General features: G+C 39.2%; 1 protein-coding gene, 2 long non-coding RNA genes and 1 pseudogene across 9 annotated transcripts; 2 read left to right on the top strand and 2 right to left on the bottom strand.

The window, feature by feature from the left end:
- Positions 1-9,138: 9,138 nt before the first annotated feature.
- LOC112865778 (SOSS complex subunit C pseudogene) lies at positions 9,139-10,061 on the bottom strand (annotated as a pseudogene).
- A 15,273-nt stretch (positions 10,062-25,334) lies between these two features.
- Positions 25,335-108,343, bottom strand: DEUP1 (deuterosome assembly protein 1). Of its 6 annotated transcripts, none has more exons than XM_086678560.1 (15): positions 108,222-108,343; positions 106,245-106,317; positions 89,236-89,407; positions 87,499-87,594; positions 80,350-80,484; positions 77,002-77,115; positions 74,533-74,775; positions 68,331-68,476; positions 64,969-65,074; positions 60,135-60,389; positions 56,985-57,071; positions 46,333-46,356; positions 42,684-42,880; positions 36,729-36,843; positions 25,335-26,327 (listed from the first exon to the last, which is right to left on the bottom strand). In XM_086678560.1, the coding sequence occupies exons 2-15, from the start codon at positions 106,271-106,273 to the stop codon at positions 26,151-26,153; spliced, it is 1,896 nt and encodes a 631-aa protein (XP_086534686.1). In that variant the 5' UTR covers positions 106,274-106,317; positions 108,222-108,343; the 3' UTR covers positions 25,335-26,150. The 6 variants fall into 6 exon arrangements, with proteins under 6 accessions (XP_086534686.1, XP_086534685.1, XP_086534687.1 ...); XM_086678559.1 differs by lacking the exon at positions 108,222-108,343 and adding an exon at positions 107,459-107,562; XM_086678561.1 differs by lacking the exon at positions 108,222-108,343 and adding an exon at positions 107,459-107,562 and having other exon boundaries at positions 60,192-60,389.
- On the top strand, positions 41,351-43,577 carry LOC147576819 (uncharacterized). The gene is made up of 2 exons (XR_015241160.1): positions 41,351-42,072; positions 42,723-43,577. It is a non-coding gene; the product is annotated as an uncharacterized LOC147576819 (long non-coding RNA).
- LOC147576818 (uncharacterized) lies at positions 107,614-125,140 on the top strand. Of its 2 annotated transcripts, XR_015241159.1 has the most exons (4): positions 107,614-107,729; positions 109,787-109,937; positions 118,059-118,152; positions 124,826-125,140. It is a non-coding gene; the product is annotated as an uncharacterized LOC147576818 (long non-coding RNA). The 2 variants fall into 2 exon arrangements; XR_015241158.1 differs by lacking the exon at positions 124,826-125,140 and having other exon boundaries at positions 118,059-118,466.
- Positions 125,141-129,267: the final 4,127 nt, after the last annotated feature.

The following is a 129,267-nucleotide window of genomic DNA, read 5'->3' as shown; positions in this document are numbered from 1 at the left end:
GACCCCATACCATACACTGTGTAACAGATCCTTTAGGTGCTCTGGCTCTTACGGTCACTCACTGTTTTTCTCTTTGTTGTCTGCCAGGAGGCCCGGTGGATTGGATCTGGATTTTCAAGAGAAGGCAATTACCAGACAGGCTTGGTGAAAGCAAGACTTTTAAAACGTAACCAACTTTGAAGTGAACCACCTCATGGCAGGGAGGAGATGCCAATTTACCACAGGTGGAATTTAACAGTTCCCTGGGTAAATAGGACTCCCGTGTGGGTGTCCTGGTAACGATTTGAGGCACCAGCTTTCACATTATTCAAAGTTATTCAGTGGCTTCAAGGCAAAACTGAATGATTTATTAGGAGTTTTCACAGGAAGTCATGCTGGGGTTCTGCAACAAGATCTGGGCTCTGGCCTTTCAGAGTCCTCATTACCCAGCCTCATGTTTCTTGAAGAGCAAATTCCAAAAGAGGAATCGGGTTAGAAACAGAAATAGAAGCCATTGTCATTGCTTTAAAAGGTGCCACTTGATGTGTTTTAAAAAACCATGATCCCAAGATGTATTTGTGTTTCCGCCGGTTCTGAAGCTACCAGCTTTAATTCTTTGCCTTGTCAGTTCAGAACAGAGCAGTCCATGCCCATCTTTCCCCCATGCATCCTTCATGAGGACACAGGGAGGAGCTGTGCAGTTGGACTCATCTGTAAATTGGAGATGGGAGCACCTGCCTCAGGGTGGTTAGGAAGATTGAAGGGATGATTGTCCTTCCCTTTCCCCCAAAGGGTCTCACATCATTATTTACCTGTTAGAGGGAGAAAAAGAAGGAAATCTCTTGAAACTGTGGCTCTTAGCTTTCTTTTTGGAAGTCTGCCATCGTGTGTGTGTGTGTGTGTGTGTCTGTATATATTTGTGTGTGTGTGTGTGTGTGTGTGTGTGTGTGTGCCTTTACAGCTCTGTACTGAAAATGTCCCAAATGGTCTGTCTGCTTGAAGATGACTGCCTTACTTTGAATGCAATTTTTTCCCCAGGCGCCATCTCTAATTCTGTGTTCTCTACACTATTTGCCACAGACTTGCTTCAGCATTAGAAATGAGGTATAGAACCTTCAGATCAAGGAAGTCTATGAGTAGTTTCCTCTTGACCCAGCCAGGCAGGATATCTATGCTAGGATTGGGTGAGAGCTTGCACTCCCTTCGGGTCCCGGTGCCGCTTTCCCCCAGGCTTCACAGATTAAGGAAGAGCACCTATGCACGTAGGTTTTGCTTCACCCTCTCCATCAGGCCTCATTTTTCTAATGGGGCTTTGTACAGTTCACTAGCCAGTCTGTCGTCTGTGCTGTGTATTTTCTAATTACTCTGCAAGGAAAATGTCTCTGACTTCAGAGTATTTCTGTTGGGTCATCTGTATTTTTTCCCTGCCTGCCAGTTCTGTGGAAAGGAGCCGTCTTTTTATTTATTTATTTATTTATTTAATTAATTTATTTAATTTATGTTTATTTATTTTTGAGACAGAGAGAGACAGAACATGAATGGGGGAGGGTCAGAGATAGAAGGAGACACAGAATCTGAAACAGGCTCCAGGGTTTGAGCTGTCAGCACAGAGCCCGACACGGGGCTCAAACTCATGGACCGCGAGATCATGACCTGAGTCGAAGTCAGACACTTAACCGACTGAGCCACCCAGGTGCCCCGGAGCCCGTCTTTTTTAAAAAGGGTTTAATCCTTTAAGCTGTTGAGTAATAACTTAAGGAAAGTAGACCGGAGCGAGCATTGGGATGCTCAGTAATGCCATGGGTGAGGGTCTCTCCCTTTCCCCATTGTTATATGAAGGCTGTCTCTCTCTGAGCTCTCCTAGGTAGGAAGGAAACTTTTCTCCACCCTGTGACTATTCCTTTTCCAACTGGAACAAAGCACAGCTGCCCACACGCTGACCACCTCGGTTCTTTCAGAAAGCGTATTAAGCCTTTTGGGATTAGGCCTAACTCACAAGACCTAACTCATTTGGACTAGAATAAATGCATAAGGCCCCTTGTGGACTCCTTTTTGCAAGTCCTTCCACCTTGAACTACCTTTACCGCTAACTGCGTTACTGGCTCAGTTGAAGGGCCACCCATCTATTCGTCCTCTCAGATTCTCCAGAAACCTTGAGGTTCCCTGCCTCACATAGTCCTCCCAGACTGGCCATGGCAGCAATTTTAACATTAGCAAAACAAAGATAAGATGAACATGCCTTCAAGGGCAAAGGATGACGTTTACTAGTAAGATAATAACAAATGATATGATCATGGATATGTATGTTGCTAACAATATAGCTTCAAAATATATAAAGCAAGTGACTGGACACACTAGAAATTAGATCACCAGTGTTAGTTGGAGGTTTTGAGATCTACCTTTCAGAAGTGGATAAATTAGCTGAAAAGAGCAAAGATACAGAAGGTTTGAATGATAAAATCAATCACCTTGATCTAGTAGATAAATAATGACCTTTTCACTCAACAGAGCATGAATATTTTTTAAGAGCACGCATGGAACATTAATAAAAATTGGCTTAAAAATTTTCAAATTTGATGAAAAATTTAAAGCCACAGGTTCAAGACGTTCAATAACTCCAAGAAAGATAAACACACACACACACACACACACACACACACACACAGTCACACAGACACACACACCACACGTAGGCACGTCAAGGTCAGATTGCTGAGAACTAAAAATAAATTGTAGCAGAGGCAGAAACCAGCCTCAAACTCCTCATCTTTAGCATTTAGCACTCGAAGATTGATGCTGACAAAATTCTCAGGAGGAAGAAGCCCTACCCAAGACCTATTTTGTGGTTTTCCTTTCTATCTCCATTTAACGAATATTTATCTGGGCTTTGAAATACACCAATGAACAAAACAGGCATCTATTCCTGACGTGTCCATTCTAGTAAGAGAAAGTATCAATCAAACTACCACTTCCGTATGAACGTAATACACATAAACATGGAGAAATGAAGGAATATATCATCAGCATTTTGTAAAGAAGCCACAAGAGGATAAAGTGCAAGCAATCGAGATAAATGGAGAAACTACCGCAGAAGAATTTGCCGTAAGACAAAGACAGGGTCACGTGTGCAAGTTACGGTCACAGAAATGCTGTAACAGAACTTGGAGGTTGGAGGAGAAGGCGAGAAGTGGCATGGGATTCTGATTTCTTACTCTCATTATTAGGAGTAAAAAGTATTTGAGGTTTATAATACACTTTATAAGGGTGAAGGCTGAAAAAATAAGTAGAAATCATATCAGCTAATTTAGTGGAAGGGGGGTTAAAGCATATTATTATTTCGTAGTAGTTTGTATACTGTGTCATTAGAAGCTCAAAGGAGATCAATAAATACAGTAAAACGTTGGATTGTGAGTGACCTGTTCTGTGAGTGTTCTGCAAGAGGAGAGAACGTTTCTTAAATTTCACTTGATCAAGGAGCGATGTCTTGCGATACAAGTAGTGCCTGACGCTGAATGTCATATGATCACAACTGAGCCAGTGGTTCTTGAGATTCGCTTTGATATATGAGTGTTGGATTACAAGCATGTTTCCGGAACGAATGATGCTCGCAAACCAAGGTTTTACCGAGAAGGTAACCATTTAAAGGTAAGACAAAATAAAAACCTTTAAAATGATCCAAGAGGCACCTGGGTGGCTCCAAGTGTCCCACTTCGGCTTAGGTCATGATGTCATGGCTCGTGAGGTGGAGCCCACGTCATGGTCTGTGCTGACAGCTCAGAGCCTGGAACCTGCTTTGAATTCTGTGTGTCCCTCTCTCTCTGCCCCCCACTCACACTCTGCCTCTCTCTCTCAAAAATAAATAAAAAAATAAAATGATCCAAACATATACATGAGCCAAGGAAGTAAGCCATATGTTGGAAATTATCTTAAAGCATTGATGGAAATAAAAAGTGTAAAATACAATGACAGAAACAAAACCAAAAAGCTGTCTTCTCTGTAAACGTAAGTGGCCTGGATGTACTTATTATTTTTTAAATGTCTCAAATGGGATTATCAAAGAAGACCCAAGTATACATCATATAAAAAGGATGCATCTGAAAGTGATTCAAAACCAAAGTAAAAGGATGGGCAAAAAAAAAATAGATCATGATACATACAGAAAGGCTAACAGAGTGCTGGGAGGAGAATTCACATTATGAAATATTTGTATCTGTAAACGTAAGAACATGAAATTGTTGGGGAAACCAGAAGGAAGTGATGTTCACAACCTCACTTAAAACTGAATGGGAGCAAAAAGCACAAAAGAGATAAAGGATGAATGAGTGTATATTTCATGATGGAGATCTAAAAATTATGCATATGTACAAAATGATCAAGGTTTTCTTTTTATAAACAATTTTAAATATATATATTTAAGTTTTTATTTTGATTCCAGTTAACGTATAGTGTAATAGTAGTTTCAGGCGTACAATTTAGTGATTCAACACTTATATACAATACCCGGTGCTCATCACAACTGCCCGCCTTAATAACCATCATTTATTTCACCCATCACCCCTTCCTCTTTGGTAACTGTGAGTTTGTTCTCTATAGTGAAGAGTCTGTTTCTTGGTTTGCTTCTCTCTTTCCCCCGCTATGATTGTATGTATGTATGTACTCAATTACTATTTTTTTTTTCCTCCAAGCTTTTATTTAAATTCCAGTTAACATAGTGTATTTTTGGCTTCAGGTGTAGAATTCAGTGATTCATCACTTACATACAACACCCAGTGCTCATCACAAGTGCCCTCCTTAATAGTCATCACCCATTTAACCCACCCCCTTCCCACCTCCCCTCCAGCAACCCTCAGTTTGTTCTCTATACTTAAGAGTCTGTTTCCGCATTTGCTTCTCTTTTTCCCCCCTATGTTCATCTGTTTATTTCTTAAATCCCACATATGAGTGAAATCATATGGTATTTGTCTTTCTCTGACTTACTTTGCTTAGTATAATACTCTCTAGCTCCATCCACATCACTGCGAATGGCAAGATTTCATTCTCTTGATGGCTGAGTGTGTGGGTGTGTGTGTGTGTAAACCACATCTTCTTTATTCATTCATCAGGTGACAGATATTTGAGCTTTTTCCATATTTTGACTGTTGTTGATAATGCTGCTATAACCATTGGGGTGCATGTGTCTCTTCGAATCAGTATTTTTGTGTCCTTTGGGTAAATACCTAGTAGTGCAATTGCTGGGTTGTAGGGTAGCTCTGTTTTTAACTTTTTGAGAAAGCTCCATACTGTCTTCCACAGTGGCTGCACCAGTTAAAATGATCAAGTTTTTCTTACAGGAATGACAGGAACTGCAAAGAGTAATAGACAGAAACATATTAGTAAATGGAGACTTCGTCCACCATTTTTAGCCCATGACAGGGCAAGTGAATAAAAGATAAGGGTTTAGAAGACCCAAACATAATGAAATAGATCTGACTCATAGATGGCAAATTCTATTTTTTTTAATGTTTATTTGTTTTTGAGAGAGAAAGAAACAGAGAGCAAGCGGGGAAGGAGAAGAGAGAGGGAGACACAGAATCCAAAATAGGCTCCAGGCTCTGTGATGTCAGCACAGAGCCCGATGTGGGGCTCAGACTCACAAACTGCGAGATCATGACCTGAGCCGAATTCGGATGCTTAACTGACTGAGCCACCCAGGTGCCCCAACCAATAAACATTAAGTAAGTGAAAGAAGACATAGTTCACAAAAGAAAAATACAAATTGGGGGTGACTGGGTGGCTCAGTTGGTTGAGTGTCTGACTTCAGCTTGGGTCATGATCTCATGGTTTGTGGGTTCGACCCCGCGTTGGGCTCTGTGCTGACAACAGCTCAGAACCTGGAGTCTGCTTTGGATTCTGTGTCTCCCTTTCTCTCTGCCCCTCCCCTGTTTGTGCTTTGTCTCTCTCTCAAAAATAAATAAAAATTTTTAAAAAATTAAAAAAAGAAAAATACAAATTGCCAGCAGGCCCATGGGGGCAAAAAAAGCACAACTTTAAAAACAAAGGTATTTCTATTTAATAATAGGATACCATCTTGCCTGTCAAATTGGCAAAACCTAAAACATGCTCTAAATCCTTGCTTTATATACAAATACATTCCTCGATCTTTTGGGATGAGCACTGGGTGTTGGATGGAAACCAATGTGACAATAAATTTCATATATTAAAAAAAAACAAATATATGCCTCGATAATGTGTCAGCACTACAAAATGTCAAGTGCAATAGATAACACAAATAGTTCTCAGTTCTTAATCCCCTCATGCAAACATCCAAGGTGAGCCATGACCTTGAGGAAGTGAACTACTTGTGTTATGTGGTATCCTAACTTTCAGTGGGTGCCATGGCCCGAGGCAGGAGGTATGTCATCCTATAGGCCCACAATAGAGGTTGAGCCACTCACTGCTGAACAGCCCCCAGGACTCTGCTTGGCTGTTTCGTCCGACTCTGCAGCTCTCTCCGAAGGGAGTGTCTCCTTAGGCTGACCTCTAGCTTACCGCTGACATGTATGTTTGCTACATGGAACTCAGAGAGCACATTTTCACCAAGTTCGAAACGTGCATATTTCTAGAAAGGTCTGCAGAGGTTACTGGTTCAATCTCCTATCTCTTCCTGCAGCACCCTCATAGATTCTGATTAAGTACCTAAGATTAGGAGAGCCTGCAACTGGAGAAGATGGGCCCCAAGTGTGGGTATTAATAAAACAAAACAAAAAGCAGGAGAAAAAGGATTTTGAAGCATATTCCATGTAGAAATAAGGATATCTTACTCTTTCAAGTTAGGCTTGAGATTTGACCCCTTGCCTTCTAGTCTAACCACCTGCTCTAATGGGAAGCAGTCATCTCAGCTATATCCAGCATGATAATTGGAGCCCATGTACACGAAGTAACCACGGGTTGGGGCATATCCCCACATCCCAGCTCTTGACTGTCTTAGAATGATGACAGGCCCAGATGTCATGCTAACCCCCCTTACTGCCACATAAGTCCCTGATGCATTGGCTCAGACTATGATTATTGGAATAAAGACCTCTGGTTGATGATGGTGAGCTGAGCACCTGCTCCCTCCTGATGGTAAAACGGTAAAGGAAAACAGAATTCCCAGGATGAACAGAAAGTGAGCTAAGAGCAGCAACATCTGGGAAGATGGAGAGCAAATGGACACGTGTAACTGGCTTAGCAGAACTGAGAAGGCTGAATTATAACTAGCAGTGGGAAAACCTAAGAATCAACCCAGCTTGCACTGCAGGTCCCTGAAAAGCTCAGGAATTGATGTAACTAGGTTCTTCTGGAAGTAATTGTGAAAGTGGAGCTAGAAAGGACACTGGTTGAAAGTGAGTCTAAACTCATTAGGACCCCAGATTTCTTCCCCAGCCCTGGTGGAAGGCAGGTGATTCTTAGAAGGCAAAACACATGATGTCTTGGCTGCACGCACCAGGTATAGCTGAAGGTCTTGTGCTACAAATATGGGGCTTAAGTGAGATACATGTCAAATGCTGAGATCCCAGCCTTTTTTCCACAACTGCAGAATGCAGCAAGGAGGATTATTAACCTTCAGGCAGAAAGGTAAAGCATGTCCTCCAGGTAATCTATTAGGCCCAGGAAAAAATACCTGGGCCCTAACAGTGTAGACTACCCAAAGAAATGATCTGTTTGGATTAGGCTCTGCAAAGTCTGGGATTAGTAAACTCCACCAAGCCTCAGAGCTTCTTAGTGCCCCACCCTTAAAGTCAGACAGCTAAGGATCACCATATATTTTATTATAACAGGCCAAACAAAGAAACAGTTAAAAAGCAATGCAAGGGAAACAAATCATACCGAATGATCAAATAATGACATTTGCATTGGATCAAAGTAGATTTCCTAATATGAATGTGAATATGGGTATTTTAAATATGGTTTAAAATTTTTCTGTGGGCTGCACAGCAGACAAGACTGTGATTGTAAATGGAAATACCGAGAAAGTTAAACCGAGCTCCCGTGATATAGTGAAAACCAGGATGTGGGGAAATCGGAGCAGTATATAAGGAGATGAGGAGCTCGTGATGCTGATATGAAAGCAAGAACAGAGGCTTTTGAAGATTCCACATCCAGAGGAGGCCATGGACTCACTGCTTGTAACCCTTTCACATTAGGACTGGGAACAGACACGTCCCTCTAGAAAACCACTACAGTAGTTATAAGAACTGATGCTTGAAAATGCATTTTAAGACCTCTGATTGTCCTTGGAGCTCTCTACATTTTAGCATGTAAAACACCATTAAATGAACATATAGCATTTCCTGGTGTTTGTATTCAACTCCATAAACTACTACAGCCTGTGGGTCAAATCCAGCCTGCCATCTGTTTTTGAACAGATGGAGAGCTAAGAATAGCTACTTTTTTTTTTTAAATTAAACTTTCTATTATAATTGTAGATTCAAATGCAGTTGTGAGAAATAGTACAGAGAGTTCTTTATGTACACTTTAGCGTTGCCCCAATATTACTGTAGTGCAATATCTTAGTACACCAGGATATTGACATTGGCGCAGTGAAGATACAGATCATCATGAGGATGCTCACGTTCTTTTATAGCCACACCCACTTCCCTTTTACCCATGCTCCCTCCTTGTCCCAGGGCAGCCACTGATCTGGTCTCCACTTCTATCATTTTCTCATTTCAAGAATGTTTTGCTGTCTAACAAAATACAACCATTTTGGATTGACTTTTTTTTCACTGCATAATTCTCGAGAGGCCTCTAGGGTTTTTATGCATCAGTTGGTTTTTTTTTTATTGCTGAGTGCTATTCCGTGGCTTGGATATACCACTATTTTCTTAGGGCTATTTTTAAAAAAAATTTTTGTAACATTTATTTATTTTTGAGAGAGACAGACAGAGCGTGAGTAGGGGAGGAGCAGAGCGAGAGGGAGACACAGAATCCAAAGCAGGGTCCAGGTTCTGAGCTGTCAGCACACAGCCCGACAAGGGGCTCGAACCCACGAACTGTGAGATCATGACCTGAGCCAAAGTCGGACGCTTAGCCAACTGAGCGACCCAGGTGCCCCTTCTTAGAGCTGTTTTTAATAGCATTTACTCACATTATTCATAGTGGCCCAGGTTTGTAGAAGATGTTTAAGATTGGCTAACAACTTAGTCTTATCTTGGATTTTCTTTTAAAATTGAGAATAGAACTAGTTATGAGTTAGAGAATATTTCAGGATGACATGTTGGGTATACACTCAAAAGCTACACTGATACCAATTCTATAAACAGCAAATGTGAGTGTAACTTTTTTAAGCTTATTAGTTCACATTTTGAAAAAGCACCCTCATTTGTTTTCAAGTTGAGTACTGTAAATGGTTCTTGAAAGTCCACTGTGGAACATGATACACTCAGTCCAACTAGCTGGGGGCTTGGGAGTGAGCTGATGTGACCATCCAATGCGGAGTCTCATTTAGAGTTAAAAATCAAACTGCGTGACCCAAAAGTGACAGTCCCGGGCAGCATCCTTGGTTCCTCAGATAACACAATTCCCAAAGCTCTCATCATCCTGGTTCTCCTCCTGGTTGGCTTTCACTTGCAACGGACCATTCTTTCAAGGAAGCTCACCAAAATTCTGAAAGTCACAGTTGGTACAGCACTGAGTGACAGTAGCTTTGGCATTTGATATTACAAAGTCACTTTCAGGAAAATATGTTCTCCATTCTGGGTCAAGGGGAGGTAAAACGGGAAGACTAAGACTCCCCAACGGTGTCTTGAGTTATGAGGTATCCAGACAAAGGTGCGTGTGCATGCTGCCTTTAGTTGGGCGCCAGTGTGCCCGGCTCAGCACTGTCCCGGAAGTCCTTATGAAGAGCCGGTCTCGGGGGTGTGACGCCAGCTCTGGGATGATTTGCTGAAGATGGGCCCTGCATTAGTCATTTTCTTTTCTCTTCGTCCAGTTCTGCCAAGATTCACTGGTAATTTTCTTCTCTCTCTGTCCAGGTCTGCCAAGATTCCAACTCTATTTTTGCTTTGAAAATCTTTTCCAGCTTCCAGAAGCTGCCTGTGTTCCTTGGCTTGTGGTCCCCTGTTCCGCCTTCCCAGCCAGCATGGCCGCATCTCTCTGATCCTTCTTCTGTGGTCATTTCTCTCACTGACCTTTGTTTTGTACCTATTTTTTTTTTTAATCATTCACCGGCGGAAGGACATCTGTGTTGTTTCCAGTTTGGGGCTATTATGAATAAAGCTGCTACGAACAGTCACGGAGAGGTTTGTGTGTGTGTGAACAGAAGTCGTCACTTCTCTGGGATCAATGCCAAGGAGTGCAATTGCTACATCGTATGGTAGCTGCCAAACTGTTTTCCAAAGTAGCAATACCACTTTACATTCCCACCAGCAGTGCGATCCGATTTCTCTGTGTTCTTGCCAGCGTTTCACGTCACTAGTTTTTAACTTTTAGCTATTCTGATAGAGGTGTAGTGATATCGTATTGTGGTTTTAATCTGAATTCCCTTAATGGCCAATAATGTTGAACATCGTTTTATGTGCTTTTTTTTTGCAATCTGTGTATTCCCTTCGATGAAAGGTGTCTTCATGTCTTTTATCCATATTCTAATTGGATTGTTTTTTGCTGGTGAGTTTGGAGAAACTTTCAGACATTCTAGATGCTGGGTCCTTTTTATTTTTTATTTTTATTTTTTTTTTCAACGTTTATTTATTTTTGGGACAGAGAGAGACAGAGCATGAACGGGGGAGGGGCAGAGAGAGAGGGAGACACAGAATCGGAAACAGGCTCCAGGCTCTGAGCCATCAGCCCAGAGCCCGCCGCAGGGCTCGAACTCACGGACCCCGAGATCCTGACCTGGCTGAAGTCGGACGCTTAACCGACTGCGCCACCCAGGAGCCCCATCTGGTTCCTTTTTAGATATGTGGTTTGCAAATATTTTCTCCCAGTAGCTTTTTTTTTTTTTTTCCATTCTCTTAACAGAGCCTTAACAGAGCAAATGTTTTTAATTTTGATGACTTCCAATTTATCAATTTTTCCTCTTATGGACTGTGCTTTTCCTTCATGTGTAACAACTCAGTAGCTCCCATAGTGTAGAAACTATGTTTTTGTCCTAAAAATTTTATAGATTTACATTCAAGTCCGTCATCTATTTTTGTATAATTTTATAATTTTCTAATTACTACAAAAAGTTAATTTTTGTACAAATTATGAGACTTACCTATCTCATGTCTTGCTTGCTTTCCCTATACATTAAGTCTTCAGATTGGGTAGACCGAATCTTCTTTATTCTTTTTCAGAATTACTTTAGTTATTCGAGTTCCTTTGCCTTTCCATATAAATTTTAGAATAATCCTGTCTATGTCTACCAAAAAAATCTTGCTGAAATTTTTATAGAGACTGGGTTAGGGGTGCCTGGGCGGTTCAGTCAGTTAAATATCTGCCTCTTGATTTTGGCTTCAGGGTCATGATCTCACAGTTCATGGGATTGAGCCCTGTGTCGAGCTCTGTGCTGAACATGGAGGCTGTGTGGGATTCTCTCTCTCCCTCTTTCTCTCTACTCCTCTCCCCAGCTCTCTCTCACTCTGTCTCTCAAAATAAACAAATAAACTAAAAAAAAAAAAAAAAAAAAAGGAATTAGGTTAAACCTGCGTATTGATTTTGGGAAAACTGAGATCCTTCCTATGAGTCTTCCGATCCATCATTATAACTCATTTATTTAAGTCTTTTTTTCATTTTTTTCCTCAGTGTTCCAACATACAAGTCCCGCATGAGTTTTGCTAGATTTACACCTACTTATTTCATTAATTAGAATGATTGTGAATGGTATTATATTTTAACTTCAGTGTCCATGTGTTCACTGCTGGTATATAGAAATACAATTGATTTCTGGCTGTTTATATTGTCTCCTGCAAGCTTACTGACCTCACCTCTTATCATGCGACTTCTTTTGTAGATTTCTTGGGACTTTCTACTAGACAGTCATGTCATCTGCAAATAGGGAAAGTTTTATTCTTCGTTTCTGATCTGGGTTCCTTTCTTTTTTTTTTTTTTTCTTTTCCTTCACTTATCACACTGGCTAGAACTTAGAGCACTGTATTTGTAAAGTGGTGAGAATGGACATACTTCCCGTGGTTCTTTTTTTTTAAACGTTTATTTATTTTTGAGACAGAGAGAGACAGAGCATGAATGGGCGAAGGTCAGAGAGAGAGGGAGACACAGAATCTGAAACAGGCTCCAGGCTCTGAGCTGTCAGCACAGAGCCCGACGCGGGGCTCGAACTCACGGACCGCGAGATCATGACCTGAGCCGAAGTCGGCCGCTTAACAGACTGAGCCACCCAGGCGCCCCACTTCCTGTGGTTCTAATGTTAGGGAGAAAGAAAGCATTTTCACCTTCAAGTAAAATATCCATAGGTTTTTTGGTAAGTGTTCTTTATTAAGTTGAGGATGTTTCCTTCTGAGAGGTTTTTAATCATGGCAGGGTGTTTAATTTTCTCAAATTTTTCTTCATTAATTGATATGAACATGTGATTTTTCTTCTTTTAGTCTTCATCTGTCTTTAGGTAGATTACATTGATTTGTTTTCGAATATTGAAACAGCCTCGAATCCCTTAATAAATCTCACTTAATCATGGTGTATAATTCCTCTTATATATTACTGAATTTTCTTTGCTAATACTTTGTTAAGGATTTTTACATCCATATTCATGAGAGATATTGGTCTGCATTGTTTTTGGTCTTTGTCAAGTTTTTGGGATCATGGTAACATTAGCCTATGAAAAAAATTGGGAAGTCTTCTATTTTCTGGTAAAGATTGTGTAGAATTTGTGTTACTTCTTAATCAAACTTTTATTAGAGTTTTCTAGTGAAAACATGTGGGCCTGGTGATTTCTTTTTTGATAGTTTTAAAATTACGAGTTCAGTTTCCTCAGTAGTTATAGAATTACTCAAGTGATTAATTTGATAGTGGGTGGGTTGTGGTAATTTATGTTTTTCAAGGACTTGGTCCGTTTCAACTACATTGTAAAATAAATATTTGTGTTCATAGCATTTATAACAGTGTTGTTCATAGCATTCCCTTATTATCCTTTTGATTTCTGCAGAGTCTGCAGTAATATCCCCTGTTTCATTTCTGATATTGGTAATTTGTGTCTTCTTACTTTTTTTTTCCCTTTGTCAGCCTTGCTAGAGATTTGTGAATTTTATTGATTTTTTAAAAAAAGAATCAGCTCTTTGTTTCACTGATTATTGTTTATTCTGCTTCCAATTTTATTGATTTGTGCTGTTACATTTTTACTTCCTTCCTTCTGCCTATTTTGTGTTTATTTTGTTCTTTTTGTTCTAGACGCTCGAGAGAGGAGCTTAGATGACTGATTTGAGACTTTTTTTCTCTTTTTTAATGTGTTCATTTAGTCTATACTATTCCCTCTTGTCATTGCTTTAGCTGTTTCCCACAAATTTTATGTTACACTTTGTTTCTACTCAGTTCAGTATATTTTTAAATTTCCCTGGAGACTTCCCCTTTGACCCACTGATTATTTAGAATGTTGTTTAGTTTTCGACTGTTTGGAGATTTTCCTGTTATTGATTTTTAGTTCTTTCTTTTCCTATTTTTGATTTTCTACTTTCTTTCTGTTATTAACATCTAGTTTGGTTCCATTGTGGTGGTAGAATTTACTGTCTATTATTTTGTTTCTTTTAAATATGTTGAAGTTTATTTGATGACTCACAGTGTGGTATATACCTTGGCATGTGTTCTGAGGGCAGTTTAAAAGAATGTGTATTCCACTGGTGCTGTGTGGAGAAATCTATATGTGTTAACTAAATTTTGCTGATTGGTGATATTATTGATTTTTTTTTCTGTATTCCTGTTGATTTTCTGCCTAGTAGTTCAATCAATTGAATTTTCCAACTATAATTGTGGATTTGTTTATTTCAACTTTTGTTCTGTCAAGTTTTTGCTTTTATGTATTCTGCAGTTCTGTGGTTTGGTACACACACATTTAGGATCGCTTTCTCTTCTTGGTAGATTGACCTTTTAGAATTATATAATGTCCTCCTCTTTTCTGGTAATTTGCTTTGCTCTGGGGTCTATATTATGTGAGACTGATATAGCCATTCCTGCTTTCTTTTCACCAATGTTTGTATGATATATCGTTTCTGTCCTTTTACTTTCAACCTGCCTATGTCATTTATTTGAAATGCGTTTCTTATAAACAGCATATAGTTGGGTCATGCTTTTAATCTACTCTGCCATTTCCTGTTTTTTAATTGGTGCATTTAGAGCATTTATATTTAGTGTAGTTATTGATGTGTCAGGGCCTAAGTCAAATATTTTATTTTTAATTTTGTTCTCTGTTTTTAATTTTTCTGTTTACTTTTTCTTGCCTTCCTCTGGGTTACTTGAATATTTCTAAGGAATTCTATTTTGATTTATCAAAGTGTTTTTGACTGTATCTTCTTGTATAGCTTTTTTTATTGGTTGTTCTAGGTTATATGATATATAAATAACTTATCACAATCTTCTAGTGTTATCATTTTACCAGTTCCAGTGATATGTAGTAATCTTATCTCCTTTATTTCCCTTTACCCTGCCCTATGTACGGAATAATTATCATAAATATATCTTCTACATACATTTAGAATTACATCATAAAGTGTAATAAATTTTCTTTAACCATCAAACATAATTTAGAAAACTTAAGAGGAGGACACTCTACTGTGTTTAACCATATTTTATTCTCTCTCACGTTTTTTTTTTTTTCTTTCCTATTATTCCAAGATTCATCCCCCATCCATCCATCTATCCATCCATCCATCTATCCCTCCATCCATCCATCCATCCATCCATCCAGTTAGTTGGTTAGTTAGTTAATAGAAATTCCTTAATTCTTCTAGGGTAGATCTAATGGTGACAAATTCTCTTAGTTTTCCTTCATTTGAGAATGTCTTGATTTTCTCTTCATTCCTGAAGGATATTTTCACTGGGTATAATATTCTGGGTTTATGGTTCTTTTGTTTCAGCATTTGAAAATAATATGTCATTTACTTCTGGTCTTCACATTTCTAATTAAATCTCTGGTTTAATCAAAATTGTTTTCTCTTTATAGATAAGATGTTGTTTCTTTCTGCTTCCAATTTTCTTTGTTTTTAGTTTTTGGAAATTTCACTATATTGTGTTATAATGTGGATTTCCTTGGGTTTATACTGTTTGGAGTTTGCTCAGCTTTGGAGGGAATTTTGGGGCATTATTTCTAGGACTACTTTTTCAGCCCTGCCCTTTCTTCTCCTTTCGAGACTGCAGTAGTACATCTGGGTGGCCCAGTGGTTTAAGCATCTGACTCTTGATTTTGGCTCGGGATATTATCTCACAGTTGTGAGATTGAGCCTGATGTTAGGTTTTGTGCTGAGCATGGAGCCTGCTTGAGATTCTCTCTCTCCCTTTCTCTGTGCCCCTCCCCCTGTGTCTCTCTCAAAATAAATAAATACACATTTAAAAAAAGACCTCAGTGACACAGATGTGAGATCTTTTGTTACAGTTTTACACATTTCTGAGACTTTTTTTCTGGTGATTTTTTTTTCCATTCTATTTTCTTTCCGTTGTTCAGATTGGGTGATTTCTATTGTTCATTGATTGTTTCCTCTGTCTCTTCCATTCTACTTTAGACCCCATCCACCGAGCTTTTGTGTGATATTGTATTTTTCAGTTCTAAGATTCCATTTGGTTTAACTTTAGATCTTCTGTTTCTTTGCTGAGACTTCCTATATTTTTATTTTTCCAAGCATGTTTCTAATTTCTTGCTGAGTCATTTTATGATGGCTACTTTAAATCTTTTCCAGGTAACTCTAAAATCTGTGTCAACTTGGTGTCCTCTATTGATTGTCTTTTCTCATTCAGGTTGCGATCTTCCTGCTTCTTGATATGACAAGTGAGTTTTGAGTTAAACTTGTATATTGGGGCACTATAGTATAAGACTCTGGATTTTATTTAAATTTTGTATCTTGGTAGGCCTGTTCTAATGACTTTTGAGCAGGGAAATGGGGTAAAGTATCATTATTGTCAGATGGTAGTGGAAATCCAGGTGTTGACTCGACCTCTGTTAATAACTGGGGAGAGGGCTTCCTCTTTACTGCTGAGTGGGTGAGGGTTCTGGCTCCCCAGGAGTCTTTTCTCACCCCCAGTAGTCTTTTGCTGATACTACCCTGGCTGGGAGGGGCAAGGGAGCCTCATTACTGCTGTTTACATGGACTCCAGTGACACTGTAGGGGAAGAGTGGCCTCATAACCACTGAGCCACGGTGAGCAAACTGACTCTCCATATTCTTCATTGATATCACTTACCACAGAGGGGTAGTATGGTTGCTTTGTTACTGCCTCTTGGGGGCTCTCCACATAGTCTCCACCTCCCTACTCAGCCTTCTCGGACACTCTGGAAGGGGGTTTGGGACAAGGCTGGAAACCTAGGCTGTTTACATTTGCTTGTGTGGGTGAGGGTGGGCCACAGTTTTTTCTGGGGTCTTTGGCTAAATGAGAGTTATTATTGTGTAGAAGTTTTCTACTTTGCTATGTTGCCCCTTTTATTTTATTTAGAGAGAGCAGGCTTGGCTGGGGTTCTTTTTATCTGCATCCGTTGCCATTTCAAGATTGTCGGATTTCGGGGCGCCTGGGTGGTGCAGTCGGTTAAGCGTCCGACTTCAGCCAGGTCACGATCTCGCGGTCCGTGAGTTCGAGCCCCGCGTCAGGCTCTGGGCTGATGGCTCGGAGCCTGGAGCCTGTTTCCGATTCTGTGTCTCCCTCTCTCTCTGCCCCTCCCCCGTTCATGCTCTGTCTCTCTCTGTCCCAAAAATAAATAAATAAACGTTGAAAAAAAAAAATTAAAAAAAAAAAAAAAAAAAAAAGATTGTCGGATTTCTCAGCTCCAAGTTTGGGATATATGAGTGTATTAGTTTGCTAGGATATATATAACAACGTACTACAAACTGGGTGGCTTAAACAACATACCCCAAATTTGGGGTGCCTTATCCATCAAGGATAGTATCTTCAATGAAATAAATGCACGTTCTCCAAAATGAAGCAATTGTGTTTGTCCATTAAATCCTATATTTTCTTCAGTACTCATATTTTTCATATTCAAAATAGTGACATAACTATGTGTATGTTTTCCAAGCTCTGAGATATTCTTGATTCATGTTTGTTTTTTTAAACAACTGTGTTAAGATATGGTTGACATACAGAGCGCTGTACATATTTAATGTATGTAATTTGACAAATTTGGAGAAAGTATGCGTCCAGGAAACCATCACCACAATCTGTCATGAACATATTCTTTGTCTTCAAAGGATTCCTCCCACGTTATTTTTGTTGGTGATTATTTTCAGAGCTTCATGTGTATGTATATGTGTATACACTGTATACATATACATATACATCCACCCACGTACATGTATATACTCCCAAAATTCTTGGGTTCAGCTCTTATTCATATAAAAACCTTTGGTTATAGATTAAACTTTGTATGTAGCAAACTTTGTATTTGAAGCCAAAGAGCTGTTTTAGTTCGGTTACGCATAATTTTATCCATCAAAATCATTTGAGAATGACTCATCAAATAATTGATCTCCGTTAAGAGATATGTCTAGAATTGTAAATAGTTTGAGCTCAAACAGTACTGACTTTTGGAAGATTTTCCTCAAGCTGATGAAAATGAGGAATTTCAAAGCTGTAATGTTCTTGTTTTCAGAAATAAACAAACCCAAAACAAATCATACCCAAATGGGGAGAATGTTAGTATGGGCTCTTTTGGCTTTATCTTGTAGAATAATCTTTAAGCAGTTCACCATAAAAGACATACTGACAAGATAAATGAAAAGCTTAACTCTTTATTTTGTGTGAAACACATAGAGCCAAATACATTTTGTCTCTGATGGGTTCTTTCGCATCATTTCTGTGTGAGGGACCGGGGTTTAGGAAGGCACACTGAAGGTTCTTGCGACCTTGCAGAGGTCTTTTTTTTTTTTAATTTTTTTTTTTTCTTCAACGTTTCTTTATTTTTGGGATAGAGAGAGACAGAGCATGAACGGGGGAGGGGCAGAGAGAGAGGGAGACACAGAATCGGAAACAGGCTCCAGGCTCTGAGCCATCAGCCCAGAGCCTGACGCGGGGCTCGAACTCACGGACCGCGAGATTGTGACCTGGCTGAAGTCGGACGCTTAACCGACTGCGCCACCCAGGTGCCCCTAGCAGAGGTCTTGATTATCAGTTGTCAGCTGTCAGTGTCAAAACAAATGTGGTTTCTTCTAATCACTTAGGTCCTTGGGCATTTTGTTTTTTCCCTCCTTGGCAGGCAAGGGAGGAAAATGTTCTGTTTAAATTGTTCAGTGCTGCTTCTATCACTGGGTGCCTTCCCACCGGGAAACCCCTGTGAGCATCATGCTGGGATCATAAGGCAGTAATTCTCAGTGGGGCTTTAAAGGGAGGAGAACCATGGTCTGTGGGCAGCGTCCATGTTGCCAGCAACTCGGACTCCAGGGAGGCACAGGTTTTTGAGAAAAGAAAGAGAGGGATTAGGGCATTCCCAAAAGAGGGCTGTTTTTAGTGGCATCCGTTGAGGTGGGGCTCACTTTAAGAAGGTCATGTCTGATTAGAGGCAGTGTGGCCTGGTGGAAGCAGTGTGGGCTTTGGAACCCCACAGACTGGCCCTTTTCCAGATATCCGACCTTGAGATAAATCATTTGATCTTTTAAGTCTCCAAATAAAATGGGCCTGATTCTTACTTTGAGGGGTTCTTATAAAAGTGAAATTGAGGGGCACCTGGGTGGCTCAGTCGGTTAAGCGGCCGACTTCGGCTCAGGTCATGATCTCACGGTCCGTGAGTTCGAGCCCCGCGTCGGGCTCTGTGCTGACAGCTCAGAGCCTGAAGCCTATTTCAGATTCTGTGTCTCCCTCTCTCTGACCCTCCCCTGTTCATGCTCTGTCTCTGTCTCAAAAATAAATAAAGTTAAAAAAAAAATTTTAAAAAAAAGTGAAATTGAATTTAAAAGTCACAAATCACCCACACTGACTCAAGAAGAAATAGAAAATCTGAATAGACCTATAGCAAGGAAAGACACTGAATTGATAATTAAAATTTTCCCACAAAGAAAAGCCCAGGTTGGGATAGCTTCACTGCCGAATTCCACCAGACATTTGAAGAAATAATGCTAATCCTGTATGAACTCTTCCAGAAAATGGAGTAGGGGAAAGTTCCCCGTTCAATCAAGGAGGCCAGAATTTCTGTGATACCAAGGCCAGACATAGATGTGACAAGCAAACTACAGAACATTATCCTTCATGCATATAGACACAAAAATCCTCAATAAAATATTAGGGAATTGAATCCAGCAACATATAGAAAGGATTATAGTAGGATTTTTCTCAAGAATGCAATATCAGTTTATCCCAGAATATAAATTAATGTAATATACTATAGTAATAAAGGACAGAAACTACATGATCATTTCAATAGGTGCAGAAAAAGCATTTGACAAAATCTAACACCCAGTCATAAAAGCTCTCAACTAACTAGGAATAGGTGGGAACATCCTTAGTCTGATAACAAAGCATCTACAAAAACCCTATAGCTGACATCATACTTAATGGTGAAAGACTGAAAGCTTTCCCTTAAGATCAGGAACAAGGCAAAAATGATTGCTTTCGCTATTTCAATTTAACATTGTATTAGAGTTTCTAGCTAGCTCAATCAGGTAAGAAGAAGAAATAAACTGCACCCAGAGTGGAAAGGAAGAAGTAAAAACTATCTTTATCTAAAGATAATATGATCTTGTATGTAGACATCTTTAACAAATTTAAAAAATTCTTATATGGAGAATAAATGAGCTCAGCAAGTTCACAGAATAAAAGTTGATCTTATTTCTTTAATTAGTTATGAATACTATATAGTCAAATTAAGAAAACAACCTCATTCATAATAGTATCAAATAAAATAAAATAGGAATAAATTTAGGAAAAATCTATAAGACTTCTACATTGAAAAATCTACCACATTTCTAAGAGAAATTTTAAAATATCCAAATAAATGGGAAGATAGTTCATTTTTACTGATTGACTGGAAGACTCAGTATTATGACGATGGTAATTCTCACCAAATTGAGATTCAGTATCCATCAGTTTGGAGAGAGTTGCCATCTTAATCCACATCAAAATCCCAGCAGCCCTCTTTTGGCAATTGAGAAGCTGACAAGCTAATCCTTAAACTTACGCGAAAGTACAAAGGGCCCAAAATAGCCAAAGCAACCTTGTAAGTTGGAGGATTTACACTTTTCAATGTCAAAACTTACTACAAAGCCACAATAATTAAGACTATATAGTACTGGCCTAAGGACAGACACACACAGATCAACGGACCAGGATTAAGAGTCCATAAATAAACCTTTATCTTTATCCATCATCTTTATCGTCAGTTGAGTTTTCAACAAAAGTACCAAGACAATTTGATGGGGGTAAGAATAATTTTTTCAACAAATGATGCTGGGACAATGGCATATCCACACGTGAAAAGATGAATCTAGACCCTTGCATCAGACAAAAACATTAACTCAGGGGTGCCTGGCTGGCTCAGTAGGAGGGGTGTATGAGTCTTGTCTCGGGGCCGTGGGTTCGAGCCCCATGATGAGGGTAGAGATTAAAACTTAAAAAAAAAAAAAAAACTCAAAGTGGATCATAAACCTGATGTAAAACTTAAAATTAAAAAACTTTCAGAAGAAAATGTAGGAGAAAATATTTGTTATCTTGGGTTGGGCAAATGTTTCTCAGATATGAAGATGAGAACACAATCCATAAAAGAAAAAATCGATGAATTGTACTACCTCAAAATAAAAAACTTACGTGCTTTAAAAGATACCATGAAGAAAATGAAAAGATAAGCCACAGCCTGGGGGAAATATATCCAAATCATGTATCTGATAAAGAACTTTTGGCTAAAACATATTTTATACATATAAAAAATTTCGCATAATTATAAAATGGACAAAAGGTTTGAATAGACGTTTCACCAAAAGACATGGTCAACAAGCACACAAAGAGATGACTCGACATGATTGTCATTAGGGAAATAAAACTTAAAACTAGCATGAAATAGCACTTCACACACTGGAAGAACTGTAATGAAAGAGACAGATAAGAACATGTATGGGAGGGGATATGGAGAACTAGAATCCTTACACATTGCCAGTGGAAATGGAAAATGGTACAGCTACAGAAGAAAACCTTTTCACGGTTTCTTTTGAAAGTTAAAAATGAATATACCATATGACTCAGAAATTCTACTCCCGGGAATCTACTCAACAGAAATGAAAACATGTCCACACACAGACTTGTATGTGAACGTTCATAACAGCTTTATTTAGAATAGCCCCAAACTGGAAACAACAAATGTCCATCAACGGGTGAAATGGATAAACAAAATATGGTTTATCCATACAACCAAATACTAGGCAGCAATAAAAAAAGAACAAAATACTGGTGGCTGCTAAAACATGAACCACAAAAACATACTAACTGAAAGAAGCCAGGTGCAAAAAACCCCACATGTTATATGAATCCATTCATGTGCAACGTTCAGGTAAATGTCAGAGTGACTGCAAATGGGCATGGGAATCTTTTTGGGGTGATGGAAATTTTCTGAAATTGGGTCGTGGTAGTGATTGCACAACTTTGTAAACCCAGTAAAATATCACTGAATTATACTCTTGGAAATGAGTGAATTTTACGGTATGTAAATTATTGCTTAATAAAACTGCTAACGATTAAATAAGTTTAATTTACATTGTAGCGCCCAGCACATGGTCCTCGATAAATGCTCAGATTGTTCTTTTGGAGGCTGTATTTTGTCTTCCGAGCTCAGACCTGGTGCCTCAGAGGGCGAGGATGGCAACAAGTGCTAACGGCTAGCGTTTCTGGAGTCCTTGCTATGTTCCAGACTCTAACGGTTTTCTATATATGATCTCCTTCAGCTCTCACAACAATCCTTGGACACGGTAGTATTACGACTATTCACAGTTAGGGAAACGGAAGCTTTGCTGAGGTCACGGGGCCAAGGCGTGAAGAGTCATCTGTCTCCAATAGATCTAAGCTGTCCTGATGTATTGAGAACCTTTAAGACTTAAGAATTTCTAGTCCGGTTATGGGGCCAGCTTGGTGGCTCTGAGCACCTCCTTCATTCTAAGCCTTCCCTGTTTGAAACCTTGCTATTCTAGATTACCTGGCAGTTCTGCGATGTGAGGAGATTGTCGGCCACCATAACACTAATTGCCTGCCTGCCTCTGACTCATGTTTATCTTTGTTATAAGATTGTTGACCCCTACTGGGGTGCGTGGGGTGCTCCGTCTGTTAAGCGTCCGACTTCGGCTCAGGTCATGATCTCACAGTCTGTGAGTTCGAGCCCCACGTGGGGCTCTGTGCTGGCAGCTCAGAGCCTGGAGCCTGCTTCGGATTCTGTGTCTCTTTTCCTCTCTCTCTCTCTCTCTCTCTCTTTCTCCCCCTCCCCCACTCACGCTCTGTCTCTGTCTCTCAAAAATGAATAAACATTAAAAAAATTTTAAGACTGTGACCCCTCCTGACCCACGTTGGAGGATGGTGACGAAGGGCAGTTTCTGAACACTGCCTGGTTGACTTCTCTGACTCGTGCTGATATTTTGGCTCACCTCTGCCCTCAGAGTTCCCTGGAGGTCATGAAAATGTTTCCCCAGGCTTTTCCCTCAGTAGGCCCATGGCCCATTCATTGTCATCCCTGGGCCACAGTATATAGCCTCACTTTAGGAGGGAAGAACCTCCTATCAGTTTGGAATATTTTATCCTTTAGAATTTAGCACCTGGCGATGCTCTAGGCTACAGGGTTGGAAGGGTTGGGCAGAGTTTCAGTTCAGTTGCTAATTGTGTTTTAAATCCTTGGGCCTTCTCACACTTTCTACCATATTGCTCACGTCCTAGGATTCTTAGGGTTTCATTGGCTCTGACTATTAAGCACCATGGCTAATGTTCTATATTGGATTCCTATTAGATATTAGTTGAAACACAAAAGGTGTAGATACTCAGATGGTCCTATGTGAGGTCAAGTGGGAGTGAAAATCCCCCTCACATCCACCAGTGTTCAAACTCACAGTCTACGTACTCTTGCGCAGCCGACAATTTGATACCCGTAGTGTTTTGTCATCGTTCCAGAAACTGCCTCCAATTTGCTCTACTCATTGCCTTTGCTACATGTAGCCACCATGTCTGGATTCAACCGCCTATCAATCACTGCTTACCCAATCTCTCCCAGGATCAGGACCTGTGCTAGGAGCACAAGGGAGGCTAGGAAGCCTAATACTAATCCTCTCTTTTGGGATCTTTTGGAATCTCCTAGGGCCACTTGGAGATGGGAGGCACGTATACAAAGAGGAAATTGATATGCACTGAGATAATGGGATGGGGAAGAGATAACCAACCGCATATCACTGTTGAAACTACAGTTGCTTCTAGATTGCTTGGGTCAGATTGACCATAGTTGAGGCCTAGCAGGGACCTAGCTAGAGAAACTCACCTCCAGGGAAGGCCTCTCTAATTAGGTGATCTGAGACGCTTGGCTCTGGTTGCTCTCCCAGAGTGGGAGGAGAGAGTCAAGGCCTAGGTGGGGCTGCACCTCAGGATGCTGGTATTGGGGTGACCGCAAGCTCCACTCCAACGGAGGTGCTCCCCTGACAGATAATCAAGAGTTGTCCGTCTTCTTAACTGAAAATTTGGGGTTATCTCCGACTTTCCAGCAGCCCGCCCCTCCCTACCCCAGATTTGCTTCATTCGCAGACCATTTAATATGCTCCTGAATAACAGAAATAGGAGTATGTATTTAAGCTGTTATGAAGCAAAAGTCAACTCAAGTCACACTTCCTCTTTGAGCCAGCTTCCTGTGTTGGATGGCAGCATCGGTCTTTCACCTGTTTCTTTCCTTCTCCTTCCATCCTATTTTAGCTGAATCATGGGCCAAAATGGCTCCTGTCGTAGGGAGGAGGAGGCTATAATCCACAACATGGTTTCTGTGGGAAAATGTATTGTGTGCGAATACAGAGCATACCTGCCTCTCCTCCAATCCCTCCCATCCTGCCTGGGACAACTGCTCCATGAAATCCCTTTGGTCCCTGGAGGGTGGGAGAGACTGAGGAGGGAGGGTGAGCAGCGGGGAGCCGCACTCCTTCCCTCCTCTCAGCATGCAAACTGAGCGGCTTGCTTGCTTTTTATCTTGATTATATATATGTTAGGCTTTAGTGTTTGATTCCTTTTGAACAATGAATCCTGCTGTTAAGCAAAAAATACTGAAAACTACTGATTTAAGAAAGCTGGTATTAAGTGCAATGCTGAACTAGTGATTTAAAGGAAGTTTGCTTAGGGACTTGAAATTATAATCCAGAAGAACAAATTCACTGTTAGTCCTGGACATGCTCCAAGTTCATGCTCTCTTGACTCTGCTAAGTTCTAAGAACACTGTAGCCTAGATCTTTATTTTCAGCCTGCAATTTGTAATCAGGTCTCAACCCTGAAGGGAATGAAGTGGCATTCAGATTTGAGGGATTATAAAGATATGTGTGTTTAAGCTTTTGCGCTGTTTGCATTTGCATTACAGATACAAAGGTTTTAGAATTGTTTATGGAAGGCCCTTTTCCTGAACATACTTTTTCTTCCCGTCTTCTAAAGACAATACTGAAAAATATTCTATTTTCTTTGTGTCCAGGCTAGAAATTACTAAATAATGTTAAATCATCATAACTTTTATTATTTTCCTCATGTGGGTCTTTTTGGGTACACTAAAAGCTTTGCACCCCTCTGATGGTTTGTCATGAAAGATGGCGTCTGTGGATACAGCATTGTTCGCTGTTTGCTTACGAAAGGTGACACTGGGAAGTAGGAAGAATTGGAGCCAGTCATTGGAAGCTGGGTATTTCTGATTTTCTTGATGACCCTGATTCTAGTAAGTTTCTTAACAGCTCAAGTCCCAGGAACAAGGATACTAGCTTTGCTGATTTCACAGGCATGTTTTGAGTTGAAATGAACATTGCTACATGAAGGCTTTTGGCAAATATCAAGAGCTCTCCAAAACTACACCGTCCCGTCCCCTCAAGTGAATGGGGCTCTGCATTTTTTCACATGACACCTGTTATCTAAAGACAACTTGACTTCCTCTTCGGGTACGCGGAGATTCAGTCTCTTAGAAGAGGAAACGAAAACTATAAAAGTTGTAGGACTTACCTTGCGTAACTTTATTGGGATTTCTCATCATCTTTATGTAAATGTCATTTTTCGAGAAAGAAGAATGGATTATCATGCGTATGCATTTGTAACTTGAATTTTACTGCCCGCTACCGTGTTATTACTGTTGCATCGAGATTAGGCATTTAAGTTTTCATTCACAGAATTTCATATCGCTTTATTATATTAAAAACAGAGGTATTACAAGGAAGATTGTAACAGCAGCAATGTTTTAGATCTTCTTTGTCTTGTTCATTTCCGTGAAGTAAGTAGTACTAACAGGAAAGCATTAATCTCTGGCTGGTACATACATTTCAAATGTGTAAACAGCACGTTCCATGTCTTAATTGTGTTAAAACAGAGAGACATTACAAGGATGATTGTAGAACCGGTAAAGCTATTTCTACAAGAAATTTCGAACAGAAATTTAGGATGTTTACAGAGCTCAAAGTAAGGTTTTTTCATTTGGAAAAATTCTTGAGTTTTCAAACCTAGTACAACTGAGCTGCCCTGGATATTTGAAATGCAGCATTTTCCCTTTCCCTCGTTTTGTGTTGTTACGGAGGAAATGGGTTTTCGGTATACATGATTCAAGTGGGGGAAAAAACTCCATATTTAATTCCAAAATATTCTTGAGACTGGAAAAAAAATCTCTTTTGGAGTAGTCATGTTTTTTTAATAGTAACTCTATAGCCAAAGAATTTATTATGTTAATGCAGAAATACAAACAGCTTTCTCGAACAAAATACCTATTTTCTAGCTGCCTAACAGAAATGATTTACTCAAGAAAACAGAACAAAATTTCTCAGTTTCATTATCCAGCTTTGTAAATATTTTGCCAGAGCTTTTTTTTTTTTTTTCTTGGGGTGGGGGAAGCAAATAAAAGAGTTTAAAAGCTCAAATGTGTCTATTTTGTTTTAGCTTGGTGTACTTATTAAGAGTGAATTCTGTATGTTTTTGCAGTTCATCAATATGTGTATTTAGAAGTTTTTCAAATTCTTTTGCTCGCTTCTCTTCCTCCAGAAGGAAATGCTGTGCAGCCAAAGAGGCTGGGAAGACTATATCTGGGGGAGACTAAAGAGAGAAAGAAACATTAGGTGAGGAACACAAAGCCTTTTAAACCTTCCTGTTTCCAGGCATGCCTCATCCCTGGCATGCTGTCAGACGGTACAGCTCTTTTTTTTTTTTTTTTTTTTTCCAACGTTTATTTATCTTTGGGACAGAGAGAGACAGAGCATGAACGGGGGAGGGGCAGAGAGAGAGGGAGACACAGAATCAGAAACAGTCTCCAGGCTCTGAGCCATCAGCCCAGAGCCCGACGCGGGGCTCGAACTCACGGACCGCGAGATCGTGACCTGGCTGAAGTCGGACGCTTAACCGACTGTGCCACCCAGGTGCCCCCGGTACAGCTCTTAATGAAACAATCCAGGCTGAACCGTCCCTACTGGTATAACGCAGTGACTGCTCGTGCAATCCTCCACAAATGACAACATCACAGCACCCTTATATTAAAAAGCTCCAGAAATGAATATTACCGTGTCCAGCTGCAAATGCAGGGCCCACAAAATTCCCATGGAACTTGGCCTCAAACACACTCAACTAATTTGTAAAGCCAAGGGTTTTCATCTGAAAACAAGCAACTCCAAAAAGCTAAATGTTAAGATTACAGTAGGACGGGGGCAAAGAAAGCTTATATAGGGGGAAAAATTAAGGACTGGCTGAAAATGGGAGCTAATCGCTGTTTGGAGTTGGCCGGGTGAGGAGGGCTGGCAGCACGATGCATCCTGGGTAAGAGTGGCTTCCTCCTGGGGAACGCCATGACGCGGGAAAGTATTTCGTTTGTCCACTGAGAAGGCATCATGGTAAGCGCCCAGTTCCACACTTCACGGCAATATGGAAGTGCTCATTTAACTGCCCGTGACCTAAGTTCTTACTAATGCACGCGTGTGCACATGCACACACACACACACACACACACACACACGTGTGCGCGTGCTTCATTCAAACTACTGTTTTGGGTTAATTTAAAAAATAAGTTGAGGACATCTGTACTTTAATTTTCTAGTTCTGGGGTCCCTGAACTCTTCTTCAACTTTTGTTTTATTGGAAGAATGGAGCTTTATATGGTGTTTCAAGAGTTGACGATCTGGATGCCGGTGAACCCTGCTCTAGGGGAATTGAGTTCGTAAGTCTGGCCTCTGACAAAGTGGATGGATCATGGCGGATGATAATGGAGTGCCGTAGAAACTCATCCAAGTAGTAGCGCCAGCTGTGGTGCCGAATAGAGTATCTTTACTATAGACTTAGGTACACGATATGCTGCTGTTGAGTTGACAAATGCACTCTTTTTAATACCCAATGAGGAGGAGGATCAGAAGTAAGTAGCTGGTGTCCACGTGGGACAGACAACAGTACACATTCATGTTCTTGCCCCAGTGTTATGTGTTATGTAAGGATGCTGTCACAATAAATTCTGAAGAAGCCTGGGCCGTCTGGACATTCCAAGGGCTATAAATTATAGGGCATAATGTAGTAACATTAACATCACGCTAAGATCTGATGAGCAGGAAGTGGCAAGTATGTCGAAGGCTTGGAAGGACACACTCCATCCAGAGAGTGAAAGATAAACCCCATAAATGGTTCACAGGCTTGACACTTAAAAAAAATTTTTTTTTTAATATCCATTTATTGTTTTCAGAGCGAGAGAGAGTGGGAGAGGGGCAGAGAGAGGGAGACATAGAATCTGAAGAAGGCTCCAGGTTCTGAGCTGTCAGCACAGAGCCCAACATGGAGCTCGAACCCACAAACTGTGAGGTCATGACCTGAGCCAAAATTGGATGCTTAACCGACTGAGCCACCCAGGAGCCCTGGGTTTGACACGTTTTTAGGTGTCCAGTTATATGGAGCATGGTAGGATATCTCTTAAGCACAAATTAATGCACCTTGCATTTCTTATCACTAAAGAAGCACAAAGCTTGGTAGGTCTCTTCAGGTTTTGGAAGCAGCATCTTCCACTCTTGGGTGGAATAATCTGACTCATTTACTGGGTGACACAGAAGGCTGTTTCTGTTTCATTTTGTGTTTGCGGTAGAGCCCAGAGCAAGAAAGGACACTGCAGTAGGTTGGGAATGGGGTACGAGCAGTCCTACCACCTGGGCAAAATGACTTGGAAGATCCCATACTAGAAGAATCTCTGATACAGAAAAAAGATTGCTTTGTGCAGCCTCTGCAAAGTTTCACGAGTCAAGTTGCATTGAAGACCCTTAAGATTTTGAAGCCAAGGCCATGCCATCTGGGGCAGAAAACCGTCTACTGTTGACAAAACAGTTCCTCTAATGCTACTGAGTTGAGACAGAGCATCTAAGAAGCGGGTATGATGACTTGATCTAGCCTCTGTCCTTGGCCACTCTGGTGGAAATTATGGACGGGCCCAACAGCATGGTCTCCCTTTCACCAAGGTTAATTTAGTGAACGGTTGCTTGTTGAATGATCTGCTTGCAATAGAGACTAAAGCTGAGTTCCTGACATGGCACCATCCCTCAAAGAGACCAACCAGCCTCTTGTTGGCAATTTGTTTACACCAGGTCCCTGACACCTTGGAAAGGGCAATGTTTCATCCTTACCAGCAGCACTGACATATATTGTATGGGTTTGCCTTTCCTGCCTGAAGGGCCTTGGCCTTGACCACTACCTGAAAGCTCGCAGAGAGACTGATTTACTGACGTGGGATCCTGATTAGTAGTAAAGGAACCTACCTTAAAGCAGAGGAGTATGGCAGTGGGGGCATGACCATGGTATTCATTGGTCTTACCACATATAGCACCATCTAGAGGATGCTACCCTGATAGGCTTCTTGAAGGCAGAACTGAGGCATCAGCTTGCAAATTTTAACTTGTGAGGATGGGGTACTATTCTTCAGGATATGGTATAGACTTTAAACCAATGGCCCTTATATGCTACTGTATTTCCAACAGGTAGAATACACGAATCTGGGAATGAAACGGAGGATGTAGGAATGGCTCCACTCTATCATTTCTGTTGACCCACTTGGAGAATTAGTACCTTCTGTCTTTGTATCTTTAGGCTCTGTTGATCTACAGGTCCCGGGTCTCAGAGGGAGAAATGCCTCCACCAAGAGACCTGTAAGAGTCTCACTACACTTAAAGCACTAGCTGGCACCTAGCCACTTTGGGCTCCTCATGCTGGCAGTTCAGAGGCACAGAAAAGAGGTGCTATACTAGCAGGGGTACCTGGCCCTAATCATTACAAAGGCTACTACTGTATAATGGGGGCAGTGAAGAATATATTTTATGTTTAGTCGAGCCACTGAGGTTTCTTTGAATACTCTCATGCCCAGTTTCAACTGTAAATGGCAAACCACATCCGGATAAGGCCATGGGAACCAGGGGCTCACCCCACAAGGCAAGCTACCTGGCCAGCTGAGAGGGAGGGGAATCTAGAATGGGTGAGGGGATGGTGTCTATCAAGTCCTTGAGACCGGTTGTAGCATCAAGTTGTAGCAACCCTCCTCTTACAGGTTTTCCCAGAAATTATGACCAGTCAGAATCTTGGAGAAGACAGGTCTGAGTGGAATGAACAACAGGAGTTGAACACGGATCTGAGTGGTTCAAGAGGTGGACTATAGTGGATGCTGTTGGTGCCCTACTGGAATTTCCTTCACCAGGCTAGTGCATCTGTCCTCCAGCTGCTGTGGTTGTTGGTTCTCTGGAGACCTGCCCTCAGCTGAACCGGAGCCTTCTGCCTCATCTGGGAAGTTGTAATACCCCCCTCAGCCCATTCCCTTCTCCTCTAAGAGGCAATGACTGACTGACAGGGGGTACAAAATGCCAGACTTCTTGTCTCTGGGGGAATCAACTCTGTTGTGCAATTTGTGCCCCAAGTTCCTGGTGAGACCACGCCAATCTCCTCTCTAGCTGAGATCTTATCCTTGTTTAGCTTTTCTCCCTTCCCCTAGACTGCTTCCCTGACTCTCCTCCTGCCAAGAATAGTACTCTCAATAAATCACTTTCATAGGAATCTTCATCTCAGATTCTAGGAAACCTGATCTCAGATGACTTCCCAACTTCTGGCTTGAGTGATGATTGCGTGACATCAACGCCATTTATTGATAAACGAAAAACAGTAGAAGGAGCCCATTAAGGGTAAGGTCTTATTTATTTTGGATTCTCCAGATTCTAGCAGTTTCTAGCACAGAGTATATTTCAAACAAAATTTTGAATTAATATATGAATGAAGAAAATGCATTTGATCTTAAATAATGCTGAGTTAGAGGTGACTTGGGGCTCAAACAGATTGTCATGTAGACAATGAGATATATCAATCCAGATCCCAAAAGGTTGGTTTGGATTAGAGATATTTCAAAGTTATAGATAATTAAAGCTGTGAGTCTGACTGAAATCATCCAAAACATGCAAATAAAAACAGCAGTTCAAAAATGGAATCTTGGGGGCGCCTGGGTGGCGCAGTCGGTTGAGCGTCCGACTTCGGCTCAGGTCATGATCTCACAGTTTGTGGGTTCCAGCCCCTCATCAGGCTCTGTGCTGACCGCTTGCTCAGAGCCTGGAGCCTGCTTCAGATTCTGTCTCCTTCTCTCTCTGCCCCTCCCCCGCTCACGCTTTGTCTCACTCTGTTTCTCAAAAAAAAAAAAAAAAGGAATCTAGGAGAGTGCTTCATTTCAGGCACCCACTCCCATGGCTGTGTTCTTGACACTGTCATCAACGATAACTTCATTATTTACTAATCAAGATTTTCAGCAACCCACCCATTACCCTTCCAGCTTATTTCGTCTCATATTCCTACTTTCTCACAGCATCCATTCCCTTCTGACTCTGCTTATATTCCAGATCCATCGTTGTAACCATTCCTCTGTTCTAGGTACTTGGTAAAACCCAAGCCTAAATAAAGTGTTGACGCATGCCTGCACCTGAGCAGCTGAATGCTGGGGTGGGTGGATGGAGGAGGAATTCTATTACTGCAGGGACTGCTTTTACTTACAGTTCAGGACCTCATGTGTCAAAAGGTTAGTTAACACCATCTGCCCATTCTACTAGTATATTCATTTTCTCACTCATTACCGGGTGGCCTCGCCTCTTTCTCGGGAGGGAGCCCCTTCCTCTCTACACCCATTTGCACCATAGCCATATTTCAGGCCATACTCTGTTTCAGGGACTCTTACTCCTATCTGTACTGTGGATTCTATTCCTTCTTGTCTTCTCAGTGGCTGCTTCTGCAGATGAATCTCGTCACTCATGGGTCCCCCCTCTTCACCATCAAACTTTGCTCCTCTCCTTGAAGATCCCCACCAGACCACTAAGTATTGTGGTCTAAGGCCTGGTCTTGGGAGTTTCCCTATTTATACTCATCCAGTCCTATAGATTGAAATACCAGCCCTATGCTGATGATCCCCATATTTTACTTCTAGCGTTTCCTGGATCCGCTGTGTTACTCTGTGTCCACGCTGCCAAGCTAGCATCATCATCTCTTGCCCGGACTACTGAAAAGAGCCCGGAGATGGTTCTCCCCGCTTCTCCTTTTGGCCCTCTAGAATTTATTACTTATTTGGCACTCAAAGGGTCTTTTCAAAGGTATTTTTGAAACGAAAGTCAAATTCCTTCCTATGGCCTACAGTCTCTCCACATATGGCCTTCCTCTGACTGCTTCTCTGGCCCCCCTTTCATTCCATTCTCTCTCTCCCCTTCTAGGCTCCAGACCCCACCCACGCCCCTTTTGGTTCTCAAACTTTACTACTCTTGTTTCTGCCTTGCAGATTTGCACTAGTGGTTCTCTCGGCCGGAAGCCCTCTTCCTCCAGGTCTTTAGATCTTTTTCTGTTAATTTAGGTCCCCCCTCAGCGTCCCCTCCTCATTTTCCTGGCCACTCAACTGACAGTAATTCCCCACACTGCCATCACTTCCTATCATATCACTGGCTTTTCTTTCCTCGTAGAATTTATCACTCTTTGATATTTTCTTATATATTCATTTGTTTCTAGTCATTAGTTGTTCCTTCCCTTTTTTGAGGTACAGGGCACATAAAATAAGACCATTTAAAAATGAACAATTTGGTTCATTTGGTTCTGACTTAGTACATTCGCAATGTTGCGCAACCACCATCTCTCTCTAGTTCCAAAATATTTTCATCATCCTGAAAGGAACCTGAACCCATCAAGCCACTGATCCTCATTCCCTGCTCCCTGCACTGCTCGTGGAACCATCAGTCTGCACCCTGTTTCTATGATTTACCTGTTCTGAGCGCTTCTCATAGGTGGAATAATACGATATATGACCTCCTGTGGCTAATTGCTTTCACTTAGCATAATATTTTGGAGGTTCACCTGCCACAATATAGCATATATCAATACTTCACTCCTGTTTATGGCTACATAGTATTCCATCGTGTGTGTCCATAACACTATTTGTTTATTCATTCATCCATCGATGGGGTTCCTCTCTTTTTTTTCACTAGACTGTAGACTTGTCTGTCTCATCAAAGATGTGTTTAAAACAGAACCTTCCATATCCTGGGTGCTTGTAATACAGGTTGGTTTTACGAACGAACGATGACATCTAAGGACAGGCATAGGAGAGAGAAACTTGGAAGCAGACTGGGAAAAAGGAAACAGGCAGCAGGAAAAATCAGTGGAAAATAGTGTCATTGGCTTCAGATAGAAGCCAGAGAATATGAGTTTCAAGAAAAAATGATGAAGGAAGATGAGTTCTTAAAAGCATATTGAATTAACAACTAGAAGGTCGCTGGTGCTCTCGGTAGGGACAGTACTGATATAGAAGTTAAAATGCAGAAGTTGACAGAAACCACTGGACTCAGAACAGTGGACTGGGCTATGTCTTTCAGACTCTGGGGCCCTGTCACAGATTAAATTCCCCACGCCCAGACCTAAAACAGTAGAGAATTTTCTTTCCTAGTGACTCTGGGGCTCATGAACGTCCTCAAAGGAGTAATGTGGAATTTTAGAGACAGAAGGAAGCCCAGTGTCTCTTAAGTTAATACGACGGATACTCTTGTATGCTTTTTACGTGCCTACGAGTACCACACACTATTTTAGGTGCTGGGGTTACAACGGTAAAACAAAGACAGAAAAAAAAAATCTCTGCTTTCATGGAGCTTAAATTCTAGGGGAGGGAGGCAAACAAACAAGCAGACATAAAATGTCTTACGGTGAAGTGCTATGAAAACAAACAAACAAACACAGGACAAGGGATCGAAGAGGGAGGGGCCGCCACAGGTTGGCTGCTCAGACATCTCGGATGAGGCGATATCTGAGCAGAGACTAACGATCCTAAAATGCTAAAATCATCTGATATTAGAACCATGGGGCATTTAGCAATTCATCATGTTTTGTTTTCCTCTTGCCTCACTGGAGTACATGCTTGCTTTGGAGTCCTTCAAGATCAAAAATTTGCGATACAGAATTGGCTAAGTCCCCTTAGTTCCTACAGCTAAAATGAGGAAGTTGATTTCGTTTACTTTGTTGGCATAGAATTTTATTCTTTTCAGATAACTTTGGCATTTTATGTTGAGATGAACACAAAAGAGCATTTCAAGGCTTTAGAGGTCTCTGACACTTCAAAAGTTAATGGTTTGAAGTCATCTCCTTCCGAAATAGCTTGACTCTGACTTCCAGTCTCTCCCAAAAGAAGGTGATGGATTCCAGAAAAGCAGTAAAGTACTCATGGGACACCCCATCCAGTTTAGACATTTTCTGTTGTCATTGTTTATAATTTGTATCCATTAGCATATCAGGGAGAGGCAGTGAAAATTACACAAATGTACTTTGAATACAAGTGAAAGTAATTGCCACCAGTACGACTTACTTTTGGAGGCAAATAGCTACTTTAAAAAACCCTGTGATTATTATGTTCAAGAAATTAAATCATAAAGTAGAAAATTTCAGCACAGAACTAGAAACTAAGAGGATCAAATGAAAAGTCAAGAACCAAAAAATGTAAATCCGAAATTAACCTGCACGAGGCCACTCTCTCAAGACAGGGAGAGCTGGCTCTTTCACCTTCTGCATAGAAACCAACACAGATTGCCAAGGAAAATGAAGAAACAGAGGAATATGAGATGAAGAACGCTTTCCCTGTCTTATGAGGTCAGCGTCATCTGATATCAGCGCTTGACAAGGACAGCAAAGGAACACTACAGGCTAATTCTTCTAGTGAACACGAAGCAAAAATTCGAAGCCAACGTGAGCAAACCAAATCCAGCTATCGAGTGGAGTTTATTCCGAGAATTCAGAGGTGGGTTAACAACCGAAAATCGAGAAATACGTCATATTAGGCAAGCAAAAGAGAAAAATCACATGGTCATTTCTTTTTTTTTTTTTTTCTTTTTTCTTTTTGGTAATGTCAAAAGAGGCAGAAAAAGTATTTGATAAAATCCCATATCAATTCATGAACAGAGTTAGCAATATAGAAATAAGAGGGAATTTCCTTAATCTTTAAAAGAAATCTACAGGGGCGCCTGGGTGGCGCAGTCGGTTAAGCGTCCGACTTCAGCCAGGTCACGATCTCGCGGTCCGTGAGTTCGAGCCCCGCGTCAGGCTCTGGGCTGATGGCTCGGAGCCTGGAGCCTGTTTCCGATTCTGTGTCTCCCTCTCTCTCTGCCCCTCCCCCGTTCATGCTCTGTCTCTCTCTGTCCCAAAAATAAATAAAAAAACGTTGAAAAAAAATTAAAAAAAAAAATAAAAGAAATCTACAAAACACCTCTAGCAAATATGGTAAAGCTTTCCCTCTGCAGTAACTGAGAGAAAGATGCGGGCTCTACCACTGCCGCTACTCAACATTTCCTGGAGGTCTTAGTACAATAGATCAAGAAAACTAAACAAAAAAATAGAATCTACAGGACTGAAAGACATGTGCAAGTTCAACCAGCTATTTCCACGGGGGAAGGGATTGAGAATATTACCTTGCACCATAGGTAAAAGGCAATTCCAGGCGTAGATGTAAACACAAAAGGTAAAGAGCCAAAGGTTCTAGGAGGTAACGTAGAATAATATTTTTATAACTTGGGACGAGGAAAGTTTTAAATAGCATACCAAAAAATATTAACCATAAAGGAAAAGATTCGTAAGTTTGGATGTATTAATATTAGGACTTCTGGTTACCAAAAGATACCCTTAAGTGAAGAGTCAAGTTAAGAACGGGAGAAGATATCTGCAGGACTTATCTTCAGAACATGTAAAGAACTCATACAAATCGATGAGAATAAAGACAATCCAACAGAAAATTAGGCAAGGAAACTGAACAGGCACTTCACGAAGGAGAATATCAAAATGGCCAATAAATACATGAAAAAGTCCTCAACTCCATTAGTCACCAGACAAATAATTAAAACCACAATAGGAAGTTACTACACACTGACCAGGAAAGCTAAAATGAAAAAGACCAAATAATGCCAAGTGTTGGAAAGAATATGTAACAAGGACACTCATAGACTACTTATTGGGGCATTAACTGGCTCCAGCAGTTAGGAAAACTGCTCGGCACTACCTCCAAAAGCTGACCTTATGCAGCTTATCCTATGACCTAGCAGCTCCACTCTTAGGAGTAAACGCAATAGAAACGTGTACCCATGTGTACCCAGAGACACATGCAAGAATGCTTTTAGCAGAGCTATTCCCAAGCAGGACATAACTCAAACATCTGTTGACAGTAGAATGGGTAGATTGTGGTGTCGTTCTACGTAGCATTTATATACAATGGAATACTACAGAGAAACAAAAATGGATCAAGTACAGCCATATAAAACAATATGGGTGACGAGTCTCAGAAATAATGCTGAGCAAAAGAAGCCAGACACAAAGGACACAGGTAATAGGATTCTACTTACGTAAAATCGACAAATGGCCACAACAAATATATGACGTTAGAAGTCAGGACAGTGGTTACCTTGGGGGCAAGTCGAAGGAGTGACTGGAAGGGGACGTGAGGGGTGCCTCTGGAGTGCTACCAATGTTCTGTTCTACCTGGGTAGTAGTTGCACTGATGTGCCCTTTGTGCTAATTCATCAAGCTGTCCAATTCTGATTTGTGCAAGCTTCTGTATGTATGTCAGAGTCAATAGAAAAGATTTTTTTAAACAGGCATAAAAGATCACTTGTAGCTCTTTAAAATATTCAGATCGTGGAGGGCTCGTGGGATGTTTAGGGATAAGTCCCAAGCACTCAAGATTTTCAAAAGCATCCCCCATAATTCTGGCCTGCACTAGAGGTGAGTAACCAGAGATTGAAATACTTCATGAAACATTACGGATCTCTTTTCCTTCTATAGAAAGGCAAGGCCAAAATGATGCACAGGCCCACCTTGGAGTCCTAGTCAAGAAGCAACAATTTTTTTTTTCCCCCAACAACTGTGTGTATATATACCAGTATATAGGTATCACTGTAAAAGTCATCAGTCCTTCCAGGAAAAAAATAACCACAACCAGCAACTCACCAGTGGGAACACTTCGTCATCGCTAACCAGGGGACTTGTCATTTCTCTGGTTTGAAATGGCAAAGGCGGCAGAGGAGGTGTCACACTTCTGTTGGGCTCCCGGTCTTGGCTAAGTCTAAAAGAGGAGGATGGTCGTCATCACCACCACCAAGGATACTGCTGGTTCATGTAGCTAAGCACTTACATTTCTCTGATGTCTCACAGAGGGGAGAGCATCACAAAATGTTTAGGCTTATCTCAGGGTCTCTTTGAAAATAATTTTCCTGGTAAATCATTTCTAATGGTTAATAATGGACAGAAAACTTTGTAATTGTTAAAAATATTCTTCTATCCTTATTGCCTCTGTTGCATCCTTTTCTATGTTACTTTCAAATCTCTTTGCCATTTAATTAAAAAACATGATACCCGTTTCAGAAAAATCTCAGAACAGCTAACAATGCTGCCCTCGAGAAGTCTAAATAATCCTCTTTTTGTATTCTGTAGTTCACTTAACCTTGCTGGCTTTCTTAACAGAATTATACTTCTTTTGTTTTGTTTTGTTTGTTTGATGCCAGAATAAGTCCTTGTACAATAATTCTAATTCCTATAGGGCTTAATAATTTGTAACGTATTTTTCAATTAATATCTTCTCCTTAGCTCTTCCACACTTAGTTGTATGACCTTGACCTTAAGCAGGTAACTAGATCTTTCTGTGACTTTAGTTTTTTCAATGATAAAAAATGAGTTGTTAGGAGACTTGCACTCCACAGTTTGGGTGGAAGGTACAGTACAGAATCGGTTGTTTGTGCTAACATATAAAGTAGAAGATGAAACTGAATAAAAGACCAGTGAGATTTAAAATTTTCGTATGCTGACTAAACAAATGAATAATAAAACAAAAAACCAAACGAACTTGCCTTAAAATTTTACATAAAAAGATCCTATGGTATGAGCTGTTCAGAACTGAATAAATATCTTTCTGCACATTAATTCATGAAATTGGGGTTGAAATTTAATCAAAATCATCAAAGCCCATGAAAACATCAGAATCCCTTCACCTTAAACTTATTTATTCATTTTTACTGATTATTCAAATTCTCCATAGGTAATGATTTACCATTTTCAAAGCCTTCACATTTGAATTTTGCACGGTTCAAACAAATTTACATCATTGTTCTCTGTTCTTATCCAAAGACTATCTGTCTCCACAGACTGGTTTCTTATTATGTAAACATTTCAAAGCGATGCATACAAATAGCAATAAAAGTTAAGTGAGACATCTGTAAATTAGGACATAAAAAACAAACACAACGTGCTTTCCGTTTTTACTTATCTTGAAATATATCTTTTTTAAAATCCATTCTCCCAAACCATAATTACCATGGAAACAGAACAGCAAATTAAACTGAAATAACATGGTTTATGATGTGCACGTTAAGATGAAACATCCGCAATTCAGATAGAATTATAACAATTGCATAGTACATCTGCATAGAATCTTCCGCTGAACCTTTTAATTTGAGGGAGGCTCCCATCTATACTTTAAAGCACAGTGGGACAAAATAAGATAATTATGGAAGTGACTCAAGAAAGATATATCTCGCTGTAATCTCAATTATACAAAGATTTCAGGGAAAGTGTTATTTGTCCTAAATTATCTAAAGAATTCTCTCAATTATCCACTTGGCTTTGGACGTATCGATACCGTTTTATAGTGTTAATTACTAAAACTTACATGTGAACATTCTTTTATTGTACGATCAATAAAATGCAGAGATTGAAAGGAAAGACTACATGAGGGAGTAAAGTACTTTTGCTTTAAATCGTCTTTATAGCTGAAAAGTTCTTCTTCTAGAATGCAGCGACTCAAATACTTCCTAAACCACCTTGCAAGAAGTGCTCAGTATATCATTTTAAAAGCTCCTCAGAATTATTTCGGATGGCTTTTAGTAGCCTCTCACGAGTTGGTCTGCCCAGTCAGCTTTTCCACAGGCCCGAGTTCTGCCAGGAAAGCAGTCCTCAGTTGTTGGGAACAGGACTCTGCCCACCTGAGACCTGGGTCCACTGTCTGCAATTTTCAGACGTGTCTAACTGTCCATCCCTTCCTGGCCTTCAGTTAATTTTCCCCGGGCTATGGGATAACGTCCTCAGCATGGAATAGGATCCCTTCACAAACCGCTGATTTGCCTGCTTCAGCCTCACCTTCTAACGCTCCACATGATGCTCCCAGTTCTTTGAACAACTCATTATTTCCCGGCCCACAACTGCTCAGCCTGCTATGTTTTGTTTCTTCTTGAGTAACACCTTGGCAGTAAATTTTCTCAACTTGCTTTTTTGCTTCTAGATGACTGTTCATTCTTTGACAAGGGATCCTGTGAGAGTGGTTATGACAAACCTACCGACTTTGTGATTTTCTTAGTATTAGAAACTTTTTATTTATGAACCACATTTGAAGCAATTTTAATGATTAATGTGAGGATTACTAAACTCTTTCCTGTACGTGATGTAACCTTTAAGTATGTATCATATATAGAGAAGAAACTCCATTTATTACAAAATTGAGTTGTCATTAAAATTAGTCACATATTAATTGCTCTGGGTACCACTATTTCAAATTAGCTTTCATCCTTAAACTTCAAAACTCTGACTTTTAAAAACTTTTAAAATATTCAGTACAGGGGCACCTGGGTGGTTCAGTTGGCTAAGCATCCGGCTCTTGATTTCGGCTCAGGTCATGGTCGCTCAGTTTGTGAGATCAAGCCTGTGTCAGCGGAGCCTGCTTGGGATTCTCTGTTTCCCTCTCTCTCTGCCCCTCCCCTGCTCGAGTGCTCTCTCTCAAAATAAATAAAATTTTTTTAATGTTTATTTATTTTTGAGACAGAGAGAGACAGAGCATGAGCAGGGGAGGGGCAGAGAGAGAGGGAGACGCAGAGTCCAAAGGAGGCTCCAGTCTCCAAGCTGTCAGCACAGAGCCCGGTGCGGGGCTCGAACCCACAAACTGTGAGATCATGACCTGAGCCGAAGTCAGACACTCAACCGACTGAGCCACTCAGGTGCCCCCAAATAAATAAATTTTTAAAAAAATGTTAAAAATTCAATACATCCTCACCAAATTAAATTGCATCTTATTCATAATTTCTTTAAGTGCTGAATAACTTTCTTATCGGAAAGCAAATCTGTTAGAATATCCCAAAATGCTTCACATTTTCAAGTGGATGAGCATGAAGAACTTCCTATTACTTCTAATAGGAATGAAAAACAACAACAAAAATTGGGTTACTTCCAAGCGGACAAAAGATTAAAGATGTATTATGCAAATCTTCCTCAGCTAAAAGGAGGAAGTGCCTAAAAATTTGGCTTAAACATTTTGTGGAACATCATCTTCATATACGTTTGCCTAAAAGCTTTTTCCTTTCTAAAATAGTTTGATAAGGCCTTGTGACATTAGCCAGTACTATGTAAATATGACTCAGTATTTTCCGATGATGTTTATGCCTAACAAATATATCTAGGCTTCACTGAGCTGTGCTGTGAGGGAAAGAAGGAACATTTCATTTTCACTTGCTAAAATTAATAGACATGTATTTTACAGCTCTCTACTGCTGGGTTCAGGGTCCTTGCAACTCAACAACGCTTTCCCCATACTGGGTTCTACATGATAATAATTTATTCAGAACATTTGAAATGCTGTTTCTCTTAAAAATCAGGTCACTGGAGAACACTGAAATCAGGCAAGGCATTAAAACAAATTTAATGAAACTCTCAACAGATGAGGCTGGCAGGACACGAGGCTCTGCGGCAGGAAGAGTAGTCCTGACTGCTTATTAAGATCATCTCCTGCTGAGCATTTTACCTCTTGCGTTGCTTTCTGCGTCCCCTACTGTCTTGTTTTTGTTAGGCACTTTTAACACATTCTGTACTGCCCAGCAAAGAAAAAAGGGGGCAACCCAAACAATAAAATTACTTTTTAAAAATAATAAAAGGCGGAATAACTGTCTTCTAAATGACGGCACCTGGTACCTTCATCCAAGGCTTTCAAAGTTGTTCCCAACAAGCAAGAATAGGAAACAACGTTCTGCGCCTAATGGGTGCCCGATACAGACCAGTACTAACGTGCACAGGAAGGCCCTAACAGCTTTAGGGGCCTGCTTTTCTCTTACAATAAAAGAACCAAATGCGTGGGGTCGTGATTTGACCCACGGAGACATGAATCTGTGGAGTAGGGAAGCATTTTGAAAAGGGTATGTTCTATATCAGAAAAAATATTTCTATACCACAATCAAGATGAGACCTCTTCTGGAGACAGGTTTTCAGTTATAGAGGCCGGAACACCCTGGCACGGGCACCACAGAACCGGCCCATGGCTAGGCCTCAGCGGACTGTTACATCCGCCCCCACACCCTGTTTGTACTCTGCCACCTGCACCCAGACGGCACCACCTGCCCCCTGCCTCTCCCCCACCTCCCTGCATCCCCTCCCCCCGCCGCCCCCTACCAGCAACCCACCCCCAGTGCTTAGTTTCTAGGATAGCAGCCAGTCTGCCCTCATTTCCTTCCTGAACGTCTTGAAAAAAGGTTATTAATTGAGCACTTTTGAATGGTTGCTATTTCTTGCATCGGATTAGGATACAGCCTGTAAGAGAGCTGCACTACGTCTACAAGAATGTTGACAGACATATTTTTTGCTATGTCCCATGGATTTATGGATTTATCCACCTTTAGATGGGGCGTGCTTAGTTACAAAGATAGGCCGGCATCGCCCCTTCTCACAGGACTGTGGCTGAGGGAATGTCAGATTCAGCCATTTGTTTGGCCACCCAAAGCTACTTTTTGGCACTGTGAGTTGTTGCTGAAGTATTCATATTGTTATAAATGCTAACAATTTTATTAGTAATAATAATATCAATAATGGCTAAAATTTATGGAAATATATGTTTTATATGGAACTGTATTTTCTTCTATAATTCTCACACACACAAAAACCCCTTATACTTATTATCTGTATTTATCAGATGGGAAATTGAGGCTTACAAAGTTTAAGTACGTTTCCCAAGGTTGTAAATATTATGTTATATGCAAACAGTAGGTAAGGTTTTCATGCTAAGTGTGATGAGTTTTTGAGCAAAAGTTGGATCGAAGTTAGGTCCTATCAATTCACCGTTTCTTGGCACCATGAAATGTTAACAAATCTGATGTTAAAGAAGTTCGGGGAATGTTGCATGCCACACCCCTTCCTGAAACTCACAATGCACAAGAGCATAGTAATGACTCTAAGATATCCTGGAGAAAAGAAACTTGTTTATTTTGCTGAGAATTTCCCAGGTTTGGAAAAACAGTGGAAAGCCGCCAAGGACAGTTTTGATTCTGTAAGTATTTTATTAAAGTGGAATAAATTAGTCTAATTTTATGGTTGACGTATGTACTTAAATTTTGAACTAAGGCACTTTAAAAGGGGATCCTGTGGATAGCAGATACTAATTTTCCACATGCTTCTCTTCGCTCAGAGAAAACCTCTTACCCACCCTCCAATTCCTTTCCTATGAAGGGACCAACAGTTTGTCGCTACTGCTGGAGTTGTCAATATAAAGCGTATATTTTGAAAGTCAGAAGTGACCTATTTTCTATTCTGTTTGAACAATATACGTAACATATTAAAATCTAGCTTTTCTATTCTTATGACATAAAAAAATAAGATTACTTCTTTGTATACTTTGTGTGCCACATCGGCTTCTAAGAAGGGTTTGAAGTAAGTAGAATTCACTGTAACGCTACCATTTCACTGTTGTATTTTGAAAGCTATTGACAGCACAGAATTTAATATAAAACAGTATATCTATACTACTGTATTATCACTACAGAATAAAATGCTAACAATTGAAGAGAAAGTATATAAAAGTTCTCCGTTGAGTTGTTTAAAAATAAATGTTTCTATTAAATGTTTATATAGTTGTGTCCTTATACAATGGAGCTAACATACCTATCTTCATTTTTTTCCATTTTCATTTGGTTTTGATAGGTGTACCGTCCCATTTCTTCATAGGTATTTTGATTGGCCCATGCTGATTTGCCATTGGAGCGAAGTTTTGCAAGATCATTTCGGAGCCTTTCATTCTCGTGTTCCAGTTTGTTAATAGACGTATGCCTCGAATGTTCCCTGTTAGTGAAGTCCAAACTCTAGAGAATGAAAAAACCATCACTGAAAAAACTGCTCCTTATAAGGGAATGCGTATTTTCTGTGCACTTAGACATGGCTGTCGTAAGCCCCTTTCATCTGAGTCCAGGGACATGGCTCTACCTTTGTGTGCCTCCTGAAGCCCTCTCCTGCCCTCACCTCCTCACAACACGGACACTCAGTGACAGCTGCCACCGAACGCTTCACAACGAGAGCAATGCATCCACCACTGTCCGTGTTCACTTCTGCACTAGCGTTCTCTCTCTCTCTAGAACAGACTGGCTGGATTTAAGGGTTTTCGTGTCTACAGGGTATGCCTTCCAGCATTAATAATAGAACCAGAATTAACGCACATTTCAATTTTGGAAGATTTTTTTGCTCTGATTACAATAATATATGTCATTATAGAAAATCACATATCGATTCCCCACTGTTGGGTGATGAACAATTATCTACTAAATCTATACAGACTGGAGTCTGATTCTGGACCATTTGAGAGCAAAGATCTAACAGTTGAAATTGTGGCAGTACTAGTCTTCAGGAATACGGCTTCATGATGTAGTTTTACTATCTGGTATCTAATCTTAATGTGTCCTAAGAAGGGGATATGAAACATGTTCAGATCACAAAATGAGCGGTTTACAAAGCAAGAACAAAGATTTCTGATGAGTTTTGAATTAAATGCTGTAAGAAATTTTATGGAGAGTCTACACTTTTCTTCTCACAGAGTTTAAAAAAACAGGACATAGTCTCACACAAAAACTCATGAAAATGCTTTCAATGACTACATGGTCCTTTCTAGTCCTGTGATTTAGATATCTGTGGGTCATGTAGTTGCTGATTCAACAAGAGTTTTTTGTTGTCAGAGGGTAATATTTTAGCACAAAAAGTATGACATGGATAAAGTATCATCTTTGAAGCTCCAAATTTCTATGGTTATAAGCCCATAAGACTGTAGATGAATATGTCTTAGAAATTTTATTTTGAAGTTTCCAAATGTAAGGTTTTGGCATGTAGGCCACTTCATGGCCTAGGCATCCCATAAAGTCATTATTTTTATTTTTACTAACTGCATGTCTTATATTATTCACATAATATTATATATCATATTAGTATCAGGATTGATAAGTGTAGAAATGTGTACAAATTAAGTATTAAAAAGGTTTACCTATTTGTTTTAATTTTTGCTTTCAAAGGCCAAGCCTGCTTACTACATTTTCTGTTTACTGCCTAATGTGTTATAGAAGTTCATGAATCGTTAGAAAGGTCCCACTTTTGAAAGAAAATTCTTCAGGAGGCCAAATTGCCCCAGAACAACACAGAAAGGGTTATGTGTTTATACAGCTATTGACCAAGGTGCCCTTTGGAATAGAAGGATCATTAAAGGTATGTCTCTGCTTGTTAGGCCCTTGCCTTTTGTAGGTCTTCACGTTTGCTCATTGAGATACATCAGTGCAGATAAAAGAGTAATCTGTAGCATGCTTTCCAAGAGAAAGGATTGTTTATTCTAAAATTAGAGTAGATTGGGGCGCCTGGGTGGCTTGGTCGGTTAAACGTCTGACTTTGGCTCAGGTCATGATCTCACACTTTGTGGGTCTGAGCCCCGCATTGGGCTCTGTGCTGACAGCTTAGAGCCTAGAGCCTGCTTCGAATTCTGTGTCTCCCTCTCTCTCTGTCCCTCCCCTGCTCATGCTCTGTCTCTCTCTCTCTCCTTCAAAAATAAATAAATAAATAAATAAATAAATAAATAAGTTAAAAATCTTTAAAATTAGAGTAGATTTATAATAAATATAAAGGAGGCCATCTCATAAAATTTTGCCCTTCCTAAGATAAGTATTCATATGAACAGATCTGGTAGAGAAAGTTCATGAAGGATTGAAAATTTTACTCTAAAAAAATCTATTCATCAAAATATGTAATTCTTGATGGTCTGCTGCTCGGTTATAATTTTATTCAAGCCTTTTCTATAAATTTGGATTTCGTCTGTGATTCTTTTTGGCCCAATGTTGGTTTAAAGTAATTAAGAATGATAGTAATAATTTTTTAAAAGACTCTATAATTTTCTAAATGCACCATAATTAAATAAGTGTTGTGAGCATGACCTGAAAAAATTACATAGGTAATGTATTTGCATAATTTATATTTCAAAGCATATTCCATTTTCCTTGACGACAACATTTTTGGGCTCTCTCATTTCATGTTTTTCTTAAAGGCTTTTCTAGTAATGTCAGGACTATATCCTTCACTAGATGGGTTATCGTGTGAAAATAGGCACTGATTAAATTCTACCTCTGTATTTCTGATGGGTTATTTGATAGGCCTGTTAGCTAAAATTTTCTTCCCTCAAATTTTAGGGTTTTGTAGTTTTAATCCATTGCTTCATTCTCGAAATGGCAAAACTTCCTAGTACTTACTTACTCTGGCATGCCAGCGTGAGGCCAGTTAAATTACTGCAGTGTCTGAAGAACAGTATTTTATGTTACACTTTTTCTTTTAAATTCACGTATGTTCAACAATAATAGGCTAACAAAGTACTTCTACAGAAGGACAGGCTTTAACCATGTTTTTGTTTTACGGTTAGTATATTAATTTTTAATACATAAATGGATGTTTTAGATTGTTGTGAGGGTAGTAATTTTTTATGCTATTATTTTATTTGGCAAACTTCACGGATGGTGAAGGGCAGATGAGCAAATGAGTCTTAAAAATTACCACCAATTCTGAATTCTGATGAAATCTGATTTTACAGCACGTTTCTTAGATGCAGGAAAATGTAATAAATATGCTCACGGGCCTAAGTAAATATGGAATCACAAAAAAAAACTATCATGAAAAACTTGATTTCTCATTAGCTACCCAGGGAAATACAGGTAAACACCTCATACTTTTCTCTAACTGTTTTTGCACAAATCCAAGGGGAACGTCTTTCTCAGAGCCACTTCTGTTACAGTTTTTTTTTTTTTTAATTTTTTTTTTTTAAGATTTTTTTTCAACGTTTATTTATTTTTGGGACAGAGAGAGACAGAGCATGAACGGGGGAGGGGCAGAGAGAGAGGGAGACACAGAATCGGAAACAGGCTCCAGGCTCTGAGCCATCAGCCCAGAGCCCGACGCGGGGCTCGAACTCACGGACCGCGAGATCGTGACCTGGCTGAAGCCGGACGCTTCACCGACTGCGCCACCCAGGCGCCCCTCTGTTACAGTTTTAAAAGCATCTCTCTGAGACCCGAGGAAGAGTTACCAACCAGGCGGGCAGTTCCTTCACATACTCAATGGAGGGAAAGGGGAGCTGCCATAGCTGGGAGCAGGGGACAGCTAATGACTGAGGGCAGGTCCCTACCACTGGGTGAGGGCCTTGTTTAAACTTTCTTTCCCTAAGTGTGATAAACAGGGCGCTTCACAGTTAGTCAAGTGGAAAAATTCCCAAAGTTCTAGTTATTTAGAAATGACCTACCTTAATGTCAGTGATTTCACTTGTCTGGAAAGGAAAACGAATTGTTATTCGAATATTATCCAAATACCACATATTGTAGAAGCCCTAAAATAATGATGTAAATATTTTGTTTCTTACTGCCTGGGGTAAAAATTCAGCACCAATCCTTTAATTCCATGTTTATTTATCCATTACAATTATTTCAGAAAGAATTAACTATCTAATTGTGGGATTTGAACACATAACAGATAGGAGTTTTCTTTAGTATGTAATCTTTAAACTAATGAGTGTTACATAAAGTAACAAAATAGATTGTATACTTTTTAAAAAATTCTTTTTAATGTTTATTTATTTTTGAGAGAGAGAGAAAGAGAGACAGAGAGTGAGCAGGGGTGGGCAGAGGGAGGGGGAGGCACAGAATCCGAAGCAGGCTCCAGACCCTGAGCTGTCAGCACAAAGCCCGACGCAGGGCTTGAACTCACAAACTACGAGATCGTGACCTGAGCCAAAGTCAGAAGCTTAACTGACTGAGCCACCCAGGCGCCCCAGATCATACACTCTTAAAGAACAAAGAATTATATTTGCTCTTTTTTTTTTTTTTTAAATTCAATAGGCACTTGAGATTTTTCTCTTTGGGGAGTGGCTTGACTATTTCAGTTATCAAAGTTAATTATAAATCTTCACATACAAAAAAAGAGAGAGCAATGATAAAGTTAACTTTCTATATGAATTACAATTCAACATAAAGCATATATGATTAAATACTATTTTAATAAGGCATCACACTGAAGGCCACACATCAATGGCACTCCATTTTATGATATCCATCCAATTAACCACTCTTTAAACAAACACATGTTGTATATATATGTGCTAAGTGCCACAGAGGTAATCAAGTACAAAAAAGTGACCCTGCTCTCATGGAAAATACAATAAAACCGAGTAGACTAAATTAACATGTATGAAAAAATAGTGAATAATATAGATAAAGTATAATTATATATTAAATTATGCTGCACCATGTATAAACTCAAATGTTTCTGAATCAATGAATGGCAACTGAGATCATGCAGAAGGTGAGATAAAACACCACTCTGGCAATCTCTCATGATATGAGCAATAATTCCCATGAAAGTTTACTCATGCCTCTTACACTACAGGTGAGACCCACAAACCCACAAGTATTCATCGAGCCCTATCCTATACCAAACCCTCTATGAAGAAGTATAAAATATAGTCCACTTCTCCCATCAAGAAGTCTACGACTGATGAGACAAAACATACATACACTAAGCAGTTAAAAAAATAAAGGAAGACAATCCAGAACTCAGTGCTAAGGAAAAGCATTCAGGTGGAGGATATATAAAGGATTCATTCATTCATTCATTTGTTCACTCACTCACTCATTCATTTGTTCATTCACTCATCTAACAAAATATTCTTTCACTGCCTTCTATGTTCAGGCACTGTACTAAGTGCTTGGATATAATGGTAAACTAGGACCGTAACTGCCCTGACAAGAAACAGGTAATTTTAACCCTGTACTATGATGGGTGTTGAATAAAGGATGTCATGGTGGTTTCTAGGAGGGACACTTAGCAGAGCAGAGGAAAATCAAAGAAGATTTTGTATAGCATGTAAAATTTATGCCGAGTTATCTAAAACATTAACAGGGCATAACTATGTGAAGTGGGAAAAGGGAATTTTTAGGTAGAAGGAAAGCATGTGCGAAAGCCTGGAAGCAAGAAAGGGCATGAGAAGTGACCATCACGTATGCAGATGAGACTGAGACAGGTCTAGCTCTAGCAGAGGGTTTGTTGTAGGTCACTATAAGGGACACAAAGTGGGAGAGCCAGATTAAGGAAGCCATGGAATATAAAGAGTTCTAACCTCCTATTGGAAATTGAGCACATGTTCTTGACAGGAAGAAGAACACAAGGAAAGGTTGTGTCTGGGATAAGAAGGGGAGAGCTTAGAAGCCACGAGGTAATCCAGAGGAGGTAACTTGGAGTGGTTGACGGATCTATCCTTTAAGGGAAAGCATGGAGCCAGAGGCGCAAGAGCCAACAGCAAAACTGGGGGAATGAGGAGAGGCAGGAACAGTAGTGGGAGGAGCCAATGAATAAAACAGAAGAAACAGAGAGAACCATAGGATATTATAGCAGTATTATGCATTTGGAGTTATCCAAACCAACTTACAAGCTACATGATCTTAGGCAAGTTACTTAAAAACATAAAGATTCCATTCCTTTTTCCGTGAAATGATATCGTCATACCCAACCACCACATACTTGTTATAAGGATAGAGACACTATGTATGTAAAGCGTCCAGCAGATTATAAGGCATGGAGTAAATACCCAATACATTGCAGATCTTTGTTATTATACAGTTCTCCAAGTTTCCCTGACTCTCCCTCATCTCTGGTCTTTGTATATTCTATTCTTTCAGCATGACTCTTTCCCACCAATCTGTATGGCTGACTGCTCCCCAGATGCCTTTTATTATCCCACGACAGGGTTAAGTAATCCCTATCAGTGCCCCTGAATTCTGAGCTTTCCTATTACTCTTCAGCATAAGTGTCCAGTTAATTGTCCATATCTACTAATAATTGGTCTCCTTGTACTAATATTAAGTTTCCTAAGTTCAAGGATCTAGTCTGACTTATTCACAATCTTGGCATACTGTCAGATACATAGTAGGTATTCAGTAAATATGTATGGAATGAATGGAAACATTCCGTAGTGATTGTGGCATGGTATAGATAAGGAACAGAACAAAGAGCTCAGAAAGTAACCCACACACATACAGTCAACTGATCTTTAATAAAAGCACCAAGGACACACAGTGGGGAAAGGATAGTGTCTTCAATAAATATTGGGAAAACTGGATATTCACATGCAAAAGAATGACACTGGACCTCTATTTTATACCACTCACAAAAAAAATAACTGGAAGTGGATTAAATACTTAAATATAAGACCTGCAACTGTAAAACTCCTAGAAGAAAACAGAGGGGAGACAGATATTTGATATTGGTTCCGGAAATGATTTGTTGTATTTGACACCAAAAGCACAGGCAATAAAAGCAAGAATAGACAAGTGGCACTATATAAAACTAAAAAAAAAGCTTATTGCACGGCAAAGGAAACAATCATAGAGTGAAGAGGCAACTTCATGGGAGAAAATATTTGTAAACCGTATATCTGATAAGGGTTTAATTTCCAAAATATATAAGAAACTCATACAACTCAGTAGCAAAACAAACAAAATAAAACCCACAAACAAATAATGCAATTAAAAAATGTACAAAGGATCTGAATATACAGTTTTCCAAAGAAGACCCATAAAGGGCCAAGAATAAGAAGTTATGTGAAAAGGTGATCAACATCACTAATCATCATGGAAACGCAAGTCAAAACCACAATGAGGCATCACCTCATACCTGGTAGGATAGCTATTAACAAAAAGGCAAAATATAACAAGTGTTGGTGAAGATGTGGAGGAAAGGGAACTCTTGTACACTGTTGGTGGGAATGTAATCTTGCACCATCATTATGGAAAACAGTATGGAAGTTCCTCAAAAAAACAAAGATAGAACTACCATATGATCACCAATCCCACTTCTGGGTATATATCTAATGGAAATGAAATCAGTATTTAGAATAACCATCTGCATTCCCATGTTATTGCAGCATTATTCACAATAGCCAAGGTATGGATGAGTGGATAGAGAAAATGTGTTATTTGTGTATATATACTTATATACATACACAATGGAATATTATTCAGCCATAAAAAAGAAGGAAATCCTGCCATCTGCATCAACATGGATGAAACTGGATGACATTATGCTAAGTGACATAAACCACAGAAAGACAAATACTGCATTATCTCACTTATACGTGGAATTAAAAAAACAAAATGATATTGTAATAACTTTGTATGGTGACAGGTAGTAACTATACTTATCATGGTGAGCACTGCATAGTGTACAGAATTGCCAAGTCACTATGTTGCACACCGGAAACTAATACAACATTGGATGTCACCTATACTTCAATTAAAAAAAAGCCAAATTCATAGAAGTAGACAGGAGGATGACAGTTGCCAGGGGCTGAGGGGTAGGGGAAAAGGCCAGATGTTGAGTCAAAGATGACTAGGTTCATTTATAAGATGACTAGGTTCTGGGGATCTACTATTCAGCATGATGACTATAGCTAATAATACTGTACTATACACCTGGAATTTGCTAAAAGGATAGATATTAAGCATTGTCACCACACGTACACACACACACACACACACACGTTATAACTATATGAAGATGGATGTGTTAATTAACTTGATTGTCGTAATCATCTCACAATGTATATACACATGCAATCACATTGTACAATTTAAGTATATACGATTTTATTTGTCAATTACACCTTGATAAACCTGGGAAAAAGGTTAAGTTTTAAGAAACGAAGTTGAAACTGGCTCATTGACTTGAAACACGAGTGCTAGTTTCCCTGTGGGACAAACATTTTCTAATATTCTCATGAGGAGCGAGGGAGCCTTGGAAGTTGTTGGCATCCTGTTGCATCTCCCTGTCCCATATTTATTTATTTTTTTAATATAATTTATTGTCAAGTTGGCTTCCATACAACACCCAGTGCTCATCCCAACAGGTGCCCCTCAATGCCCATCACCCACTTTCCCCTCCCTCCCACCCCCCATCCACCCTCAGTTTGTTCTCTGTATTTAAGAGTCTCTTCCGGTTTGCCTCCCTCCCTCTCTGTAACTATTTTTCCCCCATATTTATTTCTAACCCTTCACTCCTGAGCCAGGTGTGTGGGACTCCTGTCAGGGAGAGCTGGTGAGGAATCTGTCCCTCCCCAGAGCCAAGCAGGGCCACTTATCCTGGGCAGGTCTTGGCTGACAATTTTGCCTGCTCTCCCTGATCTCAGAGACCAAACCCACTCTACTCTGTGACTGTGAGAGTACGTTTGGGAAGAACGGTAAGAGAATATTTCATGGCAATTGATGGGATGCAGCAAAGTTATAGCCAAAAGAACACATACAGCTTTAAAAGGCTTCACAATCAAAAACATATAAAATTAAGAAATTCAGTGTTTATATTAAGAAATACAAAGAGCAACAAAATAAAACAAATTGGGAGGAGGAAATCGATACAAGCTAAACATTATGAAATTAGAACGAATAGATGAAATAATAAATCCAAAAGCCAACACTTTTAAATACTAACAAAATACATAATCCCCTTGTGTGCCAGGCTTTAAAAAAGGACAGAGAGCTAAACTATACAAGTTTAGAAATAAGAAAGGAAACATGAACATAGACTATAGAAAAGACAAAAAGAATTATAGGATATTACTACCTTTGGTAACAAGGAAACAAATTGGAATGTGTAAAAATTTCCCAGAAAAATACAATCAAAGCAACCTAAGAAGAAGTGAAATCTGAAAATACCAAGTATGCTAAAAGAGAATGGAAAGGTAATTGTAAATATACTTCACTGAAACTTCAATGTCCAGATGGTTTCACAGCTAAGCTCTTTTTAACCTTTAAAGAATGGATAATTCCAATATTATTTAAACTATTCTAGATAACTCCTAAAGATGAATACTCCCAATTTTTGTTATAAAGCCAGCATAACTTTAAAACAAGTAGAAAGAACTGTGTATAAATCTCATTTATATACACAGGTCATAATCTCTGTTTTTAAATGTTTATTTATTTATTTATTTATTTATTTTTTAATTTTTTTTTTTCAACGTTTATTTATTTTTGGGACAGAGAGAGACAGAGCATGAATGGGGGAGGGGCAAAGAGAGAGGGAGACACAGAATCAGAAACAGGCTCCAGGCTCTGAGCCATCAGCCCAGAGCCCGACGCGGGGCTCGAACTCACGGACTGCGAGATCGTGACCTGGCTGAAGTCGGACGCTCAACCGACTGCGCCACCCAGGCGCCCCTATTTATTTATTTTGAGAGACAGCGAGAGCATGAGAGAAGGGAAGGGCAGAGATAGAGGGAGAGAGAGAATCGCAAGCAGGCTTTGCACTGTCAGCACAGAGCCCGACGTGGGGCTCGATTCCATAAACCGTGAGATCATGACCTGCGCCAAAACCAAGAGTCAGACACTTAACCAGTTGACTGAGCCACCCAGGCACCCCTGCAGGTCACAATTTCCTAAATAAAATATTGTCACATAGAACCCAGGAATATGTTGAAATTGTTAGAGTATGACTGTTATGGGTTGAATTTTCTCTTCCCCTCCCCCCACAAAAGGTATGCTGAAATCCTAACTCCTATATATCAGGATGTGGCCTTACTTGGAAAAAGGATCTTTACATAGGTAATAAAGTAAAGATGAGGTCACTAGGGTAGGACCTAATCCAACACGACAGGTATTCTACAAAAAGGGGAAATTTGGATACAGAGACAGACACCCATGGAGGGAAGACCACACGAAGAAACTGAAAGTTGGCCGTGAAGACAGAGACACAGGAAGGGCGCCATGTGAAGATAGGACGATGCATGTATAATCCAAGGATTGCCACAGATTGCTGGCAAATCACTGGAAGCTATAAAGAGATAAGGAAGAACCCTCCTCCACAGGTGTCAGAGGGAGTATGGCCCTGGTAACACCTTGATCTTGGACTTCTACTTCCAGAACTATATGACAATAAGTTTCTATTGTTTTAAGTCACCCAGTTTGTGGTACTTTGTTATGGAAGGCCCAGCAAATGAATACAACGACCAAGAAGGTTCATTCCGCAAATTCAAAGATGGGTCAATATCAGGAAATCTGTCAACCATACTCTATCATACATCAACAAATTATAGACAAAACCACATGATGTCATAAATGCTGAAAAGCTATTTGATAAAAGCTAGCAGCAAATCTTAAAAACTCTAAGTAAACTAGGAATAAAAAGATATAAGACCATAGCCCAAGAACAATAATTATTCTAAACAGTGAAACTCTAAAACAATTTCATCTAGAATCAGAAATTAGACAGTTTTCTCAGCAATCACTCTTATTATTTAATATTCCCTTGAGGGTTTAGCAAATGCAGTATGACAAAAATAACTGATATGAACAGTAGAAAAAAAGAGCTAAAACTATCTATTTTTGTTGAAATGATAGTATATCTCAAATATCCTTAAGAACCTCTAGTAAATGCCTACTAGAATTTAAAGACAATTTGGTTTTTTTACTATATTGGAAATAAGTTCTTAGATATGGAAAAAGGAAAATACTTCACTTACAACTGTGACAAGAATTATAAAATACCTGAGCATAATTTTAAAAGAAAGGCACAGAACCTAAAGAAAGAAAATTGTAAGGTCTTATTGAAGAGCATAAACTGAGATATGAAGAAATGGAAAACGATGTCATATCCTTGGATGAGAAAATTTACTATCATGAAAGTGCCAGTTCTTTCAAAGTAATATGTAAACTTATTTTGATTCCAAATAAAACCCAACAGGAAATTATCTGGAGAAACGGGATAAATTGACCTTAACCTTCATATAAAAATTTAAATTGGGTTCTTGTTTTATATCACATGTAAAATTGTAATTCAAATGGATTAAAAGCTTAGATGGAAAAAGACACAAATCTTTGAAGACATTCTAACAATGTATACTGTCTAGAAGTTGGAAAAACCTTGTTATTCTAGGAAGAAAATTCAGAAGCTGTAAACAAAAAGATACACGTTTTTGACAAATGAAGGTTTAAAACTTTGTGTATGGTAGGGGTGCCTGGGTGGCTCAGTCACTTAAGCGTCTGACTTTGGCTCAGGTCACGATCTCATGGCTTGTGGGTTCGAGCCCCGCGTCGGGCTCTGTGCTGACAGCTCAGAGCCTGGAACCTACTTTGGATTCTGAGTCTCCTTCTCACTCTCTCTCAAAAATAAACAAACATTAAAACTTTGTGTATGGCAAAAAGATATCATAAATAAAATCACAAACAATAAATTAAGGAAATTGCTGTTATAAATTGACAAGAAAAAGACATCCCAACAGAAAAATGAGCAAAGAATATAATTCATAGTACATTGCCAATAACATACAAAAATATACTCACAGTATCCAGGGAAAGAGAAATTCAAGTACTACTGAGAAATCACTTTATACCCATCAGACTGCCAAAAATTTTAAAAAGCAGTAACCTGGTAAGGAGGAACATAAAAGGTATGCACATACAGAGATAGTAGAAATATGATTTGACAACAAATGTTTTAAAATTAAAACATACATATCCTTTTTTTAAAGTTTTTAAAATTTATTTTGAGGGAGAGAGAGAAAGAGAGAGGGTATTTGCAGGGTGGGGGGGGGGGGGAGCAGAGAGAGAGGAAGAGAGAATCCCAAACAGGTTCCGCTGTGCTTTCAGTGTGCAGCCAGACACGGGGCTCCATCCCACAAGCCATGAGATCATGACCTGAGCCGAAATCAAGAGTCGGACGCTTAACCAACTGAGCCACCCAGACACCCCTAAAACATACATATTCTTTCAATCAGCAATTCTTTTCTTAGGAAGCTGTTCAAAAATGTATGTATGAAGATTTGTTTTACAGTATTGTTTATTTGTGCACAAATCTAGAAACAGAGTTGAATTAATGACGAATGAATTGATCCCGAAAAATAGTTGAATAAATTTTGATACATTCATGTCATGGGATATTATGAAGCCATTATACAAAATGAAATAGACCTAAACTAGTTGATTTATAACGATTCGCAAAAGATATTGCTGAGTGGACAAAAACAAGATGGAGAAAAGTATGCATAATGTAATCCAATTTATAATAAAAGTTAATATATGACTATATACATGTATGTATAGATATTAGTTATATGACTATACACATGTATGTATACATATTCACACGCACGCATACACATATATATGAATTAATATACATGAAAAGTACAAAACAATACATACTGAACAGTTAACATGTGTTATCTGGTGGAGGAGGTTATGAGGTGGGTAGGGAAACAGAGCAAAGGGGAGAAGCAAGAACAAACGACTGCACTAAAATCACTAGTATGTAAGTTATGATTCAATTTACTAAAAATTATATATATTTTACGTGAGTATATATTGATTTTCCTAAGAAATTACAAAAAAAAAGATGTTTTTTTTCTGTCTTATACAGATGTTGGTGATACAGAGTCAAAAAGCAATTTAGAATAATGTGTATATTATACACTTATTTCTGTAAAGGGACATTTAACTCCTCCCTTCTATATGTGTGTGTGAGCAAGAAAAAGTGATAGAATGCTACATACTAGTTTGTTAGCACTGGATATCTCTGGATTCCAAATTGGGATTGGGGAAAGCAGTGGAATAATTAGCTTCTTCTTTATAGATCTTTACGTGTTTTATTTCTTGAAAAAGCCAAAAACAAATAAGTGAACAAAACCAAACGCCTATACAAACCAGGGTGAAGCAGGCTCAGTGTGAGCTGTGATGAGGCAGAATTTATACCTGAAAACATTTAGTTTTTAAAAAAAAAAAAACGACAAAACCACCACAAAGACCATTTTGTGAGAGGGGGAAAAAAAAAGATTTTCATGAGGGCAGGACTCAGTTCAAATTTTTGTGTGTTGAGCGTTTATAGGAACAAACGCCAGACGTCACACAGTTGTTATGTAACAGACTGGGAAACCATGTACACTTCACTTTTTATCCGTCTATCCTTTGATTACACAATCTGTAAGCAGGGCCAAAGAAGGCAGAATGCTTGCGGAATGCCTCTAACTCTTTGATGTTAGGATACTTACTATTATGAGAACAAGTACCTACTATCACAGAAATCTAGAATCATGGAGAACCCCTAGTCTAACTTCCTTGTGTCATAGCTGAGGAGACTGAAGCCAGGTGAAGCAATCACCATAGTCATCTTTTATCCTCTCGATTCCCCCAGTGGAGGAAAAATGATTTTATTTCAAAATTTTCTCTCAGAGCAAATAAATGTTAAACAAGTAACGACAGTATTTCATTAGTTCAATAAAGAAAAGTTCTTATATTTACATATAAAAACCAACCTTCAACTGCTATATTAAGCAATGCAGAGCCGTTGGTTAAAATCACAAGGTCAATCCTCAATCATTCATTTCTTCATCCTTCCTTTCATTCAACCAACATTCACTGAACCCTACTATACCCCTGACATTGTGAGGTGCTGGTGGTACACACTTCAGTAAAATGTGGCCCCTGTTCACCACCCAGTGGGGAAGTGTCAGGCTACAAAACAAGCGACACCAAAATATAAACCCAGTGTGGATGGCACAACTCATTCTCACTGGAGTTTTAGGGGCGGCTTCATCAAGGGTACGGTTGACACATGAGTCAGGACACGAGGATTTCAGAGGCAACCGTGAGAGCAAAAAAAAGCAAGGAAGTGGTATGTTTGAGGAAATGATCAGCCTGTAGCCCAATCCAAGAAAAGAACAGAGGAGAAAACTAGAAATTCAAATGTTCTAGCCTGAGGATAAAAGTAAGTTTAGTCCAAGTACAAGATAATTTGCTGCCCCCACTGCTGCCTGCCTGACGCATGGGACGTGCTTAGCAAATAATGTCTGGGCAAGTCCTGACCAAGTACGTAGTATCTCGGTTCAAGTTACTGAATAGTTTCAGCATTATTAATTACCATATACTGTCCGGGGTCCAAATCTCCCATCATCCCTTTCAGGTGTGTGTTTTCAGTTCTGACAGCTTTGTATCTCATGTCTGAGACCTGGAAGGGGATCAGTAGGAAAAAGTGAGTGTAAAATTCATAATAAAAGCTCACAATTGTATTAAAATTAATTTTATTCACATAAACATTTTCTAAGGGCAGTGAAGAGAAACGCTTCTTAGGCATGATCGTTCCAAATCAGGTATTTGCATTCAGGTCTCTCTTTGGCAGCCCCACTTTACCCTCCTTTCCTGACCAGTGCTAAATTAAAAACAGATACTGACAATAATGATGTTCTTTCCCATACCAAAATTCCGTATCACTTCTATTTTCTATTGTATGCCAATTATTACCAGAAAAACCACTATTTAAAACATGCTCGAATAACACTGCCCATTGAATTCTTCACTACCTCATTTTTAACAATATGCAAATATGACTTTGATGTTTAATTTTGTTCTAATATTTCTGCCAAACGGCTCTCTTTTTGTGTGGCCGCTTCATTTTGTCTAATTTATTTATTTTTCCCTGATTTTTTCTACTTAGCAGTACTCAGAAATAGTATCCTCTCTTTTATTTACATAGGCTCATTTCTATATAAAACATTTCCCTTGAAAAGATTTACTTTTGTAGATTACAAACTATATTTTCCTTAACAAAAATCTAAAAATACCAAAAAATATAAAGGTGAAAATAAAAATCATCCATAACCAAAAGACAGTCTCTTCAGCAAATGGTGCCGGGAAAATTGGACGGCAACATGCAAGAAAATGAACCTGGACCACTTTCTAACACCAAACACAAAAATAAACTCAAAATGGATGAACGACCTAAAATGTAAGAAAGGAAGCCATCAAAATCCTAAAGGAGAAAACAGGCAACAACCTCTTTGACCTTGGCCTCAGCAACTTCTTACTTGACATGTCTCTGGAGGCAAGGGAAACAAAAGCAAAAATGAACTATTGGGACCTCATCAAAATAAAAAGCTTCTGTACGACAAAGGAAACAATCAGTAAAACTAAAAGGCAACAGATGGAATGGGAGAAGATATTTGCAATGACACATCAGATAAAGGGTTAGTATCCAAAATCTATAAAGAACTTATCAAACTCAACATCCAAAAAACAAATATTCCCGTGAAGAAATAGGCAAAAGACAGGAATAGAAACTTTTCCAAAGAAGATATCCAGATGGCTACAGACACATGAAAAGATGCTCAACATCATTCATCATCAGGGAAATACAAATCAAAACCACAATGAGATACCACCTCACACCCGTCAAAATGGTTAAAATTAACAACTTAGGCGACAGATGTTGGTGAGGATGTGGAGAAAAAGGAACCCGTCTGCACTGCTGGTGGGAATGCAAACTGGTGCAGCCACTCTGGAAAACAGTATGTGGTTCCTCAAAAACTTAAAAACAGAACTACCTTACGACCCAGCGATTGCACTACTAGGTATTTATCTAAAGGATACAGGAGTGCTGATTCGAAAGGGCACATGTAACCCAATGTTTATAGCAGCACTATCGCCAATAGCCAAATTACGGAAAGAGCCTAAATGTCCACTGACTGACGAATGGACAAAAATATATACAATGGAATATTATCTGGCCATCAAAAAGAATGAAATCTTGCCACTTGCAACAATGTGGATGGAACTAGAGTGTGTTATGCTAAGCAAAATAAGTCAGTCAGAGTCATATGATTTCACTCATATGTGGAATTTAAGAAACAAAACAGATGGACATAGGGGAAGGGAAGCAAAAACAAGATAAAAACAGGGAGATGAACCATGAAGAGACTCTTAAATACAGAGAACAAACTAAGGGGTGCTGGTGGGGTGTCGGGGCGGTGGGCTAAATGGGCGATGGGCATTAAGGAGGGCACTTGCTGGGATGAGCACTGGGTGTTATATGTAAGTGATGAATCACTAAATTCTATTCCTGAAATCATTATTACACTGCATGTTAACTAAGTTGGATTAAATTTTAAAAATTTCATTTCAAAAAAAAATCATCCATAATCCAGTTACCCAGGTCACTGTTCACACCTGTAAAATATCTTTTCCTATCAGGTACAACCACTGCCACTATCCCATCTATGCTGTTTTCCTGTGTATTGTACAAGTTGATCAGTTGAAGGTTTATAATTGGACAAAGGCCAAATCTCTTCTTGTTTTTATAATACACAGGATTTAAATAACCATCTTATTTATGAAGTGACCCTTAAATGCCCAGAAAGTTATTGAATGGTGCACGCAAAGCCTCCTGATTTGGGATTTAAAAAAGCAGGTAAACCTTACACTTTTTAATCACCAATTTGATGATGAGTAAAGTGTTGAAGGAATTTCAAACAAAATGGAAGGAAGGAAGGAAGGAAGTTAGGAAGGAAGGAAGGAAGGAAGGAAGGAAAGAAACGGAAGGAGGGAAGACTTTGAAGTTCTTGCAGTATTTTAACAGTAGAACATTATAATTGCAGTTTTTTTACCATGAACCATGCTGTGCGTTGAGTCAATGTTCAGTAAACATGGACTAATTTTCATGTTTCAACATCTATTTTTAAAAAACCCCAAAATAAATATATAAAATGGGGGGGGTGCCTGGGTGGCTCAGTTGGTTTAGCGTCCAACTCTTGATTTCGGCTCAGGTCACGACCTTATGGACTGTGAGACTGAGCCCCGCATTGGCCCCTGCACTGACAGCACAGAGCCTGCTTGGGATTCTCTGCCTCCTTCTCTCTCTGTCCCTCCCCCGCTCATGCACGCTCTCAACATAAATAAATAAACTTAAAAAATATATATCTCATATACACGTATATGTACATGGGGGTGGGAAGTATCCATGAAAGGCTGGAATAGAGGCCTTTTTTTAAGACAAAAAGTCTAATGGGATATAGAAAACAAATTCAAGAAAAAATCTTTGACTAGAGCATCCTGTGGGAGGCGATCAAAATACAGGTCACGAGAAAATGTTAGGACGGAATTTAATGCAATTATCTTGTGCTGTCACTTTTTCCCCGGTTCTTTTTTGATGACACTTCGCATTATTTCGCAAATGATGCTAGCCTCAGAAACAATAGCAAGAAATGCAACGGCTTATGAATCAATGATGAAGACTTACTATCAGAGCCGAGCAAGACAGTGACCTGGACAAGTGCTGTCCTGCCCGCTTGCATACCTGCTGTTTTGATAACATTTTTTCTTTTATTTCTAACTCCATTTTTAACTGTCTTTCCAGAAAGGCAGCTTTCTTCATGATAGTTGCTATAGTGATCTCCTTCTGATGAAGTTCCTCTGTTAGGTCCGAGATTTCATTCCTCATTCTTTCCTGCTCAGAACCATGGCACTCTTCCTCCTGATACAGTTGGCTTCTTATCTGCAGCAGATACATTCCAGCAAATATCAACAGATCTTTTTCTCTAGAAAGTGGCTTGAAGCTTTTGTTAGCCATGCTCAGCCTTCCCGTCCTCCCTTAAACCTTTGGCAGGCCCCACTTTACCCTCCTTTTCCAATCAAGGCTGAACGAAAAACAGATACTCACAATAAATGACTGATTTACTTGTCTCCTTTCAAATTCAAAATTCCATTTCTCACTTCTATTTTCTATTATATGCACATCACCACTTACCACTGATCCTACTTTGACAACCACTTTGACAGGAAGGTGGAGAAAACATCAAGCACTGAACCTCCCGGCTTCATTGAGATATAATTAGTATTCAAAAACTGCATGTACTTATATACGATTTGGTGAATTTGGACATACATGCATGCTACTATCACCACAACAGATGTAATAATCATGCCCATTATCTCCAAAAGATTCCTTGTGTTCCTTTAAAAATTTTTTTTTCGTGGTAAGAACACTTAACATGAGATCTACTCCTTTAAAATTGTAAGTGCATAATATCTTACTGTCAGCTATAGGCCCTGCTCTATAACTTCACTCTACACCCATCACACAACCACTGTAGAATGTGTGACGGAAGAGGTCTGGACTCACTACCCAGAGGTGGATGGACCAGGCATGTTTTTTTTTTTTTTATTTTTTTATTTTTTTTTATTTTTTATTTTTTATTTTTGGGACAGAGAGAGACAGAGCATGAACGGGGGAGGGGCACAGAGAGAGGGAGACACAGAATCGGAAACAGGCTCCAGGCTCTGAGCCATCAGCCCAGAGCCTGATGCGGGGCTCGAACTCACGGACCGCGAGATCGTGACCTGGCTGAAGTCGGACGCTTAACCGACTGCGCCACCCAGGCGCCCCCCAGGCATGTTTTTTAGGGAGAAAAAAACTGGCTTAGAACGGTTAGGTGCCTTGTTCAAGGTCATAAAGCTATTAACTGGCAAAGCCAGGACTAGAACCTAGGACTCTTGGTTTTAAATTCAGGGCTTTTTTTTTTTTTTTTTTTTTTTAACTACATTGTGGGTACTGTTTGTGACTGAATGCTATGTTTTTCAGAATCATGTTATAATAAATTTCAAACTTCGTGTATCCATGAAAATGCATCACCTCCTGCCCTTAAGCCTGTGGAGTCTCTTATTCTTAACCATAGTTAGGCCTTCCCTGTCAGCAACCTCTGGTTCACCTTGGGCTCCTCCCCACCCTGTCCCACCAAATACAGTCAGGCAGCAAATTCTGTCCCTTGCACTTCTAAATCTCTCCTCTGCTCTGCATTTCTACTATCACTGTCTTAGTCCAGCCTCTTACCACCTTTCTAGAAATCATTAACTGTGTCTAATTCTTGAGATCTGGAGATAAAGTACCCAATCGCCAGTCTCAAGAAGATCGTGGTCCATTGGGGGAGACGAAAATAAACAATCAACGTCAGGGGTATGTAGTGGAGGGATGCTTAACCCAACCTGGGGATGTCAGGATGGGCTTCTCGGAGGATGGGACGTCAGACAAATACTGAAGGATGAATAGAAGCCAGACGGAAGGCAGGGGTGGAGAAGGGCTCCCAGGCAAAGAGTGAAGAGTAGGGGTGAGAGAGAATGCAGACACAGTGAAGCAAGAGGAGTCTGGAATGGCCGGGACTTGGCGTGTTGTGACACATGAGGCTGGAGAGGTTGGTGGAGTCCATCCACAAAGAGATTTATATGAATTTCTCCAGGGCACTTACTTCTAAAATTGATTTTAGTTTCATTTCATCTTTAGACATTTCAGGATATATCTGTAAAAGAATATATCTCTTTCTCTTTTTAAAAAATAGCCAGAATACCAATGTAATATCTTAAAAATATTAATAACTCCTCCATATCATCAAATATCCAGGCAGTATTCAAATTTACAAATGTGTCAGAAGCTCAATGTATGTTTTTCTGTTTGTTTATTTGAATTGTGATCTAAATATGTGGACTGGATCATATCTTTCTTTTTGTGTGTGTTCTAAGTAGTCTGTATACATCATCTAAGCCATGCAAGAGTTCTCTGTTTTGCAGAATGAAGGAGTTAAGTATGTAACTTTTCACAGTCACATTCCTGGTGACAGGCAGTCTGATTCTAGGACCTTACTACCCATTGTGCCATGTAACCCATGGGCACAGGGCCCTAGAAGGTGGTTCACACATTGGAAAAAGCTAGCATGGGATGACCTAACATGGAAAGGACACGTGTCCAGAAGGCAAACTTGGCTTGTCTTTAGCTTTATACCACCAACCCCCCTGTGATTTTGTTCTCAGTACTAACATTTTTAGAATTTCAGAGTTTGACATGACCTTAGGAATCACATGGTCCAACTCCATCATTGAATAGATGAGGGGGAAAAACAAAAAGGACTCACCAGGAAGGGAACTAACTGGGCTTGAGTCACCCAACTCCGAAGAGCAAAAGAAGGGACCCGGAGACAGAGGGTACAAATGTCCTCACCCTGAGGACAATGTTACAGGTCTCATTTTGTCTCCAATCTTCTCTCTCTGTTTTTTTTTTTTTTTCCTTACAATTTATTTGATGAAACAACAGGGCTGTTCTGGGGTTTGTCCCTGTTTGGATTTTGCTGATTACATCCCTGTTGTGTAGTTAACATGTTCTCTTAAAATGGAACTTTTAAAATGTGCAAACATGAATATCCCATTATGAGAAAGGAATAAACTATTTTTATTATTTTCACAGCGTTTAGATACTAAAACAACATGCTATACTGCAAAGCTTCCTGCTAAATGAGATTAATTTACCGAGCTCTAAATGACTTTTGGCTTTATTAAAAATGTCAATTTTATCACAAAACAAAAATAGTTCTACACTGGAAAACAGAGAAAGAAATAAGACACTTGCAGGATTCATAATACATGGCTCTTGTTGCTTTTATTACAAGAGAATGAAAATGCTCTCCACAAACACTTCCTGGGAGCTACAGCTATTTATACCCAATTCATTTGTTACCTTTTCTGCACAGCAGTGCATTATCTAGAGGTCTCCAAGAGCCCATGAAGAGAATTTGTGCCTAGCATTCTCTCCTTCCATGTCAAAACTGTGCAATGTCAGTAGATTCCTTATTACTCAGGGTTTTATTGAGTGTGGGAGGTTCAGAATGGTGTAACTATACTTTAGGTGGCTTTAATCAACCTTTGTATCATAATGCATTCACTGGGGACACGAGTAAAGAACACTTTTTCAAAGTTATACTTTTAAATAGCAGTGAAATCAGTTTCATGGGAGTATGTGAAAAATATAAGGAAAATGACCGTTAATTCATAACACCTTTTCTACACTTAATAGCTACCTGACGGTCAACTCTTTGGGAGACAGGATTTGCCTTTCACATCATTGTAGTTCCTACAGAAATGAGCAGAATAGCGAGAGTCCTGCTAGATGCTCAATAAATGATTGTTGACTTTATACAAACAGCCACTGAATTCATGAACCTACACAATTATGGGAGACCTTCACCTTCATTCATTCTCCAAATACTTATTTTCACTTTTGTGTGCTGGGATAGATGATAATTCAAAGCCACGCTCAGGTTTTTCCAATTGTTTAGATCACATAATACTGAATATTTAGGTGTGATCCTCAAACCTAAAGACCAGAGACGTGGGTAGCAGCCATGATAAGCTTCATGGAAAGGAAGCCACCATTGGATTTTGCTAGGGAGAGAAGAGAATATGCTTTCTGTAGGCAGCTGGGAACCACAAGGTGTTCAAGGACAGCGCCCGGGCCTCATTCACCCTTGTATTCCCAGCACCTGGCAGTCTACTTGGCACATGTTAGGTGCTCGGTGACAAAGGGCGGGTGTAACCAATACCAAGAGCAGCCTTCGCTTACTAGACGCTCCCTCTGAGCTAGGCGAGCCCTGTTCTAAGCACTTTACTTGCGAGTTTTAAACGGATTTTAACTTAAGGGAAGAGCGTGGACTCTGGAGTCAGACTGCCTGAGTTCCAATCTGACCTCTGCTGCCTAACAGCTGTGTAACATCGGGGGAAATCACCTAACTTCTCTATGCCTTAGGGTCCTCAAATGAGAAAGTAAGATAATATTAGCACCTACCTTATAAAATGGTTGTGAGGAATACATGAATTGAGATTTGTTAAGCCCTCAGAACAGCTCCTGGCACAGGTCAGTGCCAAGTAGAGGCTCTTATTAGCTCAGTTAATCCTTATCGCGATTTTATGAGGGAGGTGCTAATTATCCCATCCCCAAGCTAGAAATGCGGACCCTGAGCAGCTTGCACAGGCAACTTCCCCAAGCTCATGCACCTAATATATATGGTTGCATGCCTGAGTCTGTGCTCTCATTCTTCTCGCCATAAGCTACCTGTCACGGGGCCACAAGGCCCTTCACGTTTTAGGCACGACGGTGACTGAAGGTTTGCATTTTTCACAGCGTCGCACAGAAGAATGTCAGAATTAGGCTGGTAGGTTATTATCTTTGGGGGAACTATAGAAGGAAAAAAGAAGGGAATGAGAAGGAAGTGTTTCCCCCCTCTGCATTCAGAGGCTTCAGAATGTTTCCATACCTTGTTCAACTCTTTTTCATGATTTGGCTGATCTAGGATCACTGAAAACAACTCTTTCCTTTTCCTTTCTGGTTCTTTAGTCGAAGGTGAGTAAGATGATTCATGTCTACAGATTAAAGTGAATAAAAATTAAACTTCGCTGAGTAAACTGTGGTGATTATATTGTTAATTTAGACGATTGTAGGTTGCAGAAAGAGATTATTAGTTTATTGGAAAATTTTCAAGCTGCAGAAATTGCAAATGCTAATACATTCAGATCCCATAAGTATTCACATATTTAACTGAGTGCAAATGGTTTTAGTGACAAAAAATAAAAGGTAGCAATTAATATGGAATTTCAATTATACGTTGAAAATGGGCAGAATACTGGCTTTGCATATGTAGATAAGATTTTTATATAAGAAGAGTGTTTTCTGTAATAAAATGGCTTTGGAACCCCTTAAGAAAAGGAAACACATCTAACTTGCTTCTACATTGTGGAAAGGAACTATGTCGGGGGGAGTCCGAAGGGAGCAGGGACTCCATAAAAGGGATCCAATGTGACTAAATCTGACAGCCTGCCCAGAGAAAGTTCAAATACATCTCTTCTTTGGCTGCTTCATTTATAAAATGGAATTGCTAGCACATGTGGCTACCAGAGAGGAGAAGCAGAAACTGGTACAGAAAATACAATTTCCACAGGAAGTCTGGAGAAGTAGAAACAGGTTCCCTTCTACATCTCGGAAGCTCGTAAGTGAAAAATCACTAAAAATCACTTGCACTAGCCAGGCACGGAAAGTGGCATGCTTTCAATGGCTTGACTAATCTGGGAAAGTCTGGTGTTCTGAGGAATGTACCCACATGTGAGTGAGTACAATTTCAGATTTCCAAAGAACTTCTTAAAAGGTTTCATCAATCAAAAACTTAAGCCACACAAACAAAACAAAATCTGAGGAATGACAGAGAAATAATGAATGTAAATATTGAAAATAAAGGTATCTTTAAAAGGTATAAATTAATAGTGATATCCCTGAGGTACTTGTATCTAGACTGGATTGCTTTTCCTCTGATAATCAAATACATATGTTAACTGTAGAAAACAGAGTATATCAGAGTATATACTGCTATTACGTTATCATTAGGGAAAAAGCATTGTTGGTGTTTTTGTGTATACTGACGGTCTTTTTTTCTAGGCATGTGTGTATAAATATATACATATCTATAAATATACCTATAAATATATAAATATATACATCTGCATATCTGCATAGGCATATAGATACTATTTCCGTACAATTAGAATGTACTGCACACATTTTTCAGTCCCTTCTGTTTCCTACTCAGTCATCTATTGTGAGCATTCTATCCAATATTCTCTTTAAACATTATTCCAGAATCAGTCTTAAATTCTTCTCATTTGCTCTTATTTGAAAGGGGTGAAAAATGAAATTTCCTATTTTTCAATTCTTCCTAAGCAATTTCAGGGAGTGGAATGATGATCTGAATGGGGGGGGCGGGGGGAAACACCTCATTATAGTTGTGTAAATTTCACTGAGTGATCGGAACAAACATCAAACTTCAACGTGGACAAATTCAAAGAAGAAAACAGTAATCATGCTAATATAAAATGCTAATATAAATAGATAAAGGAATTATCAGTTGTCGTGTAGAAAAGGAACGTTGGAATTATTTTTAATAACTCTCAGAACATATCAGCCCAAGGTGCTTCTGTAGCTCAAAAAAAGAAAAAGCTAACAAAATCTTGGCATTATTGAGAAAGGATCTGAAAATGAATAAAAGCATTCCTATGCTACTTCTATAAAACTATTGTGCATCTGCACTCAGAAGTCTGGGCTGCTTCACCTTAATACAACTGTAAAGAAGAAACAGAGTCCAAATAAAAGAAACCAAAACAATAAAGAGGATGGAATCACATTCATATGAGAACAAACCAAAGGATTAGAAATTTTCAATGGGAAAGAGGAAGGCTAAGAAGACAGCCCAAAGTCTAAGATACAAGGGAAGCTGTGAAAAGTTAAATATCTATCTTTTCATCAAATCTCAGAATACTAGAACTGAGGAATACCCTCCAAATGAGAAAGATGAAAGATCAAAATAAATACCAACTTCAATAGAGAATGGCATTAGGCATGACAAAAGATTTGTATTGGCCAAATATGCAAATAAGTGCAAGATCTTAGATTAAATCCTATATTGAAGGAAAGTTGGCAATGTCTGCAATTCAGCATTGGCCTTGTGAGACAGCCCCACAGAAAGGACCTACCATGCTCTTACATAAAACCAGAGCTAGGCAGGGGGTGCAAGGTTTGCTTTTCTAGGACACCTCTTATGTTTTTAGGCATATGCATTCTTTGTGCAAAGACATTTCTCACCAACTCACCACACTGGAACAGTGCCTTGCATATTATATTTTTCCAATAGATTTCCTAATGACCGGTGATAATAATATATAACTTGCATGTGGAACATGCTATAATGTTGACTGGTGAATAGGCATCCTACCATCTTTGGTGAGACACATAATAGGTCATTTTTAGGAACCTTAATTTGCCATTTGCCATTTGCCATAGCATAGGGCTCAAAAAAAATTTGAGCAGGTCCCACAACTTTAACGAAATAATTACTGCCTTTGAAACAATGTTATCATCTTTCAAGAAAATATCCCTTACCATTTGGTTAGTCAATTTTTAAAGTCCTATCACTGGTCTTGCATGAGCCTTCAGATTTGAGAAGGATTCAAGTTCCAAGGAGAATGAGAACATCAACGAATAGAACAGTCAAACTTTCTACTCACAAGTGTAAATATTTAATAATCCTTAGCAATCCCATTTCCTTTGTGCTTATGGAATACACAATATCTGCCTGATTTTAAAAGAGGAAAAAAAATCTGTTCTAACAAACTCTTAATGCAACTGACAAGGGAGAGTGCGTATGGAGACCAAAATAAATACAGCATTTACAAGTGAAAAAGTTAATAACAGGTTTATAGGCAATCAAGATAGAAACATCTGAAAATATGGAATAACTCTTATTTAGCAATATATACAAATATCAGCTCTATACTACTGCTTTTACAGTCTCCTGAAAAATACAAGTTCTGAGAAAATTTCTGATGTTCTGCGATACAGAAGTATCCAGACACCAGAATACAATACATTTTTCTAGGAAAGTAAATACATTAATTTTGAGGGTGAAATAATCACTGATTTTATTTTTAATATCTAATATTATCCAACAAATAACAGCATGTAAATACAAAACAAAGAGACTTTTCATTCTAGTTTTAAATCTAAAGCTCTTAAAATCTTCAAACATCATGTCTTAAACAGTTTCTCTCAGGCTTCTGAATATAAAGAATATACCTTTTCTTATTTTCATGAGCACTTTGGCACTCTCCTATTTTTAATAATTCCCTGTGCAGCTGTAATCGTTCCATTTCTATAATTCTCAAGAGATCATCACGTGACTGTAACTCACTTTTCACTTCCGAGAGTCCTGCTTCCATGGCCTAAATAAAAACATCCAAAAAAATGTTCAATGTTCATATCTGGATACCATGATGTATAGTATACCCAAAAATATTTAACATCTATGAACCAGCTTAATTTCAAATAAACTGGTATTTAGTCCTTTTTTAGTCATTTGCTGGCTCTGTCTTACAGAATTTCATTCCTTCATTCATTTATTCAACAAATATTTGCTGTGCCCTTATCATGTGCTCAACACTGAGGATACCAAGACTGTTCTCAGTGAGCTCACAGTCTAGTGATAAAGAAAAGACAAAGAATAATCAAATAATCACACAAATATGGTCACATTGTATGTAAATTTGAGAGAAGCATAAAAGTAGGAATAACGATTAATGTGTAAAGTTCGGATTAAGGCAAATAATTACCAACTTAAACAAGACAATAACCAACAGAGTGAGTTGTAAACCATGGTCTATGGTTCCCCTATTGCCCAGTAGTAGTCCTACTTTATCTGGCAACTAGAGACACCAGCAATCCTGTGAGCCCACTGTCTTATTTTGTTGACAAGAGGCTTGAGCAAATTTAAAACCTGTTGGGAAGGGTCCAATCAGAAGAGAGGAGGATTAACAGTAATGGTGTGGGTTCTTGAGAAGTAGGTAGGGTAGGTCCCAAAGCACCAGGGGAAGAGCAGGAAAATGGAATGCAGACCAGCATATGCATCTGGATATGGAGAGAGAAGACAGTGGCTCTCTGTTGGCTTCTATTTCCCTTGGGAGGTAAAAAAGGCAATGTCACTGGAAGGAGAAGGGGAGGTGGGGGCATGGGAGTGATTTTTAAGAGTGGAGAAGGTTTGAAATGGCCTGCAATGGGAATGGGAGAATTAGCTGGGTGGAGCCACAGAGTGGGATTCCTGGCCATGTTGCGTGTTCATTTGAGATCTGTGACCCTGGCCTGTTGAGAGTGATTTTCTCCAGCAGTGCTTGGCTGTTCTCTGGGGGCGAGGAATGGCAGAGTGCTTCCATATCACTGGATTTCTTTTACTTGCTTCTACAGAGAAACTATTATTTATTAAGTGTACCTGACCTAGGTCATCAAGTCCATCGCCACTTTAGTAGATGAGGAAATTGAGGGCCATACTTGGTCCAAAGTTACATAGCTTACAAGCGGCAGATTTTGGAAAAGAAAAATCCAGGTCTTTTGTCTACTAGTCCAGTTGGAACATTCAAGATGCAAAAATAATTCGTTTCAAGCAAAATAAGTGACATAGACCTGCAGCTTGCTGGTAAAGACAGGGTTGGGTGTTATGAGGGCAGGAGGTTCCTCTGCTAATAAAGGCTGCAGAGAACACTACAGATATTTTAAAAAAATCATTTATTAATAATTTTTTGTATGTATCATTAATAGATTTATTTGAATATAATCCACATCCCATAAAATTCACCCATTTAAAATGTACAATTCAGTGGGTTTTAGTATATTCACAAAGCTGGGTAAGCATCACCGCTAATTCCAGAACATTTTCATCACAACCAAAATAAACCCAATACCCTTTAGTAGTCACTTTCTATTTTTGCTCCCCATCACCCCTGGCAACCGCTATGGTATGTTCTGTCTCTATGGAATTACCTTTTCTGGACATTTCACACAAATGGGGTCATACAATACATGGCCTTTGTGACTGGCTTCTCTCACTCAGCATAATGCTTTTATGGTTTATCCATGTTATGGCATGTATCAGTATTTCATTCCTTTTTGTTGATAAATAATATTTAATTGCACGAATATACTGCATTTTGTTTATTAATTCACCAGTTGATAGACATTTGATATTTCTTCTTTTTGGCTGTTATGAATAATATGCTATAAAATTTCATTACAAGCTTTTGTGTGGACATATGTTTTCTTATTCATTCTTACCCCCAAATTCACAGAGCCTAGAAATATCATTACGCAGACAGCATAGGATATATGAGTTCCCAGCTAAACTTTTTTTTTTTAACCTAAGCCTTAAATTTGTATTATTTTCTGGGAGACCTCGAGACCCGGGTTCAGTGAAGGACCTAATTGCAATACTTTGGCCCCAGAAGTTCCTGGCTGACCTGGACATAAGAGTAAAAATGTATTCAAATGGATGCTTTAATAAACTTGTTTGCATAAAGTCACTGTTTCAAACAGTGTGGATTTTTCAGATGAGGCTAAAATTTCAAAAAGGAACAAACAAAAGAAATGTGAAACAATAGATTAGCAAGTAGAAAAACAAATTAACTTGATGTGAATGTCATCCATGACTTTGCCCAATTGAAGCAGGCACCATCTGTGCTCCCTGTCTTGCAAATTTGCCTCCGGAGCAATCTAACTTGGAGCTGTGGGTAGACAGCTCGGTCTTCCTTCACTTGGGGCAGGGGAGCATAAAAGGGGTGTAACTCCAGGCCAATGAAATGCAAAGTCACCATGAGCTGGAGTTAGCTAAAAGTCTGTAAAATGTTTACTCTAATTAGAAAATAATACCTAGAAGAGTGATATTTGAAGATACTCCCTAACCCCCCTAGGGAAAGGGCTCCCTATCCCTAAGGAAAAAAAAAAGCTTTGTGATCTCGCTACACAGGTGAGAGAATTTATGTCAAAATTGAAACTCTTCATAATACAAATCAATAATAATGATTTGACACATTTTTCTAACATGAATGAGTATGCAAAAGATTTTAATTATAATTGACAGCATTATGTAAATTGACTAGGAAAGTACAAGAAAAGAGGTTTTGTTGATATTGGTAAATTGAGAGTTGTTCTTTGATTTATGCAATATCCCTTTGAATTCAACATTAATAATACCAAGTTGACACAAAATTAGTGAATTTATTTAACTTAGATGTGGTTGGCATGCTTTTGCATAAAAGTCAAATTATTTATTTGTCAATGTGGATGCAAATAATTAGGAAAATGATTCTTTGGTACTTGATTCAGTTACTAGAACACTCTCAAGTTTGTTTGGAACAGCTGAGGTATGTAAATCTGCTTTTTTAAAAAGTAAACTCAATCCTCCACGTGAGGCTCAAGCTAATGACCTCAAGATCAAGAGTCACATGCTCTACCGACTGAGGCAGCCAGGTGCCCCTGTAAATCTACTTTTTTAATTGTAAATTTTATGAAATCTAAACACAGATCAAGTATTTCCAGTGACTACTTGGCTTCCAAATTGAGATATGTTGTAAGTGCAAAATACACACCGGATTTTGAAGACTTAGTATGAAAAGAAATGTAAAATATCTCATTAGCTCAATAATTTTACACTGATTATATGTTGCAATGATAATGCTTTGAATATATGTTGAATGAATATAAATGAATTATTATTATGTTTTAATTTCACCCATTTCTTATGACTTCTTTTAATGTGGTTACTAGAAAAACTTAAATTCTATTTGTGGCTTGCATTCTATTTCCACTGGACATTGCTGCTCTAGTCCCATAATGACACATTGACAAATAAAAAAAGGTCAATTTTTTTGGCACAGATATTAGAAAAATGCAGGACAATTTCTTTTTGTCATTAACCTCCAATAGGAAATGTTGCATATTTTTAAAATGTGAGTGTAGTACAGCCTAGTAAATAATTCTATGCAACGGAATTAGTATGTATACTGACACATTTCAAAGTTGTGGAAAGACAAGTGAGAAAAAAATTCAGATGCATCTGGCATTAAAATATGCTGTAAACTAAACAGAATTTTATATACAATAAGTGACAATAATTCAAATTGAAATGGTTGCCTTTTTAAATTCATGTGCAAGATGTGGAGCATTGTCATATGACAGTTTTGCAAAAAGAGAAGGGAAACTTCATTCTAAATATATGCACTGGTTAAGTGATTAGTTACCTCCAATTATTCCCATTTGGTAAAATATAAATTTTGCAAAACAAGTTTAAGGCCCATCTGTTTAGTTAGAACTTTGCCGAATGGTCTGAGAGAAGCAGTGATTTTTAAACCTTCAAATCAGCTACCAAATAGTAATTAATTGATCTCCTCTTATTTAGTGTTGCTTTAAAGAGAATGAAACACAGGTCAAATTTGGAAATAAAACAGGGAAATAAAAGCATTATTTTCAGCATTTTTTCCCCAAATGCATCAAAAATAAGTAGTGTTTTTTTGGGAGTAGAAATCTTATGTTAGCTATCTTGAAGTTTTTGAAACAAACTACTTCTCAAAGATCTTTTCATTAAAGCTGTAACATATTTTTTGTGTAAAAAATATTCCAGGATAATTCGGTTAGTGTTTTTTTTTATGTTTTATGGGTTTTTTTATGTTTATGTTTTTTATGTTTTATGTACGCATATACAAGACATATTACATATTACAAAACAATTTGATTACTTAAATACAATTTGATACATTTTAATACATTCTTGTTTGTTCTCATTTCATTATTTATTTATTTAAATTTTATTTTTTCCCCAAATATATTTTTTATTTTTATTTTTTTAATTTACATCCAAATTAGTTAGCAAATAGCGCGACAATAATTTCAGGAGTAGATTCCTTAAAGCCTCTTACCCATTAAGCCCATCCCCTCTCCTACAACCCCTCCAGTAACCCTCTGTTTGTTCTCCATATTTAAGTCTCATGTTTTGTCCCCCTCCCTGTTTTTATGTTATTTTTGCTTCCCTTCCCTTATGTTCATCTGTTCTGTGTCTTAAAAGTCCTCATATGAGTGAAGTCATATATTTGTCTTTCTCTGACTAATTTCGCTTAATGTAATACCCTCTAGTTCCATCCACGTAGTTGCAAATGGCAAGATTTCATTATTTTTGATTGCCAAGTAGTTTTTTTTTTTAATAAATGTGGTTCTTGTATAAAATATAAAATGGAGATTATTAGTTTAAATTTAATAATGATCCTAGATCCAAGGATAATTAAATCTTTTTTTTTTTTTTTTTTTGTGAACCAAAATCTGTAAAAATAATTTTGGCAAATTCTCTCATAGCAGTTGGTAAATAAATAAATATCATATTAAAATAAAAGAATTAATCCCATGTACAATGTGGCAGGATGGGGGAATGAGGAGTTTCCCCAAGACTAAAAAAATAACCCCTGGGAGTTTAAGTGGCAGAAGATCAGAAGTGGAAGTCTGCCCAGACAGTGACCTCCAAAGTATATCTTAGCATGAGAAAGGAACAAAGTGGGACTACAATGGGCCAGCTGACTTGGGAGAATTGGTAGAAAAGGCTGAATGCTTGTAGGTGGTAGATAAAACCATAGAATGTGTCAAGTAACTGGGATATCCATGAATAAGAAATATACATTTAGTAAAGAAATTGGTAATGACCAATTTATGAATGCTGGATAACCTTAGTGATGCAGAAGAGCAAAAGAGAGAAAGAATGAAAGAAAGAAAGAAAGAAGGAAAGAAGGAAGGAAAGAAGGAAAGAAAGAAAGAAAGAAAGAAAGAAAGAAAGAAAGAAAGAAAGAGAAAGAAAGAAAGAGAAAGAAAGAAAGAAAGAAAGAAAAAGAAAGACAAGATTGTTGGGTTAAGAAGAAAATTAATTCTTGGAAAAATCAGCAATCCCATCTGCCAATGTGGAGGTTACCTGAAAAACAAAACAAAACGAAACAAAACAAAACAAAACAAAACAAAACTCCAGGCTACTCTTTGGTAAATGATTATGGTAAAGTGAACAGTGATAGATCACACGGAGGGCCTCCCTGGAGTAATTAGATTGTTGAAACCTTACTAATTTCCTGGGTCTCCAACCCAGGATTCCTGCAAGTCAAAGGGGCACAGGGTCAGAGAGAGTAGTGGGGACACAGGGTGGCGTGAGGCTAAAGGGCCATGAGTGTTAGGCATAGAGATCTGTAAGTGAGCTCTGTTAAACTGTACTGGTAATGATTATTATACTGCGGCAGAACCAAAGTTCATTCTGGTGGGGTAGGGTATTTAAGGGATTACTGAATTTACTCATCAAGTGAGAATTACTTAGTAAGAGGAAATATGAATTGAAGTTACACATGTAATAGAAAATTATGTAATCCATACACCTGTTGACTCATCATTTATACAACTCATGGGCAAGATCAATTGAGAAATAAATAATCACCTGGCACTGTCTTTGGTACATTTTCAGTTCTTGCAAAAGCTTCTGATTTTCATCCTGTAACTTATTCCTGCTTAATGCTATTTCACTCACAGCTGATTTTAGTTTTTCAATAATGAACTCATCTCTTTCACTGGCTTCACAACTGTGATCCGGTTCGCACATCAACTGAGGAACTTCTGAGCTGCCGTCTTCTATGCACTGTTTTTTACCATTTAGTTGAGTTTGGTAACTTTGTGCCTGTTTCTGAGAAAGCGAAGACTGTGTCGATTAAATGGAGAATATCATATTTAAGCTTACATGAATAAAATTCAAGAATGATAGAAAATATTTAGGAAAAATCTTTAAATATGTTTATAATGAAGTTTCACTCTTTGTAATTCAGTCTTGGGTTTTTTCTAAAACTTCAGTTTTGGATGACATAAAAAGAAAATACATTTGTATAACCTCAGAGTCAAGATGCAGAGTAGGGTAGGAAGCCTGGGGTAGGGAAGTCTTATTACGCAAGAAAGAATATTTACAAGAGGAAAATTGTGGATGTCATTACACAGTAGTTGAAAGTATCTATATGATGAAAAATAAAATAAACAATTAAACAAAAGCAGTTGGATTGTAGGAAAAAGCAGTCAACACAAGTAACAAGCGTTAATAACTCTTAAGGTACAGAAACTTCTATACATCGATATGAAAAAGAGAAATAACACAAAAGGAAAACTGGCAAAGTTTGTAAATAGGCAATATGCAGAAAAGGAAATGAAAAAGGCTCAGAAGGATATGAAGAGGTGATCAACCTTGTAAGTAGTCAGAGAAATGCAAAACAAATCAAGCCAATGCTACTATCAGTCCGAGTTGGGAAAAAATAAAAAGACTGATAACATTCCATGTTGGTGAAAGTATGGGCACTCCCATAGACTGCTCATGAATTGTACATTACTATAATCTTTTGGGAGGTAATATGCTAGTATTCATTTAAAAATCTGAATGGGGGCGCCTGGGTGGCGCAGTCGGTTAAGCGTCCGACTTCAGCCAGGTCGCGATCTCGCGGTCCGTGAGTTCGAGCCCCGCATCGGGCTCTGGGCTGATGGCTCAGAGCCTGGAGCCTGTTTCTGATTCTGTGTCTCCCTCTCTCTCTGCCCCTTGCCCGTTCATGCTCTGTCTCTCTCTGTCCCAAAAATAAATAAACGTTGAAAAAAAAAATTAAAAAAAAAAAATCTGAATGAACATAATACTCTGTGGCTCAAGAATAATTTCTAGGATTTTTAATCTAACAAAAGAAAAGTACTAGCATTTAAAGACGTCTATCAGAGGATATTTGTTATAATATTATAATAGCAAAAAACTAGAAACAACCTGAATGTTCATCAGTAAGGAGATGATTGAAAGAATTATGGTATATCTACTATATACTATGATATATATATGGTAATGTAAACCATATACTATCAAATATTATGCAGAACTAAGTAATGACTTGAGAGAGTATCCATACGGACAGATAATTATTATTAGGTAAAACCACAAAATTTTAAAAAGGAAAAATATATAATTTCTCCCAAATCCACATTTTACGTGTGTGTACAAACAAAAGAAAAAGTATGGAAAGAAAAACACCTATTAAGTGTTTGTATTAAACGGATAAGAACGGGGTAGAAGATGAAGCTATTAATTTTACATTATTTTGTATTGTTAAACTCAGAGAACATAATAAACATATAATTCAAGTAACTTAAAGAATGAAAAATAAGAAACAAAACCCAAATCAAACAAAAACCATAGTTTCTCACTGGCTTTGATAAAAAATTCCAAATTCCTTAGATGAGACTTTAAGGCTTATTATAACCTGCATCCAACTCACCAGCCTTACCATCTCCTACCTTCCCCACCTTCCATACAGACTCCCAACCAGTTGGCTCATTTTCTATACCCAGAATTTGCCTTTTGCTGTCTTGCTTCGGTGATTTTGCTGTTATTTCCACCACCCCAAACATATTCTCAAAATACTGTACATCTTCTTCAAGGTCCAGCCCCAGTCTAACCCCTGCTGTAGGATATTTGCTCACTATCTCAGCCCCAATATCCCCCTTTCTCCTCTGAACTCTAAAAGGGTTTCCCATTCACTTGCTATGAATTATCTGTAAATATGTATGTGTGTTCTACCTCTAAGCTGTAAGATTCTTGAGGTCAGAGACCAAGCAATCTCAGACTTTCTAAGCGACTTGCCCATAGACATGCAAAAACATATGTTATTTAATGACATGATGACAATGGACACTTTAAAAAGTACCATCCTTTGAGACACGTGGACTAAATTCACCATTAAAAATGTTCATGCACTTTTGACTTTACCCAGTATTAGACCTGTTCTGGTTATTTTCCTGTGGTTGGCATTTCTCTCTGTAGTAAGATTATGAAGATAGCAATAGTTAACCTCTAATTTTTTTCTAAGTTAGAGGATAGTATTAGATAATGTACCTGAAATTGATTACACTTCTCAGATAATAATTTTTGTTGAGCATCTAAAGAAACCAGATGAGTCTGATACAGTATCTCTTGCTTGTCCCATTCTCTTGACTTTGCTCTAAATTCCTTTTAAAAAAGTGGAGGTACAAACATAAATTGAGGAGAATTATTCACTTAAAAGCACAATGAGCAAGGCTTCTTTCATTTGTACATTTTCATTCTAAAAAACTATACCCATTCTTTTTCCCCATTAGGAAAACAAAGAAACAAAAAAGTATTAAATCACTCATCTTGGATTTATTACTAGACATAGCTTCTAATTCTTGTCACCAAACCTGTATCCTCGGTTTTGGTTGGTTGTTTGTTTTTATGGGGTGGGGCTTAGACTGATTTAGTGACTTTGTCAAAATGTGGGCAAGGTTGACTTACACTGTTCTTACCTTTCAGATATGCTAATATTCAGCATTACCCACCCAACAACCTCAATCTTGAAAATAAGTATTTCCCAGCATGCTTTAAGAGGAGGCAGGAGCATTAATCTTAGTTCTTTACAAGTTCTACAACAGGTAGAAATGAGCTCAAGAATAAGGCCAAATAAGCTAGAAATATGTGTCACAGACATATCAGCATGTGCTCATAACAGTCCTGGCTTTCTTGATCTTCTAGATGTATTGGTTTCAAGACTTGCAAGCCGGCACGATATATCCAGTAGTTATGGGACCACAGAGAGACCTAGAGAGCTTTATGAGGATTTTTGTAGAGATTGGAGGTGTCCTACCAGGTTCCAGAGGGTCTGTAGAACTTGCCTAAACCTCCAGAGTAAGGTCTCCATGCTGAAAAAACTTTTCTGGGTCTTCAAGGTTGCGAGTAAGTCAAGGTCATTAAAATTAGAGTTTCTAGGGGAAGCTACATTATTATATATGTGTTTTTAATCCTTTACTAAATACTGGAAGATGGAACTAACATTTCTTTAGTGATTGTTATATGTCAGGGACTCTACAAACCTTCACTTGTAAGATGACTTTAGCTTTTTAGTATGAAAATTTTCATACTTGCATAAAAGTAAAGATTAAAAAAAAACTCCCATGCACCCTTCACCCAGTTTGACTACCATCAACCTGACCATCTTTATTTTGCCTCTCTCTCTCCACACTTTTTTGTTGAGTATTTTAAGCCAACTTCCAGACCTCATGTATTCTCACCCCTAAATGCTTCAGTGTGCATTTAAATATACATACACACACACACACACACACACATAAACACACACACACACACACACATATATGTATATGTGTGTGTGTGTGTGTGTGTGTGTGTGTGTGTTTCTCCCATAACCATAATGTCACCTATAAGGTATTTTTAACCCTATTTATTGGTGAAAAAAATGAAATCCCTGTGAGGCTAACAACTTGCCTAAAGGTCACAGGGCAAATAAATGCCAGTGCCAACTGAGCTAACCTGAGGAAGACATGAAACTAGCTTGACACAACATGCTCATTTCTTCAAGTTTTTGCTCAAGTATTATATTCATGGAACGTGAATGTTCACAATTTAACACAAAGGATATGGCTTTGGGAATCAATCAGTCAAGAAGTCAAGAAGTCAAGAAGTGTTTTAAACTGTCATATTCTTCCACAACAACATGCTCTTTCTCTTACTAGACCAGTGAATAATATTTGTCCCAAAGGAAAAACATGCTTGGATGTAGACTAAAACTGGAACAGTCCATCTCTTACATGTTAATTTTTCATACGACTCCAAGTAAAAACAGGTACATGAAATGTTTCCATAATTACACAGATTAAACTACCTACAGAGTACAAACATATCAGGTCATATTTTGCTACTAATTTCATCTATAAATTCATGAAATATATTTTATGTAAAAATTTAGTTCCCTAAATGTAAAAGTGTTCACACAAAGTACTTCATATTAATTTCAGGCCTTTTTTTTTTTTTTGTATGAACAATTTATATGAATGTGGTTCTCCCATAAAATCCCATAAAAAGTCAACCAGAAGGCTAACCAGTGACTTGATCTCTGCATTTTTAGGGAAAGCATATATATTACAGGGCACATCTTTGGGCATCTTTTATGAAACCAGGATCTTTCTGAAGACAGTCTGGTCACACCACCGTCAGCAGGTGGTTACACATGGCGCAACTTCCTGTAGAGTCAATTTTACATCATGATGGTAGTAATTTTGTATTTAAAAAAAAACCCGGTACATTATTCAGCAGAATGTAAAATCTACAGTAATTTAAAAGCTAAAACGCAAGCCTTCCAGCAAAGTTGTTGCAATAGGCTGGTTTTAGGGCTGTGATTTTAGATTTTTTTTTTCTTTTAAAGACATTTTGAAGGGAAAGTTTGAGAAGGATTGTTAATTGCAGAATAAAATGATGCAAATGAAAAGGACAATGATAATTAGACAAAGAGGAAGGAGATAAGAAGCATTAGACCAGGGAAAGGGGCAAAGCTGGGCTCAAATATGGGGAGTAAGAAAGGAACAGATCAAAGATTCTTGGGTATTCACCTGGGTGACTGGGGGGTACCAACCATTATCTACCAGTGAAGTGGAAGAAAGGGAGATCATTGGCTGGAGATCAGGGTGGTGGTGCTGGGGTTTAGGGCTTGAGAATAAAGGAAGAAACAGAGTGGGCTAACTTGATAAGGGTCAACTTGAGGCCAATTAACACACAATAATGGAGGAGCACTGGGAACTAGGCTAAGGTTAGAGAAGAGGAATTTATGGTAGAACCTGTCTGTTACATGACCTCTAGCAGAAACCCTCAAGAGCATTAGGGAAGAAAAATAGCTGGTTTGTTTTTTTCCAAAGTTGGGAAGTTAAGGGGATAAAAATAAGTGCATTCATGACACAGTAAGCCATTTTAGGGACGGAGGGCTATTTTGGAGTGGCGCCACCTCTTTTAAGAAAAATACCCCTGAAACTTCGAGCACTGTTCTGAAAACTGTTAGGAGGCTTCATTGGGATTTAAGTACCTAATAGTTAAATAGCCATTAAAAGATTTATTAGCTATTCCATTTAACTGACCCCAGGGATGTCCTTCAATTTCACTCAACATCTGCAGTTTCTTTGAACTCTTTTTTTTTTTTTTTTGGCTCTCCAAAAATGCTGATCTGTATAAAAGATGCATAAATCAAAGTGATGTTTTAATTCGCTAAGTGCCTAGAGGGAAGGTGCGCTAAGAAAATATATTCAACGAGAAGCCGATTTGTAATGGTGTTTGTTACCACGGCCGTACATGCCATTGTGTACACCAGAGACAAACAGCCCACAACAACAGCAATCAATCCTTCCGATGCGTGAGGAAACTAAGGAAATACATACAGCTCACCTCTAATTTCTGGTTCAGATTGCTCAGTTCAAAGGGTATTTCTTCTCTGGGGTGCAGTAATTCTTTTCTCCGAACTTTACTTTGTTTCATCTGGTGTAGTCTCAGTTTCTCAAAGCTATTCGTCAGTTTGGAAAACTGTATATAATAGAAAATGCTCACGTTTTACCATTACTGGTGCTTCTAACTTGATTTCACTGGAGTTCTTTCTTGGGCACGTCTTTGAAAATTTAAGTCATGATTAGAAAATGCGGTAATGCTTGAATGTTCTGATTAGTGAAGACAGAACCAGTTATTAAAACTAATTATTGAAACTGAACACAATTCAGTTTTCATGTAAATCTGGGACCTGATGAACTGCACAGTTAAATGATTCACTTCATAAATGTTTTATTTAGTTCTGTTTTAATTTGTGTAGCAAAGCTCACAAATTTTAAAAACCAAGTTTTTTCTTTTACTTAGTGCCATCTTGTGTTGACAATTTTAATTTCAGTAACCCCATGTATAAGATAACAAGTGTATACTTTATTAAAGAAAATTGAATACTTAATTTAAAAGATACAAACAGCACAAACTACTTATCAATGACAGTTTATATAAATTTAAGTATCAAATTGATATCATCTTTTTCGTACCAATAAGGAAGAAAAACTTAGACTCTGTACTATTTTTTCTGTTTCTTGTTATACCTTCAAATAATAGATTAAAAGCAGCATGGTCCATAAAGTGAAGAAATTTCTATATAACTGTTTATAAGAGTTTTTTGGTTTTGCTTTAAATTTTGAAACAATTAAAGATTCACAGGAAGTTGCAAAGATTTTGAAGAGAGGTTCTGGGTTCTTCCAATATCGACATCTTGTTGAACTATGGTACAATAGTAAACCCAGGAAACTGACATTGGTACAATATATGTGTATAGTTTTAAGCCATCTTATCACACGGGTAGATTTGCGTGACCACAACTTTGATCGAGATACAGAACCATTCCATCAGCACAAAGACCTTCCTGCCTTTTTAGTGACGCTCGTCTTCCCACTCTTAACCCTTTGGCAAGCACTAATTTGTTTCTATTTCTAGAATTTTGTCATTTGAGAATGTTATAAAATGGAATCAAACAGTATATGACATTTTGAGATTGGCTTTTTTCAGTCAGCATAATGCCTTGGAGATACACGTGTGTATCAATAATTCATGCCTTTTTATTGCTCAGTGTTATTCCATGCTATGGATGGAACTAGCATTTGCTGGACCATTTACATATTGAGACATTTTGGATGTTTCCAGTTGTGGGATGTCACAAATAAAGCTAGGAACAATTGTGTCTACTTTATCTGATATTAATATAGTCACATTTGCTTTCTTTTTCTTTCTCACATAATTTTTTAAATTGAGATATCATGCACCTACCATAAAGTTCACCCTTTAAAATATAAAATTAATTGGTTTTTAGTATATTTACAAAGTTGTACAACCATCATATTACTAATGTGAGGGTATTTTTTATTACCTCAAAAAGAAACCCCATAATATTAGAATGATTACACATTTCCTCCTGTCCCCAGGCCCTGGAAACTGCTAACCTACTTTCTGTTTCTTTATATTTGCCTATTCTGATCATTGCATATTAATGGAATCACACGTTATGTGGCCTTTTGTGCCTGGCTTCTTTCCCTTAGCATAATGCTTTCAAGGTTCATCAAGGTTGTAACATGGACCAATACTTCATTTATTTTATGGCTGAATAGTATTCCATTGCATGGATATGCCACATTTCACTTATCCATTCATCTACTGAAGGACATTTAGGTTCTTTCTACTTTTTGTATATTACAAAGAATGCTGCTGTGAACATTTGGGTACAAGTTTTTGTGTGGATATATATATTTATTTCTCTTGGGTATACAACCAGGAGTAGAACTGCTGGATCATATGGAAACTCTGGGTTTAATTTTTTAAGGCACTGCCAAACTGTTTTTCCAAAGTGACTGTGCCATTTTCCGTTACGACTGGCAATGTATGGGGTTCTAATTTCTCCATATCCTTGCTGACATTTGTTATTGTCCCTCTTTTTGATTATAGCTATTCTCATCAGTGCAAATAGGTATCTCATGAGTTGATCTGCATTTCCTTAATGACTCATGATACTGAGCATTTTTTCATGTGATTATTGGCACTTGTATACCTTCTTTGGAAAGATGTCTATTCATCAATAGACATATCTTTGCCCATTTTAAAATCATGTCATTTACTTTTTATTATTGACTAGTATGAGTTATTTTTTAGTTCTGGATACTAGTCCCTTATCAGATATATGATTTGTAAATATTTTCTTCCACTTTGTGAGTCATCTTTTCACTTTCTTGAAGGCATCCTTTGAAGGACAAAGGTTTTTTTTAATTTTGGTGAAGTCAAATTCATCTAACTTTTCTTGTACTCTTGGTGCCAAATCTAAGAAACCATTGCCTAATCCAAAGTCATGAAGATCTACTCCTATTTTTTTTTCTAAGAGTTTTATAGATTTAGTTTTTACATTTAGGTCTTTGATCCATTTTGAGCTAATTTTTGTCTATATCTAGGTCTTACTTAGTTCTTTTACATGTGGGTATTCAGTTGTCCCTTTACTGTTTGTTGAAGAGACTATTCTTTCTCCACTGAATTATCTTGGCACTGTTTCTGCTTTCTTTTGATTAATATTTGCATGGTATTTTTTTCTACCATTTTACTTTCAACTGACCTACATAGGTATATCTGAAGTCAGTTTCTGGAGCAGGACATATAGTTGGGTTATACTTTCTTAATTTACTCTGTCAATCTCCATCTTCTAACTGATGTATTTAGGCAATTTCCATTTAATGTAATTATGATCTATCAGAGCTTAAGCCTTACTTTTTTGTTGTTGGTGGTTTTTTTCCTTCTGATTTCCAGTTTTTTGGTTTCTCTATTTTAGCCTTTCTGTCTTCTTCAGGGTTATCTGAGAATTATTTAGAATTCCATTTTGGTTTATCTATAGTGTTTTTGAATGCATCTGTTGAATAGTTTTCTCAGTTGTTGCTCTAGGTATTATATTTACATAACTCACTACAGTCTACTGGCGTCAACATTTTACCAGCCCAAATGAAATGCAGAAGTCTTACTTTTCTTTATGTCCCTTTGACCTGACCCATTTACAGCATTATTCTCTTAAGTATTTCCTCAATATACATTAAGAACCACATTAGACACTGTTATAATTTTGGCGTTAGCTGCCAAACAATTTAGAAAACTCAAGAGAAGAAAAGTAGTATGTTTACCCATTTCTTAATTCTTCCCATTGGTTTTTCTTCTTTCCTAATATCTCAAGATGCTTTCCTCATCATTTCCTTACTGCTAAATGAACTTTCTTTCGCCATTCTTTGGAGGTACGTTTACTGTGACAAATTCTCATAGCTGTCCTTCATTCAAGAAGGACTTGATTTTCCTTTCATTCCTAAGGATATTTTCTCTGGACATAGAAAATTCTGGGTTGACATTTATGTTGCTTCAGCAACTGAAAAATATTCCACCTTCCTCTGGCCTCCATAGTTTCTGATGAGAAGTCTTTTATCTGACTTGATTCGTCCCTGTAGGTAAGGTGTTATTTCTCTCTTGCTGCTTCCAAGATTTTTTTCTTTGTCTTTTAGTTTTCAGAACTTTGCCTATGATGTGTCTTGGTGTAGATTTCTTTGTGTTCATCCTGTTTGAGTTTCATCCAGATTCTTGAATCTGTAGGTTTACATATTTTGCCAAGTTTTCAGCCATTACTTCTTTGAATACTTTTTCAATCCTGCCCTCTTCTCCTTCTGGGACTCTGATGGCACAAATTTCCAATCTTTTGTTATAGTACTACATGTCCCTAAGTTTCTTTTTTTTTTTAGTCTATTTTCTCTCTATTTTTCAGATCCAGTAATTTCTATTTTGCTATCTTCAAGTGCACTGACTATTTCCTCCATCCTCTCCATTCTACTTTTGAGCCCATCCATTGACATTTTTTAGTTTGGTTATTGTATATTTCAGAGACAAAATTTCTAACTGGTTATTCTTTACAGTTTTTCTTTGCTAAAACTTTCATTTGTTTCAAGTATGTTTGTAATTGCCCTCTGATGAACTTTTATAACGGCTTCTTTAAAATCCTTGTCAGATAATTCTAACATCTGTATTAACTCAGTGTTGGCTTCTCTTGGTTGTCTTTTTTCACTCAAGTTGAGATCTTTTTGGTTCTAGGTGTGATGAGTGATTTTTTTTTATTGAAACTTGGACATTTTGGGTATTGTGTTATGAGACACTAGATTTTCTTTAGGGACTGTATTTCAGCCATCCTTTTCTGATGGCATTCTGGCAGGGAAAGTGGGACACTGCCTCGTCACTGCCTTGGGTGGTGGGAGTCTAGATCTTGGCCTCAGCTGGTAACCTGAGGGAGGCATTCCTTACCACTGCTGAGTGGGAGTGGGAGTTGAGGATCCCCACTAGTCTTCACTGTACCACCCTGACTAGAGGGGCACAGGTGCCTTGTTACTGCTTCTCACATGGCCTTCACTGAAACTGTAGTGAGGGTGAGCAGCCTCATTACCACTGAGAGGCAGTGAATATCCTGACTCCTAATTAGGCTTTCCTTGATATCCCCAGGGGGGAGTTCCTCATCACCATCAAATGGGCATACTAGTCCAGACTCTCCACATGGCCTCCACTAACACCATGGGTTGGGGAGGGCCTTGTTAACACCTAGTGGTGACAAAAGTCCTGGCTCTCCACTCAAGTCTTCTCTAACACCACCCAGGCTGGGGAGCCGGGGATACCTCCTTAAAGGCTGGTGAGGGTAGAATCCAAGGCTGTCTACTCAGTCTGTGCTAGTGGGGTGGTTTGGAGCTGAAGTCTTTTTCTGTGGTGTTGGGCTGGAGTAGAGCAGTTATTTTCTAAAAGTGTGTAATCTTGGTAGGCTGCCTTTCCCAGGTCTGCTGTAGAGAGCAGATATTCCTTGGGATTCTTTTTATCTGTTTGTGCCCCTTGTAGTGTTTGGGTTGTCAGCGTCTCTGTCACCCAGACTGGGATACAAGGGGCAAAAAGAAATCCCAGGGAACTCACCACTATGTTGCTCTTTGGGTACCGACGTCCTAGTTGGCCTGCCTCTTTTCTCCACTTCTCAGAATCTTATGTGATTTTATAAATAATGTCCAGACTTTCTAGTTTTATTTAGCAGGGTCTAAAAGAATCAACTCCAGCTTTCCAGAAGTGAAAATCTCAAATATATACACAATTTAATCATAGTTTCATTATGGTTAGAAGGAAAAGAAAATAACCTCTTTTTAAAAAGGAAGCAATTTCTATGAGAAAGTTTTGGCAGAGTTGACTTATTCAAGGAACAGTGTGGTAAAGTATATCTTTAAAATATTTTAGTAAAATGCAATTGTAAATAAACCAGGAATATCAAAGAAGAAATCAGTAGAGTGAGCTAGCAGCAACCGCATCATGTTTGCCATGAGATACCGTTTTCTGGTTAAAAAAATGACATATTACTAGCCATTATGCAAACCAATTTAAGTACATAGTACTTTCCTTTTTCTCTCTTTTTCCCTTCCCTCTTTCCTTCTCTTTTGCTCTTCTTCCCTAATGCTCTTCTTAACTTTCTTCTAACACGAGAAGAAAAGAGAAGCATTAAACTGCAGTGGAGCAGATGGCTGCTCTCTCAACAACAATGTAGTGTTTCCAAAATGTATTCTCTGAGACACCTGTTTTCGGTGTTTACACTGTAAGACTGTACTATAGTAAAGTAGGTTTTAGCTTGAAAAATAAAAAGCATTCCATGGTCAAATATGTTTTGAAAAATGATGGGTGAAAAAGTCTAAATTGGTTTGTTGGATATGCACTGTGAATGTCCAAGAGCAGAGAGGAAGTAAACAGCATTTCCTAAACTCTCATACTAGCATTCCACAGAACAAATTTTTGTGAAACCGCCATAGGGATATTTGTTGGTTAGCCAGCAGCCAAGTCATAGAATAAAACTGCAAAGCATCAAATAGGAAGGAGTCATATGTTAAATAACTGCTCAGCACCTGTAAGCAAGTCTCAAAACTTTTTAATAACAGATGTGAAAAAACTCAGACATTAAAGATTTGGTAAGCAGTGACTGAACCAACTAAATATAATTTAGAGATATCTTCACTTGTATCTCAATTACTGTATTTTTTTCAAACTTATTTTAGATCGTGGACTCTCCATTTATATTGAACTATAGTGATTTAATATATATATTGCTATTTTAAAGCTTTATCTTTATACAAAAAAGAAGGTTGGTTGATTGCTTAGAGTCTTAGCAAGGAAAAACCATTTAGTTTCATAATTCAAGCTACCATCTAGTGGCCGCTATGTAAATTGCAGGCAAAATGTCTAGACTTTGGAGCTAGTCTAAGATTATAGTGTACTTATTAAATGGCATCATGTTTCATATTCCAGTCTTAATGGCTGATGACCTCCATAAGAAGCTATGTAATAAAGAATTAACTACTTTAGGCTCATTTGATTATATTATCACTTATGAAATCTTTGCACTTCAAAAATTTCTTAATCAAACAGTATTTCCCACTGATTCATTTAAAGCAAGACATGGCATCTACCAGACCTGAGATGACAGGTGATTACTGCCCTATGTTTTCTGTGCTAAGGGAGAGAAGACTTTTTGCTTGCCTTCACAGTGAGGTGACACAGGGATAAATAAGAAAGAAATTAGCATCCCAATGCAGAAGACCTATCATTTATGCAACAGTTCCACCACTAGCAAGTTATAAAGACCAGTTTTATCCTTTCAATTATCTATTTCATAATAGCAAAATTATTCTTTTGTTCACGTAGCTAATTATTATCATATCATAGAAAGGTATCAGTCTTGCACTATGCTAACAGTTAAAGGGATAAAGGGCTGAGAGTCCAATAAAAAAGGCAATCTAATAAAACAATGAAAGACAGGGTCAAACATATAACCTGTAGTTAAAATATAAGAATTATACTTGTATTAAAAATAGTCCATTTAAATAAAATTATTACAACTTATAAAAAAGTAACTAATATAATTTTATATGTTAAAAGATATATCAAAATGTGTTAAATTATTATATGATATTAAATTACAATAGTTTTCCTTACTTGAGCTTTCAGGGTTTGTAGTTGTCCTTCGTAATTCTGAGTCATTGCTAAGTTACATTTTTCCAGACTGTCCAATTTCTGTCTAAGTAACCCCACCTGCATCAAGAAAAACATTTAATTTTGATTCTTCTAAATTTTGCCTGACAAAAATCAGAAAATGTGCAAAAAAGGAGTACAATTTAAATAAAACTGCTGTGCCAAAACCAGAGTAAATATTTGTACTACAGTTCTTAAAATAGCTATTAATAATTAAAGTCACAAAACCAAACATTGCTAGCACTATTCCGTTGGGCACACATTCGGACAGTACAGTATGGATGTTTGACAAAAGATCCTTATCACCATCACACTTTAAATTAAGGTTTAGAATTTACTTTGCATTATCTTTTCAGGAGGCTATGTCATCATACTCAGGCAGAACCTCTACGGATACACCTCAGCTTTTATTTTTGTCTCCACTGCCTTCAGTGAGCTCTGCTTTGGTGGGACCATGGAGCAATGATCACATTTTTATAAGAAAGAAAGGAATAATATCTAAGAGGAGTCCTTAGAGGTTTGGCTGACAGAAATTGTCTGCTTAAAAAGCAGGTGAGGCACCTGCTGTGATGACACGTTGGTGTCATCACAGATATGAAAGTAAGAAAACAGTCCCTTGCATATTCCAGGTCTGATGGCCGGCCTCTACTACGGAGGGAAACCAGGTGCCAATAACTAAGTTAACTGTGCCAAACAAGAACTCCGTTAACTATGTGAAAAACTAAGTTCTTTTTTTTTTCTTTTTTTTAACTTTTATTCATTTTTGAGAGATGGAGGGAGACAGAGCGTGAGTGGGGGAGGGGCAGAGAGAGAGGGAGACAGAATCCGAAGCAGGCTCCAGGCTCTGAGCTGTCAGCACAGAGCCGGATGCAGGGCTCAAACCCAAAACCGTGAGATTGTCACCTGAGCTGAAGTCGGATGCCTAACCGTCTGAGCCACCCAGGCGCCCCTAAAAACTAAGTTCTATTGAGAGGCCAATAAAGGTAGAGAAATGCCTGATGAACAAGTTGACTGATGATGTTTTAGTATAGGATTAATGTAAACACCTTCTCTTATGCCTCACCCAAAAGAAAAATTCACAGACACAAAAGTCCACATTAGGTAAAGTGTATGGTTTTCCTGAACTCCTCCAGAGGCCCCAGAGCACTCAGATACTCTACAACCACCAACAGGACTGTAAGCAGCCTTACAGGGGCTGGGAAGCACCCCTCTTAAGAGGGTGCCCAGATATACACATACACCCCCTTCACCAAACACTTTTCTCCCTTGTCCTGCAATTGTGTCTTGGCATTTCACTTCTCTCAGGAAATATTCTTCTAGTAGATTAGAAAAGGCTCTTGAACTCGGCCATGTCCAAAGACACAGTTTGGACAACTACTTTGTTTCTACAGCTGCAAAAGCACTGACATCTTTGCTCGCAAACGGTATTTATTTCACATATATACTGAATGTCTATTTACTTTTCTAGACGGCACTGACATTTTATGTTTGTCTGCATCAGCAAATTTGGATGGGTTTAGGTTCTGATTGTCACTTATTTGATAGAACACATTCAGCATGCTATGACAGAATTGTTAGCAATAAATGCTACTGCTGATGCCCGATAAAAAGGATACATAATGAAAAACATATTCTGAGGGAATAAATATTATTTATAACAGTTTGAGGAATTAACATGTTATTAACACATATATTCAGTACCTCTTGACCTTTCTGATCCAAACAAGTTTGTGCATTTGCCAACTCTTGATCCCGAAGATCTAATCGTGTCTCCAAAGCCCGCATTTTCCTTTCCCAGTCCAATTTTTTGTTGCTTACCATGATGTCAATTTGTTCCATTAATTCCTGAAGTTCGGCCTCACAAGGAGACGCTCTGGCAATTGTCAAAAAGTAAAGCACATTTTAAAAGAGTGAAATGTGAGGACGGGAAAAATTATTCCATTGCTCTGAACAGCTTGATCAATTATTTCTTCAAATTGTTCAATTATTTAAACAGGAAGAAGTCTGAAAGCTGGGGGTAAATTTTATATTAAAACTGAAAGCTAATTTCAGTGAATATACAGCACATTTTTTAAAATGACATTTTCTAAAGTATAGGTGCTGTCATAATATAATGCAATACATTGCTAAAGTGACTGCTTGTATTTTCTTCTTAGTGTAGGTGGTAGTGTATGGGTCTCCCAGAGCCAAAAGTTTTGACATTGACAAGGGAGTCCTAAAGCGGAAACACATCATGCGGATTCTGTCAGAAACAAGGTCGCAATAAAGAAAGTTAGCTAAGGGGCGCCTGGGTGGCGCAGTCGGTTCAGCGTCCGACTTCAGCCAGGTCACGATCTCGCGGTCCATGAGTTCGAGCCCCGCATCCAGCTCTGGGCTGATGGCTCGGAGCCTGGAGCCTGTTTCCGATTCTGTGTCTCCCTCTCACTCTGCCCCTCCCCCGTTCATGCTCTGTCTCTCTCTGTCCCAAAAATAAATAAAAAACGTTGAAAAAAAAATTAAAAAAAAAAAAAAAGAAAGAAAGTTAGCTAAAAAAATAAAATTAAATAAAATTTTTAGAGTGGGCTGATTCGATGGCAAATTCTAATTATGAAAAATGGCTCAGTGCTCTTACATGTAAATACACATGTACCTATGTCTATCATAACTTGAGTAAATTTGATGCAGGCAAAGTGGGACTTCAGTCGTGCCTATCAAGGATTAGAAGGGCAACCCCAGGCTAGGTAGGACCAGATTCAAGGATACTAACTGAGCTACAGAGTTACTCCTCCAGGAGGGGAACTTGGCGTGATCTGGCTGGTATCCCTTGGGAAGGAATCTGATCAGGCAGGTGTGGGCAGAGTAATGTAAGTCTTTAGATAATGGTGATATTATTAGTCAGATGCGGGGCAATATCTTGGGTCTTAGAGGGTCTATTTATATTTGAAACAAAACTGCTGGTGAGAGCTAGATTTATGGAGATGCCTATTGTGTTTCTAAGGTAGGGTTCTCCTTCAAAGAAGCTGACGCATTCCACAGGGACCTGGCATAAGTCCAGTTAGTCAGACTGGACAAGCCTCAGGTTTCAGCCTAAGGAACACACAAATGTCCAGATTAGAAAGCAAGTTATTTCAGGATCCATTCAATGGTGGTGATGGGGCCTCTACTACATTTGTGTAGGCGTGAGGAAGGCAGGAGGGAAAGCCAGGTGAAGAATAATATTTTCTCCATTCGGTTTCACCAGGTCAGAATTTCAGAGGTGATTAAGGATCATTTAGCATTTTGAAAAACCTCAGGCCCGGAGAGGTCAAGGCCACACATCAATTAGTAGAGGAGCCAGATCTAGCTCCTAGGCAGCTGTCTCCCATCGTAAGCTCCCTTCTGCGCACCACACAGCAAAAGACATGATGCACTGAATAAGAACTTGCTTGAAACATACAGCATAAATTAGTTCCATTGCATTAGGGTCAGAAACAGGTATTAGAACCCAAAGAACTCAGAATTTCCAGAGTCACTTTCTAAAATGCCCAGTCAGCCTGAACATGGGATATTCCTGTGATTGGTTTATTCAACAGCAGACTCACCAGTTCTGTCATCAGAGAGCTTTTAAGTACAAAGTGCAATTCTACAGTCTTCTGGCATTCCTGGACGAAAGCCCAAAGCCTTTCCCATTTTTACTTAAAACCTAAAACAAACCTGAGGAAAGGAAGTACTAATTCCTCTATAAATAAGTTGATGGAATTTTAATTGGAGTTATGATGTGGGGGAAAAACAACAGAACGAAAAGAATAGTTTTCACACCGTTTTCTTTTCATAACAACATGTATCACCCTTTATTGTAAACACATTGTTTTTTTCTGCTATCGTGAGCTCTGAACGCAAAAGGACTGTATCAGCCCTTCTCATCACCATCTTCCTGGAGCTCAGCACAGCACTCCAGCATATAGCAGATACTCAATAAATTTTTGAAAAATGAACCAGTGAGCTCTTCTCTTCACTATCTCCTTGACAGGTAGGACTGCACCACGTGGACGGAATTGAAATACAGGCCGAAAGTAGAGACATCAGTACTATTAAATAAATGAGTGAATGGTTTCTTTCCTGATTATGACTACGCTGTGCAAAAATGAGGATATTAGACTCAAGGTGAAGGGAGTTTTACAAGTCATCTTGTCCAACCAGTGTTTGTATACCTTTCACAGTCTTACTAGCATCATCTATGATGCCCTACTGGTCAGATTCAGGAGGTTTAGAACAGAGTCCAAGATTCTGCATCACTAACAAAGATATCAAGTGATTCTGGCGCACACCAGGGTTTGTGATCTGTTTCACAATATCACTGCCAACAGGCCATCCAGCCTAGGTCTGAATGCTTCCTTTACCAGGAAACCACTGTCTGAGATTGCATCTAGACAGCGATGAGTTTCTTAAAGTTCTTTCTTATACTGAAGAGCTTTTTCATCCACTTATCTAATTTGATCCACTGGGACCATGCACAACAAATGCCTTTTCAACACAGTAGACTAAGAGTACTTAATACAGTTATCAATATGTCAAATACAGCTATCAGTGTACCTCTGGCTTCTGCCAAGTTTTCTCAGCGTTCAAGAGTAGATACTGAACATTCAGACAGAGAATGGCTGGAACCTACGTTAACAGACTCTCACCCACAACCTCTACAGCAGTACTCCTAGAATTGTCAGGATGTGGTCAATGACTGAGAGCTGCCTTACTTTTTCCCCTACTTCCAACTCAGGACCAACGAGAGAAAACCAAACACGCTCCTCAAATCAATCACATAGGATGCCCCGCTTCTACTAATCCTGCCTCCAGTTTCCCTGTGCCAACAGCCCCCATCCAAGACAGCATACGTGAAGCCTTCTCTTTTGTTCACCGTGAAGCTTTCCCACCTCGCCTTCGAGACTGCCAGATGCAAGTGATGGCTGCTGACGCCTCTGCTATATCAAGCTTTCAATAAGTAGGCTTCATTTGTTCTCATTTGGGTGTCTTTGTTTATTTCCACAAGTATCTTTATTTCCTTCAATTTCTCATAGAGATTTCTTTTTTTTTCCACCACTCACTACCTAGTGTACTGCCTAGCAAATACTAGACACTTAACATACATTTGTTGAACAAATGAAAAAGTGAATGACTATGGTAAGATTTTCATAATTTGGTGGCTCTCCTTCACAATCCTGATGGCTCTCCACTGAACAAGTTCCTGTGTTGATTTCCTCCTTGAAATATACTGTTCAGAACATTAACTTAATCCCCCAGGTATGGTCTAATCAGTTTAGAGGGGGACTCTCACATCCTTTGTTTTAGGTGCTATCTATACTTTTATTCAAGCAGATGAGGATCACCTTAGCTTTGAATCTGGGAGGGGGAAGGGCAAAGCAGTGATATTATACCATGTCAAGGTGAGCTTGTTTGTTTGTTTTTGTTTTTGCCCAAACATCTTTTTTCATGCATGCTAAAAATAAAGCCACTATCTTGTGCTTGTTTCATTTTTGGGGGGTGCTCCAAGAGCAGGGCTTTATATGTATCCTTATTAAATTTCAGTGTGAGAGTTTCAGCCTCTCAATGTAGATTGCTATCACTGGTCCTTTTTTTTTTTTAACTGAAAGAGAGAGAGGGAGGTAGAGAGAAAGCGCACATGCATGCGAGCAGAGGAGAGGGGCTGAGGGAGAGAGAAAATCTTAAGCAGGGTACATGCTCAGTGCAGAGACTGGCACGGGGCTCGATCCCACAACCCTGGCTGGGATCATGACCTGAGCTGAAATCAAGAATCGCTCAACTCACTAAGCCACCCAGGCACCCCTAGCCCTGGTTCTTTAATGAAGCAAACATTCATTCAGCGACTGCTGCCCACTGTGCGAGGAGCTGGGAAGACAGAGACACGAGACCAACTGCCTGTGCAGAGATACTTACAAGACAGGCACAATAAGAGACTGATGAATACATGGAGCTCTTCTGGGACTAGAAAGGAGGGGTACTGAATACAGATTTGGCCAGGATGGGTTACCACAGAAGCCTTCGTAAAAGGGCTTACGGGATCCTGTTTCTGACAGAAAATATATTCACTTTACCTCCCTGTTTTGTGTCAGCTGCGGATTTGAGAAGCATTACTTGTTTTACATATAAATGTTTTTTTCATACAAGTGACTGTAAAATATCATGAAAGACGGGATGGAGGACAGAGCTCTATGGCATTCTACTACATTCTGAAGTCCTTCAGGGTGACAGGGATCCGTTGATTATTTCTTTTCTTATAATCAGTTTCTAACCCACTTAATTAACCTTACAATTTTTTTCTCCCTCTCCCCATAAAAATGTCATGAAAAGCCCTGTAAAATATCATGGCAAAGTCCCAATAAAATTCTATCAATATGCTTGCAGACGCACTAGCATATGAGCCCTGTGAGCCAAGGCTGACCTAGTCTGCAGCGGTCAGGGCGTGTCCGTGCGGAGTCCTGGTGACCCCCGCTTCTTCCGGATGCTCGCAGGCCACCCACGACTCCTTCCAGAGTACTACCAAAGATCCAGTCACACTCAGGCTTACGCTAAACCCAGCTTTCTGTCAAATTTAATATTCTCTTTTGAAATTCAATTGTCTCATCTTCCAGGATGTCTTCCTTTCTTCAGTTTTTCAGAGATAATTAAGAGCAGTTGAGCTGTCTCAGCAGCATCAATATTTGCTCCTAAATCTAGAGAACTTTAAAATAAAATACAAAAGGCTTAGTTTAGCCTTCTTCACAGAGCTGAGCACTAACATTATTTATATTTTCATTTCTTCCTTTAGTCAAATGCTGACTGATGCTATGCTAATTGCTTTCCTGTTCTTGCTCTCACGGATCCTTACAACATCCCATAAAGTAGGACTTATTATTCCTATTTTAGAAAAGTTGAATGAGGCACTAAAAAAGAAAAAAAGTACTCCAAGTCTTCTAGCTTTGGAGACTGGGTGGATTGTAACTGATACACTACTTGAGACATACAAACCCTGACCCTTACTGTCGGGTTTATCCTTGGGAGCAATTCACGAGAGAAGGATTCTGGGGTCAGAACAGAAGTCTTTTTGTTGTTGTTGTTTTTAATGTTCATTTATTTCTGAGAGAGAGAGAAAAAAGGAGAGAGTGGGGGAGGGGCAGAGAGAGGGAGACAGGATTCGAAGCGGGCTCTGCACTGAGAGTGGAGAGCCCCAATGCCGGGCTCAAACGCATGAACTGTGAAATCATGACCTGAGCTGAGGTCAGATGCTTACCCGACTGAGCCACCTAGGTGCCCAGAGGACAGAAGTCTTAAGCCAGTAGGAAGGGGGCACACTGAGACTTGCAGGGTGACAAAACAGTCTGAGGAGCCTAGAGTCAAAATATCAGGATGTCAAATTTAAAGATGAAGAAAGCAAAATAGAAAGCTGATGATATAAATGGAGGTAGTAGTGGCCGGTGTGTTGGAGGGGACAGGGGAAGGGAACGTGGAGAGGCATGCAGAGTAAAAAGAGCTGGAGTAACACACATGTCCATCAGATACAATTCACCCAGTCTCCATGGACATGTATGTTACTCCAAAGTCCTTTCACATATAGGCTTACATGCTGGTTCTTACAAGAGCAGACCTTTATCAGATGGCTGTGGTTGTGGTAGGGTCCCCACCCTAAGGAAAGAAAAAAAAAAAACAAACTCAAGGCAACCTGGCTATACACATACGTGACAACATCCCTATGACCTTGTAACATGGGACCACTTAATCAGTGGTGTTACCATATATGGGAGACGAAGAAGTAAAAAGTATATAAAAAATTTGGTCATGTGGCATTCAGGGCTCAGTTCTTTGGGTACGAACCCAATGGAGGGGTGCCAGCAGGAATAAAGTTGCTTCCTGGAAAGAAAAGCCTCGGTGTCATGACTCTCTGTGTGAGAATCCTGCTACATGGTGATCATATGATCAATTATGCAAACTAGGACAATTCTGAAAGTGAAAGGGGCACTAATGATAATTATGCCAGGACAATAGGTATAAAGCAGTGATTATTCTGGGCAAACTGGGATGCGGCGTCAGCCTACCCATCATCAAACTGGAAAATAAAAACGGATAAACAAGTCCACAAAAAAAAAAGTGAGTTCGGGCACCTGGGTGGCTTGGTTGATTAAGTGTCTGACTTCGGCTCAGGTCATGATCTCACAGCTCGTGAGTTCGAGCCCCGCATCGGGCTCTGTGCTGACAGCTCAGAGCCTGGAGCCTGCTTCTGCTTCTGTGTCTCCCTCTCTCTTTCCCTCCTCTACTTGTACTCTGTCTCTCTCTCTCTTTCTCTCAGTAGTAAATAAACATTAAAAAAAAAAGTGAGTTCATTTTGGGACATAGATAGCAGAATAGAAATGGATCTTCAGCTTGAGAGAGAGAAGGGCAGGCTTAAAAAATAAATATGGAAGTTATCATGGAAGAAGGGGAGGGAATGAGGAAGGGAAGCATAGACAGAAGAGAAAAAGGAGACTACGGAATAGTCTAAGGAAATGCGTTTTCAAAAGGTTGACGAGCAATATGAGCAATCATACTGGGTCTTAACTTTTCCAAAATATTGTAATGAAACACATTCTAAAATGTAGTAATGTATTATTTGTCTTACTTATATTGCTATATATTTGGTGATACCGGTATAATTTAACTTTTCTGTGGTGGCTCACAGACCTATTCTTATTCTGCACGTCAAATACCGCACCACACCAGAAACTTAAATAGTATGGAATGGGAGAGCTCCCAGAAGTCCCAGAATCCACTTCCATAGACATGTCTGAGATGTCTGCCTGCTCTTCACTCGATCGTTCCTCCTAAAACAGTAAAGTGAAAGGCTTCTACTTTATGACCCCTAGATCAGAATTTCACAGTTGCCCTTGTTCAAAATTAGTTACTAAATTATAGCTAAAAATAGCTCTTCTCAAGCACTTTTCTTGTTGTCCAAAAAATGCTATTTACCGTCATCCTTAGCGTGTGCTGACTTAGCAGTGTTACAATGCCTATTTTTACTGCACATTTGAGATGGTGGCTCATATTCGGTCCATTCTTCTCCCTCATCTGCAATAAGCTTAATGTTGATATGTAGAGGAGGTATAAATCCCACTATTCCTAAAAAGCATGCTTAGAAGTACTTTTAAAGGCCTCCATCATACTCATCAAAGACATTCAGAGAAATAAAATGTGCAATGTTGACAGCTTCCAACTCCCTATCAATGTTTCATCAGAATTCGAGGTATATACAAACTTTAAGTCTCATATTTTTACATTCTAAAAAGAGTGGAGGATCTTCTAAACACATGTATTACAGATAAATTTTTTCTTGAAACTTTTTATATAATGACTATTCATTCTAGTTTCAATGACTATTGTATTACCTGTATTACTGATAAATTTTTTCTTGAAACTTTTTGTATAATGACTATTCTATTCTAGTTTTAAATAGAAAAGGGATTAAATGACTATCCTCACACATACTAACACTGCAGTCTTTCCCCAGATAGACCTTTTAGCAAGAGGGAATTTTAATTGTCCTAGAGATTGGCTTACAGAATCCAAACTAATGCATGTGTAGCTTATTATGAATGATGCCATGGTTCTGTGTGTTAATATGAAATAATATTGGGATTTACCCCAGGTCTACTTCACTTTGCTTCTTCTGCAGATAAACTAGAAACTAGAAATTGTCAAATTTGATTCCTCTGGAAAAGATTATGTGTGGCTGGGGATAAAGGGTGGAGGGAGAATAATGGGGGTAGAGTCTGGGCCATTCAGAAGGCAAGAGAATCAATCAAATTAAAAAGAATTTTCAATGTGCAAAAAGACTACTTTACTACAATTTATTAAACTACCAAAATATTGACTTATAGTAGAATTTTTTTTTACAAATTATAATTAAAACTGTATTAAACTAAGAAACTGGGAAGTACGGTTGTGTTTAGGAATTAATATATCTCAGAGGGAAAGAACACTTTAAAGGTTAAAAAAGATGCACACATAGAGTACTGCTTTAAAGGGTTTTTCTGAATTAGACGTGAGAAGCTATACTTTAATATCCATCTGTCTTGGTTCTTTGAAAATACGACTTTCATGGCAGATTTAAAAAATCGGCAGATCATGCAGCAGATTTTTAGGAAGGATTTGATAAGATTCCATGAACGAGATGAATGGCTAAGATATAAGTCACAGAATAAAAAGTAGAGTAAATGATTTAGTAGAGAAAAATGAGGCTTTCGGTTGAAGACGGATGAACATAAACATTTTGCTCCCTTCCCAAATTCTACTAAAATAAAGCAAAGGCATATTTTTAAGCCACGAGCACAAAAATAATGGGAGCTAGCAGTAGAGAAAAAGCCAGGAAGCAACCCAGCTAGGTAGAGGGTAAATGCTGGTGGCCCAACTTACACCCTCTAAGTAGGAGAATTTAAAAGAGTGTTCTCTAGAATCTGATCAGCCTGAGACAGGCACTGAAAGAGACAAGCCCGATGACAAGTAGAGAAGCCCCGTCAACAAGCCCCGCCCACGTCCAGCGGAACTTCTGATCAGCTTCCACTCCGCCATCTTACACAGGAGCGAGCAGTCAGGGATCACGGACATTTGAGAAAAGCACTTCAACCAACTTGCTCAAATACAAACAGAAGGTGATTTTTTGAAGAAAATATGGCAGAAAAGAAGAAAACTTCAAAAAGTAATAGTTAAGACGCCAGAGTTATTAACTCCGGAAGAAAACAAAATGTTATGCAGGGAAGGAAGCATCATCCCAGTATGCTATGGCTCAAAGGCGAAGAGCATTTACAAAGACATAACTAGGCAAACAGAATATTGATCCAACTAAAATTATGGTGCATTGAGAGGATGATGGAAGAAAGAGAAGTGTGTGTGTGTGAGAAAGAGAGAGAGAGACCGTGGGCATATACGTGTATGCGACCATGTGTGTGGTGGGGATGAGGTAGTGGAGGCAGGAAAAATAACCACTGTGGATGTCAATAGATAACGCCTAAAACTGAAAAAAATCAAGAAGTAGCAAGAAAACCATGTTATTTAGAGATATAGAGATAAATGCCAAAAGATTCAGCCAAAAGAACTGCCTCTGGGGAGGGAACAGGAGATTGTTGTTTTTTGATTACAGCGATAAGGAACCAAGTGACTTCTTAAATTACATACATGTGTGACTAAGTAAAGAAAGATCCGGCTAAATGTTCTTTTTTTAGTTAAAGATATTTTCTTTTATTTTTTTAAGTTTATTTACTTATTTTGAGAGTGAGAGTGGAGGAGGGGCAGAGAGCGAGAGGGAGACAGAGAATCGTAAGCAGGCTCCAGGGCTGTCAGTGCAGAGCCCCATGAGGGTCCTTGATTTCACGAACCAAGAGACCATGCATGACCTGAGCCAAAGTCAAGAGTCAGACACTTAACCAACTGAGCCGCCCAGGTGCCCCTAGAAAAGATATTTTAAAGAAGTAATCCATTATATGTGAATCCACTTATACAAGGAAAGAAACATTTGTGAAAGCAACGTTGCAGAATTCATACATTTAGGGACTCTATATATGTATTATGTTGACCTTAGGCCTGCTCAGTGCATTTGTGTAATTCCTATTTAGAAATGCCCGTCAAAGGTTACTAAGCATAAGTTTTAGTAGTCTTCAGTTCTACTAGACTGTAGAACACCTTGGCTGGCGGCTGTGCTGAGCCCTCAGGGAGTTGCAGCTGCACTGTAGTTGGTGTCCAGATTTTGTAAAAAAACTGAATTAGTTTCTCTTTTAGAGGAGCAGGGGCCAGGAGAAAGGAGGGGCTGTGGAGCAGTTATTAGGGCCTGGGGTGAGGCATGAATTGAAGGATGTGGAGAACTATACCAGAGCCACACCCTCAGAATGACTGATTATAAAGGAGTTGATATAAGAGATCATTTCAGACACCACTTATTCATATTTTTAATAAAAGTCAAGGGTAAATTGCATTGATAAAACTGTAAAAGGAACAATGAAAGAGGCATACAAAAAAGAAGTTCTTGGAAATAAAACATGGTTGCCAGTACCAAAGATCTCAATAGAGGCAATAAAAATAATGTAATCGGTGCTGAAAGAAAAGAGAAAAGTCAAGAAATTCCTCCAGGACATAGAGCACAATGGACAACAATGGAAATTATGAGAGCAAAGAAAGATATAATCCTTCTAGGAGATGAGAATGAAACAAGAGAGTGGAGAATTACTAATCAAAGAAATAGAAGAAAATGTCACTGAGTTCAAAAGATTTGAATCTTTAGTGTAAAAATGTTCACCAAATACAGTGAAGGGTTATTGCAGAAGATTCCATACATAGAAAGTTAATCCAGTAAATTTGTAAATTCCAAGGATAAAAAGAAATCCTATAGGGGCACGTGGGTGGCTCAGTTGGTTAAGTGTCTGACTCTTGATTTCTGCTCAGGTCATGATGTCAGGGTTAGTGAGTTTGAGCCCTGCATCAGGCTTTGCACTGACAGTGTGGAGCCTGTTTGGGAGTGTGTCTCTCTCTACCTCTCCCCCACTTACTCTTTCTCTCTCAAAATAAATTTAAAAAAAACTTAAAAAAATACTATATAAAAAAAGGAATTCTATAGACTTTCAGACACACACAACATGGGGGGGGGGGGGGAAAGGAAGAAAGGACAGACCTGAAAGACTGGCATTGGATTTTCCCTCTGCAATACTCAGTGCTTCCAAAGAGCAATGTTACAGAGTTCCTGTATAAGAGTATGAGTAAGACATCTGAACATGTAACAAGTTAAGAAGTATGTCACCCATGTTCATTTTTATGAAAAGATTACCTAAGGAAGTACTTCAGTCAAATTAAAATGAATTCAAAATTTTTTAAAAATTAAGAACAGGGATGGGTGCCTGGGTGGCTCAGATGGTTAAGCATCTGTGCCGGGCTCTATGCTGACAGCTCAGAGCCTGGAGCCTGCTTCAGATTCTGTGTCTCCCTCTGTCTCTGGCCCTTCCCCGCTTGCACTCTCTCTCTTTCTCTCAAAAATAAACATTAAAAATAGTTTTAAAAATTAAGAACAGGGAAGATTTTGCATACAAACAACAGTAATAAGCAATGCAAACTTACAGCCATTAATAAAGGATTCTAAAATAACAGTGGAATAAAATAATAATTAACATTATCCTATATGTAATAATTTATATATAAATTAATAGCGACCAGGAACTAGAAATCCAGATAACTTTTTGGAGGTGAGATAAAGGAATGGGGAAGCACAGGCGCTACTAAAAGTTAAGTCTTTTTTTTTTTCTTTCAACGTTTATTTATTTTTGGGACAGAGAGAGACAGAGCATGAACGGGGGAGGGGCAGAGAGAGAGGGAGACACAGAATGGGAAACAGGCTCCAGGCTCTGAGCCATCAGCCCAGAGCCTGACGCGGGGCTCGAACTCATGGACCGCGAGATCGTGACCTGGCTGAAGTCGGACGCTTAACTGACTGAGCCACCCAGGCGCCCCTAAAAGTTAAGTCTTAAAAGAGAAAAAAGGATGGGGGAAGTCAAAGATACAGTTAAAATTCAAGATGCCAAAAGAGAAACCCAAATTTACAATGTTTGTAGAAAGTGTTCATTGAAAACTTATAAAATAGGATGTAAAACTTTTAACAGAAAATGAGGAAAAAGAAAACTAGCTCAGAGTAGCAAATGTGGGGAAATCAAAATGGGTCAAACGTTAGCATATTAATGATCATAAAATCCTCTTTTTAATGGCAAAGACTCTCCAACTGAGGTAGTTTTTAAATCTAACCGTATGCTATTTACAAGAGACACAATATTAAAAAAATGAAAACAAGGAAATGAGATAATAGAAAATATATATCGGTGTCTATTTCTGATTTCTGGCACAGAGCTCCTAAAGCCCTTTCATTTCCTAAGTGATAAGAGTGCTAGGAGCATGTTTTGTTCTGATATTTAATCTTTGACCCTGGTTTCTGAGACAGGGATTCCGAAACCTTTGTAATTTCCTGCGTGATAGGAGTACCTTTTGTTCTAATGAGGAAATTTTGTGTGGGCTCCCAGAATGAGAGCTGGTCACTGGAAAGACTCAGCCATGGTTGGAAGCCTGGAATTTTCATCCCACCTTCCATGATCTTGAGAAGGGAGAAGGGCTGCAAATGGAGGTAATGATCCATTATGCTTCCATGATGAAGCGCCATACAAATTCCAAAAGTATGGGATCCAGAGATCGTCTGGGTTGGTAACACAGGAGGTGCTGGGAGGGCAACACACCTGGGCATGGAAGCCCAGCACCCCTTCCCACGTAGCTTGCCCTATGCCTCTCTTCCATTTGGCTGTTCATCTGATAAACGTGTTTATCCTTTATCCTGGTAAACGTGTTTCCTTGAGTTCTGCGAGCTGCTCCAGCAAATGCATTGCGCCCAAGGTGGAGGGCGTTGGAACCCCCCATAGAAGTATCTACTGGCAGTTGGTCAGAAGCACAGGTGACAACCTGGGCTTGTTACTGGCATCTGAAGTGGCAGGAGGAGCAGTCATGTGGTACTGAGCCTTTAACCTGTGTGATTGCATGCTATCTCCAGGTAGATAGTGTCAGAATTGAGCTAAATTGTAGGACACCCAGCTGGTGTCACAGACAATTGCTTGGTGCAGGAAAAACCTCCATGCATTTGGTGACAAGGGCATCAGAAGTGAAGGGTTCTCTGTGAAGGTAAAGGAGGCACACAGGGAAGAAAAACGTAGTAGGCAAGAACTGGGTTTCTCCCACACAGAAAGGAAAAGACGGAGTTTCTTCTATTACAAAGGGGATGAACAAGGATATTACAGACTAAAATAAATTAAAAACAGAACAGAGATGGCAATATCAATATCAGGCAAAGTAGAATTTAAAACAACAACAAAACACGTTAACTTATATTTGTGAGATATTTTATAAAGCTAAATCATATAATATATCAAGATATAACATCCATGAACCTCAATACATTAAGCAGCAGAACACTGAAATATGTAAAACAAAAACTGTTTGAACTATAAGAATTGGACAAAACCACAATTATGGTGAAGATCTTCCATAAAATTTGATAGATCAAATAAACAAAAAGCAAGGTAAAAATGGATTTGAAAAACATAATTTAAATATTATTAGATCTTATTAGAGGTCTGATGACTTATGTATAACTTTGTAAACCTTTTTACTTAACCAATACAGAATATACATTTGTTTTCAAATGTCCAAAGGACATTTATAGTAGCTGATCATGCAAGGGACTATAAGAACACTCTTAATGAGACTGAAATGTCACATAGGCCATAGTCTGTGACCATGGTGGTAGGGAGATTAGAAAGGAATAGTAATAAAAATATAATTAATCCCTCCCTCACAACTTTCATGTCTTCAGTATCTCAAATTAGTCAAACAGAAATCAAAGCTGAAATCGCAGGCAATTTATTTAGAAAACTAGAGTGGAAACACTAATAGGATGGCCCCACAGCAGAGCTGCGCTCAGGAGAAACTTGAGCTTGAAAGGCTTTTATTACTTAAAGAAATCATAAAATTCAGAAATCATAAAAATAAGCGAACCACATTTTTTTAACTAAAAAAATCCAGAGAACAAAAGAAGTAAAATAAATCCAAGAAGGACAAGTTAATAAGAGTAGAAATTAATAAGGAAGCTGAAACAAAGCAAACTGTAGACATGGTTCTCTTAAGCAGGCCAAGACAAACAGATCGTTTGCTCATTTATAATTATGTTCTGGGCACACACTCTAAAAACAAATAAAAAGGACAAACTCAAACATGGCTGTTTTGATTAGAAGGAGTTTAGGTTGATTATGATGGCACAAATACAAACACCTATAACTGGGGGGAAATCATGGATTTAAAACGAAAACCAAACCCTGCTGCAACCCAGCTGTTGGAGAATAATTCACCTAACAAATATTCTGTGTAAAAACGCCCACCTTACGCCTTCACGCTTTCTGTTCCTGCTGTCTGGAACTCTCTTTGCCCAATATCATCTTTGCTCAAATGTCACCTTAGCAGGGAATGCTGGTTTGACCATCCCGTTCATCTTCTCATCCTTGGCCAACTTTATTTTTCTTCACATCACCATAGAAAACATGTTAATGACTCCCACTGACCCTTGGAGGAGTGGTCTCTGTTTTGTTCACTGCTCTTTTCCTGGTGCTTACAACAATCAATGGCTCATAGGAGACTCTAGATACGTATTGTTAAATGAACGTTGCACCACAAAACATTACCGTATGTAGGTGACATGCTTTGATAAGCTCTGTAACATGCCCCTGATGAAGTTTTACTGTCTTTATGATCTAGATTTTTACATATTTCTCAACAGCATGAGGGACAGAAGCAAAGTCAACCTGACGCTTCATGCTTTGTAGGCCATGGTAGACAATGTCTGGTCCCATGTCTGCGGGGATCAGTAGGGTACGTGCTCATGGAAACTTCTAGTAATTCTCATTCACTTCTGGGGCAGGGGGCAAGGGGAGAATTTGGTCTATACTCTAGCCTACACTCTAATACACTTGCAATCACATTGTACAAGTGCTATAGCTCCCTACTAAATTCTAAGTTGTTTAAGATCTGTTTCTTAATGATCTTTGTATGAACCAGAAGACTTAGTGTTGTGCTTGCCACACATTCAATATTCCACACTTTTGCCCCAAAAGAATGAATGAAGAGAAATAGCAGTCTCCATGGCCTCCGATCTGGCACCCAACCTTAGGTCTGAGACCTTCAATCTGCACCTAGGCCCTCAGTGCCATCATCACATCAGGGACCTAACACCTGCTCAATCCAGAATCCTAACCTGGCTCTGCTTACAGATACTCTCACTGCCCCCATTTCCAATGTAGCAAAGGATGCCGGGATTAGAACCAGACATATCTGAATTCAAATCCTGCCTTCTCCACTAACCAGCTGCATATTCTGGGGCAAGCTGCTGCTTTATTTCTCTTTCTTTCTACCTTTCTGAGCTCAGAAATGTGGCCGCGGCTGCTAACTGTCCACCAATATCCACTCTTCTTCCTTTTCTCACCTAAGCTTTAGCTGGCCATAGAGCTGCTCAGTTAGAGATCACACTTCCCAACCTTCCTTTTAGCTAGCTGTAGCTCTGGCCAGTGGGAAATGACGAGAAGTGAGGCCTGCTCTTTCGGGGGCACATTCTGAAAAGGAACCAAATTCTCCCCTTGCCCTTCCCCCTTCCCTCTGGCAGGAGCACAGTGGTGGGAGTTGAAGCAATCATCTTGGGTCCAGAGATGAAAAATCACCTAGTGAGGATGGCAGAGCTGCCCCACCAGTCCTGGTCTGCTTATCCCTAAACCTATTCATGAGACAGAAATAAACTTCAGCCTTATTTCAACCACTGCATTTTGGGGCCTCTTCATTGCAAGACCTCGGCCTATACTCTAATACACTCACTTTTCTTAGATGTAAAATGAGAACAATGCCTAACGGGGCTGTTGTAAGAAGTATAGAGTAGGATTTACAAAACTGACGGCTGTAACTACTTGGACTTGTGCAGCCCTCCTTTAGCCTGATGTCAAAGTCATGGTCAGCGCAGAATAGCCACCTGGGTGGTATGACTAGTGCAAGTCAGTCACAGTCCAGAGTAGGCACTCCAGTACCACTCCCCTTCACTGGCCCCTCCCCTGTCCCCCAGCTCTGGAGTCAGCCAGTGGCCGGGTGACTAATGAAACAATAGGAAGAGATACCTTTGTGGTGCAGGTGGCACAGAAGGGGTGGGGACAGATATTTGTGAAAGGGAATTTAATTATTTACAATGGTGAGTGCTGTACAAATTCTATTCTTGATCGCTTTATGAGACTTTGGTAAAATATCCAGTTCTTACTGTTGTTTGAGGAGATAAATCCGGTTTTTTAAAATGTTATTAATTTTTGATTAATTAATTTTAATCCCAGTACACTTTACAGTGATATAATAGTTTCAGGTGTACAATGTGGTGATTCAACAATTCTACACATTACTCAGTGCTCACAATGATTAGTGGACTCTTAATCCCCTTTACCTATTTTGCCATCTCCCCACCCACGTGCCCTCTGGTAACCACCAGTTTGTTCTCTAGACTTAAGGGTCTGTAGGAGCCATGGGGCACCTGGGTGGCTCAGTCAGTTAAGCGTCCGACTTCGGTTCAGGTCACGATCTCACAGTTTGTGAGTTCGAGCCCCGCGTCGGGCTCTGTGCTGACAGCTCAGAACCTGGAGCTTGCTTCAGATTCTGTGCCTGCCCTTCCCATGCTCATGCTCTCTCTCTCAATAATAAATAAACGTTTTAAAAAAAAAAAGAGTCTGTAGGAGCCAGATCTGTTTTGAGGCTAAGGGTTGAGTTCGGCCTTAAGGGCAAGTGTGGAGGGAAGCCTGGGACACTCAATGCAGCAAGATAGGGGCAGTATGGGTGGGAGCCACTGCCCTATGGAAACCCAAGAGCACAAGAGGCCTGCGTGGGCACCCATCATCCCCAAACACTGTAAAAACTCACTAAATGTGGGGAAATGGTGATTTTTGAGTCCAGATCCATAGTCAAAATTGGAAAGATTCATACCATAGGTTCTTAATTAGAATCACTTGAGTTTCCCTCCATCCTCCTCACCAAAAGTAATTGGTACATCCTTCTATTAATACCAAATTTCAAAATTCATGTACCATCAGGGAGTTTGGGGCATAGTTAAGTACCAACTTAACAAACAGATAATTTTCAGCACTTACCCCATTGTATTATTGGCTTGGTTCTCCATGTCAAGAAACTGCTGCTTCTGGTTTATGTTTCTTGGTTTTTAATCTGTTAGGGGGAAAAAAATGACCTAGCTTTCTAAAATGCTTACATTTATTAACCTATAAAACAAGAAGACTCTGCTGTTGGCAAACCATGCAGTGTGAGCATTTCGCAGTGTAGTAGCTCTTGGTTCTACAAAATGTGGAAATTTGCCCCCTTTTTAAATCCCCCCATGCATTTATGACATTGCCTAAGTGATGAGCTGAAATATGTGGCATTGACCGTAAGGAGCATTCATTCACTATTTACTGAGCAACATCTTGGCACCAGCTACTGTGCAAAGTGCTTATCACTTTAAGAGGAGAGGAGTCAACAATACCCATTGTGGAGGTGTTACAGCTAAATGTTCTCAAATTTTCCTTTCTTGTCTCCTAAAAGTTTGCCTTGGAGTAAATTCTTCCTTTGGCCCTTTCTGGGTTTTGTTAGAATGAATATACCAGGAGATTTAGGACAAAAAGGCTAAGAGTTGCCTAAAAATATAAATCTTATAATTCCTCAATGGCTTTGTGGGCACCTGCTTACCCTGTTAGTACTTGCCTAAATTAAAAAAAAAAAAAAAAAATTCCCCCAGCAATAAAGTTTTATTTAAAAAATAAGATATGCGGAGAATTGGACAAAGTGTTGAAAAGAACTTCAACTCCTCTGAATCACTGAATTAAAGTCAATTAAGTAGCATTGAGATGGTAGAAAGACGAGGAAGACCCCGGGGCTCAGGTCACTTCCAAATTAAAGGAATTGAAGAGAGGCTCTGGGATTGTGTGGAGCAGAGGGGCCAGGGGCAGGGATGGGGAAGGAAAACTGAACCAGAACGGACAGATAAACTGATTGTGCAGGTTCTTCCAATCACTCCCTTTAGCGTCAGGGAAACTGAGGCACAGACAAGCTAGGCGACTTGCCCAAGACCACACAGCTAGAATCTACACCTGCCTGTTCAGGGAGGTTCAGCTCTGGGTTCTGCAAGACCGTCCCGACAGCCCAGACTCTCCCCGCCCGCGCGCGCCCCCGCCAGACCGAGCACGGTTCACGCCCAGCCCCCCGCGAAGCAGCCGGCCAGTAGGGGTCCCCGGTGCCCCTGGGGCCGGCCCGGCAGAGCGGCGAGGGCGAGGGTCGGGGTGGACACCGGGTCCTGGAGGCCGGAGCGGGTTACCTGCGCTACGCCGCGCTCTCCCGCGAGGTCTGAGGCCCCTGGAGCGGGAACGCCGGGGTCACCGCCCACCGGGCCCGCCCCGAGGGGCCCCGCCGCCCGCCGCCCGCCGCCCGCCGCTCGCCACCCGCCGCCGCGCTCCCGCCGTCCGGGTCCGCTCGCCCCGCGGCCGCCGAGGCCGTTAGGGCCTCTCCCTCCCAGCCAGCAGCCGGCCCTCCGCGCCGCCACTGGTTGCCATGGGGACGCGGCCGGAACAAGCCGCCGCCGCGGAGGGGTAGGGGGATGGGCTCGGCAGCGGCGGGGCCGGGAGTGGGGGAGTGGGGGAGTGGGGGAGTGGGGGAGTGGGGGGTTGGGGCGGTGGGGCGGTGGGGCCCGGGTCCTCGCTGGCCCGCAGTTACGGGTCCAGTGTGTGCTCCCTAGACCGAAGGCTCCTCAGGACCGCATTCTGGGTCCTTTCCCCTTCGGGGCTGTCGCTGCCTAGCCCAGGGTCCCAAACCCGACAGGGGTCTGAGAAATATTGTTGAACGGACGGACGAAGGGAAAGAGTATATATACACAGCTGAGGGGAGAGGAAGTTTCTGCGTCCGGGTTTCTTAAATGCCCCTGGCCCTCCTTCCTCTTACCTACATTTGAAATGGTATAAAAAATGGAATAGATTTGGGGTAAAGAGAACTGCCTTTCTCTTCGCCAGCTGCGAAAAGCTGGGGTTTTTAAAACTGCATTGCTGAGTGCCCGGCTCCTCTAATCGTCCTATCAGCAGCCGTACCTGCCTTTCCCATAAGGCGCACAGGGTTCTTAGCACAACTCTGCGAGTTAGGCGGAGCAGACAGGATTGCCTCCCTTTTTAGGGAGGAGGAAATAGCTCCTAAGCCAGGGAAGGTGGACGGAACCGAGTGACTGATTCCAAATTCTTTTCTTTTTTCACTAAATTCCAAGAATAATTGATGATAGAACTCTGTCTCGTAACTCTGATTTCAAAGAAATAACAGGAAAGAATATATGCATACATACATGTACACACATGTGTATATTCTATAGATGCTTTGAATAATATTTTTCAGCACTTGAATTTATTTGGAAAATATTTTTGCATCAATTTTAGGAGTAGGAGCCTTTTTCAAAAATCCAGTTGATTAACATCTAATTCTAAAGTCTTTTCTTTACACTCCACTTTCATAACATTAACATGAATTTGTTACTTAAAATGACTAGCAATTTAACGTTGACCCTAATCCCTCCACCCAGGTTCCATTTGAATTTCAAAAAAAACATTTACTATTTCTTGACAAATTGAGTTTCACAGATGAATTGTGTAAAATAACTTAGGTTATTAGTTCTAATATGTGTTTCATAGCTGTCATTATGATTGAATGAAGACAGTGACCATTTCGTCTTAACTTGAAACTTTCCATTATTCTGAAAACCTTCAGTCATATTCTTAGTTCTTGTCGAAACTCAATGGGTCAGTGTATCTATTCTGACCCAAAGAAGGGAAAATGGAACTAGGAACAAAATTTCATGAAGTTTCAGGATGCCCAATATCACTCACACTGAGTAGTGCTTTACCATTGGTAAGTGCTTTCATGTTGGTTATTTCCTTTAGATGCTCAGAAGTACCATGTGACATGTGTGTAACAGGCGTTATTAGGGCTCCTTTTAGCAGATTACCTTAGAATCATGGATATGTCCAAGGTGATACATCCAGTTCAAGTGTGGTTAAGATAATGAACCTAGATTGTCTTATGCCAAATTCAGTGCTTCTCAAACTCTGTCCAAAAGTTAAGGTTGAGTAGGTTTCTTGAGCGGTCGGAATCTTGCATAGGTAACTGTAGATACGTCTAAAGCCACATTTTCACAAGAAAGAATAGGTGTGGGCAGGGCTTGCAAAGCATAAATGTGTGAGAATTCACATACTGTGATGGAGTTTAAGACAATTTAAATATAGAACAGAAACACTCTGAGGGGCGGCTGGGTGGCTCAGTTGGTTAGGCGTTTGACTCTTGGTTGCGACTCAGGTCATGATCTCAGGATTCGTGGGTTCAATCCCCTTTGCACTGCACTGACAGCACGGGCCTACTTGAGATTCTCTGTTTCCCTGTCTCTCTGCCCCTCCTCTGCTTGTGCTCTCTCTCTCTCTCTCAAAAATAAATAAACATTAAAAAAAAAAAACAGTCCATTCAATTTAATAGGAATAAAGGTTTTCATTTCAGGGTGCAAATTAAGGCTTAAAATACAAAGACCTACCTTCCCACCACCTCACCCCCAACACTTTGCAGAAGTAACTGCAGACTGCAATTTACCTGAAATGTACCTATTATTATATCTTTCCAGATGAAATTGTTTTGGAAAGGATGAGGAGAGCATCCTGAGTCTAAAGGAGGAGATGTTCCTGAGTCTAAAGGAGTGGAAGAGTGTGACCAGAGTGCTGGTATGAGATGGCAAGAGAGCTCAACCCTGAAAGAGAATTAGAGGACACAGCAAGGTCAGAATAAGATAAAAAATATAACCAGAAATGGTCAAAAGAGAATATAGAAGACATGTATGTCTGAGGAATGAGAATGACCCATGGAGGAGAAGCTAGTGGATCAATTGTATACAATAGACAATAATCATAGCCATAGATTGAACCTGAAAAATGGAAAAAACTGTAATTAACAAAATAGTTTTCATGGCAAAACTTACAATGGCGGCACAGAAAATAAACACGCACTTTAGCGTATGCAAGGTTGTATAAATTAGCCTAATGTCTGTCCTTTTAACAAGGGAAGTATTTATTTTTTTATCTTCTTCAAAAGAAGGTTCGGGGCACCTGGATGACTCAGTCAGTTGAGCATCCAACTTCACTCTGGTCCTGATATTGCAGTTCATGAGTTTGAGCCTTGTGTTAGGCTCTATGGTGACAGCTCAGAGCCTGGAGCCTGCTTCGGATTCTGTATCTCCCTCTCTCTCTGCCCCTGCCCCTGCTCACACTCTGTTTCTCTCTCTCTCTCTTTCTCAAAAATAAATCAACATTAAAAAAATTTTTAAAAGAAGTTTCAAAAATTACATATTTTTGTAATAAAAAGCTAAGTATCCAGGAAGATATTTTAGAAGAAAGTTTATAATCAAACCTAAGTCTATATTATCCTTGGAAAATATTTTAGAAGAAATTTTATAATCAAATCAAATAATCATAGAACTGGAAGAAACCATATAGGTCCCCCCAGTCCAACCCTTTTATTTTACATAAAGAAACTCAGACCCAAAGCGATAAAATGATTTGACTACTTTCATTGCTAGTTAATGACAAAAATAGAGATTAGAACCCAAGTGTTTTTTTCTTATTATATCACGCTACTTCCAAAAACAGAAAGGAGCTAAGGAATTTTCTAGAGATACTTAAAAAAATATCCTAGTTGAGAAAATAACTATTCAGGAAGAGGAAATTCAGTCTTTAGAACCAAGATCACCCTCGGGACAACACCGTCCAGTGGAAATATAATGCAAACCACTTACGTAATTTTAAATATTGTAGTAGCCAATTTAAAAAAGCAGGTGAAGTTAATTTTAATCATATATTTATTTAACTCAATATATCCAGAGTACCATTTCAACATTTAGTTACTAAAAAAATTACTGAGATGTTGTACATTCTTTTTTACCATACGAAGTGTTGAAAACTTGGTGTTTATGCTTACAGCTCAACCAGTTCGTAGAGCTGTACTCGAGTGTTCGATTGCCACACATGACTGGTGGCTACCATACTGGACAGCACAGTCCCAAAATACAGGCGACTGGTCAGTGTGCCAAAGCCCTTCATTGAGTGTAAAGGGTCGTGCAGTGTGAGAGAGTCTAAATTATTCGCATGTGATTTGAGAGGGACTATGGAAGTCTCCTCCTATCAAAATCCTCATTGATTTTCTCTGGGTTGGAAGAGGGATCGGACGTCTCAAGGGAAGCGTGTAGCTCAGACACTTAGCCAGGCAGGGAGAGGCCTTTCAGCGCGTTACAGTTCACAGTGCTATCCATTCTCTAGCCCTAGCGAGGGCTGCTCCCCCGAAGAGAATTCAGACTAAATGGGAGGGCCTTACCTCTTAGTTTCAGCTCTCGGGGGCCCAGGTGCCAAAGGAATGTGTCTTCCTGACCCTGATGGGAGTTCTAAACAGCAGGTCTCACTGTAGAAAGCAAAACCAATTTTTTTTGGGAAATGCCAATCATATTTTTTTCTTGTACTTTGCTTTCTTGTAGTAGACCCTTAGTGTTTTGGCACTATGGTTTCGAAAAGTTAAGGGGAACTGAAGATTCTGTGCAGTTTTGAGCTAAAGTTTTATAGAGGAGACAGCTTATTCCCTGGGCTCAGGCATGGCAGGGGCAATGTTGAAGTGAAGGGTCCCCAGTGGGGAGAACAAATTTGCAGCCAGGGGTCAACTCTTTCCAGAAGCTCATCTCTGTTGAAGCTTTTCAAGTCCCGAGCTAATATGATAGTGAGAAATTATTGGGTCAAAGTCTAGGAAAGGGCAAGAACTTAGAGAAGTCGGCCAGGCACTCAATGCTGCTTTTGCCTGAAAGGCATCTGATGCTCTGGAAGGAGGAACTACAAAACTGAGCAGCAGTTTTATTGGTCTAAGGAAGCACAGGGGACAAAAGACAAAACCTGGGCGCTCTCCAGGTAGGGAGTTCTACCTTAAAATGGAACCCCACAGGCTTTGCCCTCAGGAAAACGGTCAAGTGGAAATAAATGAGTACCCTCACTGACTTGCAGCCCAGCTTTGGATCACCTGGGTAATTCGGGGCACCCTCAATCTCTGAGCATGGATGAGGCATTATTGGACTGGTAGATCAAGAGACATTGAGGGGACACCTGGGTGGCTCAGGTCATGATCTCACGGTTCATGGGTTCGAGCCCTGTGATGGTCTCTGTGCTGACAGCTCAAAGCCTGGAGCCTCCTTCTGTGTCCCTCTCTCTCTACCCCTCCCCTGCTTGTGCTCTGTCTCCCTCTCTGTCTCTCAAAAGTAAATAAATGTTAAAAAAAAAAAAAAAAAAAAAAGAAAGACACATGGAGGAAGCAAGCAAAAATTTTCTTTGGTTAAGATTAAAATCATTCTAGGCCTCAAATTATTCCCAAGAATAATTTCTCAAATCAAATGACCAGAACATACCTAAATGTAATCCAGGGCCAGTAAACAAGATACCATCAGGGAAAAACAAGAGAAACTACAGACCACAGAAACAGAACTACAGAAGCCTTAGAAACTGGAATCAGACAAAAATTATAAAACTATGAATAGCATGTTTAAAGAAACCAATGACAAAACTGAAGAAATCTTTAGGGAGAAATAAGTATAAAAACTGACTTGACATATGTGAAAAGGAACCAAATAGAAATTAAAAAAAAAAAATTACTAACAACCAAAATTAAGAACATAACAGATGTGTGTAATAGTAGTTTGACACAGCAACAAAGAGAATTTGTGAACTAGACAATAGATCAGAAGAAAGTTTTCAGATAGTAGAGAGAAAACAAAATAATGAAAAATATTTTAAGATGAAAGTTTACAAGTTTAGCACTTTAATATAATTACTTGTTGTTGAAAATAAGATAGATTATGTACATGAACACATCTAGTACATGCCCTAGCATAGAGTGGGTACTCAACAAGTATTTGTTTAATTTGAAATAAAATAAATTTAATTTGGTTAATTTGCAAATCATCTTTGCCATTTTTCATAATTTTTATAATTACCTTTTCTGTGTCAAATGTTCAAGGTTCTCTTAATTTTTATTTTTATTTTTTTAAAAATTTGTTTTCAACGTTTTTATTTATTTTTGGGACAGAGAGAGACAGAGCATGAATGGGGGAGGGGCAGAGAGAGAGGGAGACACAGAATCAGAAACAGGCTCCAGGCTCCCAGCCATCAGCCCAGAGCCTGACGCGGGGCTCGAACTCACGGACCGCGAGATGGTGACCTGGCTGAAGCCGGACGCTTAACCGACTGCGCCACCCAGGCGCCCCTCTCTTAATTTTTAAACATATTAATCATAGTCATTTTTTTATTTTGTGTTTTATGATTCCAATCTCAAAATTTTCAAGATCTATTACTGCTAGTTCTTACCATGTTGTCTTAGTTTTGTGTGTGTGTTTTATGACTTTTGACTATGAGATAATTTGGGGGGAGGAATTTATTTCTGAGACATCTTTGAAACCACATTGAGGTTAAATTCTTCCAGAGAGGATTTACATCTGCTTTTGGAGGTTCCTTGGGGCATACTCAATCCCGAACCACTCTACATTAAATTCTTCACAGGAGACTTTTCACACAACACGGGTAATATGAATGAATGAAAAATAAGTGTAGGGACAACTTATGATACAAATTTCCAGAGAAAGAATTTCCTTTCACCCAGGCCAAAGTCAAGATGGGTATGTTTTCTGCTGTTCCATTTTTGTGACTTAAAAAAAAATAAACCTTGGGACACCTGGGTGGCTCAGTTGGATGAACATCCAACTCTTGATTTTGGCTCTGGTCATGATCCCAGGGTCGTGGGATCAAGCCCCCTGTCAGGCTCTGCACTGAGTATGGAGCCTGCCTAAGATTCTTTCTTTTCTTACTTTGCTTGCTTGCTTTCTTTCTTTCTTTCTTTCTTTTGTTCTTTCTTTCTCTCTCTATTTCTCTAAAATAAAAAAATATGTACAAAAATAAGCCTTTTATTTTAGGAGTTTTAGATTTACAGAGAAATTGTGAAGATAATAGTGAAGATAATATAGTTTCCACATACCCCACATCCAGTAGACCTTATTATTAACATCGTACATTAGTATGGTCCATTTGTTACAATTAATAAACCAATACAGATATAATACTATTAAATAAAGTCCATATTTTACTCATATTTCCTTAGTTTTTACCTAATTTTTTCTGTTGCAGGACCCCATCCGGGATAACACATTTAGTTATCATGTCTCCTTGAGCATCTCTTGGCTGTGACGGTTTCTAAGAATTTCCTTGTTTTCAATGATCTTGACAGTTTTGAGAAGTGCTGGTTAGGTATTTTGTGGAATGTCCTTGAATGAAATTTGTCTAGTGTTTTCCTACTGATTAGACTGGGGTTATAGGTTTGGTTGAGGAAGATCAAAGAAACAAACCGTCATTTTCAGCACACTGTATTGAGAGTACCTGCTATCAACATGATTTATGTTGATGTTGATCTTGGTCCCCTGGTGTTCGTTAGTTCTCGCCACTGTAAAGTTACTCCCCCCACCCTTTGCATCCTGTACTTTTTTTTTTTTTTAACATTTATTTATTTTTGAGACAGAGAGAGACAGAGCATGAACGGGGGAGGGTCAGAGAGAGGGACACACAGAATCTGAAACAGGCTCCAGGCTCCGAGCTGTCAGAACGGAGCCAGACGCGGGGCTGAACTCACGGACCATGAGATCATGACCTGGGGCTCGAACTCATGGACCGCAAGATCATGACCTGGGGCTCGAACTCACGGACGGCAAGATCATGACCTGAGCTGAAGTCGGCCGCTTAACCGACTGAGCCACCCAGGCACCCCTACATCCTGTACTCTTTAGAAGAAAGTCATTATGTGCGGCTGACACTTAAGGAATAGGGAATCTACTCCATCACCTCCTTAAGGGTAGAATATTTATAAAAATTATTTGAAATTCTTTTGCACAGATTTGTCTCATCTCTTCCATTTATTTATATCAGCATGAACTTGTGGATATTTATTGTATATTTTGACTTATAATCCAAAACGACTTTATTTTGTTTCTCAAATTGTTCTAGATTTGGCCATTGGGAGTTCTTTCAGCTAATTTCTATGTTCCTTTGACACATACCTTCAGTAGTGTGGGGTTTAGTTTAGTTTTGTATTTTGAGAGCACCTCATTGCTTTCTGGCATTACACGATGCTCCAGGCTCATTCTGTATATGTATATTTTCTGCTTCTGTGCTAGAATCTGCTATTTCTCCAAGGATCTATGTTGCCTTTTATTTAAAGCGCAATTAGAAACCGAGATACAAGCAATGGGTATGTTCATTGCTACTCGAGTGTCATTGATTCTAAGCTGACAAAGCAAGGACATATTTATGTCTATACTAACCCATGTATATATAAATATCTATCACTATTTCTATATGTAACCATTCATATCTTTATTAGGCTAAACATGAGTCCCCACTATATAAACCAAAGAACACAATATAGCCATTTATAAAATAAGACAATAGGGCTTTAAAATATACTCAGAACACAGAAATTCATATTAGGAAACTCAATTATTGTTATTGTGCTGTTATTTAATTTTACCGAAATGACTTCTATGAATTGAGAATTACTTTCTGTGTATCTCTGAGTGTCATGTGTTCTGGTTATCCTATAAACAATTGTTAACGCGCAGCTGGCTGAATAAAATTGAGTTAGAGATACATGAAAAAGTACTTCAAACAAATATTAATGAATAAACCTTCTGTCATCACTGTGAGGGTATGCAGCCCCTGTATTAGAGAGATACCAGTGTTTTATCCATTTTAGTGTCACCCTTCAATGATCACGTGGAACGACACACAGGTTGAAGAAAAATGACTCCCAGAACCCTCGTTGCTTAGGTACTTTGTGTCTCGAGACTCCTCATCGCGTTGCCATCATTATGCCTCTTTTTGTTGCAGGTAGAAAACGCGTTAGCCCGGTTGCTGTTGCCACTGAATACGAGTGGTTATGCCCATAATAAAACATCATTCTAGGAGGTATCTGAGTTCAGCATTGAGGGAACGTGAGTTTGCCATTTTCAATCAGGAAGAAAAAAAAAAACCCAAACATTTCCCTCTCCCTTTTTTCCCCAGACTAAAATTATGAAGCCTCTTAGATATGTCCAGAAAAAGAATCCGAGAAGTATGTAGCGTGAATCTAGTTCATATTACTCTCACATACAGTGCCATTTCCTTTCCCCGTGGTTTCATTCGGCACTGTAATTCCATACGAGGCTTGTTAGAAACAACTTTTGAGGGGCGCCTGGGTGGCGCAGTCGGTTAAGCGTCCGACTTCGGCCAGGTCACGATCTCGCGATCTCGCGGTCCGTGAGTTCGAGCCCTGCGTCGGGCTCTGGGCTGATGGCTCAGAGCCTGGAGCCTGTTTCCCATTCTGTGTCTCCCTCTCTCTCTGCCCCTCCCCCGTTCATGCTCTGTCTCTCTCTGTGCCAAAAATAAAATTAAAACGTGGAAAAAAAAATTAAAAAAAAAATATTAGAAACAACTTTTGACAATTTAGGGGAGTTATCTTTTCTAAAAATTAAATTCACATTATTGTGATGGAACATTTTGGAGTGTACCTGAACAGTATACTCCCCTTCCGTCTGCGGTGACCTCAACATCCAGAAACCCAAATTACCTCTGAAAGTTTGTAAATTGCTTTGTAAAGAAGGCATCAATCTCATTATCATAGTGCTGTGTTGAAATTCATTATGCAGTCTTATTTCTGAACAGACTGGGGGAATTTTCTCAGCTTGACATAAATCCTTGGATGGTAGTGACTGATGATCACTGAAAGGAAGCCACATTTTCTTCTTTTCTCTTTTCATAGTTAAGTGTTTCAATTGCATTTCCTCACTTTAACTGGGTGTAAGTCACTTACCCATTGATGGCTGAATTAAGTTTGCAAACCATGAAGGAAAAAAAAATGTTCATTCTTCTGAGCGGGGAATCAACAGCAGTAAACAGTTGCCCTCTGGGCAAGAAAAATATAATTTCAGTGTTCATTACTTAAAATTGTGCAATATTTTTCTCTTCTTGAACCCTCCTTTTTCTCTGAACATATGATATGTGAAAACAACTATATAAATGTTTATTTCCAAGAAAGTCAGCTGAGCATTATAGAGAGAATGTGGGCTTTGAATTCATATGGATAAGAGTCTGCATCTCAGCTCTACCACTTAATTTATTTGCCCTCATCGTGTATTAGTTTCCTCATTCCTACAGTAGGAAATAATAATAGAGGGATGTAGAAATGTTAAATTAGTTCAGTTATGTATATAATGAACTTGTCACATTGTAGGTGCTTAATAATAGCTGCAGTTAGCACCATTATTGTTGTTAACTAGTGTTAGTATTTGTTACATAGCTATTCTGCTGTATTTAAACCATTTAGAAAGGAAAAGTATATGGCCACTTTTAGAAACAGGTTAGCCTGGAGTGCCTGGGTGGCTCAGTTGGTTAAGTGTCTCTTTTGGCTCAGGTCATGATCTTGCGGTTCGTGAGTCTGAGCTCTGCCTTGGGCTCCATGCTGACAGTGCAGAGCCTGCTTGGGATTCTGTCTCTCTCCTTCTCTCTCTGCCCTGCCTACACCCTCTTTATCTCAAAATAAATGAGCTTAAAAAATTTTTTTAAAAAGAAAAAAAAAAAAAACCAAAAAGATTGACCTGAGCAGGTTGTAAAATAAAGAGCTTTGTCAGAGAATACTTGAATGATAATCAAATAGTGATATAGGGGAAGGGAAAGGCTAATTAAAATAATTGGTTGCTAAGGTATTTTTTCCCCAATTAAAAGTCAATCCCATGGGGTTAAATGAAGACTTTCTGCATATCTGAATTTCAATTATTCCATTATTCATCCATTCAGAAACTGCCCATTTATGCCATGTGAAAGGCACTGTGGAAGAAGAAGGATCCAGGAAGAGAAGAGTGCAAAGAAAACTTCATCTGAAATAAGCAAGGTGTTTTTTCAAGCCATAAAAACAAAAAGAAGCTCACCCTCAGCAAAAGTTAAGGAATATAAATTAAAAAAATATCATACTTTCTCTCATAGGATTGAGAAAAATTAGAAAGACTAATAACATTTAAAATTAGCAAAGATACAGAGACACTCTCATCTGCTGCTTGGGAGAGTGTAAATTGTTACAATTATTTGGGGGAGAAAATTTGACAATATCTGTATCAATTTAAAATGGGCATAGCCAGAGATTCCCATTTTAAGAATTTATCTTACAGAAATAATACCTTGAGAACATAAAGATATATATGCAAAGAGGCTTGTTGCAGCATTGTTTATATTTGCAAAAAAAAGAAGGAGGGAGGACAATATATTTCTTTACATATTTCTGGGTAATAAGTTACCGCCCCCCCAGATTAGCAGTTCAAAACAACAAATACTTATTATCTCAGAGTTTTTGAGGGTGGTGAATTGGTAGTGGCTTAGCTGGATGGTTCTAACTCAGGGTCGATCATGAGAGTACAGTCAAGATGTTTGCCGGGAATGCAGTCTTTGAATGCTTGACTGGGATTGGGGAATCTGCTTCCAGTATGGCCCCCCAACATGTCTGTTGGTAGAGGACCACAGTCCCTCTCCACATGGACTACACGAACCTCTCCCTAGAGCTACTTGAGCATTCTGAGTGACATGGCGGCTTGCTTCTCCCAGAATGAGTGATCTAAGACAGAGCAAGAATGAAGCTGTCTTCTATGACCTAGCGTTAGAATTTGCACACTATCATTTCTGCAGTATTCTACAATATCAATATTCTACCAATGCTCTAATATTCCAAGTCATCAAGTCCAGTCTAAGCTCAAGAGAAAGTGATTTTGTCTCCACTTTTTGGAGGGAAGAGTGTTGAGTGATTTGGGGACATATTTTAAAACTACTCCAACTTGTTCTCTGGCCACAAATTAAAATTGTTTTCACATAGAAAACATACTCATCCCAGGGCACCTGGGTGGCTCACTCGGTTGAGTTTCTAACTCTTGGTTTCGGCTCAGGTCATGGTCCCAGGGATGTGGGATCAATCTCTGTGTCAGGTTCATCATTGAGCATGGAACCTGTTTAAGATTCTAGATCTCTCCTTCCTCTGCCCCTCTCCCCTGATTGTTCTTGCTCTCTCTCAAATAATTGATTGATTGATTGATTGATTGACTGATTGATTAAATAAAATAAAATAAAATATACTCATCCCTTCCAAATTTACTCCCCTTCACCCCCAAGTCTCAACCCATTACAGTATCAGCTTCAGAAAGATATCATGTTAATTTGGTCCAGGTATGGCTGAAGCTTCCCAGGTGTCATTCCTTAAGTGCAGCTCCTTGAGTACACTTCCTCTGATCTCAGGCACTGTGGACTAAAGAGACAAGGTATCTGCTCACATACACCCTCAATGTACATTATGTAGGATGGACAAAGGATAAGCACTGTAGACATTCCTGTTCAAAAAGAAGGAAAATGGGAGGCCCAAAGCAATCATTGTTCTATGCCACATGTTAAAAGTGTCTTGATTCAAATTCAATCTTACTCCTGCCCGGGAATGATCCTCTGTGGCTCTTGGTTCCACAACCTGGGTTCTTGATGACCTCTTTGGATTAATCCTTCCTTTTCCTTGCAAGGTAGGCTGTATTGGAGCTGTGTAATTTTCTCAGTAAAATTTTGGAGTTCCAAATGCTTCTTTTCATTGTGTACTATCTCTGTCTCTTTCAGTCTGAGCTGGTAGTATTTCTGTAATTATAATTATTTTTTAGAAAACTGTTGGCCTCCTATGAATTGTATTGAGGTTCCCTTCATTCAACAAAAGCCACACCCACAAATCTCTTTAAGGTAAATTCTCTCTACCTTGGGCTTCCGTTGAACTATGGAAGAACAACATCCCTAAGCATCTTTAAAGCTCTGTTGTTTGAACAGTTTTCTGAGGCACCATCTTAGTTCGATCTTTCTGTGGTCATAAACAAGGTATTCTATAGCTACCCCTCAGCCTCATCTCTAGACCATGTTTTTCCTGGAAGTGGCCTTGATTTGATCTTTGATGGGAAGCCATTTATTAATTTTAGCTTGGTTTGCCATTTGGAAGCATTGGGCATCTCCAAAACCATCCAGTCTAGCTTTGTCATGTGTAATAATCCTTTCTTTAGTTTCTCTCTTTGTTCTCACATTTTATTGTAAACAGCAAGAAGAAACCAGGTGACACCTACAGCACTTTACCTCAAAATCTCTCTAGCTACACTACCCAGTTCATTAGGTACATTTTCTACTTTCCAGATTACTACAGGGAACAGTATACTAAGTTTTCTGCCATTACATCTCAAGGATCCCCTTTTCTCCAGTTTCCATAAAGCTTTTGTTCACTTTCCTTTGAGGCTTCACCCACAGCCTCCCAATGGCAATCAGGCCTCTAGTAATAGTTTCATTAGGCTTTTACTAACACTCTTCCTCAAAGCCCTGACAGCCTTATCTCGCTGCCCAGTTCTAAAGCCACTTCCACATATTTAGGTTTTAACATGACAGCACCCAAATTCCAAGTACCAAAACTGTATCAGTTATCTACTGCTGTGTAACAAGTTACTTCAAAACATAGAAGCTTATAACAACCATGTAGTATCTCATAGTTTCTGTCGGTCAGGAATCAGAAAGCAAGATAACTGGGTGGTTTTGGTTCAGAGTGTCTCCTGATATTACAGTCAAGATGTCAGGGCTGCATTATTTGGTAAAAGGTGAAAGATTTATGCAATCTGAAGAGAAACCAGAGCATTGGGCTGCATTCTTTGGAAGGCTTGACTGGGGCTGGCAGATCCACTACCAAGATGGCTCACTCAATTGGATATTGGCAGAGGGCCTTAGTTTCCTGCCACATGGGCCTTTCTTTAGGGCTGCTTGAGTGTCCTGGTGACACAGAACTGGCTTCTCCTTAAATGAGTGGTCTGAGAGAGAGTGCAAAGGGGAAGCTGCAATGCCTTCTACGATCTATTCTCAGACATCACGTAGTGTCACTTCGGCCATATTCTGTTCATTAGAAGTTAGTCACAAAGCCCACACTCAGAAGAGGGGAATTATGCTACACCTTTTGGAGAGGAGTATCAAGAATTAGTAGACTTATTTTATTTATGAATGTATCTTAAAACTACCTCAATACCCATTCAAAATAATGAGGTATATAAAAAATATTAACTTAGAAAAATGTTGTCAATATACCAGTGTGGGGAACAAGCTTAGGAATTCCCTGAGCTTGCACCCATGGGTTAACAAGGCCTACAGGAATAGGAAATCTCAGGATGAAAGCATCCAAAATTAGGTAAGTAAGATTAGGTATTCAGGGTGGAAACGTCCCCAACTTAGTACTATAGCAGAAAGCTACTTTCACAGGAAGGAATGACCAAAACAGGTAAACAGGTAAACAGGACTTTAGACCACAGCAGGGCAAAGTTTCCAGGAGCAGAGATAATTAGCAAAAGAAAGGTGCCTTGTTGACCCTGAGGTAGCATGTTCTGTCTTTCTTGTCCCCTAGGCAAGTTTAGGTAAACAGAGGTGGCACCTCATGCCTACCTTAAACAACCATCTGCCCAGTGTCAGGATTTTATTTTGTACTGACCCAAACCCCGAACACCACATATCTTCGAAACCCCCTTTCCCTCACGCCCATGAGTTGATGTTCATGGTTTCATTGTCTCTTTGTGCACATCTATCACACTTATAAGTCTTCTGATCCTAATAAAAACGGAGCAAGGACCCTTACTTGGGGCTCTTGTCTTCTCCTGGACATTAGCCTCTCTTGCATTTTAATTCTGCATCCACTCTCTTGCTGGACAGGAGAGAACTCCAGACCCAGCGTCTATGACAAAAAAGAACAGAGCAAGTTTAATAGTGGTATGTATAGCATGATCCTATACTTTGGGGGAAACAAATCTAAACTTGCATATGTAAGTATAAACCTAAAAATTCCTAGAAGCCTACAGACCAAAATGTTGACAGTGCTTACAAAGATATGGTAGATACTTGCAAATGAGCCTAGTGGGACTGAAAAAAAGTGAATTTTACATATTACTTTGAAAAAGGAACAGCAATTTTTTTTTACTTTGTGTTTTTTGATGTTTTTTGAAACTTGTTGCTTATATAATTACATAATTGCATAACAGGGAGAGACTTAATGTTTAGCTATTAACATTGAATTGAGATTGAAAGAGAAAGGAGTTGAGGCCCCACCCAAGTCTCAACATAAGGATTAAATGTCCAAGAGGAAAACCAGTTCATTCCTACTGAAGATCTGATTTGTTAAAAGTTGATAAAAGCGGACTTGTAAATTGTGAAAAAAAATAATTTCAATTCTGCTTGGTGTACTATATGGTTAATGTTGACAAGATTTCAAAAAAAAATATGTAACAAAGGATTTCTTTGTTTTTAATTTTATTAAATGTATATTTATTTTTGAGAGAGAAAGAGAGAGTGTGTGAGAGGAGGAGGGGCAGAGAGAGAAGGAGACAGAGAATCAAAAGCAGGCTCCTCACTGTCAGTGCAGAGTCTGACGTGGGGCTTGAATTCACGAACCTTGAGATCATGACCTGAGTGGAAACCAAGAGTCAGATGCTTAACCAACTTGAGCAGAAACCAAGAATGAGATGCTTAACCAACTGGGCCACCCAGGGGCTCCTAGCATAGGATTTCTAATTAACACAGAAATGTGGAAGATTGGAACATACTTTACCTATTCTTCCTTTCTACAACTCCACAATGACAGTAAAGGATTACAGACACACACACACACACACACACACACACACACACACACACACACACACGTGGTGAGAGAGAAGAAGAGGGGAGAAGGAGATACATGCAGAGTTGGAGAGAGAGGAGGAGGAGAGAGAGCACAGGGACAATAGGAAAGAAGACAGCAGTATAATTTTAGCAGCTGGATGATTAATGGATAAATGGGGACCAACTCCACAGACCACAGGAAGCTGAAATCTAAGCCCACTAGGGCTAAATCTAAGAAGCATATCAACCCATGCCAAGGATTTAAAAAAAAAATGCTCAGCAACTGACTCCGACAAGTACTTCAGAATATAGGAGAACAGGTAGGGAAGAAAACAAGAGGGTTGGTTGAAAATCCACACAGGATGTAGATGGTAACCCAGGTCCTTTCCCCAGCTGGACAACTGCCTCTTCGTGAAGCTGGCAGAAAATCCAAGGTTTATTCTCTGGAGATGTCAAACCAGAGGTCTCTGGACTTAGGGCATTCAGCAGAAGGAATGAAGGCTACCATATCAAACACAGAACTGAATGAAAGCCTCTTTTCTAAACATCCTCTTCCATGGCTCAGCTCTTAGGATGCTGGCAGCCACATTTAAGGACAGGATATTAGAGGAGTCCTCTCGGAGGAAAGTGATCAGCTGAAGAGAAAAATGAGGAAAAAAATAAAATGTTGACACTTGGGAGTCCCTGTGTTCTTCTCAATTATCCTTCAGCGAAGCCCAGTCTTTAAGAAGCCCTACTCTGTCTCACACTATTTAAGGCCTCTTTCTTAAATAGGAGCCAAAATAAGAATGATGAGAGATTTGAGGGAGGGCAACTTTTAACATCAGAGAGACCAAAATAAATAGAAAAGGTAACACAGACAAAAGAAACAACATAAGAAGCAGAAGAAAAACAAACAGTAATTCTCTTCAGGGAAATAAGAAAAAACATTACACACACACACACACACACACACACACATTAGATCACCTAGAAATTTTAAAATACTATACCAGAAATTCAGAAATTACAATTCTGAAATAAAAATTTAGAATGCCCTCATGACAGGTATAGAGAAACCTATCAAATGAAAAAAAAAAAAGAAATAATTAATTTCAGGGAAAATGTTTATGTGGATAAAATCGTGTAAACTCAAATACTGATCTATCAAAACAATATTATATGTTTATATATATGGGTGGATGAAAGAGAAGTCTGTATCTGGGGAAGTTATGATTATCTTCAACAGTGAGGATAGCCCAGGTAATATGTAAAACACAAAATTAGGGGTTCCTGGGCAGCTCAGTCTGTTAAGCATCTGACCTGGCTTCTGCTGAGGTCATGATCTCACAGTTTCATGGGTTCAAGCCCCACATCAGGCTCCGTGCCGACAGTGCGGAGCCTGCTTGGGGTTTTCTGTCTCCCTCTCTCTCTGCACCTTCCCCACTTGTGCTGTCTCTGTCGCTCTCAAAATAAATGAATAAACTTTAATAAAATAAAATACAAATTTGAAAAACAGTATAATCAACTCGTTCATTAGAAAGCTATGGTAGATATTTGTCATTTCTTGTGCTGTCCAGCTCCTTTTGAATGACATCTTACTATCTTTGGGAAATTTATTGTCATTTGAGCCCTGTATCCCCAAAATGAACCCCAAATTCTGTTCCAGTGTCCTTGGCGGCTGGCACAGCTATATGTGACCTGGCCTCCACTACCAGGCTCGCTCCCGTGAGAGTCTGACTTGGAAGTGGACACCTCGAGGAAGGGGCCCCATGTGGAAACCATTTGGCTGGTGAGGGCATGGCAGAATCATGCAGCTCTGGAGGGCGGCCACAAGGTTGTATTTCAGAGCGGCACCTGCACCAGTGGGGCAAGCAGTGTTGAACATTTTCGTTTCTTAGGGCAGCCTGTCACATGCCTTTAACCATTGCTCCTAGAAGCTTGGCACCCCCATGAGCTACCCAACTGACTGAGTCCGTCTGTCCTCTGTGAGTAACAACCCTGGGAACTGCAGAAGCAAATAGAGAAGAAAAGCCCAAGAACTTGGAATGGTTGCCTTCTGGAGTGGTAAATCAAGAGTGGGAAGAGGTGGACCAGGAGACTATTGTTTTTTATTATAAGCCTTTGTTTTCCTGTTGGGCTTTCTAACCATGACTATTACAATTTCTAACCATGTACATGGGTGAGTTTGATAAGCATTAAAATTGAAACAAGAAAGAAAACAGACAGTAAGAACTATCTTTTGGAGAGTGTAAATGCGCTACACAATGTTACCTCTCGCTTGTTAGTCTGTGGGAGACGTTACTTGTTGATAACAGCTCTATTTCCCTCCAGGGCCTGGAAACAGACTCACAAACCTTCCCGATATCTATTTGTAGGTATAATGAAGCTGGGTCTTTGGATGAAAACTATTTGCCACTCTTGGCCTAAGAGGAAATACTCAATCTCAGGACTTGCATTCCTGAACTTAAGTGAAAACAAGACCAGAATATGTTTTATGGTATACTAAATCAGAACGTATATCTTGGTATACCTAATTCTGACAAATAACCTTAATTAAGAGATGTATGTCACCACTATAGAACTCTATTATTCCAGTGAAATTGCTACAGTTGAAAAAAAACCCATTTAGGTTTCTGACCATGAACATGAAGATAAACTTGGAAACTTTACAGCACTATGATTAATAGAATTTTATTACTTCAGAGTTTTCAGGGTGGTGCAAATCTCCTCACTAGCAATACTGGCGTAACACTATAGAAGAAAAAAATGTTTCTTCAAGTCAACATGTAGTTAATTCACATTTGGAGATAAGAATACCGTGACAACATGACAATTTAATGAATTTTGAACAGCTTTAGAAAGGGGATTATTAAAAGAAAAAGAAAAGAAGTGTTTTGTGGTAGAAAAACAGCACACCAGAATTATCTGGACAATTTTTAACAGTCATTTGCAAGGACTTATTTTTCCCTTCTTTTATCATAATTTCCTTCCTTCCTCCCTCCCTCCCTTCCTTCCTTCCTCTCTTTCTTTCTTTTAATTTCATTTTTACTACTACAGTGGTTGTATTATTTGCCTATGATGAAAATGAGATTCTGTACAAGATTCAAGAAGCATACTTAAATCCATCATTAAAAATCTCCAGGCATTTTTCAGTGGCACCTTTATATTACTTGGAATTTGGCTGTATTTGCTTTACCTTTATATTAATCACATGGCTAGTATGCCAGGGCAAACTTGAATTCTGTGGCCAACAAAGTCTCAGAGGAGGTTGTATCTCTGAAGAGGAAGACCTAACGGTGCATGGTAAATGAGATATGGAATTATATGCATAATGGTTTAATGTTACCTAGTCCCCAGAATCTGCCAAACCAGTGGAGTGATTTTGGGCAAGGCACTTAACTTCTGAATCTTATTTCTCTCATCTGTGAAATGCAATGATTGGGTTTAATGATCTCTAGGGTGATTCCCTGCACACAAATCCCTTAGTGGTGACATCCATGGTTTACATCTTTAGGATTCCTGTGGATGAGCATTTAAATATAGCTTTCAATGTTTATGTAGTTATGTAGGTAGGGTAGTCTGTATTGTCTTAGGGAAACAAAAAAGCATGACCAGTATTAAGAACAATGCTAAGACTGACTTATTTCACTTAGCACAGTACCCTATAGGTCAATCTATGTTGTCTCAAATAACACAATCTTATCTTTTTTATGGCTGTGTAATATTACACACACACACACACACACACACACACACACACACACACACACCATATTTTCCTCATCCATTCATCTATTGCTGGATGCTTAGGTTGCTTCCATGTCTGGACTATTGTAAATAATGCTGCAATAAACAGCCATAAACAGGGATGCATATATCTTTTTGAATTAGTGTTTTTGTATGTCTCTGGGTAAATACCCAGTAGTAGAATTATTTGCTGAATCATATGGTATTTCTATTTTTAATTTTTTGAGGAACCTCCATACTGTTTTCTGTAGTGGCTTTACCAATTTACGTTCCCACCAACGATGCATGAGGGTTCCTTTTTCTCCACATCCTCACCAACACTTGTTATCTCTTGTCATTTTGATTTTAGCCATTCTGACTTATGATGATATCTCATTATGGTTTTGAATCATTAAGTTATACACCTGAAACTAGTGTAACATTGTGTGTCAACTGTGCTCAAATTAGAAAAAAAAAAAGTTACTAGGGGCACCGAGGTGGCTTAGTCAGTTAAGCATCCAGCTTTTGACTTCGGCTTGGGTCATGATCTCACAGTTTGCGGGTTTGAGCCCCATACCAGGTTCTGTGCTGGCAATGTGGAGCCTGCTTGGGATTCTCTCTTTCCCTCTCTCTCTGTCCCTCCCCTGCTCGTGTGCTTTGTCTCTCTCTACAAATAAATAAATAAATTTAAAAAGTAAAAAAAAAAAAAATGAAAAGATACTAAATTAAAACAAAATAAATGAAAAAGAACACAAAGACAAGTATAGTGTAGGTACATAGGGATTCATTTGGGTAGTTTAAGGTTGGTATGATTATGTTTAATTGGGAAAAGGTATTAAAAAGCTGAGCATCATTCAGAAAATAGCTCTGTGTGGACTACCTGTGTAATGAATAAAGTTCCCCCCCAAAAGGAAACAGTAAAACCCCTGAAGGCACAAAGTGACCTATATATGTTTTTATTTGTTTGTTTATGGACAATGTATAAAAAGGAATAATATACTTCTGTGGTAAGGAGACTTACCTTGTTTAGGTTGGATATAGGTGGCAATTCACATCATAGTCTTAGGCCCATCTCACAAATTTAGACAAATTAATTCTTTTTCTTTTTTTTTTTTTTTTTGGTTCATCAGTTAAATTTTGTTTTGTTTTGTTTCTTGTTTTGCTTTTTGTTTTTTATTTTGGAGAGAGAGACAGGAAGCATAACCTGGAGAGAGAGGCAGGGGGAGAGAGAGAAAGAATCCCAGGCAGGCTCCACGGACTGAGCATGGAACCCATCATGGGGCTCGGTTCCACAACCCTGGGATCATGACCTGAGCTGAAATTAAGAGTTGGTTGTTCAACCGACTGAGAAACACAGGTGCCCCCATCAATTAAATTTTGGAGTCTTAATGATTACTGTTTAGTACTGTATAAAAGAACATACTTCAGCAGAATGGTTAGGGCACAAAGACTCTAGAGTCAGACAGAACTGGATTTGAATCCCAGCTCCATGACCTACTTCCTGTGTGTCCTTGGGAAAATAAAATTCTCTGTGCTCAGTTTCCTCATCTGTGAGAAGAGATCATGCAGTGATAGAAGTCTTCCCTTCTTTTGCCTTCTTAGCAGTTTTTCACCTTCTTTTGGAACTCCTCTTTTTTGTAGGGACCCTCATTCCATGTGGTTAGTTCACGTAGAGGCTGAACCAATTCTGTCCTATCCACATGGCTGGGTATAACTTGAACCTGGCTAACCATATTACCCTTCTCCCTAATCAATATCAACTTCAGGGATAAGCAGAAGACCCAAAGCAGCCAATCAGACAATTGTCTGAGATTTCACCTCCAGAGATGTAGGGCAGATGCTCCCTTGCTGTTTGGGTTGCTAATGGCACAATACAAGGTTGGGTCTGTTGATGTCCACCATAATAGCTGTATGAAGAGAAACTTCCAGAGACACAGAGGTAGGGATAAGGATGGGATATAGAGGCCATCATCAGATCTTGGCTTCATGTGACCAGTCAAGGGTACTAGACAGGTAAGAAATGGCTCCCAGGAGCACAACAGTAATGTGGATGGTAGGGCACAGAGTGGAAGACAGATGGCATGAAGGGAAGGTGTGGAAGAAATGGAAGAAAGGGCCATCAGTTGGTATTCAATTTGCCTGCACACACGACAGCAGAAAAACCAATGCCTTGAACAAGATCGCGGTTTACTTCTCTCTTACATAACATACCCTGAAGATAGGCAGCCAGAGACTGGTGAGGATCCCTGGCTTTCGGAGCACAACTCTCCTTCCAGGTCACTCACTATATAGATCTCACTGATATTTGCACAAGATGGCTGTGGAGCTCAAGCCATTGAGTTGGTGTTCCAGGCAGCAGGTTGATGGAAGGAGTCTAAGGAGGGTTCTTTTATGTCTTGTTGTCTAAAATGCAGTCATTTGTTCACACCTAGCTGCAAGGAAGATTGGAAACTGTGTACTTTGGTGGGCAGCAATGTGTAATGTGTCTAGCTAAAACCCAGCATTATATTACCAAAGAGGAGATAAACTGGATATTGAGAAGAAATTAGCAGTCCTGGACGCACTGCTGGAGAGACGAAGCAGCAGGGCAGGGATGAGCTGAGGACAAAGCTGT

Source organism: Puma concolor, chromosome D1 (genome assembly GCF_028749965.1).
Source record: "Puma concolor isolate L17-30 chromosome D1, mPumCon1.1.hap2, whole genome shotgun sequence".
NCBI classification, from domain to species: Eukaryota; Metazoa; Chordata; class Mammalia; order Carnivora; family Felidae; genus Puma; species Puma concolor.
The sequence above is the reverse complement of the archived record's forward strand: the minus strand, read 5'-3'. Positions and strand labels throughout refer to the sequence as shown.

Bases quoted from the DNA above. Each gene is read 5' to 3' on its own strand.
- DEUP1 (XM_086678560.1), bottom strand. From the start codon at position 106,273: ATGGAGAACCAAGCCAATAATACAATGGG. The intron at 74,776-77,001 runs GTACATTATCTA...TCGCTTTCTCAG, and splicing joins AGAAGTGTAATCAATTTCAG to AAACAGGCACAAAGTTACCA. The intron at 42,881-46,332 runs GTAGGTCATTTC...TTCATTCTCTAG, and splicing joins GTGAAATCACTGACATTAAG to AGTTTGGACTTCACTAACAG.